The sequence below is a fragment of the Paralichthys olivaceus genome, chromosome 7 (assembly GCF_024713975.1).
Source record: "Paralichthys olivaceus isolate ysfri-2021 chromosome 7, ASM2471397v2, whole genome shotgun sequence".
Taxonomy (NCBI): domain Eukaryota; kingdom Metazoa; phylum Chordata; class Actinopteri; order Pleuronectiformes; family Paralichthyidae; genus Paralichthys; species Paralichthys olivaceus.
Window position 1 is genome coordinate 24,838,187 of NC_091099.1, and position 121,896 is coordinate 24,960,082.

Below are 121,896 nucleotides of genomic sequence, written 5' to 3' on the forward strand. Positions count from 1 at the left end.
AGAAAGCTGATGATTAATGTATGTATCAGTAGAAGTGAAAAATAAATTCAACCTACGTCAAATACATGTTTTATTCCATGTCTGCTTATTTGTTGGTTGGTTGGTTGGTTTGTTTTAAGGTTTGTACACAAAAACAACTCAACAGATTTCAACCAAAATGGGCCATGCAACTTTGGATAAAGGGGCCAATCCAGGGATGTGGTTATATTATGAGGGAATTCTGCATTTTGATTTGTAAAAAAGAAATATAAAGGAGGTCAATATCTATGAATGTGCACAATTTGGTGTGGATCAGAATAAAAATCTGGAAGTAATGAATTTAGATAATGTGAGGTATGCGCTCTCTGAATGCCATTCTGGTTTACGCTTGTTACCACTGACAGTATTGAGGGCAGTTCAGGTTTCAGGTTTCAGCTTCAGGTCTCTCCACAGAGCTTCTGTGGGGTCTAAGTCTTGGTTCTCTTAAAGGACCTCTCTGTATTCTCTCCTTGTCCCTGCAGGTGAGAATCACCCCCACAGCATGATGCTGACACCAACATGTCTAGCATTAACCAGGTCATGAGCGGCGGCTGGTGGTCCTCTGACACAGTGTTTGGACTTATGCTCAAAGGCCTCAGACCAGAGACAACTTTCCCTCATGCTCTAAGTCGCCAAGTCGGCAACTTTAAGAAGAGTCCTGCTGGTTCCAAACTTCTTTCATTTCACAATTATTGAGGTCACTGCTCATGGGAACAATAAAAGCTTTAGAAATGCTTTTATACTCTTGCCCTGCTCTGTACATCCCCACAATTCTATCACGGAAGTCTACAGAGAGTTTGTTGGACTCATGGTTTGGATTTTGTCCTGACATGCAGTGTGAATTGTGGACCTAATATACAGTGGTGTTTGCCGTTCTCGACTATGTCCAATCAGTTCAATTTCCCAATGGTGAACTCCAATCAAGTTTAATCAGGAGATACCTATAACAGGAACCAAAGAAAATGAACAAAGTTTAAAAAAAAGTATTTACTGTGAACAGGATAAATAGACTAGACTAGACCCCAGTGGGGAGTACACGTTGTCCAATTAGGTGAACCCATTTATGCAGGAAACTTCCCACTGAGACCAGACACTAGCGGAGTGTCTTTAAGTTTCACATATTCATGAGAGGGACACTTCTGGTCAGACAGTTCGATGGAAATGTCAGGTGTGCAGTTAAGATGGTGGAGCTGGGTTGACAAAAACTAAATGACAGCTGGTGGAGCCAAAAGATAAAAGGGAATCTGTACTTGTGACTTAGAGGGCATGAGCAAGGAGACTTTTTGATGAGCTTCATTTCTTGACACATCTCAAAAATAACTAAAGCAGACCTGGATGCACATGAGTTGTAGTGTGTTAACAAATGGACTTACTGTTTGTGTAACTGAGATATTTCCATCTTATGATTTCTAATAAATTTGAAAACATTTTGAAAAAACATGTTTTATCTTCATCATAATAGCCCAGGGTAGTGGAGTGTAGACTAATGCACGAAGAATGGCAGACATCAATGTACAATTAAATCTACAACACAGTGTGCAAAAAGCAAAAGGCAAAAGTGTGTGTGTGTGTGTGTGTGTGTGTGTGTGTGTGTGTGTGTGTGTGTACACATCTGATTACACATACACATTTACGGATTCCTGTATGCATTCTCCAATTTCGGTAAACATTCATTGATTTTTTAACAAAACTAAACTAGTGCACATGGATTGACATACAGTAACACAACTCCCACACTATCTCTCTCTCTCTCTCACACACACACACACACACACATACCACACAAGCACAAAAAATATTGCGACAATATTCACTCCATATCTGAATACTTCATGAAGACAGTGTAGGCATCCATAAATACTGTATGCTTAGTAAAATATAGATACATCTATATATTCCATAATTACAACCATATTGGATAGTTTCATCTAAATATGCATTTTGTAGACTATCGGTGATCAAGAGAAAAATAAGTTAAAAAGTAAATACGTAAAAAAGTACATGTTGAAATACTTGTTTTTCAGTATGAGCCTTTAGCTCCTGTAATGAATCCCTTGATTCAAACCCTCATGAATGTGAGGATTTTGCCTTTGAAACTTCAAGACGTTTTGCCCTCAACACATTCATTTGAATAAAGTCGCCAAACAAATACAGTAAAAATCTTAAAATAATCGAAACATCCCTCCTTGTTTACATCCAGCAGTCAAAACACAGCGGCACGCTCGCAGCGTGACGGCCGCCCATGGGATCTGCCTTGTATTTTATGCATTCACACAAACCTGTTGCTGGCCCTCTTCTGCAGCGTCTTACATAATAAATGTGACACACAGCAGAGGGAATAACACTAACCCTAACAACAGCACAAAGCAACAGTCACAATCAACAACAACAGTCACAAAGTAAATGATCTTTTCCTGCTGTTATTCAAAAGATCACTTTCTTATCTCTACTTTGTGTTGCATGGTGTGTGGGGATGGGGCCCAATAGTCTAGTTCTGTTAGCGTATACAGGAGAATTTTTTTACTTGGGTGACCTCAGCAGGATACTAACTCACCAGCAGAGTTCAAGGCATTCAATTAGAGTTATTTGGACACTATTAACACTTACAGCTTTGTGTTTTGTTACATGTGAATAGAACATATGTATTAAGTGTTATGACGGGAGAATGATTATTCTTGTGGTACTACCACCTTATAAGGCCCATACTGAGCAACAACTTCCTTACTTACCATCAATAAGCAGTAGTTAGGAGGTTATTGAGGGAAAACTGTTAGTTAATGGCCTGTAGTTGTAGAATAAGGTCATGCAGAATAAGGCATTAATAAGTGCTTTATAATGACTAATTAAGAACCAATATGCTACTACTATGCATGCTACTAAGCAACTATTTAATGGTTAATATGTGTTCCCTAAAAAGTCTAACCAAAAATGGATTCAACGCCGGTGTTTGGCTTTTCTGTAGCTGAGGCTGGAACAGCTATTTCTGGACACACTCCTATGATTCATCTGTGGCTGTTGGGAGGTGTGACGTGTCAAGATGTGTCATTCCACTAATTGTCACTCTGACTTATCGGGAGCCTTCTGCAGCCCCTGAGCTCTCTCCTGACCTGAGATAATTCAGGCACAAAACTAAGCAGACAGAGCAGGTTTTATACACCTCAGGGAAGAGGAATCTGGTGTGGCTCTCTGGAGGTTTAGTGTACAGCTGGACTGCAAACGCCTTTGGGTTTTTTTTGTTTCTTCCTGTTTGTCAGATTTTAGATCCTTGGTGGAAAAACATTCAGATTCATTAACGGTACATAAAACGTACATGGAAGTACTGTACATGGAAACACACTCCACCAGAAGTAATCATCTTGCATGCATAATTTTTACCATGAGTAAGTGATTACACATAATGAGCTGCTCTGACAAAACTAACATGGGGCTTTGCTTTGTGGTGATTATTCACCCAGTCAGTTATTTTCCTTTCCTTTCCATTTTATTGAGTTTACAACCCTATAGAAGCGGTCGGGAATCTTGTTTGTGCTTCAGTGCCATAAACATATATTGAGCATGTGTCGCACTAACCTCTGTAGTGCAGGAACTATTTTTCTCTTTGGCAAAGCACTTGATGTCAGATGGTACTGATGCAGAAGTTCCTGAAGAAAAACCGACACATAAACTGGTGTAGCAGATTTGAAACAACAATAAGGCTCGTTCACAAACTGAATGAGGGTTCAGCTTCAGCTCACTCACCACAAACCTTACCCACGTTGCATCGTATCAGTTTGAATGTGGTCTTATGAAAGCTGCTTATTAGCATCCAAACTTCTTTGATCTTGCAACTCATCCAGTTTAGCTGCATGTTTCCAGCTGCGATGATCCTTGAGATTGGCCTATTTCATTAGTGCGAGCGTGTCCGTGTAAACTGGGCAGACTGATTTTTCTTTTGATACCAATAATCATTGTTTGTCCATTTCTCTTGGAAAGCACAACTTGCATCTATATTTTCAGTTGCCATGATGCTTTTGAGTGCTGACATGTAACAACTAATTGTATGAGTTTCCTTCAGCCTCAGTGCAAGCTAACAGGCGTACAGCCAGTAGGGACCACCCTGAAGCACGTATTAGTCTCCTATTTTATGTGGTTTTCTTTGATTGCAGTAAAGAATGAGTTGTTTCAATAAGAATTTTTTGAATTTCAGAGTTGCTTTTTTGTATTTATGAATTGTCCGGAGGGCTGCATTATATTTTCTAGCAAGCTGTATACTGACTGCAGGCCAGAGATTCTCCACCTCTGTACTATGCTCACAAAATAAAGATGTGCCATGATACCAAATATACAGCACAGATCGGTGTGCTTAGCATTCCTGTTAATCAGTTTCCAAAAGCAAAAGGAGAAGCAGTGTTCCCATCATAATCATTTCTTCAATTGGCTATAATCAAAATTGTATATTAACAATGGATCAAAATCACTTTTTTGTGAAAGTGGTCACATGACACAGAATTATCAAGTGATAGTGACCTAAGTCATAGTGACTTTCAGCTCATCGATTTGGCTGCACAGGCTAACCAGTTGTAGCACTCTCACTTATATCTTTAGTGTTGTTGCCAGTAGACAGCTATTTTCAGGTACAATGCTCTGATAAACCCACTCTACACCATATGTCCAGCACCAAACCACAGCAAAGTTAGCAACTGGATGGTGACTATAGTGGAGTTTTTAGCAGCTAGAGAGATCAACATTACCTACAGAAGTTGGTGGAGACTGAAACAGAGCAAAAAAGAAACCGAACTGGACTGGACTTTGTCAGGTACTATATGGTGACATATGTCAACCAGCAAACACATTAATGATAACAGCTTCATCAGATGAAGATAATGTATTTCATATTGTTTCACACTGCACCCAAGTGTCTTACCCTGATAAGATGACTGAGGACTGAGGATGTTTCCCAATATGTTTTTATGTTTATGTTTTAAACTCATCTTGAGAATTGGAATATAAATTTTACATTTACCTGGAAGTGTAACAGTGTATCATTTTTATCTGTTTATAGTCATAGTATATTTAAACGTTGTCTATGGTGTACATAGTACCACTGTTTGATAATTTCATAATGTATCAATGCTTTTCTTTGTTAGTTTCAGTTGATCTGTTTCGGGCTCGTCTTTGCCACTGTAACACCTACATTTCAATGGGGTTCAATGAAGTTAATATCTCTTATCTCTTCTCAAACTGTCTTCTACAATTAGCAACTACAGTGATCACATGAGTATGAAAATAAAATGATGTGGCCTTAGAAAATAGTGTCTCCAAACTGTACCGAGGAGCAGTTCTTGAGTGAGTGTACCCCATCCTCCACCAGATGTCTACTGGGAGTGAGCAGGATCATGAATATATGAATGAACTATCTCCCAAAGACTGAATATTCAGGCCTGCACTGCCATCAAACTGAACCTTCCACAACTTCACCACTACTGGCAGGCTTGGTATGATGTCTGAAACTAGATATAGCAGACAACATTGACCGACTGTGCCTGGCTTGCTTTTTTTTTTCATCTACCCCAAATAAATGCTTACTTCAAATATGACAAACTGCTAGCTTTTATAATGAAGGTGCATTTATGCACATTTACTTCTCAGTAGCCTGTTATTCAGGAGGCTCAGAATGAATAAACCATTCCCCATCTGGTATAAGCACCCATCACGATTACACGCAAGGATGCAATAGGCTAATTTTTTGGGGTCATGCTACGCTCTCCTTTCATAATAATATCCAAAGTATTTGGCTGAATTATATGCTGGGGTATTTGTGATTATGATATGAATATGCATATAAACAGCTTAGCCCAAATTTGACCTCAACTGAAGCTTGAGCTGGTATCCTCAGTATTCCCTCTCTCTCTCTCTCTCCCTCTCTCTCCCTGTGACTGTGCTCATCATTGTGAACTCATTTTCACTAAAAGCTTGACTTAATAAGCCCATCACTGATACTTAGATTGGTTAAGATTGATTAGGAGCAGACAATGATCTTTTTCACTTTATCTTTCTCCAGTTACTAATGTCTTGATTCTCGGTTATTGAGCCTTAAAACGTATGGTTATAAGAATGTTGGGGATATGGTGCGACTGTATTGAATCATTCACCCAACTCTGATCCTAACAAATACAAAACAGTCATCACAGAAGAATTAAAAGAATGACAAATGTCAATGACATAACATTCTGACAAGATTAATGTTAAGGACATTAAGAAAATGATCCTAATTGTTATCAAATTGTGTTTCTAGATGGATAAATATGCATTTATGGACTTCCTGAAGTAAACAAGTGAGATAAACTAAAGAGATGTAGCATATGATCTGCAGTTGTCAGACAGGAGTTAATGGTAAATACAATCTGTCGCTTCATATTATTGTTATTATTATCATACTATTTAAACTGATAACAAGCATATTAGCAGTGAGCTCTGTAGGACAGAGAAGATCCAAAAAGCACAGAAGAGTCTCTCCTGTGGTCTGCAGCCAGTGAAAAATGTGGAGAAGACAATGGGGTGATCGATGATAATGGGTCTCCCACCTGCACATTAGATAGATTGATAGATAGCTATACACTTTTGTCTATCCCAAGTGACAGAAATTCTCCTTTTGACAGGGCTCAATAATACACACATAATAAACAATTGACAACACAGAACATATTTAAAGGTTCAGTGTGTAGAATTTAGTGACATTTGAAGTTGGAGTCTACGTTGGAGCTGTATACCCCTCACCCCCATTACAAACATGAAAGAGGCTTCCAAATGTCATAAAAACTCAAAAGTTTTGTCCAGTTTGGACTACTGTGAAAGAAATATGGCGGCCTCTGTACAGAGGAACTGGCCCCCGATGTAAATATAAAGTTTTTTAATATAAAGGGCCCATTCTAGAGTAAAGAAAACGACAATTTATTCAATTTAGATGAAACACACTAGTGAAAACATCACTGGGATTATTTTACATTAGGTTACTGCCAATAGATCCCTTTCACCTAAATCGTTCACACTGAACCTTTAAGATCAAGGCTCAACAATACACATGATTCACATTAAAAACACATGGCTCACATCTAAACCCAATTCCAGAATAGGTAAATAAGAAGGGATTCAAAAACAGTTCAAGTGCAGTGTTGTTGATTGTGGGAGAGGGATTGAAGGATTTCTTGTGGAGCTTTTATGCCTGATGGCAGTAACTGCAAGGACAGGTGGAGGGGGTGAGTTTGGGGTGAACCAATTATAATTCTTGCTTGATTAGCTATACAGGAGAGTTTTGTTTTGTGTTTGGTGGTGAGGGTGTTAAAGGTTCAGTGTGTAAGATTTAGGTTGAAAGGATTTGGGGCAGAAATGTAATACATAATAATCCTAGTGATGTTTCCACTGGTGTGTTTCATCTAAAATGTATGAATTGTTGTTTTCTTTACCATAGAATGGACCTTTATATTTAAATACTTTATATTTACATGGAGGGGGGGGTCCTCTCTGTGGAGGCTGCCATGTTTTTTTTACAGTCGTCTAAACTGGACAAACTAAAACCTTTTGAGTTTTCATGACAACTGAAGTTTACCACAGGTTCTCCTTCATGTTGGGAAGGGGAGGGTGAGATTTGGAGTATCCAGCTGCAACATGCAAGTTCACCTCTAGATGTCACTAAATTCTACACACTGAATGACCGGTAAACAAGAGAAAAAATATTCTTGCTAACATGGAAAGTCCTGAGTTTCCTCAGCAGGTGGACTATTTGTTCCCTGAGTTGCCCCAATACAATGTTGAATTACCGAATGAATAATCGGTCATTTTTATTTTTGCATGCTGTTGATTTCATTTTAATAGATTTAATGATGTTTTAAATGCATATTAAAGTGTCTTTATTTGAGATAGGGTTCTTTATGACTTTAGGTTGTTAATGTGAAAAGTACCTCTGGTAGATAAACGAAACATTTATAGACTTTGTATACGATTTTCTCCCAAACTCATGGCATCCCAAAACACCCTCACCAATTATTTTTACCCCAACTAATCAACTCACAGAAGGGGGGCCTAAACAGCTCCGCACCCCTCTTTGGTCCCCCCAAAAAATCTTATTAGCGCCCTTGGGTTTGAGGGTTACAGCCTCGTCTTCGTGTTTTATTTGAAACAGGATGCACTTGGTTTTGCAATGACAGGTGGAACCAGGGATCTGACCGTCCGTGCCACGCATGCACCGCTGGAGCGCACGAATCCGATCGCACCGCCCTCCTGTCCGCCTGCTGCTGCCGGGAGGAGCGGAGCGGAGGAGAGAGCAGACCGGAGCGCAGCGTCAACCAGTCACGGTACCTTAGGGATGTGGTAGCAATTTCGACAGCTAGCGATGCCCCGTGAAATCCTCAGTGAGAGCTGAGGGCGAGGAACAAAGCGGATCGAGAGGGGAGAACCGCGGGGAGGAGGCGCATCATCAGCCGCTGCAGACATTTCCAGCAGCGCCTGCGTGCCCGCCTGTCTGGGGAGTCGTGCGGGATCGCGGAGCGCGTCGGAGCCGGTGTCCGAGCCAGGGTGACCGACAAGAGGAAGAGACAGAAAAGGAGAGAGCTACTCCCCCGCTGACACCTGCATGTGGCCCCTGCAGTAGACTGTGCTGATGTGGAGGTGAGTACCACTGTGCTGCTGTGAGGAGTTGATGTGATTGTTGCTGAAGGACGCACAGGTGAGGCCACGTGGGCACAGGGAGAACAGGAGCAGCACGCTTCTTCTTCTTCTTCCTCTTCTTCCTCTGTGTGTTTGTATCCATCCTGCTCTGCAGTGTGTCACCGAGTCAGAACTTTGTGCACATCGCAGCCTGCCTCGCCGCACAGACGTCACAGCATGTGGGGCTGCGTGTCTGATAAGATCAAAAATGCAATAAGTCACAATCACAGAGCATGAATCCAATTTCTTTCTAGACCAGCAACCGAGGCAGAGTCAGACGGGGAAGAGTGTCCGGATCTTTAACTACATCTGTAAGCACATTATAGCTCCAGTGAAAAACTAAAAACAGCTGGAGTCATTGTTTATCGAAGAGAAACATGGATCTCAGCCGAGTAAATACATCTGACTTATTCTCTGGAAAAACCACTCCGGCATATGTTTGTTCTGTGAAGTATATGCAGAATATAATAGTTAATAGATTTGAAAACAGCAGCATGCTTTCAGTGTACAAATACAGAATGATGATTTGCTCTGTTGTTTAAAATTATGAATGAAAGACTTTGAGGTTCTGGACCAAACAAGCTACTGGTAATTGAAAATGTCACCTTGGGCTGTCGGATCTTATGAAGGTCCTCTTCCCCATTTTTTTTTACTTTTTATAGACTAAACCATTAAAATGATTTATTCTACTGAGTAAACAGCTGCTGGGTGGACTAACACTGAAAATATGTTTTAGTTTTAAGTTTCAATCCCATAACCCATAATCCTACGGCCTACATCCTCAGTCACTCCAGTCCTCTGAGCATCAAAGCAGCAAAGAAAAGAGAAACACAGTTTTAGCTCTTTTCAACTCCATGCGTAAAACGTAAACAGCTTCTTTCCATCAAGAGAAAAACATGAAATGAAATTCTGACACGAGTTTACTTCACGGACCCTGAAACTACAGTATAACGGTAACGCATCACCGAAGGCATGCATTGTCCTTAAAGTCGCTGTAGAATTGCATCATCTGCCAGGGCCGCTCATGTCCTGCGGTGCGAGTGACAGCTCCATGGCTCACGTGAAAGGCCTGTAGCAAAAGGAGCAGCTCATTACAAGTGCAGCAGCTCGGGCTTCCTCTGGCAGGAGGCTGCTGGCTCATTAGGGGTCACCGAGGGGCGAGTCTCCCACTATGAGCCTCAGCTTGTTACCAGAGCGCTCTGTGCAACCGCTGTTAATTGGAATGAATTCATTTTTACTGACAGATTGCAAAGACATACACGAGTCAGTAAAACGGTGGAGAGCATTTTTCGTTGTTTAAAAATGTATTTTGTGTAATGGCAGTGATGCTCTGAGTTTGACAGCCTGTTTCCAAAGAAGCAGATTTGATTCCCACAACAGAAAATAGGAGGAAAGCAGGACAGCTCACCAGTGTGATAAAAAACAATGTTGCATTCTGCTCCCGGCTGCCTCTGCTACTCATTGTTTGCCTTAAATCTATTTGGTAGTAGGAAATTCCTGACTACACAATCTGTAATATTACTATCCATCTATCAGAAAATAGACACCAGCATTCTATGATTCCATGGGTCTGTGTTACAGTCCATTCAATGGTTTCCACGGAAAAATACAGATACCTCAGTGGTCAGCTGTTTTTGTTTTGTGGGTAAATCACTCCCTAAATTGGCATCAATACTGAATTCATTTGTAAAATTCAGAGTTTCAGTTTAAACGTTGATGAGAACCCACCTGACAGAAATATTGCTGTTAAAATACTGAAACGCTTTATGTGAACACATCACCAATGTTGCTTTCAGGGGGAGCTGATCCCTCACTGGCTTCCCATCTGCGACACAACCAACTGTGTTCGTTCTGCACGAGCTGAAGGTCCCATTACAGGAAACTCAGCCCCAGTCGTCAGCAGCAGTGGTCAGGAAAGTTTGCCACCTGTTTACCAGCTGCTCTTTGTTTCTATGGTGAGAAAGTCACCAAGAGTCAAAATAGATAAATTCGATTTTCATGTCGTACAGTGTTGCATATTTTCACGTTTTACAGGAATACAGAGGAGTGGAATTTTGAGATTAATTTTTAAAAACACACAATGAGGCAAATGATTGATGAACAATTAACACACGGATGCAGAATTTTTTTTTCACTGTGCTTTTAAGGGACAGCATTAAAAGATAAAACTAATTAAGACCATTGGGGCTCTATCTTACACCCGTCTATACTATCTTCTACACATTTGTGATGAAAAAGTAATTTGCATATATTCACATATGAAAGCCAAACACTCCTGCAAACTACAGACCACCTCATTGACGCTTTGAGCAGAATCTCATCTGCTCTGTCCATGTGCAGTATTTTTTGCACAGTTCGGATACGATTGTGCAGCTGAGTCTGAGTTTGCAGCACAAGGGTCTGCAAACAATATTTCCCAGCAGCAAAATGACTCGACTACTAAATTAAATGACTCATGCTTTCACTTTCATTCATACTGTACCAGTAATTTAAATAAAGTCATTTTTCTTAAAAGGAAGAAGAAGCTTCTATTGACCCTGTGTGCTCAGGCGGAACATAGACCCACAAAAAGCTCTAATCCTTTATACTTTTTGAATGGAATCACATGCAGGCTTATTTCTGCGGCAGTTAAAGCTCACGAGATGAGACTGTCTATCTGAGGAAAACATTTATGCTTGTAAATTGTTCAGAAAATCTATAACTTCATATGACTTAATAAAACAGAAGCTGTTTAACAAGTTCAATTGAGTACGATTTCAATGATGGATTCAGTAGATGTCTGCATATCGGCTGCCGCCGGCTTGGTTGTTAACAAAGGTGCTTCGGCTACCCTCCTCCATCAGTCACCGTAGGAGACCCACCCCATTGTAGATGAGTGATTGTGATTGGCCAGACCTGTCTAAGGTAGGAGGGATGAGAGTTGGGACAGATTCATATGTGAGTGCTAATAACCATGATCTCACTGATTGACATGCATGATTAAATCATCAACTCTTCAGGTAGTCTGGGCAGCCACTCACTTGATTTTTCTGAGAAAAGCTTAAGACAAATGCTACAGATATCTGTCACTCTGCCTGTTGACCGCACCCCCCCCCCCCCCCCCCCCCCCCGACACCCCGCCTGTATCTTACCATGTTTATTATCCGAGGTGACTCAGGTCACGAATGCCTCGGCAGCCGGAATGTATCGGGTGGCTGCTGAGCGCTGCTGTGACACGAAGGATGTGAGGCGTAAGCGTCAGAGAATGAAGGCTGCTTCAGTGATAGTGGATCTGAGCTCGGGTCTATGTTCAGCCGCCGTGAAGAGAAATCTTAATGCCAGCGCTGACTGAACCACCACTTACTGACTTCCTGCCTGGCTGAATGGGTGAAAGAATGAACCGTACTTACACCATGCTTAGCACCGATGCCAAGATTAGCAGAGGAAGGAGCTGAAACACTCCAGGCATAAATCCAGACTGTATATTCACACAGTCAGATGCATTGATGTTGCCGTCAAGTGCTTAGCTGGTTCAGTGAGCAGCGTGATGCAAAGCTTGAATACCATGTTTATTAAGCGAGGAGAGAGGAGGGGTCTGGGTGTAATATTCAGCACCGTATGCTCCGCATTAGATGTCTCCTTCTTCAGGAAGACAGAATCACTTGTTGTCAGGCACCCAGCATCTTATAACTGAGTTTACTTTGAATGGAAGCATCTGTCATTGAGTTGTTCCTGAATTAATTTCATTTAACTCAGTTGATCCTGAGAAATCAACAGAGACTCATCATTCATTTTTAATTCAGTTAGTGAATAGTTAGATCCATTTTCTTCCAATTTCACCTAGATTTTCACTTAATTGAATCATTTACTATTTAAAGTGCATTGCTATAAATAACATGCAATTGTCTTCAGAATCTAATTCTGTACTAATGGAGAGCAAGACTCTTACTTAGAAAAGTTTTTCTTGTTTGTTACCATTAAGGAGGTTATGTTTTTGTCTACATTCATCTGTCCGTCTGTTTTTTTATCAGGACTTTGCAAAAACTACAGGATGGATAACAGTGAAACTTGGTTAAAGGGTGTGGTAGGAGTCAGGATCCATTTCATTTTGAAGCACATCCAGATCAGGGGGTGGATCTCCTTCCTCACTTTCTTAAACACTTTGAAACAGGGCTTTTGGTAAACACTTTCATTGATGCATCAGAAGAATTCACGGATGTTGATGAAAAAATTCAGATATAAGAACTGATATAAGGACGGATATTTATGAATGTGTGCAATTTGGCACAGATCCGAAAGCGAAACACTACAATTGATCAAAGTTGAAAAAAATCATAAAGAAAAAGAAAGAAAAATTATAAAGCTATTACTAACACTTTTGAAAACTGTTAAACAGATGTTCCAAATAATTATCAAATACTTTCAATGCACATTTTTGTTATACCAAATGCCAATGCTACAAAACAGGGTTACGTTAAAATCCAAGATGATCCCTCACATACACGAAGAGCTTGGGCCAACAGCCTTGGGATATTTACATATCTGCGTGTGTCATGTGCATCATCTTTTATCTACTTGATATAATTTAGTGTTCCATTGCACTGTAATTAAACTCTTACATTTCTATGGTTCTTTAGTGTTATGCAGTAATCCAGCACAATAAGTTAATCATCTCATCCCATTTACATGTCAATATCTTAGCACTGGGTTGTAGTTTCCGTGCCTCCGTGAATAATATGAAGTTAATTGAGCAGAGCTCGGGATCAAACCTGGATACAATGGCCCTATCAGAAGAAATGAAATTAAGAGCACAGAGTTTTGACAACTGAAGCATTAAAAACTGGTACTTCACCAGTGTTAGATGGTTTTTAATCAAATTATTCCCTGCTGCTGTGAAGAGATTTAACATTTGAGAGCATTGGTTTACTTTACTGAATAGAAAACAGTGTTTGTTAACCTGTAAAAACCTGTTTTTATATTTCTTACATTAATGTGTAAGGAAATTATTCATACCAATCCTTAGGCAATGCACTTTATTGATTGGCTTTAGTATTTATAATTTTCCCACAGAGCCCGACCTCCACAGATGTATCAAGCTGTGCATATATATACTTCAGGCTGCCTCAATTAGGCCCGACCCGTGAGCGCAATGAGATGGCTGAGATCACTGTAGCAGATACTGCTGCATCGAAATATTTCTTTTCAATATTTATCAGTTGGAAATAATATGACATATCTATTGATTGGCAGGAATGGATGTAAAAAACAGGGAGGGGGGGTCACCCATCTTTATTTACAGTCATTGTTTTCAGGATTGGAGCCATTTTGTCCATTAAAAGAAAAAGCTGAAGCCAGGCATATAAATATAGCTGTTGGGGGAATTTCACTCTTTAACATTCTTTAACATAACTTCATCTATTCTTTCACTGTTCCCTAGTGTTTGATTTGCTGCTCGGTAGAGACAGGGAGCTTTAACTCTTCTCCGGTGTGGCTTCTCCATTCTTCTTTAGCACAGTGAGAAGTTCATTCTCCATCGTGGCTGGACAAAAGCCAAGTACAGCTACTCAAAACACCCACAGTGAACTGAAAGGGACGGTTCATCAAAAAATGAAAATTCACTCATTATCTACTCACCACTATGGGGATAGAGGGGTGGGTGAAGTGTTTGAGTCCAAAAAACACTTCTGGAGTGTCGGGGGTAAACAGCGTTCAGCCAAATCTAATACAATTGAAGTAAATAGTGACTGATTCTTTAAACGTAAAGAAACAACAGAAAAACGAGAGAGTGCTTTTGCCTTGGCTATTTGTATTACTATTATGACTTTCAGTTGGTAAATCTGTCCTTGGAGGATTTTATCTAGTTTCTGCACATGCAATGTTTTGATCCAAAGTGGTCCCACTTAGGCTGAACGTTTCTCGAAGAATCATCAGATTTGTGGATTGAAATTATGTTTGCAAACACACACAATGTCTATATTATGCAAACAAAATAAATAGTTCCGCAGTTTTGTGAGTATCTTAGCTGAAATACAATGTGAAAGTAATGTCTAACGAAAGGTTTGTGACCTGGGGAAAAGTCCATCCATCCATTCATCCGTTAGCTGTAGCACTTGCCCTTTGAGGGACGCGGGGGGTCTGGAGCCAATCCCAGCTGACGTTGGGTGAAGTCTCCAGTCTGTGACAGGGCCAACGCATTCACACAGATGAAGAATTGAGATTCACCACTTAACCTGACCTGTCTGGGTTTTGACTGTCAGAGAAATAACCCAGAGTACCTCTCTGCAAACCCCAGACAGAAAGATGGCAGATTCAAATCAAGAACCTTCTTGCTGTGAGGCAGCAGTGCTCACCACTGGACCACCATGTCACCCAAGTAAGTCGGGCAGCAATGGTAGTGAGTAATGCAGAGTAATGACCAATTTAGTATTTTTTGCTTTTGGACAGTTGGTCAGAGTATACACACATCTCACATTGTACTATTTATACTGTTAAATATCCCAGAATGTTACTTTCCACTATTCAATGAAACTTGATGCAGTGGGGAACAGGTGGGGTTATTTTATTATTATTTTGAGTGTAAAAATTATTGGTTTGTCGCAGTAAAAAGAGGAGAATAGGAAACTGTTGCGTTACAGCACTAAACCAAAAGAGGGTTTGAATAAAAACCCTCAGCTTTGCAAACTACTCTTCATTACAGGGAAGGAGTTGCCTTTACAGCAGCATTAAGTCTCCTTGTGTTTTGAAGTGGAATGATCTTAAACTCACTGAAGTGTGCTTTGCCTGCTTCATCTTCTGTGTCTGTGGCTATTTTCCCTGAGCGTCACCCCCTCTGATGCTCATTTAGCATAATGTGACTTTCTGCCCATTAGAAGCAAAGAATGGCTGCACTCGTACCATTTACTGCCAACTTTCCCATCCACAAAAACATGTCTGTTCTAATGGTTTCATCATTGTGTATGGATTCCATTCATTAATCAATAATGTATCACTGCTGTGTCGTTCTGCTATGGTAGCACAGCATGCACTACTGGAATTAAAGGGACATTTTTCTCAAAGTTAATATAAATGTTTTCCAGTGGTTTCTACATACTAGTTTGTGTGTGTGTGTGTGTGTGTGTGGGTTGACGTGTTTACATACCCACTGAAAGTTCAAACATGTCCTTTTTAAAGTTAGTTTGCACTTTTGAAGAACAAGTGAAATTCCTTTCATGTCAGTTGTGTTGGTGAGGAGACAGAAGTTTTAGAGAACACCAATAAAAAAAATACAAAATCTGTATCTTGCACAGTGGATGATCCAGGGCCATGATTTCAGTGTCACTAAAAACTGGCTGCCATGCCATGCCATGCATGCTACTACTACTTTAAATTGATTCTTATAGTAACACTGAGCAATAAACAGTATTTGATGTCATTTGTTTATATTTGACTTACAACTGATCCACTTCATATGCTCCACATACTGTGAGAGGCTGAAGCTACATGTGCCATGTTAACAGCAGTTTAATGTTGATTCATTGTTTAATTAATTGACAAAAAAATGTGAACAATATACTTCAATAGGTGTAGTTCAATGTAAATGATAAAAAAGTGAAGGTCAAAACAACAAATATCCAAACTCGACATTTGAAATTAATGCTTGGCAATAAAACAATGTCACTAATTAAGGCAGTGTGATTTTTACTAACACCAATTAAACACAAGTTTAATTGGTGTTAGTAAAAACACAAGTTTAATATATATTAATATAATCAATATAATGCTTATGTATTTTTTAAGCACCGTGAAGAGAAATAACACAATAATGACAACCATAATAATAATTAATGTAGTATTTGGCATTCTCTGCCAATAAAGATGTTTAAAACCTCAATCTTCATCACTTAAACTAGGCTAGTCCAAAAATGTGCCATATATCATGATAATTATCTTTACCAACTGTCATGAAACATTTATTTTGATAGGCCATATTGCCCAGCCCTTTTTGGGAATGACACTTTACATTTCATTTAGCTGTCACTTTTATTCAAGCCACTTACAATAAGTGCATCAACCATGAGGATACAAACCCAGAACAGCAGCAGTCATGTAAGTACATAAGCTTGAAAAAAAACAAACTATAAAGTGCTACATGTAATTGCAATATATAAGTGCAACTTACCTTTTTTTTTTTTATTATTAGACCATCATCTTCTTAGCTAAGGTGTAGTCAGGAAGGCTGAGCCATTATATACAACGCAACACAGAGTTATAAGAGTCTCCTTGTTGTCTTTAATTAGGACTGTAGAGCCCATAATGGGAGCTAATGGATCGCTAGACAGCAGCACCAAAGTGCCAAAGAATCAAAGGACAGTGGATTCCCTTATGAAATATGCATCAATGACATTGAAATAGAGACTAAAGGCAAGCCATACTTGTTTGGAGAATGGGGTGGAGGGCTGGTTGAAAAAGGTTGCATAACCATGCCATATTGAGATTCCTTTTTTTTTCCATTCACACCAGCTGTTGATGAAGGCATGGAGCGGCTTTGATCAGCGAGAGGAGCTGTGCTGAGGTTGACATTACAGATGAGGACCTGAAGGCGACTGAGGCTGCCTGCCGGATTTATTTATTTATTTCTCATCACAAAGGAGTTTTATTTCCACAAGCTGCTGCTGAGAAACTAAAGAAAAGTCAACACTTTACACATATATCTTTGCTTTGTCTTTGAAATATTGCTTCACCAGATCAGATTTAACTGGGGATTGTCCAGAAAAGGTTTGAGTTATAGGGTGGCTCTTTCTTTTCATATGCAAATCCCTCTAGAATATACAGGTGGTGAATGTAGAGCAGCAGAGATTTCAGTCAACACCGACCCTATCAAGGATTCCCTCCAATTGTTCCTCAGAATTTGAGACTGTCTGCGCTGATATTTTGTCTTCTGCAGTCCCACGGTGAACAGCTCTCATCCAGCTCTTTAAAATTACTTCACTGAAAACTCAGATTGACAAAAGTACAAATTCCAAAAGTCAGCATTTGTTCAAGGCACCTTGGGACAGTAATTCCAATGATGCACCTGCGACTGAAGCTGCTCATTGTCGTTACCGATTTATCACAGGAATTTCAGGCGACACAGGTGCTCAGACAATATGTAGAGGTGCTGATTCTCTGGCTGTCGGGAGCCTGGTCTCGAAAACCGTCTGAGGATACTTAAAGCTAGGAATCATTTTCAGAGTGTGACTGTCTGAAAGGCTTATACATGTATAGTGACTATTGTGATCAACATCACATGTACATAGTTATTTTAGGAGGAACTACACATCCCATAAACCATTGAGAACCATCCCTTTCCAATGACTTCCAGCACACACAATTTAAATGTGTTGTTTAAATATTGTTTCAACATATTGTGGTCTGTATCTTGTATGTATGCATGGAGTGCTTCACATAATGTACTGTATAGTATATATGGTAACAGTGAGCTCCACCAGTGAGGAATGTTGCTAATACACCTGAGGATTGTGGGTAGTGCAGTAGTTCTATTTGACATTGCAAATAAAACATTGTTTTCTTGAAATCAGTTGATTCCATACAGACTTGTGGCCTCTACAGGAGCAGATAACATTGTTTCACAATATTCTTTCTTGTAAGTAATGCAATTATATGGCTATGACTTGAAATGTTCCTTCAGAACAACACTGTTGTCAAGATACTTACTTGACACTTGGATTTAAGAGTATGCGCAGCATTGTTGTGGATATTAGCCACAATATATATATATATGCAAAAGAAAGTATAAAAAATATAATAAAATAAATAATAAAAATATAATCATTTCCAATACATTGACCAAACACGTTAATAATTCTCATCATTTGCTAAAATACAGCTGAATTTAAAATGTCTATTGCTCCATGAGAGGATGTTAAACTTGATCCCTTCACATTTCTGTTTCGTCTCATCTATTATAAATATAAATATATTAAAAAAGTGCTGTGTGTCAGTGGCGAGGCTCATGCTCTGGGTTTTTGACTGTCGATGTGGAGAAAATGACTGTGGTACTGGCTGGAGAGCAGCGTGTGTGGAGTTGTACCACCCTCTGTGACAAGCCTCCTACAGAAGTAAATCAACTCATTACTCTCTGTCTGTCCGAGTTAGCTCAAAGAACTGGACCCTGCGTCACTACTCAGTGAGATTTCAAAGTCAGTGACGGATTTGAAAAAGAAAAAAAACAGGTACCAACTTGATCTCGGCTGCTCTGCCTCTGGATGTAAAACTTGATGAGACTAATGATTACTTTTGGCACTTACTGGTGCATGCATCATTCAGGAGCTGACTGTCAAACCCACCAATCCCTGGCAGAGTTACACGGCAACATAGGAGAGGTCTTTATTTATGTCATATGGGTGCATGTGAAGTAAGTTATTTTAATGAAGCAGTAAAATGTACTGTAGCAAAAAAAGGTGAATATTCAAGGGCTGGAAGGTTGTTTTAAAGATCCAGACTCAGAAATTTAAAGCCTCGCTGGGCTCATTCTCAAGCCAAAACAGAAGCATTACTTTTATTAAAGTATTTTCGTGGTGATACATCACCTTCGTACAAGAGCTTTTGGCTGGATCTCTGCTCTATTTAACTTGCTTACTCGTCTCTTTTGTCGAAAAAAATATGAGCTGTCCATTTATGCCAGTCACAGGCCATGCACAGACCTGTTGACACTGTCGCATTTCCTCAGTCCCCGGGAGAGGTCAATGAATGTCAGACACCCCCTCACCCCCCACACACCCACACACACACACCCACACACACACACACACACACACACACACACACACACACACACACACACACACACACACACAGTGGGGTGTCTCCTAGAGAATCTAATTCTGCTGCTTCCTGAGTTCTAGCTCTTCAGGTACACATCTGTCATCGCCTTTTTAATTGAGCTCATGAATTATGGAAGTTTGTGCTGCTTCGACCCTAAAATGTAATTAGTTTACAATACTACACACACTTTTTGAGCTGCAGTTGAGGAAAGAGGGTGGGGGGGGTATACGTTGTTCCTTTAAGGTAGGGAAACCGGAAAGTGGAGGAAAGAACCAATGAGAGTCTAGCGTTTTTCAGAAACTGACAGTGGCACCTTGGCAAGGAGAATTGTGCTTGGGGGGGATAAAGGGGGCGGCCGCGATGGGATTTGTGGGGGGAGGTGTGTGTGTGTGTGGGGGGATTGCTCTTCAGAGAGTATAGGCGAATAAACGAGAGAGTGAAGAGGAGGGGGAAGAGAGAGAGAGAGAAAAAAGAACATCCATGCGCAGGAGTGGGACAACAAAAAAACTCTGGTTGCTGGGCTGTACTCACTCACTGCCTTTTACGGTGACCATTCATCCCCAGTTTACTGAGAGGCAAGAGTCATTGAGATCTTAGACTGGTGGCGTTCACAGAGCTCCCCCACAACACGCACACAGTAACAGGACTGAGATGTGTTCAAATGCTGTGGGCAGGTGAGTGTGCCAGGTTTTCTTTTCTGCTGCTGCTGCTGCTGCTGCTGCTGCTGCTGCTGCTGCTGCTGCTGCTGCTGCTGCTGTGAGAGGCGATGCTTCCCTTCTTGGATTCCTGCTCTCCGCACGCTGCTCCTGTGTGTGTTTATTTTCCAAGCTGATGTCTTAGTGGAGCAATATCTGACTCCTCTCTGGCAGCCTCCATCTCTCATGCTGCTTCTCTCCTCCCTTTCAAATCAAGCCCCACCACCAGCACCACCACCAATCCTTCCCTATCGAACACTGTCCTGTGTTTTTCCTCTTCCATCTTTCTCTTGCCACTGACTGTGGGACATGTTACCACGTCTGATCCATTGGAAATAACTCATCGCAGACACACAGCGCTCTCCACCCTGCAGCAGTGTACCTGCTGAGCCGGGTGCACAATGTTTACCTCTTTGATTATCCAACTTCTTAACCATCTCACCAGTTGCTGCTGCTTTGTTCATCACGGCAATTAACGTGTCTCATAATTATTATGATATGTACCCCTTTAAAATATGGCAGGAGGCATAAGTGCAAAACTGTGTCATTGTGTCATGTTTGTGTTTTCACCTCCATACAGCTCTGTCTTCCTCACTCGCACTCCTGCTGGCTTGCTTCAAACAGTGAGAACTTCATTTCACTTTTCAGGAAAAAGCTTTTCCCCCCGCGCTCAGAGCAGAGGTTACCAAACAGGTAAACCTCAGCTGTCCCATTTGAGTGCTTTAGCGATCGCGATGAATCGCCTGCCTGGCTCGCTTGGCTCTATTTCATACCATTGTCTGCTCACTGTGATTAACTGGTCTGCGCTTGTGGCTCGGGTGATTTCTGCTTTGTGTTGAGAGCTCGCCTGCAGCCGGCGGACGGGGCTTCGGCGAGGGGCCGGCTGCCAGGATTGGAGGGTCAGCTGATCGGCTCTGAGGTGCGGGAGATTTATGACCCCCCAGAACAAAGCTGTGTCTGCTGAGGGACCATAAACCATAAATCAGGGAAAAGTGGGTCAGATTGGGTCAGTGCTCATCTGCTCACTACAGATCCTTCTCTCTATTTTGCGAAAGATTTTTCTCGCCGCACCTGACTATTTCACAATAAGTGACTTTTTCCACTCATGCGGAAATAAGTGGACCTGTTAACGGTAACCTGTTGTTTACAGTAAGGGTTAACGATAACCTGTTGTTAATAGTTATTTAATGGTTAACCCACATTAAATAAACCTGCATATACCAGTTTATTTTGATGTAAAAGAGGAATAAGTGAATCACCCCCTAATCCGTTCATTATCTCCAGCTGTGTTCACCCTATTGGCCTTTTGTCTTCTGTTCATATTAATCATCCTAATCATATCCTGTTTGTCTTTTCAAGAGGCTGATGAGAGTAAAACGGCACGTTGTCATTCTGGCAGCAACTTGTTACAGATTGTACACTAGGCATTCCACTCTGTTCCATCTTCTTCCAGTCTGTTTGATTCTGATCGCTGCTTTGACTACTTTTGTGATTTGTCTTCCTGAGGGCAGTCGGAGCCAATGTGAAAAATTGATTTTCTGCAGAAGGATTAGCAGTGGGGTTACAGCTATAGGCGTGCAATATATTACAATGATTCATCTGGCATCTGCTCGCCAAAGTAGGCTAAACACATCCGTTATCAGCTGCTCTATGAGAGTGATATTTAACAGAAACATGCACAGGCATACAGCACACTGTAATCTTTACTGTCAAGGCAGTGGGCGATGGGTATGGGAATTGCAATGAATAAGTTGAAGCTGTGTTTTCGAAGTTCAGACAGCTTGAGTAGGGAGATAAATAATCTCTGCCAGGAAGGATGGATCTTAATTTATTTGTGTCTCTATTGTTGCACAAAGAGACACCGCACACTGCTGCTGGAAATCAAACAAATGCAAATGCCGGCTGTGGAATGGAAATGACTGTGAAACATCACAAGTCTCTCAGTATGGCTGCCATAACAGCAGGGATTTGTACTTGTGTTTACAACAACACTGATAATATTTTCTACTATTTTAGGGGAAACATGAATTAAGCCTGAGTGTGAGGCATGCTGCGTTAATGTTTTTCCCTTTATCATGCTAATACCTGACAGGTTCACAGTTTGTCAGCAATATGTGGAACTCATATGCATGTATACGTGTTGTCAGCAGGATAGTAATAAAGCCATGAGAAAACTCCCTTTAAAATAGTTTTAATCAAAAGATTCTCCAACGTCTTCACATCATTTGCTTTTCATTATGGAAAGTGAAAATTACTGCAGCTTGAAAAGGTAAAAATGACCTTTACAGAGCTAAATGTTAATTTATACACTGTGTGAAAATAGCGAAATGTTTCCAAAGTGCTTTATCTGCTGTTTGTGGCTTTTCACACATTTAGTTTACATGTCCTCAGTAATCATGCTTAGGTTTTGTTGCTATGATGCTTTTCACCGACAGTGTTGCTATAATGGGTTACTAAAACAGCATAATCATGTCTCCAGGGTCAGCTTTCAGGCCTGCGTTAGTTTATTACTGCAGCACAATCTTAGGGTTACATTAGTTTGGACGTGGCTCAGGACTTTAGTGGAAAACTGTTGTTTAGCCCATTAAAACAATTCCCAAAGCAATTTAGTGGCATTATTATATAGTAATATACAGCATAAAGCTGCAGTGATTTTATCACCATAATATGAATGAGGAGGAAATGTAGAAAAACATAATGTTATAACATATGCACTTGGAAATCAATCCGTTTTAATATCTTTGAAAAGCACATTTGGCTCATTCTAGTCCAACATGTCTGAGCACTAATGCTGGATTTGAATGGCAGAGGGAAAAATAAAAGACAGTTCTGCTGCTGGGTGAAAATGTAACACTGTCAAAATGAACTAAACATTTGAGCTTATAAAGATGATCTATATCTGTTCTGTTCAAAATCATGAAGAAGTTTCTTTCTGGACAGGAAAACTGATGTCATTTGAATGTATTTTTCAGACACACAAGATGATCACCAGCACAGCTTGGACAATACATAATTAAAGCTCCTCTTTAATTGATTCCTCTGAATTGTAGAAGACTTCCTGAATTGTGCCGAGCGCTGCTCTGTACCTTCAGTTTGTCTCCGGAGAGTCCGCTGTGCTTTGAAGCGACATGTTTCATTGTGCTTTGAATTCAGCATCAGGCGCACATCTGTTCTATGGGTTTAACTCGTCGACATCATCGAGCATGATAATTTCTCCCCAGACAGCCTTGAACGAGCCATAATGTCATATGCAGCGAATTGATGGGTTTTATGCTTAGTGGGAAATAAATCAATTTGCCACGCAGAGTAAGATTTTGAAATTACAGCACAGAGCGGGGCTGCCAGAACTCACTTATCTTAGAGGATTTCAGATATTTTTGGACACATTACAGCCATGCATTCCTAAAAAGGACATTACTGTACAATCTTGATGATAGGCTGATGAATTGAAGTTACTTTAATCTCAATTTGTCCTCAGCTGAAGGAATTAGATTGACAGGTCAGATATTATGCACAGCACTGGGCTTTAATAACCCATATAGGAATATGATGATAAGAAAAATGGCTATCAAAGCCTCATTTCAGCACGGCGTTCAACAATCGAACTCAGACGTGCCATATTTTATTGTGAACCGTGACGTCAAACAAATAAATACTATAAGGGAAAAAGGCTGAACCAGTCGTCTCTTCCGTCTCTAACCTTAAGGATCCTCCATGTTAAACTACTTGTGGAATAATGCGGTTAAACAGTCACGTTTGTCATTACTGTGATGTTTTTAACAAGATTGTTCATTAAAATATAAAAAATGAATGAAAATAAATCCTTCAAAGTGCAAGAAAACAACAGTGCAGAGTTTGTATTTTGCCATGCTAAGCCCCACATGTGGCTGCAAAGACTCACATGGGGATGTCCATAATGTCCTGTTTATCAGAAACACATTGAGGTTTTCATTTAATAAAACGACCTATATTTTGGTACATTTTGTCATGTTGTCCTCTTTTTGTTTTTGTAGCTGACACACTGCAGGGACATGCGAGCCACATGAAGACGCCCTAAGATCCTACGCATCTAATGGAAAGCAGCCAGATATACTATTAAAGTCAAGGTGAGACTGAGATACTGCAAGATATACACACACACACACACACACACACTCTAAATGCTATTATGTATATAAATCTACCAACCCTAGCTAAATATCTTAAATATCTTAGCTTAGCATCGAAGAGGCGAGACAAAAAGTTTATAATCCACCTGTAAAGCTCCCAAAATGTCAAAGTGTTTCCTCTCTACTTGTTGTCAGCCACATTTTCAGCTGCAGCAGGTCATCAATCTTCAGGCCACTGCCTGTGTCATTACAGTTCTGTAGACTATCTCATTTCACTCCTCTTTAAAACATTTTTTGTTGCTTTTGAAAAGATATTACACATCAGCACAGTGACACAAGCAATAAACCAAAAATATTAGTATGTGTATTTACACAAAAAATAAAACTCAAATATACTTAATTCCCAATTCCAACAGTTCTTTCAACACAATCAAATGCTTTTTGTAAACTGCATATGTTGCATAATGAAATAAATAATTGAAAAACGTATAGTTTATATTCACGCGTGGAGGATGTTCCCACTTTTCATTTTGTAGGTGGTAAAGTTTGAATGTCATTCTATGATATCTAAGGTTATTGTAATTCACAGTCTTCATTTCGATTTTTGCTGAATTATTCTAAGTAAGAGATGCTGAAGGCTAATGTTACTGGCCAAGAGGCTTTGCGGTGTGCCAGCGTCTAACAGTAATGAGCAGAGAATATGGGCTTTCTTAATGTGGCCTAAATTTGCATTTTGCTTACTACAGAACTGAAGGCAAATTACATCTCCTCTTTGCCAAATTCCAGTCTGCTGCTGAAATAAATACTTCCTCTGCTCTTGAGTGATGATATTTCCTGACTGTTAAAACAGTAGTTAACACTGGCTATTCAGAAGTAATTAATTTTGAACAAAAAGCTTTTCCTCCTCTATTGTTAAGCAGTTTTTAACCTCTTTTGTGTTGGAGACCCAGAGCGTTGAATAACACTGTGGCTGAACCTGGTTAACTGCAGCTCTCTGACACTGTTAGGAGTGGAACAAGCACTCTGCATTACCTTGTTGTCGTGTCACTCTACAATGCCATGCTTCACCACGTTATGTCACAGTATTATCACAATCCTCTCCATCGACATGGGATGAAATGTTCTGATATAAGATGAAAATAATTAAATCACCAAAAACATCTACTTCAAAAAATACATTTGAAAGGCACAAAAATATTAACCTTAAATAAGCAAATTCCATTCTCTCTCATCTCACACACCCTAATATATACGCGTGTCGAAGAAGGATGTGACCAAACTGTGGAAATGTAACAGATTATCCTGCAGAAAGTAAGGACGTACTTATGTTGTCATCTCATTCCTTTGTCTCTGGGGATGTTTTGTGATTAAGTTAAAAAAATATTCTAATTCATTGAAACATTATAAGAAATGATAAGAAATGGCCAATACGAGCCTTTCACAGACAAAGTGATATTGGAGTATATATTAGGTGATATGAAAACGTAATTCGAGTTCTATATATTTGGTTGTATTAGTGCTTTCTTTTTATTCATAGTTGTTTATAATAAAGTTAAAGATTACACCTTTTTTATAATGATATTATAGAGATCATGGACAATTTTAGGGGATTTATATATTTATATATTGGAAACACTGCATTTCAAATGCATAATAATATTTCTTCTATTTTTCTCTTTATTTATCAAAAACAGAATAATTTTCTGAGCTATGCTCAGTAGAGGAAAGTTTTTGTCAGCATGAATCAACTTGTGGACGTGTGGGAAAATCTGTGATAACAAACCTGCTCCTGTCAGAGAGTCTGGATTTCTACACTCATATTATACAAAAAATGAGTCTTGTTCATCAGCAGCAATAATATTCACTGTGGTTTTAAAAGTGATGTTTATAGCTCGATATGTTCCACTGTATCATCTGACTTCTGATAGTCTGTTTTATTTTCAGGGTTTTATAATGAGCTAGGACTCAGACCTTCAGAATAAAACCTGCACAGTTTTCTCTGGATGTGTATCAACCCTGCTGGTTGCTGCAGCGTCAGTTACCACTGATGCGTTTCCTTTTCCTCGACTTCCAGTTGCCTCTCTACCCTGCGTGGGATAGTGGGAGCAGGTGGAGACAGGGCAACACAATGAATGGGCAGCAGAGGTAGTAGCGAGGTGGACCAGAGAGATTAGCTGGGAAATTGACACTGACAAATCTCATACATTAAGGCTTCCTGGGAGGCGGCTATCGGTAGAGGAGGTGCCAGGTACCATATCCCGCAAATGGGACTGGGCTTCCTTAATACTCAGCTTGCAGCATGTTGGAAAGCCGAAACCACCGCGTCGTCCACAGCCCAAAAAAGATAAGAAACCCAGGTGCGCACAGAGACATTTCATTTGACTAATGTGTTTACAGCCAGAATAATGAATAGAGTGAGGAAGATGAGAGTAATTAATTTGAGCTTTTTCTAGCTAAGTAACAAAGCAAATACGGGCAAAACTGTTTCATTTCCCTTTGGAGCTGGAGCTTTTTCTCCCTGTCTTCCGTGCCTGTTTTAATGAGATAAAGCCAGACGTCTTTGATAAGGAGTCCTAGCTACTTTTGTTAGTAGTCTAGTAGCCTTTTGATGTGTTCTGAGGGTGTTTGCTCACATTTTCCTCATGAAAACCAAGGACACAGCCTGAATGTAGCATTTGCATACATACCCCATCTCCGAGTGTCCGCGGAGCATAAAAATAGGGAACGTAATTATTAAGCAAAAACAACAATTCAGATTTTTCTTTACATCAATTCACAATTTGGTCTTAATTAGGCATCATTTTGTGTGAAATGAGCCTTTTCTCACTGTGTAAACCTTTTGAAACTTGCAGATATGCTGTGCATTGCTCTGCGTGAGTAAAGAGTCTAATTACCAAACATAAACAACTCTCTGGCCTTTGCAGCCGCACTACTTGATGTTTGCCGAGTGTTATTCCCAGAGACTTAACCCTGCTCAAGAGGTTCATGGTGTGTTCCTTCTATCTTTATTTATCGCGGACAGTGAAGTTGTTTTCCTGAAAAAGGATTGGTGCCCTTGCTGTTGCCTGGCAACAAAGTGATTCCATGGGACTCGGCACCTTGCAGAGTCTCTTTCCTACTACCTTGAAACTTGTCCTCTTTGGACGTGTGGAGAAAGGTTATTTGAGTAGCCATCATTTTTCATGAATAAATGACGGAACACTTTCATGAAGGATAAATGAAGATGTGAGTGAGCTGATGTTTGACTCATTTTATTTCAAGCACAAAACAGACTTTAAAGCCTTATTTGTTTTTTTCTTTCCTTTTTTGCTGGGTTGTGTCACAGTAACCAACATGTCGATACCTGTGTGTGTGTGTGTGTATGTGTGTGTCTGTGTGTGTATGTGTACTGCCACTTATTTTAGAAATAACACTATTAGTGCAGAATTACAGAAATGTAGAGGTGTTGTTTTATAGCAACCATAAAAAACTGTCCAAAAATATAATGCAGAGGCATCCCGGCAAGGGCAGCTTTATGCAGACAATTTTTCACTCCGAGTGGTGAATTCATCAGACTTTATATTTTGGTGGAACATAAAGGAGACGAGCTGTTAAATATTCATAGCTGCGTTGTGTTCTTAAAATAAGGCTCATTAGCACTCCCAACCTCTTTTCAAGTTCCGCCTTTCTCTTGTCACTCTCAAAACAGCACTGCAAACATGTTATTCATCTCTCATCTCTGTGCTCAAAGTGGGTTGGACTATTACATCGAACAAAGCCTGTGTTTTGAAGCCAGACCAGCTCTGATGCTATTAGATTCTAACTCCTGTTTAAGTACCATAAGAGTATTGATTGGATCAATTGAAGTGTTGCAAGAAATTCTGGTGCCGTAATAACAGAATTGATTTCTTTAAATAGTGGAAACATACGCTTTTTACAGGATTACAAATGTTGTTACCCCCCCCCCCCCAAACAAAAACACTAACTATGTGCACCACTGAACCTCCATATTTAGAACTGACTTTTCTCTTCCTTTGTGCAGCATTATCTCCCTGTGTCTGTGTGTATGCAGGTTAGCTGAACAGCTTTTACTGTGTTTTGTGTCTGTCGGTGTGCGAGCATTCAGGGTGTAACCTGTCACAGTGCATGCTGGGATTGATTCCAGTCCTCTGGATCCAGGCACAAGATAATCAGTGTAGAAAATGGATCAAAATATTGAAGATTGATTTATTTGGCTGATATTCGGGACAGTTTGCCTTTATACAGTCGTCTTCATGCTCTCCTGTGAAATTGACTCGTTGATACTTGTATACTGGGCCACTAAAATGCAATTGGTTTAGGATGGAAGCGTAACAACTAGGACTTTTGGTTATTACTTCCACCAAGGAAACAACTGAATGGATTACCATGGAACTTGGTGGAAGGATGTGGTTTAGTTCAGGGAGAATCCTTTAAATTTTGGTGCGGATCTGAATCGAGGGGATTGTTTAAATTTTATTTTCTTTACCATTGTGTGAGACATTTTCAACATTTTCCCAGAGAACAATTCATGGATCTTGATGAAAAAAGCTTGTCAATTTATGTAACTGATATCTGTGTGTGGTATTTGGTGCAGCTTGATTGAATTTAAGGGGAATTGAAGGATACTGGACACCAGGTGGGTCTGCAGGCTGTTAGCCAAGAGACGTCCAACATTAGCTCCATTTGTTTTCCTTTTTTTCAGTTAAGATTCAGGATTCAGGTCAAGGATTTATGATGTGTATGATTCAGGAGGTTTTTATGGGTTGCTAAATTATTCTGACCAGAAGATACAGACCAGGTGATTGAAACCAGATACTCCGAATAAAGCAGTTTCATCTTAAAATCAGCGTTGTGAGGGGGGCTGTTCGCTCATTTTATTTCTCTAATAACTTAAGATCCAGATGGCCAATAACGTAAGTCCCTCACCAGTTAGAGTTTAGTTATACAGTTATTATAAGATTATAAAACGAATTGTGATGTGACGTGAAACAGTGAGACATTAGTAGTTGGAAATGGTTTAAAGGTCCAGTGTGTAAGATTTAGGTGAAAGGGATCTATTGGCAGATATTTAATGTAGAATAATCCTCATGATGTTTTCACTAGTTCGCTTCATCTAAATTGTATGAATTGTAGTTTTCTTTACTCCAGAAAAGGTCCTTTATATTTAAATACTTTATATTTACATCGAGGGGATCTTCTCTATGGAGGCCACCATGTTTTTTACATTAGTCCAGACTGGACAAACTAAACACCTTTTGAGTTTTTATGACAATTAAAGGATACAACAGGTTCTTTTTCATGTTTGGAAGGAGAGGGTGAGGTGAGGGGTGTTCAGCTGCAACATGCGACTTCAACACTAGATATCACTAAATTCTACACATTGTACCTTTAATGTCCGTCCATTGGGCTGACAGCCGGCAATTATGGAGAACTCTGTTCATTATGTCCCTAACACAAATAGATTATTGAGAAAAAACAACAGCTTTGAGAGATGGAGGTAAGCACCATGGACAGTTCCTGCATTTATTATCATCCAAGTCTGTTTCATTGCAGAGAGACACACTTCAGAAGACGTCGTCCTTTCAGTCTCAAGGGAACAATGTTGAGTGAATATACAATGGAAACTGGGAATATTTTACATTGTTATCTTTGATATCATTTTTTAGTGCTGTGATATAAATTTTGAGATCTTTATTGAAATTGAATATATAATTAAAAATATATCTTGAATCGGTAAGTGGATGATTACTATTTATTACTGTATAAATACTTTACTAATCCATCTGTTGCCTTCTGTGCAAACTGTAAACATCCAGTTTTGTTTCATTATGAGCCGCTTCAGCAATTGACTCTCTCACACACACACACACACACACACACACTGAAACAGGGAGGTTCACCTCACTTACAGGCTTGATCCACCCATAGGCAGCTTATTAACATCCACTTCATCAGCGTTTTCTTATTTCATGACCTAGTTCGTCAAATCTTAATGCTGTCCTGGTTCTACACGTTTGTGTTTTAGTGCAGTCATATCTGAATTGAAAGCTTTACCTATACGTCTCTTGTTGGAATCTTATTATTGCTTATTCTTTAGGAAGCAGGTTATTAATGACACAGTATCTATGACTATCACAAGAGTCTTTGATGAATTATGACATGTACAAGGGAATCATTAGAGCCAAATTACTTTACAGAGCCAAAAACCTGCCGAAAGCAGATGACGGGCCAAACGCCAGTGGTTTCTCTCTCTGCAGACATGGTATTCAGGCTGCTGTACTCCACTAAAGTATGTGTAGGGTAATGTGCTGCCCTCAGATTGCCCAAGTCCTGCTGAGCCTGTGGGATGCATGATTAGCTTCTGGCCAGACCAGAACGCAGTAACCATAGCCAAGCATCGATAGATGAATAGAAAGAAGAGACGGAGCAGATTGGAGGGGACGAGTACAGGCAGAATACAGAGGTGTGTGTCCATAATGTGCAGGAAACAGTGTTAGTGTTTCATGGTTTTATGTGCTAAAACAGAATGTATTTGGAATTGAATTATTCTCACTCCTGAGAGTGCTGCAGTGTGAATATAAAGATTTTAAGGGGTGACTCAGAATGTGGCAACCATTCTGAAAAAAACAAAAAGGGCAGCAGTGATGCACGGAGCATTTTCAGCATTACTGAGTCGACCACTGGCAATTTCAATTCAGCCTCAAGGCACTGTGAGGGTTTGGATGGGTTTTCTATGGTAACATAGGAAGAATTGGTACTGAACCTGAACTGAGCTAAGACTGCAGGCAACTGCTCTTGCATTGCACTGCTTACATTCAGATTGCCTCCTTATATCACCTAAGGTTTTTTTTTTTTTTGTTTAAATTTTTTTGCAAAGTAAAACAAAGGAAACCTCATTTGGGATTAAAAGCTCAAAACAAATGTTCAACAGTTGACGGTAGAGCTGTGGGCTATGCTCTCTGATGACATCACATATTGTAGTCTTGGTTATTTTGTGATCAGGCCTCGGGAGAGTTGCTCATGTTCACAAGTATTGGTTGAAACAAATCCAAAGAAAGAACATATGTGAGTCAGAAACTGAGCAGACATCCAGTTGTGTCTGCTCAGGCTGGATGAACAGAAAAAATTCTGTTTCCAGTTTTCCGAGCAGGCAGAAATGTGTGCAATTGACTGCAAAGGCCACGTGAGTTGGTGCTGTCCTGAAGGCACAAGAAATAGCAGGCTGAAAAAACATCGTCATGAGAAGCGGATCATGGTCATATACACTGTGCTCTGTGTTACACCATGAATGTGTTTGCAGTCCAGCTCATCAAACTGAACTCACATCAATAATTTTAGTATAATGTTCAATTATTTTCTGTCAGAAATAATGACTGATAAACCAATTTTCTAGAAACAGAATGAGAGAACTTCAGCCAATATGGCAGCATTTCAGGTCTGAAGCCAACAGAGTTGATTAGTTGTTATGAGAAATAAAAACACAGTGCTTTGGAAGTATTTCAGCAGCCATAATAGGAGCCGGTCCAATTCTCTAGCTTATCTCTTTTAGCATCGTTAACACTAGACCATCCTTTATGAAAGGAGAAGAGAAAATGATGTCCCATAATCCATTGCGGCTGCAACATTTAATGGGAGCGGTATCGTAGTTGCACCTGGACAGATCCATGTAAATGTGAAAAAAAACAGTTTTAATGTTGTGATACGATCCAGAACTGATGTGAATCCTCACATGATCGTCTGAGCTTCTGATTTGTTCTCTGTCATCAGTGATCGAGTATATTGAACTTGTAGTTCACGATGTCATCATCAGAACTAAATGTGGACACGATCCTTTTTTTCCTACATTTATATTCATCACATTATTATTTTGTTTCAATATTTCAGTCCTGTTTGTTTTATTTTTAATAAAATTCTATTTTGTTGCTTATTTCTGTGAGTATGGGAAATGCTTCCTCTGTACGAGCTGAAAACATCTTTTCTCAGGATGCGTCTTTCTGTTTTGGACAGGAAACTTTACCAGGCACACAGCCCAGACTACCATACAGTCTGTGTATCTTCCATTATAAATAAAGTTGGTTTAAAAAAAAATGGTGTAAGGGGAGTCTGATTTTCTCTGCACTGTGGTTCTCCTTTCCTAACTCCTCATAGCTTCTCCTTCTCATCTTTCCTTGACCTCATGAACTTTTCAATTGGGGTCAAGGAAAAGTTGTTAGGATGGGAGATCACGTTGACTTTCCAAACGCTTGTGCGTACCATTTCACTCTCAGATTCTTCTTTATATTTAGCGTTAATAAGCAGTTGACAACAGCTTGGACGTGGATTACCGCCACTAAGTGGACTGGAGTGGCTAACCTCTCATTCATTGGGTCTCTCAGTCTCATTATGGCTCAGTGTGAAAACCTGGTTTACTTGTCTGCTCTGGTATCGGGAGTGATATCAGATAGGTTCAAATGGTTCTCTATCAGTTTTCCTTCCTGCCTCTTTAGCTCTGCCCTTCCTCTTTTTCTTTGGATTAATGATTAACCAGTCATAACTTCTACTGCAAGTGAAGCAACCGCATCACATTCAGTTTTGCTTTCACAAAACATCAGCCCAGAATGAGTAGCAGTACGTAGGTGTGGGCTGGTGCCCAGTCACATTGGGCTGAGAACGCATCTGTCTGCTGATCGGGCAAAAATGAAGAAGCAGCTGTGGCTTAGGGGGAGTGCGGTTGTCCTCCAACCAGAAGGTTCAGAAGGTTGGCAGGTCGATTCCCAGTCTTCCCCATCTGCATGCCAAAGTGTCCTTGGGAAAGATGCCGAACCCCAAAGTGCTGCTAATAGATGCAGATACTGTAAAGAGCTTTGAGTGGTTATCAAGACTAGAAAAGCTCTATAGATAAAATACAAACCACTTACCAAACCAAGTGGTCCACAGAGCTCCCAGTTCCAGTCCAACTATTGCGCCATGAGCCTTATAAGATGGCAATCTTCCTTTAATTCCCTGCCATGTTTCTCACTGTCGTGCTGCATCTTGTGGTGTGTTTGCGGTATCATCACAACATCCCTCTGTAGGCTTTACCTATAAATATCGTTTACAGGCTGTGTACACAATGAGGCAGACAGGACACACACACACACACAAAAGAGTTCCCAAAGGAACTGGGGACAATAGCAGTTAAATGATCTGGTCTCCTCTAGGACAAGGCACCATTCAATCACTGAAGACAGTCCAGCCCCGAGGACTGCAGACAAACACAAAGCATTATTGAGAGGAATAAGGTGAAATACATAGGGGCTTCACAAACAAGGTTTACACAGCTCCTGTGACACCCTCCCTCTCATATCGCCACCCATTTATTATCGATGTGGACTCATAACATGCTTGACTACTGCCTTAAATTGTCTTTGTGGCCTTGGATCAACAGACATTTTCACAGGGAAATTATGAACTCAATGAAAAGTGTGACAATCATGATGATTGATGGCGTTTGTTTTCTCAGAGTCTGTTCATTTGCTCTGGGCACAGGCAGGGTCCTTGGAGAGAGCCATCAGTGATGGCTGCGGCACACACATCCCGTGACTCACAGGTCCCGGCAGCACTCGTGGACTGTAGAATGTCTGAAAAAGAAATAAAAAAAGGGAATATAATGAAAAGTCATTAAACCTTGGAATGGAAGCGCTGAAACAGATGTTGTTTTGCCTCCATTTTGTGCAGTGGCCCATTTTAAATGTCATATTTTGCTTTTACAGAAACCCAAACATGCTGATTCCAGTTGCCAACAGCAGTATTGGTGTCTTTTATGACTCTAGAGTTTCAAAGTAAAGTTCTTTTACTCGCCTACACTTATTTGACGAACAGGATTTCTGCTCCGGCACGTCTTTCTGTGCTGCTGACCGCCACCCTCGGAGTGCCTCCTCATGCCTCATTCCCCTCTGGTGGTCCACAGTGCGGTGGCTGGAGCACCACTTCTCCTCAACCACACAGCTTCCTGTGGGGTGATTGAAACTAGAGTGAGCCCTTGTCAGGGCCTCGGCCACCATGTAATTGAATTCTACCTTGTTTCACAGAGTGCAACAAAGCATAGCACTGGATAGAAGGGTAAATATACTTAGCACTCTGAGACAAACCCGGGCCGCGACCGCTCAACAACAAACACAGGCACAGCTTTGCTTGGTATCGTCTACAGACACAGTGGTGCCACAACAGTGGAAATACTAGAGCTGCTGCTTCTGATGAGGAAGCGACGACGCTTTCGGCTGTCGCACGTATGCAACTGTTTATATTGATTTTTAAACACCCTTGTTTGCAACTTGACTTTGGTTGGACACAATTTGAGACAAGACAATTAATACTTCACTGATTCTTGGGAAGTGGAACAAAACAGGATCCAATATTGAAAAACTAAAACCTTAAGCTCAGACATATTAAATTACATGGATGTATCTACACTGTACTAAGCTACTGAGCTATGTTGTGATACAACCTGCCAACCTTCTTTTAACAAAATGTGCTTTTTGCCCTCCCATCACATATTTTTGCGACAACACCATCAGACACCAAAAACACAGATTCTTTTTTTTATTATGCTAGACCCATAAAAACTATAACAAACATACATTTTCACCAAGGCTGACAGAGCCCTGAACAAAAATGACTGTAATGAGAGTTTTAACTTCAGCCTAAACATCTATCAAAATGTTTTGAAGATTTAAAAACACATTATCATGTTAGGAGAGAGTTTACATTTCACATATGACCAACAAATCCTCAAAAGATATAAAACATACTGAAATATTCTCAAAATATTCATTTGATGGAGGTGACATGGATGTGACGGAGTATCTGACCGTGGTGACAAAATTGTAATTTGTATTCATTTTAACAGTCATATACATTGAATCAATCAACTACAGCATTAAAACAAAGCAAACAACGAATATAAACATTTTATTCACATTTAAGTGTGTATTTCAATTTGAATTTGCATTCCTTGGCCTCAGCGTTTTGTATGTCTGACCAAATTGCCTCATTTTGTTCAGCAGCTGGTGCTGGCTATGCTTCCAATTCTTTCTCCTTTTCCTCTGTTCTCTTTCAGTCAATTCCTTTTTTTTTTCCCTTCACAAACTCTCTGTCTCCATCTCTGTCTGTCCTGTGTTAGAAATTCTTCTTTTAATTCTGGCTGTGTACTGTTTTTCTCTGTCTGCTTTTTTGATACTCTCTGTTGTTCCTTCTACGTTCCTCCAGTGACAGATGTTGCCGTGCTGGACTAAAACACACACTCTCATTAATCACATATTCCTGTACTAGAGAGGGGGTGTGTCTATGTACCTTCACCATCATGTGTTTGTGAGCCCTATATGATCCCTCAACTCAACCCTGATAGAATTGATCACTATCAGTTCATAAAGCAATAAAAAAGCAGAAAATGCTGATGCCACATATTTTATATATATATATATATATATATATTATTAGACAAACGAATAATCTATTTCGACATTTGAACATGTCAGACAGAAAGTCTGACAGTGTTGATGTTGATATAATTGGCGTTCAGTTCACAAGTGGAGTTCATGTAGCAGCCCTTTTCTTTTCAGCTTGATGCTAGATGCCAACAGAACCTACTTCAGGAAAATAAAATGATCTAAACATTCTCAACAATTTCCTCAGAAAGTGAAGACGGTTTTGACTCATCTTTGTGACACAGGAAATATTAACATTAAGATTTGTAATACTATAAAACTATAACACATTCGACCATGTCTGCTGTGGATGCACTCTGCATAGGTGGAATATGAGTATGGGTCCTTTAGAGGGACTGCTGCCCCTAATATTGCCTGGTTCTATTACAATTTTAAACAGTTTTGACAACAAGTGGACTTTGAAACCTTAATATATTTTATTGCACATAAATGATTGAACCCTTCTCTGTGGACATGCTGTTTTAGATGTAGTGGGAAGACAGTAAGTGTCATAGATTTGACATATTAATTAATAAATTAAATTGAAGGAGATAATTGTGTTGAATACATTCTATTATTAATACCTCATTACATCTACATTTGAAAATATTTTCATTTTTAACTGCTGGACATGTTTTGTCCCATGTCTCAGGAATCAGTGACCTCTATATCAGTAAAAACACAAAAGTTAACAAAAATTGTATTAATAATAACACGCATGTTTACTCGTGGATAGGAACCTCACACACTTTCAGGTTTTTCATCGTCCATAATTTAAACCTTTAAAATTTGCGGTGCTTCTTAAAATGTAAAAAAACTTTACTATTCCACAAGTAAATGTTGCAAAATGGCTGGATTGAATGTGCAGCACAGGATTACAGAAGCGTGTTTAATGACAATAGGGGCTGAGCTGTGAAGAAATGTGCAAGGGGAAGCTGACTGATAACAAAGGGAATCTGTTTGGGTGAAAACAGTGGGAGTAGAGAGTCCAGGGTACAGACCAGCAGCATCCAGAGTTTGTTGTTTTTGTGGCTCATATTGAGTTTGGCGGGTTCCAGACTGTGAGCTGATCCTGGCTGATGGAATAGATAATGGTTAGGATGCAAGTGGACAAGAACAAAAAAAAAGACTTTCAGAAAACAGGTTAAAGAACATTCTGGATGAGTAGTGGTGATCTGACCTGTCAGTTGTGGAGTTAAATATCTCCGTCCAGACAAGGACACAAAAACTACTACAAACACTGAACTAAACAATGTAGCTGGCGAAATCCTCATCAACAATATTAAAAATACCAAAGTAGAACATCATGGGCATGGTCAGGGAGCTAAACCTCCTGCCAATCGGTATGGCCGCCATTGTTGTTCTTGTTTGTGGTGCATGCTCATTAGACAAAGCACAAACGGTAAATGTTTGTGCTGTAAAATATCTGCATAAGTGGGGGGACAGGCGCTGGAGGCAGGGGTAATGCACGGACAGCAACACACACTGTAACCCTATAAAGATTTGGTCCTCAGCAAGCACGTTATTAAAACTGAGTTTCCCAATCCTATAAAAGATAGAGGTCAAAAGTTCATGGGCATATTTAGTTGTTTTTCAGTCATTTTCTCCCATATTTGTCTTTTTACCTACGCAAACAACTACTCAACTGTCAGCCATGAACTTTAGTGACATGAAATGAATAACCTATAAAATGCTGGTGCAGTTTACTTTCTTTAACATTGTGAAATAGATTTCTCTGAGAGTAATTTATGGATCAGGCCAAGAACTGCAATCTACTGATCCACAGTGGTGAACAATGTCTTATCACTGCAAGAAACAAACGATGTGAGAGATTGTCGAAACATTTGAGACGTGTTACAACCCTAACCCAGTAAATAATATCAGTCCTCCAGAGTCAAATTATATTATTGGTTGTTTGTTAGAGCAACTGGGGAAAAGATTATGTTTAGTCGAAAAGCTGCAAACAGGTCAGTTTGGTTCATGGCATAAAAGACCAAAAGATTTTTGCTGTGTAATTGCTCAGTCTTTGCATTCTGGTGTCTGTGCCACTGATTGTGTGTGTGTGTGTGTTTGTTCTGAGGTTTAAAAGGCATATAAGGAGACACAATGCCAGTCTTTGGAGGGCAAATGGGATTACATTGTGGAGGCTGCTTCAAGGCGTCACTCCACTGAGGCAGGCTCCAGTCGGTGGTCTGTTTGCTGTCGGCTAATCTAAGGAGATGGATTCTCAGGGCTCACTCCAGTACAGTTACTGTGCTTAATGGGTTTGACTCCCCAGGACATTGTTTCAATCTAAAGGTCATCACGGTCTTAGTTCAAGCCGAGAACCTCTCAATCTGGGCTGATTTGCTCCTCGACCACCCTTGTATAGTGTACTTCACAAGGACATTTTTCTGTTAGCACTCTGATATTAATCACTGGGAGAGAACCTGCATTAACTTTCTCGATTACAACACACAGGCAGCAAAAAGCTGCTGGAAGCGATATAGACATATTGTTTTTTCATGGAGCTGGGACTTTTCCAGGAACCTGTTTTATGAACTCTGGAACTTAATGTGCATTTCAACCATAGGAAATTGTTTTAACTCTGCAGTTGTTCCAATTTATTCATTTTCTGTGGTTTATATGAGCAACAAGAACATATTAAAAACACATTTCCTGAAGTTCTTGAACAGTGAATTGTCAATCATCCAAAATGCCTCTCAATCAGTACTGCTCCTGGATTGCACTATTTATATACTATGATTGTTTGACTTCTCTTATGATCTTTTTAGCTTTAAAGGGATAGTTCACCCAGAAATGGGGTAAACAGCATTGCAGCCAAATCAAATAGAATTCAACTACTGGCTAACCACCTTTTTAAATGTAAAAAGAAAAACATTCAAATTCGACTTGATTTACACCATATTTTAGCCAAAATATCTGCCGTGATCCACAAACGAATGTGGCTCCAGAGAAGGATATCAGAGGACATTTAGGCTGAAAACATGATTTAAATGACACAGTTTCTTGTCAAATTTGTTGTTTCATGCGATCACACTTTTATGTTTATCACACTATTTATTCACTCAGATGGATAAACCTATTATGTCTTTCTGTTGACTGCAAAAAGCATATATGCAGCCATAATGTCCCCATATGCTGTGCCTACTCTTACTGCTCCAGCTGGTCCCTTATCTGCAGTCCCAATCAATCCCACTCAAAACTCCAGGCCATCTTGCAGAGAAAGAAAGGTACATTGCTTTTTTTCCTGCTTATTCACTCACCATATTCCTCAGATCAGAGCTGGAAGTAGAGCAAGCAGGTTCCACCACTCCTTCATTGGACCTGGATCCTGCAGCAATGTGTAGAGTCACCCCAACACTGCCACATGCCCCAGGGGTTTCCCTGAACCGGGCCTGAGGCTCTAGTGGTTAGCTCCACTCCAAATCTAGCTGAAGCATTTTAGTCCAAATTTGACCGGCTGTTTGGCTCAGTTCAGCTCTAACTGACCAACATTTGCATTTACCAGTGTTACCGAGATACAGTTGTAGGCAGCAGTCCCTCAGCTGTCTGGCCGTGCATCACTTATAATATATTCAGCCAATTAGAACAGAGGCTCTGAGCCAGGGTAGACACTTATACATCTTTATCATATCATAATGGCTAGAGTCTTTACAACATTTTGTGACACTGACATACAAACTGCTACAGAGTGTAAAGAAGATGGAAAAATAAAATTGAGTTGTATCTTAAGAAAACAACCCAAAAGGTATATTGTAGCATCATATGTTAAACTATTTCAGGTTGGGATTTTCATGCAAGCAGAATAGCGTCTGACCTAATAGCGTAGTGGACATAAGGATGTGACTCAAAATTAGACCATGTAACATGTGAACATGAATATAGATGTAATATTCCAGTAACATTTCATATAAACTCATATAAAGATCTGAAATAAGTCAATATTCTGTAAATTGGTGTCAAATCCATTGCGATGTGAGGGGGGGGTTAAAAAATCTGTCTTTAAAAGAAATTGGCCTTAACCATCAGATGTACAGTAGGTATTCCACTATAGAAATACTGGTTGTTTTCTGGGCAAAATGGGATGTGCAAATGTGCGTGACTGAGTCTATCAATCAATAATCCTAAATTGGTGGGTTGGTTCATTTGTGTCTTTTTTTTAAACACACCAATAGACTGCAAGTGCACCACTTTTCGCTCAGTAGTTTCCCACCACAAGAATCTATATGTGCTGCTTTGTGACAGAACTGAACAGCTTCCTTCAATGTTGGGGATTCATGTCGCTGTTAAGGTGGCAGGTGGCTCATCAGGCCTCCGATAAGGCTTCCAGAGTCCACTTACCTGCTCTAATTTACAGTATCCAAGGGATTTCTTGGGCTGCATATATTTTTTTCTTTGAGCAGCCAAGCATTAAATTGCTTTCCATTGGGAACAGCCCGTATGCTGGGGTCGCCAAAGCTGTGGCTGGTTTCCAATGAGATGGTTTGGCAGCAAAGCCAACACTGTAATTAGGGTCACCCGGCTCCGGAGCTGTTGCAGGGCAAAAAGGTCATCACGGCTGCCCGCTGTTTGGAAGTCACAACTAACCTGGTGGATGATATGGCATGGCTTCATAGATCATAAATCAACACAATGCTAAGGTGGTTCATCATCAAAAATGTCTTACTTTAGCCACCAGTACTCCAGTATTTATTCAGAACAACCACCATGACGTTCCTTTGCTCCCGGGCACCATATAAGCAAACAGTTAGAAAATATGGCACTCTGTATCACTGAGAAATGAGAGCACAAAGACGAAGGAAGAAATGGAAAGATAGCGGTCGGGCACGGATAGTGAAAGCCCCATGTATAACGACTTGTCAGCTTTGTCTTCCAGTGCCAGAAGCTGACTTCAGCAGCCTTTTGGTGTTCAGGCTCTCAGCGCCTTTATGGTGTGACTCCCTCCGATGTAGCCTGTGGTGTTTTCTTGAGGAGACTGCGCAGCATGTGTCCATCTGCAAAATTCGTTCCTTTGTGTCCAGCGGTGAAGAAAAAAACAAACAAACCCCTGGGTGCTCTGTCCAGCCAGAACTCTCTTTGTCATTGCAGCAGGTAAACTTTTCTGAGAGAAGTTAAGAGAAACATTTTGCTCTGTAAATCTGTGGTAGAAACATACTCGTCGAAAAGTGGCCTCCTGATTATTATTATTATCCTGATAGATTTCATACTAGCAAGCACAATCTATACCAAATTTGGTTCGAGACTCAGCACAGTATTCTGCCATAGACTGACAACCCCTCAGTACAATTAGGACTCCCAGTACACCTTATGCTGATGCATGGCAATTTTCACATGTATCATGTGTTGTGTCTGTGTTCAAGTGAGTAAGTTTAGCTGAAGAAATGTTTCCTTTGCAGGCTTCAGGGAGGAGTTTGGGGTTCAATGGCTTTGCTCAAAAGCATTTCGACAGTAATTATGCATTCTGCTGCGACAAAACCTTAAAAGACAACTACAGGGATTTTGGATGCATATCACACCAAGAACATGTATTTGGATTACACGATCGGCGGTTTTCTTTGACAATATTGCACAGGAAGTATTATCTCAAGTTGATTTAATGTAGACATTAATACAATTTAGCTTGTGGATATACATTTCTCCCCCCACATTTTTTATGTGACTGCCCAAAGTACAAGGTTGTGTTGTAACCTGTGTTCTCTGAGTGAGAACCACTTGTCTGATAGAATTATCTTCACAATGGCCCAAAATATTAATAAAAAAAGTTGAACATTGTCTTTGATTCAGTATAAAAGCTGCCCTGTTCTAAACGTTTACAGATATCAAAAATGAATGATTGGGCTGGTCGAACAGACAAAGTTACAGGTACAAAAACAGCCAGTAGCACCCGTGCAAGCCTCAAACGTAGATGAAAGAGCCATTCCTCAGCTCTGCAGTGTTGTGCCGAGGGACTGAACTTAAAAGTTTATTTATCGTCTTCTTCAGAAAAACCAGCACACTGCAATCCAGCGTATATTCAGAACTAATGTGTTTTTTCCACGGCAGTTCTTGCTGAATTATTTATCCATTCGTTTTGAAAAAAGACAAACCAATGTTGAGAATTGTGATTAACTGCAACATTTTTTTATTTCATACCACATTTTAAAAATGAAATCATGACAAAAGCTGTTTCACCACTTATCCTATAATAAATGGTATATGTGGCGCTGGATGGGAAATAAGTGCTCATATAAAGCACTACTAAAATTAAGCAGCATCGAGGGAGTAGGTATTTATTTTTGCTTTAGTGCTTACACATACATACACACCCATGCAAACATGTCCTTGTAATTAATGGTGACAGCAATGGACAGATAGACAAAAAAAAACAGTTTGCATTGCTGGTGGGTGTGTTAACCTCAGGCTATGTGAACTAGTGACCTTTAACAACTATTCGGCACCATATAGCACCATTTAATATATAAACTATACGGACTATATAAAAGTCTGCTGACAAAGCTTATGCTTCCTCATTACCCCATTAGATGTGTTGATATGTAATTGATTTGATCTTACAGTTGTAGACATTTGCGGTTGTAAGAGAAACTTCTCTCCTGGATGATTGGATCTTAGTTTTCCTGATCTTGGATGCAGAATATTTTCCAGGGTTATCCGAAGCAGCAATGTTATTAAGTGCTTCATGTATTTTTCACCATGTTGCACAGACTGTCTTATTATGAAGAATGGACCCATCATGCCTGTCTCACAGACACCCCCCCGCCCAACTCTACCAGCAATGGTCACATAGGTTCAGTGCTGCGGACGTGAGAAACGTTATTTATATCTTACATATTTAATGAGGAGTCGCCCAAGGAAGCAGATGGTACATTAGCTCTAATGAACCAGAGCTGACTTCAGTGGTTTTTGTGAGAGGAGTATGGAGTTGAACCATGAAGGCCCCACCGCTTCACGCCCTACATTGTGAGAGGGTCGAGCTGTCAGATATGCACAAAGAGCGTGTTCACTCGCCTCGTAAGAACAGATCCCTGTTATAAGTCTGGACAGGATCTCATTGCCCCCAGTGAAGCATCATATATTGATGTGGAGAGAACAAAAATTACTGTAAGCTCTGACCTCTTTGTTCGCAGTGCAAGCATTAAAGTTGCTGAGTGAGGGCTTCACATTGAGCTACATTTTATTGTTACACTCAGCAGAAGTGATTCAAGTGAGTACCCTTACTCTTCCATGCTCCCTGACACTCACTGACTGTACACCGGGAGGCTACACATGCATCCTCTCCTCGACCCTCACATGCACTGACAGAGAGGTTAATTAAGATTTCTGTCAAGTTCTGGAAATCCAGTGGATGATTTTAGACTAACAGAGAAATTGCACTAATCTGTGACTCAGACCAAAGAACCAGCCAGCTGTATTTAACAGGCACGTCAAGATGGGAATGTTATCACAGCCAGTTCTTGAAGACTACATCTGGCATCAACCATTTATTCCCTGAGGTTACTTCTGCAATCTATAATTTTTTCGACTGCTTACCCCACAGCTGGAGGTTTGTTGCTGTCTGTGATGTCTGAGGATGTTTCATGTCCTCCATTCATTTTTTGGAGAGAGACCAAAGAGTGATGGCAGCTATGTGAGAGCCTGCATGCTCCCACGGTGTATGGCTAATGCTGATAATTAAGGGGAGTGAATGGATATACTAAGTTTCTGCTGTGCAATGGGTGGTGTTTTTAGCCCTGCTGAGTCACAGGTCACCTTGGAGGTAAACAAAAGCATGAGGAAATGGGCAGTGGGTGGGTTAAAAAGATTTCTCATCTCAACTGGGTGCTTTCATAAAGCAGGGTGTGCTTGGAGAAAATAATCACGCAGTGCAGCATATCAAATCATGGCTTGATGAGGAAAAAATAAACACGTCTAAGTTCATTGCTTGCAATGCAATTTAGCACAGACAAGTCTGGGGTCTCCAGTTTAAGGGTTTGCTCGGTAAGAGGAGCAGAGGAGATCTTAACAAGTTCAAAAAAGCCTCCCCAGAGACAGACCAGGAGGGAGAGAGAGGGCTGAATTGATGGAAAACACTGGATCACCACAGTGAGTTCATTGAGAGGAATGAATGAAGAAATTTAAAGTGATGGCGTTCCTTGTGATCTTCAAGGCAATGAGACATTATTGATTTCCAAGGAGTAAACTCATTCCTAATGTGTCCAGGGATACAGGCTTTCTTCCTTTGTCTCGTCCTAACACTAGTCTATTTCTATAGCTATTAGCCACCACAAATGAGTCCGGAGTGAAGCTTGATATATAGCAAAAGCCCAGTGTGGGTTAGGCATGTCAGTCTAGCTGTAGGAAGAGTGAGCACCCATCGCAGTAGATAGCGAAGGTATGCCTCGACCATCTGCTCCTTTCTGACACAATGCAGTGAATCAGCACTTTAGTTGTTTGAAGGAGTGTATCCTGAAAGCCTCTTATCTGTGAGGGCGGAAGCAGTGTATTGCTCCAGAGATGTTTATCTGTGTTGATATTTAGAGGGAGGGTGTGATGCATTCTTGTTATTGCTCCTTCACCAAATTTTTATATAAATTCAGTGAGGCACACAAGCTCTCCTAAGCTGTTTAAAATAAAATGTTTACAACATGATGGCTCATTGGCATATGGGTGCCACATGCATAGGGGTAAGCATCAGCATTTGAAGGTGTCTGTTTCCATTGAATACATAATGTGAATTACTAAATATCTAAAGGTTGACACTATTTTATCTGCTATAGGGTGCACACATTGATTTTTGTATACATTCCCTAATCTAGGCCATATGAAGTTTGGGTTTCCATTTTAAGACAACTTGCCTCGTCTTTGAGTAATAGTTATGCAAAGTTACAAGGCCTTTTATTGCTGACACTAGGTGAACAATTCGGAAATGAGCTGAGGAGCTTTGGCTTCAAAATCCTATCAAAGGCAATCATGAATAAGTATAGTCATTCAGAAATGATGGTAGAGATGGTAGATAAGTTTGGAGAGATATGGCATGCAGCCCCACGTTTATCAAATAGAGTACAGATAGTCAGAGGATAGAAATCAAAGGGATTGTGTGTTGCATAGTTGCTTGTCAAGATTGGTAAATCTTTGACGTAAAGCTGGGCATACACTGTACGATTTTAGAAAAGGCTAAACTGTACTAGAAGATCTTCGACAATGTGAACCAAAGGTCACAATTTATTTGCTCATACTGTACGTTCCGATCGTCAGCAGTGACCTGACCTGTAAATAAAAACAGGGCCCTCTCCTCGTGTGCCATGAGACGTGACTGTGCGCAGTTGGCACTTTAGTGACTGAATGCGTCTTGAGCCTCTGGAAACAGAAGCTCAAGGCGCATTCTTCCTGAGACTCATGCAGTCAGCCCTCACCACAATGACACTACACTGTTACGTGATACGCACTCTTCTGAAAGAGAAGGATAATGGAAGTTTAAAACAATGGTTGGTTAATACAGCCACTAACACACCCAGTGCATCTCAATTTCTCCTTGTTTCCAGATGCACCTTGTGTACTGGATATTTAACTGCTCCACACGGAGCGCAGTTAAATGATAGGACCCTATGTTTTTATTGACAAGTAAAAGCAAAGCTGCAGATCGTATGATCCACGACTCAGAAATCAGGGGGCTTAAATAGTACAGTGTATGCCCAGCTTAAGAGACTTTATTTAAAGTAACAGCCTTTCTAAGGGACAGGGGCATAAGTAGATAATGGTAACCTCCTCCTCTTAGGGTGTGTTTTTGATTTAAGATCAAACCAGAACAGCATCAACAAAAACAATAAGAGGTGTTCTATGCTTTAATTATCAGATAAGGGTCCAAAACAATAGACACAATCATTGAATATATTACATCTGCTGTGAGAAATGGAAATTCTGCTTCTTCTTTTTTTTTTTTGTGATGTTGCTTGAGCCACTTTCTGTCTCAGGTGAGCTGCCCCAGCTGAAAGATGGAGCTCGGGCACTTCGGCTGAAACAAAACGAGCACATTGAGGACACTGAGCTAGACCAGAGGGCCACTTGGGCCACTTATTATGCTTCGGCTCCCCTCACATATGACGTCAGAGTTATCATTAAGCAGCGTATTAGAATACAGTTTTGTCTTGTTGAGGCTTTGAGAACCCTTTAAGTCTTGCTAATTCTGGCATGTTGACATGCTTGGGCTTGTTTGACAGAGAAAGGGGGTATTAAAGAAAATCCCAAATCGTTTAGAGAACAGTTTACCTTAGACAATGCAGCGTAACAATACATGGTATGACTACACACTTAAATGTTCATGCCATTTTGGAAGAAAATCCTTTTTCATGTTTGTTTTTTGGAAGGTAGGAATATTAGTTCCCCTTGAATGGCTCTATATCCAAGAATCGCTTAGCAAAGAGAAGATTAAATGCACACATTAATCCAGGAGTCAGAGCAATCTTGTAATCCACTCAATATGCTAATTGCCTGTTCTTTCTCCAGCAAAGGGGTTTACAGGCCATTAAATGGCACTGAGTAGTTGACAAAGGATAGCCAGTATTCTCCCCCACCCACTCTCCCTCTGTCTCTATTTTGTACTTGGACAGGTTGTTGCACACCCACACGATATCCGTCTACAGAAATATGCAGAACCTTAAAAAAAGTATGCTGCTGTGATTCCAGAGCAGTTTGTTTTGTTGTTGCAGGATAATGGTAGAAATATAGTTTGTTCCAAGCAGGCCTGACAGTGACAAAGGTGGATACATGTTGAACTTTTGATCTTCTCAATCCTGATGGGGTCTCTTTCGCCAGCATACCAATGCTTTCTTGTAACAAGTGTCCATATCTGACAGTGGTACAAGTAAATAATGAAAAAGAGTTGAGTGCTATTGTATCCGTGGCAGTCCCACTCATGCACATCCCTCCCTTTTTCCCACTTTGCCCATACTCAAGAGGATCACACCAAGGTAAAGTGCAATTCTTAGCACACTACTGCCTGTGTACTAGTCCCCCAAGTGGCCTTGGCAGCCTCAACATGATGGATGTTGTCTCAGATCGAGTTTCTTGCTATACTGATGAAGCAGCCTTGTCAAAACACATTCGCTTGCAATGTAAGCAGATAAAGATAGTTGCAGATAATTAAAAGATTTGCATTTTGCATCATTTGTGGAGCCAACTGCCAAAGAACAGGGCTGTGACGGATGACTCAAACAAGAGAGTTCGGCATAAAGCCTGACTGCAAATGTAGCTGGTAATGACCAGAGTGTGTTTTTCAGATGCAGCTAATGAGCACGGCCATTAGACATAAATTACATTTTAAAAACCTGGGGAGTGAGGAAATGAAGGAGTACCTCAAATAGAATGCCTGTAGGCAGAAAATATGATGGGAGCATCTATAGGTCTATAGGACCTGGCTCTTGGTTTGCATGTAAGGGCTCTGCACAATTGGCACTTATCCTCTGTTTTTGGCGGATAATCCTTTTATGGATATCATTTTAATTTTCTGATGAGAGTATTTTCAAGGATGTTTGCTCTTTTGTAAGATTCTGTAGCGAGAGACTGAGGTGATCAAAGATACAGCAGTTTTGACATTGTAGCTTGTGGTTGGTGAGGATATGTTGACTCAATCTTAACCTTCATGTCACATCTAATGAACCTAGAGCAGAGAATGTAATTATTGCTCAGTAGAAACCACCAGATGGATTTATTCCCTTCTGTTTAAACAGTAGCTCTCAAAGTCTTTTCACTTAATCCTAAAAATCTGCAGACTAATGCCGCCACCAATCGCTATGCAACATGATTGATTAGTCACACATTTTCATGTGCTAAATGTGTGCAGATATAGATGAAATCATCTTGAGTGTTTGTTAAGAGATTGTTTATATCTAGCAGTAATCAAATACTGTGCGAGGCTTAAAGGTATAGATTCTGATGCTGATCATTTCTTTCTTTAAAAAAATTGTTTTGCATTGAAGATTTAAAAGCAAAAAAAAAATCTAAAATGATTAATTTCAGTTGAGATAGTGGTGGCGATGATTCCTTTTATGCTGCTTATATGTACAAAAATAGATTAGTTTTTCTATGTAAATAATTAAAACATAAGCAAACGTATTTTCTGCATTAATTGCTCTGTAAAATATCTTTTCATATCTGCAAATATAAACGCAGATACCAAATATGTCTGTGAGAGGCTCTCGTCGACCAAAGTTATTGTAGTCTACTGTAGTTACTTTCATACTTCCAACCTTGCTGATTCAATCTGTATGAGTAGTAAGAGGTGACCCAGTATTTTATCTGGACTGTGGTTGTTTGTTTTCAGCAACTTCTTCAAGGAAGCATTGATACACACCTCGAGGCCACGATAGTTAACATGTTAGCTGTTTCTTCATATGTTATGTTTCATGGCAATAATACATCTAACATTCATAGAATAGATAACAATGTTGTTGTTGGATTAACAGTTTGCAAGCATGTTGAATTGTCTACCTATGTGACCAACATGTGCAACCTTCTAAGTGTTTTTCATGATTTGAAAGTTTTTGATTGTATTATTACTACACTTGCAGTCATCAACTAATATGCTCACATCCCTCCCACAACACATTTGATGGCCTGTTTGATGTATTCAAATTCCTCAGGAATAATTTCAGCATGAGGAAAGTGGGTGGGAGTGGGAAACGTGTTGGCATGATGATTACAAATTAATTAGAAAAATCTCCAGAAAACCACAAATACAGTAATATCAAGATGAGAGGCTCGCTGCAAACATGTTGTTGATTTTGGTGAGCGTGAGTGGGTGTTTCTGCTCCTTTGTTTGGCTTTTTTTCATCGAACCTCGGGTAAAGGATGTTTTCCTGGAGATGTTTTTTCATACTGCAGCATGATGACCTTCAAGTACTCCCTTGGTATCCCTGAAGGGTTTTGTTACAGTGCAGATGAGATGCTAAGGTAAACCTCTATGTGGGTGGTTGTCTCTCAGGTTGAGAATAACCCTGGCAGCTATGGTCAGTCACAGTGGAGAATGGGCTGTGATGAGTATGCTGCTTACAAACACAATGTTGGCAGTGAAATCTCTCACTGCAGAAGAGATTATTGCATTTCATCGACCCCACAACCCTAGAAGTCCTCAACCTTTAGTGACCACACAGCTCATTTTTCTCTTTCCTGTCACGACCCACATGAGTGTCCTCTGAAATATTAACCCAACAACAGCAGGCACACCAGACCATGTTCAAAATGTGCAGGTTATGTGGATCTGTATTTAATTTTGAAGTGTTGAAATTTCACCTACTTCCTTAGATCTGGAAATGAAATTGTTGAAAATCCAATCAACCAATCCAGGAAAAATGGGCCAAGACCGCCATAGGTCTGCCACACATATTTTGAGGAGATAACACAATCAAAAAAAATGTACATCACAATTAATTTTGTATGTTGGAAATATATGAGAGGGTGTGAGGTTAAGAAATACATTTTGCTTCAGACTTGATGTGTGTGTACAATATTCCTGTGCAAATAGAGAGGAGAATAGAGAGTGGAATTCTGACTGCTCAGCGTAGTCATTCGAATATTGCACCTCAAGCAATGTGAAAGCTACAGAAGTAAGACCCGGTATGTAAAAACAATTAACCAAAGGTTCAGATTGTTTCATGGAGAAAGCGTTTTCTGAAGATTTCACAGTTGCATTCATTACAAAAACTCCATTTAGGTTGGCATGCTTGTTGAGATATTGCGGCAGCACACACATTTATTTTCTAAAATAGTCAAGTAAGACGAAATCATTCAGTAAAATTCTTTTGAGGGGAATTAGAGGCTCTGAGTTAAAACTGCATTTGGCATCTCAGCAAATTGGCTCTGACTCCAAATGGCAGCAAGAGGTAATTACTTGAAGGATGAACTAAAATGTCCAAAAGTTATGTAATGTGATTTTAGTAAACTGCACACAGCACCCTCATGGTGAGTAACCCAGCTGGTCTGGGATCACTTTGTGCCCAAGGACATTGAAGGGAAGGAGAGGCAGGTGATTGAACCTCAGGGATTATTCAGAAAAGAAGAAAGGGTAACTTTTGACAACACTGGGTGTTTGTATTATAATAAACCCCCCACTGACTGGATTCCCACTCCTAAGCTCCCTTTTGAAAAAGGGCCAGAAAATCCAACTGAGTGAGGAGCACCTAGCCAAATGAGGTCATCTCCACACATCTTTTGATCCCTCCATTCTTCATCTTGGAGGCAAGTGGCACATAAGAGGATCTATCTTTGTGAACGCTTCTCAGCCCCAAAAATTACAAACAAACTGAAGGCGTGGGATCAATAGAGTATGTCTCACAGAATGATGAACTGGCACTTCAGAGGGGGAAAATCAATGTTGTGCTCCCTTCTCCCCGCTCTCCCCTCTGTCTTTCTCTTTGGGTCCTAAACTCTCCTCACAGTCCTTATACTGCAGTGTTTAAGTGTGTGTTCACGTCTATGGTTCGCCTGTGTTGCTTGAAGCAGTGTCTCTCGTTGTGATTTAATGTTCCTTTGTTTCTTATTCCTTTTTAGCCTCCAAGACCCCTGCCACTTTGATGTGTGAGCACACCCACCAATAATGGCCCATAGGATACGCAGTGGAAGTAAGTGCTTCTGGTCAGATTTGCCACTTTAGTGGATCCTCCTCCCTCCACTGCCCTTGTGAACCTCAGCTCATCTGTTGTGGACGTATTGATCAGTACAACAAAGCAATCTTTAAATCATATCACACAGCGGGATCCAAACATCGGAGTGGTCTCCGATGTTTGGATCACTGTAGCACTTGACATGAAGCTGCCAGAATTAAACAGTCAATTTATTGCAACGCACGCCTCAGACAATCAATATCAGGGTGCTTTCATTTCAGAGCTCCAGCATATATACAGTGGAGGCGAGAACAGCACATAGATTCTCCGGGAAATAAATAAATAAAAAACAGGAAGTCTGTTTTATATCTTAAACACTCTATCTAGAAATTAACTAGTTAGAATGAACCGTTGTTCTGTGAAACTGCAGAGGATCACAACAGAGGGGGGCATCTTCTTAAATAAATTTAGGCTTATTTTGCCGAAGAATGTTTTTTGTACATTAAGTAATGAGACATTTTGTTGAAAAAAAGTAAAAGATAACTCTTTTGTTACTACAAAATAAAATGCTTGAAATGCTAAAACATTTTTATAGGTACAGTATTTCCTCTGTGGTTGCTTCTCTCAGGAGAGGTGGAGTTATCTGATTAGTGGAGTGTGATTAGCTCAGCGGTTGCAGGGTCTGAAGAAGCGGAGGAAGGTTGTGGTTCGGATCAGTGTACATTTTGTGTGTCTTGACTGAATAGGAAGTGAACCTGAGCTGTTCACTCAGCAGTACTTGTGCTTGGAACAGGGTCAGGTCAGAGCTCGGAAAATAAGCAGGTCGAGCCTTTAACAAATATTACTGCTCAAGCATATAAACTTAACATTTTTTCCTCATAAACATATTCTGGTATGCAGCACAGCAACAAAGTTAGTGTTTCTATTTTTTAAAGGGTGTTGATTAGTTGTTCCAGTTCCCAGTTCCATCCCAATTCCATTATAATTATAATTCCGTTATAAACGATTGTAAATGTTTCAGAAGTGCAGCAGACAACCAAACACCAGCTCAACTCCCTTACCTCCTTTCATCTGCCTCTCTCCCCCTCATGTCTCTCCTCATAGGTTACTGCCTATCGATGCTCCTATCTCTGCCTCCAATCTAGTTCCGATTCACAAAAGAAGCAAAACTACATTGAGGCGTGCATTTTCAATTGTTGTGCCCACACAGTGTTGTTCAATAACAAAATTCTCACGAAACACATCACAGCCCCTGCTAAGTTACACACTTAGACTTAGAGAAGTTGTGAGGTAGAACACACACCAGTGGTGGATTGGATAACATCCTGTTGTTTCATGGCTCTACAGCACAACGTTGTTAATGACAATAAGGCACAAAATACGTGTGTTTACTAAGTTAAACCATGTCATGGCATTATAAAGTAATGATGTACAAAAACTCTGAAACATTTGTAGTTTTGTTCCCGTGAACAACCGACGAAAACATAGGCTGAAAGTAGCAAGCCAACATTAACTGTGAGGATTTAAATTGGATTTAGCCAGAAACTGTTAAGAATTGGAGCAATTTATTTTAATTCTCATCAAACCTATCAAATACAAATTCCAAATTACAATTTTGTATTTTAAATACACATTTTAAATACATTTATCATAAATACTGCCCATCTCTGCATATGTGCATGAATGTTTGTGGGTAATTTGAGTTAGCAGGTGTTGTGTGCTCAAGAGCGGTCTTGTCCTGTTGGGCTGATGTGGGCGAGCTCCTGTGATGAGGGTGAGACAATCCCTGTTAGTGCTGGAAGGCAACGCTGTCAGCTGTGGAGATCTCCTCCTGTCAGCCTGCCCCCTGATATTAAGGGCATGGAGAAGAAGACTTAGACAGTTGAGATGGAGGTGTGTATCTGTCTGTCTGTCTGTCTGTCTGTCTGCCCATCAATCTGTCCGTCTATCCATCCATCCATCTGTATATCCGTCTATTTCTCTGTCTCTTTCTCTGTCTGTCCGTCTGTTTGTGTGTCTGTCTGCCTGGCCTCCAGCCCGTCCAACCAACCATCTTTCTGTTTCTTTGTCTCTTTGTCTGTCTGTCTGTTTGTCTTTCCGTCTGCCTGCCCGCCAACCCCTCCATCCATCCATCTGTCTGTCTGTCAATTTCTCTGTCTGTCTTTCTGTTTCTCTGTCTCTTTGTCTGTCTGTCTGTCAATTTCTCTGTCTGTCTTTCTGTTTCTCTGTCTGTCTGTCTGTCTGTCAATTTCTCTGTCTGTCTTTCTGTTTCTCTGTCTCTTTGTCTGTCTGTCTGTCTGTCTGTCTCTCTGTCTTTTTTGCCTTTGCCGGTCTCCAGGGGTGCAGTTTAAGGCGGGAAGCTGCTGTGTGTCAGTAGTAAAATATTCATCGTACGTGCAGGGAGTTTGACAAGCTGCTCTGACACCTCCGTACTCTCCACCCTCATTTTCATTTCCTCCCTGGCTCCGGCATGTTACCTCACCTCTGCTGTTCAGCACCGTGCTCTATGCTCAGTACAGTCGTGATGAAAAGAAAACCATTTTTTTTACCTTTTCATACCTATCAGACCTATACCTTTCATATCCTGGCAAGCATGTCGCCTGAAAGCTTTGATTTGAGCTCTTATGACTGTTCTGTTGCAGGCTTCCATGCTAAAATTGTAGCTGTACAATATGCTCTTTAAAGTGCCTCTCACTATGTCATAATGGAGACACTTTCAATCTGAATTGGAAATTTATAAAAGATTCAGCCTTGCGTGCTGCACATGTTTTTCTTACATTTTCCAGACTGTCTCGTCATTCCTGGGTGAACCCTGCTGGACTCAGTGTACCCTGCATGATTTCAGGGAATGCTAACTAACAGTAGTATCAACGAGACATCAACAAGTTAGACTGACTTGTTAGAAATAATGCAATGTTGGATGTGGCTCGCATGTATTTTGTGAAATAGCGCCAGCTCCGCCTCGTCTGCTGTGGACTTTCAAAAATTGACCCACAATTGTGGCTCTAGGAAGAATTCTTTGACTCTTCCTTCAAATAAAAGACAGTTTTTTGGACAATTTCTGCTTTCAAACTTTTCAAATATATTTCCAGTTCAGTCACCATGTGTAACTGCAGTTTTAGAGACTCACCCTAATCTACCTGAAGCCCTCAGTTTCACTTCAGGGGCCTGTACTACGAAGCAGGATTTGCAGTTATCAGGGTAACTTCAGTTTTACTACAGAGTTTTCACTACTATGGAGCTACTCATAAGTAAAAGGATTTTGTCTGTCTCTGAGGTGGACAAGGGTCTTCAGAGAAAAAAATCCTTATACTTATGAGTATCTTCTATTTGAGTCTCTGAAGATATAGATTCTAATTGGAAGGAATGATAAACCTTTGTTAGCTGCTGGAGCTGTATATAACCAAGCCGGCACGTAGGAGTAATGTGCTCACTACCACAGACTCTGCATTGCTCCATGTTTCTTTACTTGTTAGCTGTTCACTGTGAGTGATGCAGAGAAGTTCAGCAAACAGATGCAATGTACATTTCACGCGTTAATAGCAATGTCTTCTATTTAGTTTGTTTTTATTGTTCTTTTTTGGTATTCTACTTACTTTTAGTATCAGACTTCTTTACAAACAGAGTTATGCATTTGTATGCTGACATCTATTTACAGTAGAAATTGGATACAAGTTTTATTTTTGGTTTATTTTGGTTTCACCTGAAAGAATAAGGCTAAAACTGTCATACACACAATGATAATACATTTGAATTAAGCATTAATGTAATGGAAACACAAATGAAATTATAGTCAGATCTACTCTAGCCCTAATGATAGAACAGTTTTATTACAAGGACATTGACTTATACACATTCACACAATCAATATTCTTCCCCAGCTCTTGTCCTGCATTTAGCAGCTGTAACTGTGTTTCTTTTAGTCTGGATAATGTGAGTGTATGTATTTTTCTAATAGTTTTAACCTTGTTGTGAGATATACCAATACACCTCTAGGAAAACCTGGATTGACTTAATTGATAACCAGCTTCCTGTGACCGCTGTGACTGTTAGGTTAAGTTCAGCTGGATGACTGAAAGATATCCTGGGTATGTCGAACTCACTTCTTAGTACAGGCCCCAAATCTGTTTTTATCATGTGGTCCAGTTTAAAAAGACAACAAATTAGGTTATGGCATGGATACAGTTAATACGTTTCAGCAGCTTTCTAGTAGAACATCCCCACATGAGAAAGTAGAAAAGCTCTTATCTTGACAGCAAACCTGTTTAAATCCAAGGCTCTAGCTTTGAGACAGCATTGATCAGCTGCTCGCTCTTTGTATAATTCTCTGCATCATGCCACAACAGAATGATTGGCCTCAGGGGGGAAGGTAAACAGGAGTGGAAAAAAAAGTAGCAAATCATCTTTTCATTATATTTTTCTGCAGCCTTGCTCCTTAGTCGTCATCACAGAGCCTCTATCTCCAAACTCTGCAGCTATATCAATATGGATTTAGGAGTCTCCCTGAAGCAAGGTCCTCAGCTAATTAAATCTTATAATCACTTTGCACTGTAAAAACACAAGCAGAGGAGGAGGGATCGTGTCGGGACGTGGCAGTTTAAACGAGGGCCAGTGGAGTTTTATTTAACAAAGGCAGCTAATTGGGTCAGAGCTCTTTATCCTCATAAAGCACAGAGGTTCTCCAGTCAGACCGCTGACGGCTCTTTGTGCTCAAGCAGAGTTTCGACACTTTCTAAGAGAGTGAGAGGAGGGAGAGCGAGGTTACAGCGCAGACCGAAACAGCCACTGTTGTCAAGGCTACGGCAAACAGGTTTTTTATTGTCTTCACGGTTTGGAGGAAGTCAGTGTGAGAAAAGTGATGGGATTCACAGCAGCTCTGTGCCTACAGTGAATTCGAATAGACAAAGGTGCTACAGACGTAGAAGTCCATGAACTTCTTCCATCTTTCATCTGAAGAGGGGGGATCGTTCAAGCAAGGCGCTGCGTGCTCCACTGATGCCGGTGTGAATACGATCCTATCGCTGCCGTGTAAAACTCTCATCACATCTCCTCTCTTTGCTTTGTATAATCACTTGCATTGTTAGGAGTGTATCCTTGTTTACCTTATGCATAATTCATAATTATTACAAATATTTCCTAATAATTTGAACATGTGTAAATATGTTTTAACTACAGAGACTTCGATCTACACTTGAAAAATGATAATTTCACTCGTCTATTGTACCATGCTTAGTAGCCTGTGATTAATATTGCAGCAGGCTCTAGGTTATCTTCTTTATTCGTACATGCTTAATGTGAGCATCAATTATCCAGTGATTGCTGCTAAGTTACCAAAAGCAGTTAACTACAATAACAAGTAAACAAGCTGTTTTCATTCTTCACTCTCACTCGTCACCTAAGTTGTTTTTTGGGCTTGAATTGTTTTTTGAGAGACAACATTGTTTTGTTCCTTATGGTGTTTAGTTAGTCTAAAAAAATCATGATTTTCTTTGGGGGTCATGTATACCACTGCTGTCAACATAAAAAGCCAGTGTTAGATGTTGACCTTTTTTCTCCAACTCCAACATTTCCCTGAGATAGTCATGATCATTCTGCCTAGTGTTCAAAGTGGCCAATCAAAGATGGGAAGCATCAGCCACTGTACCTGCTCTCAAAGTCCTACAATTGAACTTAATGAACAAGTGACTGTCAGGCAGTGTTAAGCAGTTGTGAGTAGGTAAAGGGGGCAAACTTTCTAAACCCTGTGCTCGAAACCACAGCTGTGCATGCACAGTAGAAATGCTCACTCAAGAGTATAGTTTTGCAATATTTAGTTATGTTCACTCTCATCAAAAGTGTGGCAGTGTTTTCATTCACAAATTGGCTGGGTTTCCGCTATGTTCATTTTGCAGGGCCCACAGGAACATCATCATAGTTAAAGTGACCGGAACCACCCGGATTCATGATCCAACACCATCGATTAATAATTAAATAAATGTGTGAATCAGAGACGAGCAGACACACACACACATACACAAACACACACACACACACACACACACACACACACACACACTATCCTGCAGACAGGAGAGAAATTCTTCCCACAGACTATGACGCAACACAGTGTTTTAATTTCAAAGTTGCGGAAGAAGCGATGCCCCGTTTATCCAGGAACATAAATACGAATTCAGCAGGTTTTCATAAAGGTCAGTTCTACTATGAGTGATTAGAAAAGAGACTGTTGTTGACCAGTGATCTGGGGTGGGGGGGGGGGGGTAACATAAGATAATCGCTCATTAATCATTATCGAGGTAAAAGTTTGAAATAATCATGATATTGATTTGAAGTCATATCGCCCAGTCCTACAGCTCTGTTACTTATACTAGTATTCCCAACTGTGCTTTCAGTTGCTACACAGTAACAGCACTTATTCAAATGAAACAGATACACAGATTCATAGAAGCATGTCATTGTATGAGAAAAATGTAACACCCTCCATTTAGAGTAAATAGTTGCGAACACAGACAAACACATTAGAAATTCACAAAGAGAAATAATGAACAAAAAGAGGAGAACCTCACAATGGTTGTCTTCTCATCACTCCCCCTCTTTTCCGCTTCCATAAGCCAAAGGAGTCGCTCTGTATCTGCGCTGCAGCCCTGAGGTGGCGACCTCGCATTTCCTCCATCTTCTGTGTTACTCACATTTGTGTCTGTCCCCGGGGCTCTTCGTCTAAAGAGCCCGGACTGAAGAGGCAGTCGGGGCCAAGCACAGTATGGCGGGGTTAGCCCTGCCCTGGAGAAATCTTCACCACGACCTGATTTCTTTCACTTGCTCCCCATATTCCCTAGATCCTCTGCTCATATTCACACGATCCTCCGTCAGAGCCATTTTGTGGGGAAAAACTTCTCTAACAACAGTGAAACTAGAACAAGATTTCAGAGTCCAGTGAACTGCATTGTGGTTGCATTTCCAGCAGCAGGCTGTCAGGGGTCCCCTCAGATTGTTATTTCAATGATTAATCTGGCAGATAATTGCATCCATAATAAGAAATAATGCATAATGTCTGCCTGAGATCTGGCTGTTACTGTTCTCATCAAAACTGCATATTTGCAATATCAGCGGGAAACCGATGCGTCGAGGAAAACCTCTCATAGCAGACTGTCATATTCATCTCACTGAGATCTGAGTCAATATTAGTGATTGGTCCCCAAGTCACGTTCAGCCCCATCTTTTCATTCCAGCATCTGGATTTAATTGGTGCTGCACTGTAAAGCCACAGCTGTTCTGCCTGTTAGGACAATAAATTACCCCAATTAGGAGTCAAACAAAAGAGGCTGTCTGACACCGGCGCCCACTGCCATGCCGGGAGATGGTAATGCAATGAAAAGAGGCTTCTCACCAACATGAAGCAGCGTAGAAACACCTGCCCCATCATCTCTCTGATCAAAACACAGTTCCAGTCCAGCAGATATATAGAGCGGGAGGAGATTGGCTTGCATAGCCTCAGTCGCCGGAGCTTCTGGCGTGTAAATGAAACATAAAAAGTGTCACCGTGTAGGAAATCAATGGACGGTATGTTTTGTAATTGCTGGGCAGATGATTAATTGGTGTTCCGATGATGAGTTGTGGGTACATCCAGGTTCTCTGGCAGCAGCGGGACATATCGATAGCATCAGTAATGAGGGCAGTCATGAGGGAAGGTTTAGGAGGATGTGGAATGGGAGGAACAATAGGAACATCTGTGCCTCACTACACAGCTAGGGCATAATTGTGACCATATTTCATTTTCCTCTTTAAAAGCCAGTCGTACCACACTTGCTGTCCACGTCCCTGAAAGATGGGGCATATTTATTTGGCACTCCAACACATTCAGCAGCGTTAGCAACTCAGGTGGTCTACCTCTGAGAAAAATGTGGGGTAGCTGCCTCTGCGATGACGGCCTCTGTCTTGATCGGAACTCTCTCCACGTCTCCACCGGGCCACGCCATCCCTTTGTCTCACCACTTGCTGTGAACACACCATTAAGCCAGCCGTAGTTTGACAAGAAAAATGAAGTGTGCTATTTCCCGTGGCCTCGAGTGTCTTCCTGAATAATGAGCGCATTGCCTGGACCCCCCATGCCCCCCTCCCACTCCCTGCCATTGGTTTTTCTCTTCCCCTTGAAGTTCCCGTCTGCTGAGAGAGTGAATGGGTCTTGAGGTTGGCATTTGTCTCTGGGTAAGAAAAAAAGTGGTCATGCAAGACCTGTCAAACTAAAGCTGGGAAGCTAAGGGAAAAAAGGATAGACGCATGAAGTGGATTTTATTGATAAAATCCTCATCCCATGTCACAGTATTAGAGAATACTGTATATGAGGAGATAACTGTTACGACAGAGTGTCGTGAAATGATGCAAACAGCTTGTGCGAGCCAAATTAACTGGCACCGTTCTTTGTTTTTTTAAACGTGTCGAACGTCTCGGCAGCAGAACTGGATCATATTGCAAAACTGAAATGCTAAAAAGAAATTGAAGCTCCAGCGCTAGCTCCTTGTCCAGCCTTACTTCTCCCAATTATCAGCGTGTGAGCAAACCGTCTGACATGACTGACCTCCTCTCTGAGAGCTGTGGTCATGACTGGAAGGCTCTCCCTGCTTATTATGACAGAAGCGTTATAGCAATGGAAGAAAAGTCTGCACCGTGGCGATAGCACCGCAGGAACGAATAGCCTATTATCCACCATTGTGTGGTGCTGGTAATGGTGAGAGAGAGGGCAGCCTATCTGTAATGGTGATGATGCATTTTGAATGGGTAGTGCCTATTATATATAATTATATATCAGTGAGTGATAATGGCAGCAGAGAGCATCCTCTGGGTTGTGGTCATGATGCCAAGGAAATGCAAAATATACATCGCATGCCATCTTGGTTTTATTGTGATAGCTGGAATGAAAGGAGTGGCGGAGTTTTTCTCTCTCTGTGTGTAATAATGGTGGGCCAGTCCATGTGTTCAAAGAGCGTGAATATCCAGGGAGGGGATGAAATTGACAAGTGTGTGTGTGTGTGTGTGTGTGTGTGTGTGTGTGCGTGCGTGCATTCGGCTGCACGCATGTGTGCAGATGACAAACAAGAGCCACACAGTAGAAAGAGAGCGTTAGTTAGCTATCTGCTCTGCTTGGCGCTCTGCCGCCCCTGTGATGTATGTTTATGGCCCATCATCTCTAGCCAATTACCCTGCCTCAGTGTGGGAGCGCCGCGCCTTCCCATCACAGCCGTCAATGTCTGAGCGTGGAGAGAGACAGCGACAGTTAACGTTCCTGGACATCCTTGACAAAGTGCTGTTTTCCTTAGGGGGCTCTGGATATTCATCTTTAAAAGTAAGCCACTGGGTAGAGGAGTCTGCCGTGTCTATGGCTGCTTTGGCTGCTTTGGGAATCGGAGACTTGTTTACTTACTTACTGTGTTAATGTGTGTGTGTGTGCCTGTGTGTATATGAGAACAATGTGGGTGCTATAATTCAGAACAGTATGTGTGCAAACTTGTTAAATCTCATGTTTCCCACGCACTCTTGTGCTTGCATCAAACTGTGTGGCTCACTCACAGTTCGATACATTGATGTGTGCATACTGTTGGACGCCGTAAATGATGTGTGATCATTTCAGTCACGCTGAAAAAACTCACAGCTGTGAAATAACCTTGGCATGTTGGCTGTCTTTGTTTCCCAGATACAGCTGAGGCAGACATCTTCATGAATTCCGTCCAGGTCAAGCTGCAGACTTTCTCCCACAACATCTGACTCTTACAAGGTAATCTTTTTCACTCTCTGCTTTTTTTGCTATTTTGCACCTGAAAAATGTGTTCTGTGCTGAATCGTACCGATTTGAGCGTAGCTGCCCCAGACTGCTCTGCCATAAAATGCTCTCCTGCAGAGAAGTAACATTAGGAAAGGTAAATTGAATCAAAGTCGTAGCGCAACATCCATGAAGACTAATTTGCTATTAGAGGGAGGGAGTTGTTTTTAACCCTGTTGACACTGATGAGCAGTGTCTTTATCTCAGGCAATCTCATCACATTTAGATGATCTGTGATACCGAGACAAGACGAGAGTTTATATGTTTTTTATCTCTCTGGCTCCATATTCATACAGTGTGACAGATTGAAACTACAAAGCTGTGTTTGTGTTGGCTAGATGAAGTAATGCTTGTGCCCAGAGGGTCTATCAGGGAGAGAAAATATTGACCGCCAACAGTTACACTTTGCTGGTGTTATTGCTTTTCACACTTGTGTGATACAGACAGCAGTCACCCAGCACAACATTTGTAAACCCAGAGCCATATTGACAGCTGTGTTGCTCTTCTGTGTAGGGCAGCATATCCAGTTTATTATATTTACTTTTAATTTTATTTCACTCAAGTGCTTTTGTTGCAAACGCATAATATGACAATGCAAGAAGAAAAGAAAATACTTACAGTTCAGATGAGACGCGAATCCCACAGGGGCCTCTCGATTTCCTGCTAAATTAAGATGCGCAGCAGAATGTGTGTGGGTTGTATGTGTGACTTTTGATTTTAAATATGCCGTAGACTTTGACTGGCTCAGTCAGCCTCTGTGACTCTCAGTTTGCACACAGTTGGCATCAGTGTATCACCTCGACATGAGAGCGGGGCTCTTAGACATTGGCTGTACTCAGCAGGGTCGTCTTTTATTATACGATATAATAAGTGGAGGATATGAATGTCACACTTACAAAACACATTTTTGGAATTGATCCAATCTCATAATGTCTTTTTGATGGAATTGTTGTTAAAGAAAATTTCTCATTCAAATGACTGATTCAGAGTAAACAAAGATAATTAAGATTCTTTACTTTTCTACGAGTTTTTAAAGTTTTGTTTAATATGGAGAGAAAATCTGCCGTAAGGTTCAGAGTGCAAAATTTAGGTGAAAGGGATTAATTGGCAGAAATTGAATATAAAATAATACTTGTTATGTTTTCACTAGTGTGTAACTCATAACTCCCTAAATTGTACTAATTGTTGTTTTATTCACCCTAGAATGGGCACTTTATATTTAAATACTTTATATTTACAATCCTCTCCATGGATCTGTTTTTTACAATCGTCCGACTCCAGACTGGACAAACTAAACTTTTGAGTTTTCATGACAACTGAAGGTTACCACAGGTTCTCTTCATGTTTGGAAGGAGAGGGTGAGGTGAGGGGTGTTCAGCTGCAACACGCAACTTCACCACCAGATATCACTAAATTCTACACACTGAACCTTTAGGCTTGACAGATTAGTCACTGCACAGCGTGATTCCGCGTTCTAGCAGAAATTAAATAATTTCTGACACGTGCCACCACATAAGTGCAGGGGGGCATAAACTAAGCTTCACAAGTGGCTCACGATCACGGGATTAATCACCACTTTAATAATTCTATATGTGAGTTTGCATACATTTCTCTGCATTTACTTATAAAAAGGATCAGGTGACATTGTGAATACTTGAGTAGAGAGCAATAATCATCCCTCTCTCAATCTCTGTGATAGAACTCAACTTTGCATGCTAGCTAAAGTGCTGTCACTGTTTTGTTTTTGCAACCTATAATATTTATAAGTGGTACACTCCAGTGAATGAGACGTTTGACATTCTGAAATTGTGGAGACTTGAAACAGCTCAAATCACTCAATGGTGTGATCTTCCACATTCTTGTCTGCTTCAATGGCATGCCAATATGGGCATGCATTAAAGATTCATGCAAACAGCTGTTTCTTTTACAGGACAGCATGGCACACAGCGAGGCTGTGTGCTTCAATTTCAAATCAGGGAAGCCTAAAGGAGTTTGAGAGAATATCACATACCTACTGTATGGATACTGAGGGGGGGGAAATGAACCCATCTGTATCACAGAGTAAAAGTGCAAATAATTCCTGTAGCCCAAACTGGTATGAAGAGTGATACAAAACCAAAAATGTACCCAAACAGACCCATAAAGAAACTAGAAGGGCGCTCTGAGAGCACATACCTCTGCCAAGACTAATGCCCTGTCTGTCCATATCAAAGCAGTGTTTCACATGAACTCTCTTGACTGTGGCTGCCCACCATATTCTAATTTGTCCTGTTCTTTTTACACTTCTCATAATAACATAAGAGATCTCTAACTTGGTGTTCTGCTCAGTTGCAGCATTGTGTAGCTGTTTGCAGGGTTATTTGCGGCATGCTTGCTCGTGCTATCATCCATAAAGTTTTTACTGTCCACGTAGACAGTCAGACCTCACAGTTTGAGCTGCTGTTGTGGCATGCAAGCCATTTCTTTCTCTCTGCACTTGCACATTTAGTTTTTGAGCCTTTAAGCAGTAGGGAAATACTACTGGCCCCAGATTTAGTTTGAAAACCAAACTGAGCCATCTCAAAAATACTCTGTAGACACCCACTTGCTGATTGGGTCCTCCCATGATTCGTCACGCTATTTTCTCCTGAACCTTTTCCAAAAGAAAAAAACCCAGCATCAGCGTCAACTACCATGGTTGCGCAGTTAAACGACTGGAAACATGCGCAGGAGGCGAGTTACAAGCAATCTGCGAAGTCTCATGAGCACATTCACAGTGTATGTGAATGGTCATGTGAAAAGCATTTAAAGGTGTATTAGTGTGGATGTGAATTATTTCTGATATGGAGCTGAAATGCTTGTTTTGGTTTTTAGACACAGATTGAAACTGTATTGTGTGGCCTAAAGGCAAACGCACAATTGGAGATTATTATTTTCATTATAACAACCAGTCTGACAGAGCTTAAGTATAACTCAACTGTTCCTGCTCTCTCTCTCTCATCTCTCTCTTTCTCGCTCTCTCGCTCCCTCTCCTCCCCCTCTTTTTTTCCTCTCTCCCCTCTTTTCCAACCATCTCCCCGAACCCCAACCGGTTGAGGCAGATGTCCGCCCATACTGAGTCTGGTTCTAGGTTTCTTCCAGTTAATGAGGGAGTTTTTCTCTGTCCACAGTTGCCAAAGTGCTGCTCCTTGTGGGAACTGTTGGGTTTCTCTATAAATAATTAAGACTTAATATGTTATGATTTGGGACTTAAAATTGAATTGAATTAAATACCATTTATTTGTATTCATCGCCATGTATTTTGTGAAGCACTTTGTAACCTTGTCTAGACAAGTGCTATACAAATAAAGTATTTTAAATAAAAATTAACATAATTATTATATAATATAATTATTATTATTATTATTATTGCTCTTATTATTGCTCTTATTGTTATTGTTATTATTATTATTAACCATATCAGCAGACGCAGGGTGAGTTGATTTCATTTGAGTCATTTCCACACAACACACTTCTTTGCCTTTTACCTAAACAAGCATGAGTGTTGAATTGTGAAGCACCACAGTCACAGTAGGCTTGAGAGAAGGCACAGAAGCGTTCAGGATGACATTTGTAGAATATTTCACGGCAGATGCAGTGATAATATATGCCAGCTCCTGACAGCCGTGCAGCCACTGCATGCAGAGGCTGAGTTACGTGTGTTGGGCATGTGATACATATTCACTGCGCGAGTGCCAGCGTTCCCTCTCTTATGCCCTTATGCACTCTGACAGTCCTGTTTACTTTCCCTCTCGTGTATCCTGATAAACTCTTTCCTCCTTTTGCTCCGGTGTTTGGGGAGGCTGAGGTTTTGTCGCTAAACAAAGATTCATTAAATATCTTGATGTGCGCTGCATGGAAATGGATTCAACATTTAAATACAGCTGAAATTGAGGTGCGTACGTGTGTGTGTGTGTGCCTGTGTGTACTATTATACTCTCCATGCCACACAAAAATACTTTAAGTGATCTTTAGAAGTGTAACACAATAGCTTTCTCTCCTCCACTGCGACAGGCCGTGACCTCCTCGCTGGTGCTTTACTGTGACCATTTGAATTGTAATGGGACAGCCTGATTGCCAATTGACAGCCCACGCAAAAGTATAGCCCCACTGAATCAAACCTCTGTAATATCAAACACAAACAATACAGCGAGCTCCAGCCAAATGCTTTCTGCTGTGATTTTTTTGTTCTTTTCCCCTTCAACATTCTCATTCACAGTGTGTGGAGGAAGAATTATTGAAAGCAGCAGTGGCTAGAGGGAAAAAGACAGTGTTTTCACCTATCAGTGCCGAGTCGCACCTCTCTCAAAGCCACCTGCCATGCTAAATAATGCAACGGTGAGACATCCCTGTCGAATATTGCAGTAATAAGCAGATGATCCCCTTTAGAAATAACAGCTGGTTGTGTTTTGGGGTTTTTTTAACGCCGAGGCTCCATCACTGCCCGTCACTCCTCGTTCATCAGCAGCTGTTAGCCATGCGTCCTATGTAATTGCTCTGCTATAGTGCACTGATTTTCACTGCCACTTATGAGTTGGATAAATGCACTGTAATTTAAACATTAAGGCAGTTGAGCACAGTCTCTGTCCATCTCCTTTGCGAGCAGCTTGATAAAATTGTTGACGAATTAGAGAGGAAACACTGGTGCTTTCTGTCGAGCGGCACACTTTGCTGCGCGGGAGCGAGAGCGCAGCCTCTGCAGGATGTGTGTTTGTCATGCACAGTGGCATATTCTGCGAGCGTTTATGAACGGTGCTCCTTTAGCACAGAGTTGTTCCATCTTCTGAAATGATTTTACCTTGATAGCTTTTTATGCATGTTCAACTGCTGAGGCACTGTTAGTTTTTTCTTCCCCCAAAATTCAGTCACGGAACAAGACAACTCATCAGAGCCTCCTCATCTCTCCAAAGCTTTTCATTTTCTAATTAATTTTAAACTGCACCACAGGGAAGCCTATCTTAGAATTCAATGGGTTTGGCAGCTTTATATAACCTCCTCATTTTAAACTGAAACGTTGAGAAGATTCCTTTTTTTTTCTTTCTCAGTTAAATGAAAATCCTCTTTCAAATATTGTAGTCATGTGTTTCCTCGTGCCGGGAAATTTCTGGAACAGTTAATAAGGTTTTATGAAATATTGTCTATTGTCAGTCTGACACATTAATCCTCAGCATCATTTTTTGTGTCATTCACTCAGAAGCCTGAGTCCAAGGCTGTCTATCTAGACTCATCACCCACATTCAATGTTTAGAAATCCATCATAGATTGATTTCTTTTCATTGTCACCTCACATTTGCTCAACTAGACGGCATTTCTTTTAATCACAAGACAAGAAATTCCTTCTCTTAAATAAGTAGCAGGTAAGTACACAGCAAAAATAATAATAATGATGATAATCACAAGTTCTCCTCACTCGACTTTAGAGAGAGCCACATGTGAGGGATCCATCTCCCAGAACAGACAGAAGTTAATGGATGCTGTGTGTAACAGAGCATATATTACACAAAACATCAATATTTACAACATTCATAAGAAATGCACTGTCTAACGTACATGGAGAGGTGTGTATAAGTTATAAGTATTTACACAAAAGAAAATTGACAGAGATGAACGGAGCAGTAATGACATGTTTTATGATAGTATTGTCAGGTATACTGGAATATTTGAGAAAGCATATCTAAGCAATCTAGTTGTAATCATAATCCACAAGCTCCTGCTACCACATACAACACAAAGATTTCCCAGTGCCTTCAAGTCTAAGCATATCAAAGGGTGTATTTTTCCTTCCAAACTTGGAAGTGCACATTAGCGATGTGTAAAGCTTCCCCTTGAATTGTGGGTATAGGGCTCTATCTTTGGCTTACACCCACGTGGTATGTTTCTGCACACTGGAAACCCACTCAGCATTCTTTATTTCTCTCCGTTTGGTGTGAGAGGAGGCTCGCAGTGCCGACCCCACGGGATGTCAGTTCTCACCGATACTCTTGGACTTACGGCAACATTTTGCCCCAGTGTCAGGGAAGAGGAGAGGAGAAGCGGAGCGAAAGAGAGAAGACTATGAGCTTAATGTAGATCTGTCATCAGCTGGCTGCAGATCAAAAGAGCAGCATTGGCAGGCGGAGCACAGAATCCACTGGAGCCTCCTATCTATGCCAAGTTTCAGCTTCTCTGAGGTAGATGAGCACAGAGGGGCCTGGCTCCAGGCGAGTAGTGTGTGTCTGCTTTCTGCAGCAAGTGTGTGTGCGTGTGTGTACGTGTATTTTTGAGAGACGGAGAGGTGTGGGCACACGCACGTTGTTTCAAGGCAAGGATCTGGCACATTGAAAATGTCACCAAAAGCCCAGAAACAAAAAAGAGAAGAGTGTGATGAGCGTGTGTGCTCTGGGAGGTGTGGGACTTAAAGACTGTGGAAGGCAGAATTATTCTCTCAGAGTGGGAAACGATGGCTTGACTGTACAACTCTGCAGCATCACTGTACAACTGGTAAGTGGGTAAGAACGTATCTACAGTGCAGCCTTAGGAGGTTTGTAAGGGCTGTCTTTCTTTCCACTTTTCTAATCACCAGGATGGTTGAATTTGTTGTTTCACTGTCCACTAAATATTCATCGTTTTAGCTTAATTAGTACTTATGCTTTGTGCCTAGTGTTCCATGTAGTTATCAAGCTGAATGTTGGAAAGTTAATAGTTTGTCCTATGCCAGCACAGAAATCCAGGATAAAATGCTTAACAATGATAATAGTAATGATAATTATTCTAAGATGAATCCAAAAAATAATGATTATTAATATTATTATCAATGAAATGAATAAATGCTGGTTATAGTCCTCTTAGTCTGCCTGGAATGATTTCTTATGACGTAAGCACTTTCTTGGTCAACAGAATGAAAGGCCAGGGGTTGCATTTTAGTAAATCTCAACAATATCTCAATAATTCGAGAACTATTTAGGCTGAGTGTGAGAATAAGGGTTAGGGTGAGCCAACCAGTTGAATTATTATATCATAAATAATGTATTTTTAAATCATACAAATACTCTCTGCAGGTGTACTATTTAAATTATTTGAAATATATAGTGCTTGCTCATTAAGGGAGCTGTTGGGTTTCTCAACAATTGTTGTAAAATGCCTTGAGATAATGCATGTTTTGATCGTGCACTTCGCAAATAAAATTGAACTAAATCGAATAATTACATTAAGAAGATAATGATAATTGATAGGATTTATTTGATATTAAATTTACATAGAGCACCAACTTAAAATCAAAATTAAATTAAAAGTGAGGAAAGGCAATTCACTAATTCAGTTTAATAAAGTATGCCATAAATATATCAGTTTTGAACTTCTGGAGCCTTGAGGAACTATATAACTTTATTCATTCTTTTGACGATTACTTTTGCGTTCCCTCTGTTCTGCCTTCTCTTGCAATAGTTTTCTTCTCCTATTCCTTCTGAGCCACATGTAGTAGAGTGTGGCTTGCCAACATGAGAGCAAACAAAGCAAGCCCTACCTGAACCCAACAGGCGCTCTGTTTTTTGTGTCTGTGATGTGTTTCGAATGTAGATTGACAGCATTGGTTACTAGAGGACGTTGTGGCTAGTCTGAATTTTATGTGACCTAAAGTTTAATAAACACTTGTGTTCAACAGCATGAGTTAGTGAAATGGCCATGGCCAAACCCGACCCAATCTTGAATTATTAATTGAAGCTGCACATAAAAACTGAACTGAATTTGTGTTGCCCCGTCCCTCACCCCTCGCGTGGTTGTTGCTTGTTTTCCCAGATTAAAGTCATAGAAAAAAACAAACTCCAAATGTTTGCATATTTGGTTGTATTGTATGCATTTTCTATTGTTGTCAAAGTGATGAAGATGTTTTCTTAAGTTGTGTTTATCTCTCGGGGATACCATACTGCCTCTATAAGTTTATAAAGAGAATAGATGTTGTGTTGCAGCCTGACCTTGCCAGACATGCTCCCGAGTATTATTGTAGAAGTAGAACAAAGAAAAATCCAGAAGATGCGTTGACATCTCTCTTGGGTGTTTGCGTTTGTGTGTGTGTACATATTTATGTGACTTTGTGTGTGTGTGTCCTCATGTTTACCCAAACTCAATGTCAAACCCATTTCCTAACCACTGATTCAGCAGGTTGTGGAGATATACAGTGGAGCTGCCAGCGCTAACCTTTAGAGATTACTGTGACATTAAAAGCTGCATATGGTGAGTGGGGGAGACCGAAGCATGGGTGCCTCATCTGATGCAAATGTCCTCTCTCCCCTCTATCAGCAAAAGTAATTATGGCAAACCACTGTGACATCTCAGGCTGTGCTGTATACCTAGCATAGGTCACGGAAATACACCCATGTCTGCAGGTAAGGAGGAGACAATTATCTTTCTGTGTGGAGAGGTGGGCGTTGAGGGAGGATCCTTCCTCCGCCAACCCACTCACCCCACCCCCCCCACGCTCCTCACACTGAAGTGTCTCTTGTGCCAGCAGTCTTGAGGGACTCGGTCAAGAAAATTGACACTGCTGTGTGCTCGGGGCTAAAGAGACGTATCTGTATAGCAACACTATCTTCCCTGGCGACTGGGCTTCATTAATATGTTTGTAAAACATGTGTTTGGTCTAGATTTTATAATGTATTTTTACAGCCGCTGCACTGATGTGAAAATGACATGCACATTGGAAGTGTCTGAGCTGTAGTAGTCATATGTGTCTGGTGGACGATTGACTGACAGCTCACACAGTCTTGGAATAACAAGAGTAATAATGATAATGAAGCTTATTGGTTTATTGTTTTCTTCGGCTCACATGTGTTACTTCTTATTTCTTCTGTGTCATGTGATCTCATCTATTTATTAATGTCAACAACAGAGACCCCACACAACGCTGTGTTAAAAACCCATGCTGCAATCATAATCTTCTTTTCTGTTCGTGCTGATTTGTGTCTCATGTCTTTGCCATGTCCGTGCTGTCGCTGTGTCTTCCTGTGAGTGACTTACCTTGCAGAAGGGTCCTGCAGCCCCACTTCTAACCCTGCTGTTCAGAGTCAGTGGGCTGCAGTGGCACAGAGCGGCTTACGCTAACCTCTAACCCCCTGGCAGTCGCCGCCGGCTTAGCTCTGCTGAACAAGTCAACTGGGCTTTGTGCCCAGAAGAGTCGACCTCTGTGAGTGTCATCTGGCCCTGTAGTGAGATCCCTTGCACCTCAGGGTGAGATCCAGCACATTATCAAACCCAATCCTGAGACAAGAGGGCATTGCACTCGCTAACACTGTCCCCTGTTCATAGACCTGTCTGCAGTATCTACGCTCACATCCTTGTAATTGTTTGACTGCAAATAATTCAATTTTGTTTAAAGTACATCATGGTCAACTTATAATTAGGTGCAATTTTCGGTTTGCCTCATAAAGTATGAGAATATGTAGCTTCCCTTTTTTGCTATTTGTGCCAACAAGAATTCCTAAACAATTTGGTCAAGTTCCTCTCTTACATCCTCACTGCGATTAATCAGACTAACCCAGATCTGTTCCCTTTAATACTCACGCACATCCAGTGATTACACAATGTCTTCATGTAATAACCCAACTAGCAGGGACTGGGAATCCTGGGAATGAGTGAAAAATATCAACTTTACAGATTCAACAGTGTATGGCTCTGTCGAGTTGGGAATTGTTCATGTCAACAACAGGGCAATTCCAAGTGCTTTACACAAGATACAAAAGGTATTGTGATAGACTGTTAAATCAACATAAGAAGCTACATAAGGAGCATAAACATCGTAAAAAAGAAGCATTTAAAATTGTAGAAATAAGGTAAGAAGAAACAAAAGTAAAGTAAAAATAAAGTAAGAGTGCAGTGTAAGAAACAAGTCGACTAGTTATTCCATTAACTATATGGCTGTGGCAAACAAGAAGGTGTTGTGCAGACCTGCAGTTGACTGGGTATTTGTTCCAGATGTGTGGAGCATAAAACACTAAACGCTGCTGCTCCAACATGATGGATGGTTCATAACCTAACAGTAGATCAGAAATGTATACATCTGAGAACTGGAGTAATTTGATGCACTTTCTTCTCGGTGTTAGTGACGACCCAGGGTAGCGGCACTCTGAATCAGCTGCAGCTGTCTGATCGATTTTTCACAGTCTCGTAAACTCACTATTGCAGTAGTCAAGTTGACTAACGATGAAAGCATGGACAAGTGAAACAAGAAAAATCCAGTATTGTCATGATTTCAGATGACTATATTATTCATTTGCTGTATTAGAGAATTCCAATGATTCACAATAGGACAAGTATTGCACACCCACTTTATCTGTGTCACAAGTGAAGATAATTAAGTTTTCTCATATTTCGGCCCTGAGTTGTAAACAAAGAACTTCCTGTAGTAATTTAAGGGGGGGAAGGTGAGGGCGGGGGCGATCTGACCATCTGTGCAATTAGTTACTGCACTGAGGGAGGGAAAGAATCATATTCATTATGAGAGAGTATGGCCACCATGAAGGAGCCTCTTGAATTGTAATGAAGAAGGTCCCTTGATAACCATGAATCACCAATTAAGGTTCTCATATTACATTCAAATTATGTGCATTTTAACGAACAGTTCTTCCAGAGAAACACTTGCACTTTTCCTTTGCTTTCATGGAGCTCCGCTGCTTGCAAATGTTGGGCTAATTAAGATAATCAAAGCTTTTGATGTACCACATATAATCCAACGCACAGCAATGGCGAGGAATTGCAAGAAAAAGTTGTAATGAATTACAAGGCTTTGTCCTCCTCTACTCCCTCCCATTAAAACAGCTTCTATTGTCAGTGATTCCATTTTCTTTTCAGTGAAACAGCTCGTACATTAGTTGGGGAGAAAGTCCCTTATTCATTTTGCAGAATTAACGACTGTCTCCTTCACACGTCAACTTTGTAGCTAATTAGTAAACTTGTTAGAGGAAAGTCAATGACAGAGAAGGTTTTGACTTTTAGTGTTTGACATATCGTTACATTATTAGTGAGAGCCACCATTTGACCACTGCCAGCAGAAAGAAACAAAGCTGCGAACAATATACATAGTGCTGAAGCAGTAGCTGCAAACCAGTGGTGTAGTGGTGCCAGGAGACGATGCTATACTCTTTTCTTTATATATATATAAAGCAGCCTGTCCAGCAAAGGATAACGTATTGTGTTAAAAACAGCGACATGTAAGAAAACTCATATTTAGTTCACCCAGAGTGAGATAACAACATAATTATACATTTTGAGTCAAGTAAGTAGGATATTTCTTTTGCAGACAGCTGATTTGCAGCATATAGTGTTGGTCAGAGTGTGTCATCATTAAAATAACATTGTTTGTCATGGGGCAGTTTGCAGATATTACTGTATAAATTGGCTTGCAACACACTCCTGAATGATTTGCACCAAGGGCGATTTAGAAGTGGGTGTTTGCTATGCTGATTGGAAAATAAGTGGGTATACACCTACACCTGCGTATTTAGTATACCTGCATATACCCTGCACTAAACCACTGCTGCCAACCACAGGTCTCACTCTGTGTGCTTATAACTCCCTCTTTTTGTCCCTGAAATGCCTTATTTTCATTCCCACAAAAGAGTTTGAAACATGACAGCTATTTTAAAGCAAGACGCAATATCTTCTTGAGATCAACTGAATGCATGTGCATACATTATGTATGATGTATGTGTGAGAAAGGCAACGGGAACAGTGGAAAGAGGCGGAGAGCTCCCTGGCTGAGCTTTTATCATCCTTAAATGTACCAAAATGAGTCTTGGGGAAAAGGAAGCCGTGTGGCTTTTGAAGAATTAATAAGCCTGTCTCATTTGGATGTGTCTAGTGTCTCGGACAGCCAGTGGAAGCCCCAGTTCCACACTTTCCTGACAGTGCTTTTGATGATCACTGATAACACACAGCGGCTCCCAGGGAGCGAGGCATCCAACAATGAGGGTAGAGTCAGTGGAGACTGGCTTCCCTGATCCTGACTGAGCTTTATTATCTGGTCTCTCTCCAGCAAAGCACTGCATTAGTTATTCCTGAGACAAAGTATTTGGGACAGTGTGCGTGTCCATTGTTCCTGCTCCGCTTGTTGAGGAAATCTACTTTGATGAAGGACACTGGTTTAGTCACCTGCTGGTTACAGACGGTGTTGTCTTCACATTGGCCGGTTCTGCAGAGTAAGACCTTTAAGTGATATTTATAAATGGTTCTTTTGGGTTCTTTTTTTCCTCCAAATCATAATTCACATCCACTCTGGGTTTCCACCTGTCAGGTGTCTTTATTGTCACGTTTACTGTAGCATGAGGAAGAGGGAGTAATTAGTGCCATTGTGATAAAGCTGCCATCCAGAAAATTTGCTGAAACCTGGTGAGTCAGATGCCCGGAAATGGGCTTCAGCAAACAAAATAATTGGGCAGAGGTGAATTAGAAGCAGCTATGTAACTACAAGCCTGTGCCAGGCAATTTTCTACTCTGCTACTCATAACCTACAGGAAATGACAAAAAAGCATTGGCTGCCTTTGTTGGGAACAATTAAGTGATTATATGGTTGATGGCTACATTGAGCCATTTGATAGGAGGCACATCTGCCCATTTGTTGGCTCTTTTGCTCAAATTTTCCTTTCAAAAAGTGTCCCTCATCCCCTTATCCCACAAATGTTGTTCACCGATTTTTGGGTTTAGGGATGTAAATGGAATTCAATGCTGTACGTTTTTGAAAGTTCTGGTTTCTTTGAAGCACTAAGACTATATGTGGGATGGATTTTGAGAATAGGGTGTGACAGGGTATGAGGACATGTACAATGTGTGTGAATGGGTTTACATTCACCTAGTGAATCCAGCTGCATTATGAGGGTGCATGACACATGACCTGCCCAGCCTCACAACAAGTCAATCGTCTCACAGCCAGATCAGGAAACTTCAAACTTCAGGAAACTTCAAGCTAATCATTTTGTTTGAGGTTCACAACTGTTTGAGCTGATGGTGGTAGTAGGTGTAGAGGGAAGAGCAGCAAACAAGAACTTGTGTAATGCAGCGACATCAGATATACGTTGTTATGTTTGTTCATGTGTCCTGGTGGGATGGCATCATGTCTGGCACTCAGACATCAGACTTTTCAAAGGTGTTTTTGTTAATGTTTTTCTAATTTGATTTGACTGCTGGTTGTTATGTTCAAGTGACCAATGAAAGTGCAGCTATGGCTCTTTCTCCATTTATTTGGACCGAGGCCTGGCCTTATTATCCCCAAATAACTGCCTGTGACATTTTGCCAAAATGCCTGCAGAGTGGTCAAACGTACCTATAAAAACAAACCTTCTCAAGCTGTGGAACTGTACTTGACCTATTTCTGCCAAAAATACAAATCACAATTATGAGCTTGTGTTACCAAGGTTAATGGAAGTATCTACAGTTGATTTGTTGGTGCAGTCAGATTCTAAACATCATAATGTCACATGGTGGTGGGAGAATTCCCAGCATATTTCACTCTCACCAGAAACATACATGTACTTGTTACATCAAAACTAAAAATTGACGGGGAGCCCTGGGGAAAGCCAGCCTAACACCCTTTTTAATACTTTGCTCCAGGCAATGTCTTTTCTGCACTGACATGCTTTCACTCATTGACACGGGTAACTTGACAGCCGATAAAATATGCAGCACACCACATAAAGCTGTGAGACAGAAGGACAGCAGGTATACAGAAGCCTATGGATATAATAACAAAAAGTTCTTAATTTTCTGCAAGATGAGGAACAAGAGCCCCCCACTCAGAAAGTTAAACAAGTTAAACCGAAATAACACTTCTAAACAAAAAAAAGGTATGATGGGAAATGGCAAGTAAGCTTAAATGAAAGAGAGCCATGAGCAGGATATTGACACAGAGAGCAAAATGAGAATTGATTTGAAGAGAAAAGGGGGCTGCCGTCTTGCAGAAGCAGCGGCTCCTGTGAATTCCTAATCCAGCAGTCTTTCAGGAAATCTCTGTGGCAGAACGGGTCTCTCATTACTCTCACAGACAGGCCTGCAATCTGTAGCAGATTGGAGGCTCGACAAGCATCAGGCTGTATTAAGATTCAACCCCTCCGTGATGTTGGCAGACCAGGGGCCTAACGGGAGTTTTGCAAACGGGCATCTTGCCAGAGGACATCTGGGTATCGAGCATTAAAACGGAGGGGAAAGTATCGATTCAGTCAACACGCCTTAAAAATGTGTCAACATGAGTGATCAGGAATACATATTTGCTCAGAGCTTCTTTTTTTTTTTTTACACTGTTTAAATGGTTTCTGAATGTTTTTTCCAGCATAAAGCACAGTTCTTTCATGAACCGGTGAAATTTGAGATTTATTGGCTATTTTGCTTCCATAACATGTCTTCTGTCAGACTAGTGGAAAGAAAAACTTTGTTCGCCAGACTTTTCTATCCCAAATCTATGTGATTGTCTCCTGCACCATGTTGTCAGAAGTGCGTTTTTAAAGCTGTCACTCCTGCAAAATATTTCCAGATTCGGTCATGATCATTTGTATCAGCAACCAATCATAAAAGTGAAAATCATGAAATTGCAAAATCTTTTACAGTTCATATCTTTCAAATTAGTTATTTGTCTCACTCTAAGACAGAAATGGTGACGATTTCTGTCTACAGATATCTACAGGAGAGTTTGTTCATAAATAGCCTGGTCTTTATATCATGTTATCACTAAAGCATATACATATAGAAATATACATGTGGAAAATATATTTTTTGGGTTGACAATGATATTTAAGAATTATATATTAAAAAAACTCTGTAAAAACTTTTCAATCTGCATAATTCTGCATTTTAACAAAGTGAAATAAGCGTGTTGGACCTGGCTGTATTTAATTGAAATGTATGCAAATTAGAGCATATTTTCATTAGATCAGCGTTACTGCTGGGTGTTACTCAGCGGAATGTTTTTCTTTTCTTCTTTTTTTAATCCCCTGTTCCCCCATAGTGTTAACTGGACAGCAGGTCCACAACAGCAGACAAAACTCCCTCCACAGGAGCTGTAGTGAAGGGCTGCAGGGAGGCAGTGAAATCTAAACTGAAGTGACACTTACTGACTGGGCCAAGGGGAAGGGAAAATGAGCTTTTCCTGGGGAGAGGGGAAACCTTTGAATAGGCAGATTGACAGGTTGAGCAGTCAGAGGAGATAGAAAGCACTTGTAGCTGCTCGGACACGCCAAGAGGTCAGACGCCAGGGCTGCCAGCTTTGCCGGAGTGGCGGCGGTTTTTCCATGTGACATCCTTGTCAAACGTTTGGCAGCGGAATCTCTCACAAACAAACACAGCGGGAAGTTGACGGTTAATCTAATTTCACCAGCCCTGCTCATGTGCACGGCCTTAGGGGTGTTGTTTTTCCTCGACATCATGTTAGAGGGAATGTCAACAGAAGGCTTGGCGCCGCTCTGAGCTTGGGTGGGGTTTTCTTTGAGGGTTGAAGGAAGGAGTGAAACAAAAAGGTGTATAGCAAGATGAAAATTCCCGAGTTATCAATCCTGTTTGTCAGACAGTGTTGATACCACAGAGGAAATTACTTTTATCATGGAAACACCACAAGCAATAAAGTGAACAGAGAACAAAGGGAAATCATGACACATGTCACTTAAAGCAGAATATATATTGGCAAGAAAAGAAAAACCCATCAGTGCTGGTGGCAGTGTGCACTCAGAGGATTTGTCAGGTAAAACTCCAGTCTGATCATTCCACATATCAAAAAAGGTAACTGAAGAGAAAGACATCACTGCTGCATCTTTTCTTGTGCTTTGTGAAGAGACTCATTGACTTCCTCCTGTGTGTATTTTTTAAAGAGACTTCAGTGCATATTTGCTTTATTAATTTAATCATTCATTTATCCAACTCTGCCAGTGTAAAGAGCTTTTCTGGTGTGTCCAGTTCGACATCACAAATGCACCTAAAACTAAGCTGCTCTCTCACCTTACTGTCTTGTCAAATTAGAACGTTCACCCGAGTGTTTCATTTCCATCACTGCCAATCGGAGCCGGAGCCCAAAAAAAAGCCTGTGTGTACTGAAGAGTCATTTGACCAGGGAGTGAATGCAGATTGAATCCATTCCCATTGCAGACAAAAGACAGATTTTAGTGGGTGTTAGTGTTTTTTTTCGCCAGTGCAAATGGTTATTATGGAGAAACAAATGAACATGAGTAATTTAGAATGAAATGAAATGTTTTTTTAACAGAGAAATAGACTTTGGTGCTTAGACCCCATGACAGCAGCACAATGAATTAGGGGCTTCGGATATGAAGGAGACCCCCTCATCCAGATCCTGGGCACTGCGGTGGTGGTGGTGATGAGGAATAGAGCTTGAAGATGGGACGTCTGATCAAGGTCTTCCGGTCGGATAGTTGAAGGGAGATGAGGCATCCAGAGCTGAGGTGGTGCAGGGGGGGAGGGAGGTGGAGAGAACTTTTAAAACTTTGACAGCTTACAGGTGATTGGCTCAAGGTGAGTGTCAGGTTGTGAATGAAATGAGAGAATAAGAAGGCGGGGTCTAGAGATAGCGGAAACAGTGTGATTTAGGAGACACGTGCGAGAAGACAGGCTTTCTCACAGAACTTTCACTTCACAGCAATGTCTCCAGTCTGAGATTTCCCGGCACCTCAACGCTAAAATCAGCGAGCAATTAAAAATGTGTTGACATTTTAGATAACCATAGTTGACTTTCTTCATATATACATTTATTTTGCTTGGAATGTATTATAAACAGCAACAAGCCCGTTGTCACTCAGTTGTCATAATTGGGTCACATCTGCCCTTGGAGGACCGGGCAGAGGAAGTGCATAAACAAAGTAATTATGTTTTAGTTGACTTGATAGTCTAGTATTGCGGCAGAGCTGCCAGGGGATGTTTGATAAACAGCAATGAGACGTCTGCTCCAGGTTCATTTGATACAGCTCTGCCTCGCCTGCCTTCACTTTGAAATGAGCTGATAGCAGGGATGGATGTTGCCCTCATAATTTATAAAGCCTCCATTAGGTTGTGTTCTTTCACTTTGCCCTGCTCCTGCAGTAGAAAACATATTTTTCAAATTGCAAATGCTCCTAAATATGCAACTGTATCTCTCCTACCTTTTTATCTTGTGGTGTTCTAATCTAACAAAAACAAAACAGAAGGATCATCGAGGGAATGGAGGATTTTTTTCAGTCTGAAAGTGAATTAGTGACCTGTTCATTTATGCATTAAGAACACTGAAAGGAGGTGGTCTTTATCTTTCATTGGACTTACAGTGAGATGATTTATTCTCATCTTGTTGGCAAACATTGGAGAAATTGTGCTCCAATGAATTTGTACGAAATGAAAATATGAGCGCAGAGAACAAATTTTCCATCTACCATACAACTTATACTGTTGAGAAATATAAGAATTAATATGCGTAACTGATTTACTCACAAACTCCCAGATTGGCATTTTAATGTTGCTATTATCTGCTGAGGGAGAGTCAGCTCCCACGTGCAGTAGATCTTGCTGACTCTCGTATATTTGCCAGTGCTAAGACGAGATGGAAAGACTTGACTGAAGGTATAAAAAAAAAATCATGCACAGTGATTGATGACTAAATTAAATATAGCTATTGAGTTTAAGAGTTTTCATCTCAACAAGCTCAACTTTTTATTTGCAGAACCATCCACTCTTACACACTACATGGAAGTTGAGCAGACTCATTGCAACAGTTAGCAACTTTAACCGTTTTTTCCATTCAGTTCAAGTCAAATGAGCTATTACAAAAGCATGGGCTACAACTGAGGCATTTAACAGCACAATTAAATTCCAATGGCTTAGTATCTATTGAGCAATTAACCTTTGGTAAACCAATTATTATTTAGTATGTGATGACAAAAGTAAGGTCCTAGAGGAGCCATGTCCTGTTTTAATAGACAGTCTTATGCCCTATAAAAGATGGAAATGTGGAGCCATTTTAGTGCCCTATTAGCTTAGCTCTGCTGAAACACTGCCAACTTGCTTCATCCACGAGTATTGATTAATTGGCACAGAACAGTCTCACCGTCTGGGTTGGCGAGAAAGGAGAGAACAAATGATTCAGCCGACTAAGGAAATGCCAGGGTGTCCATTTGGTGGAGAGCAGGTGTAATTACCAGGTTTCAATTCAAGGTCCTCAGATGGTCCACATGCAGCCTGTAGCAAGGCCTCATGTTGCTATCGTGCAAGGTTTCCAAGGCAACTATCATCGAGTCCCCCAAATTCACACCACCTTGTATTCCCTTTTTTACAATCATTCTGGAAGTTGACAGCTCACCGTACTGCCCATCTATGTATGCATCAGTGATGCCATTAGAGCACACTTAGTCATTTGAATGACACTGTAAATGACATTGTTGATTTGTCACCAGAGGGTCATTTGTCATTTTAGTTGTGACTCGAACAATCTGGACAATTCCTAGCCTGTTATATCCTTCATGAAACATGAAGCAGCTCAGCCATAAATTTATCACAGGCAATGCCATTACCTTTAGCTTGACGGCCCTCAAGCAACGGCAGTGCAATAATAGAGAATAGATTTTATCCCGTATGGAGCCTAGGCTTTCGCTCGTGCTTTATTTCCTCCTTCCAGCCCCCAAGATAAAGGAGAAAATAAGGTAGCCACTGAAGTGTTATACCTACCTTAATGAAAGGTTTTAAACTGATACTGGTATTGACTCCAATGCCGGAGGCGCATGTCTGTATATCAGATGCTCTGTCATAAATGAAGACCAACAATGCTGTTAACCTTCCCTTACACCAACCTAAAGCAAAACAAAATCAAGCACTGCATTGATGAGTCTTATAATTAGATTATCTGTTGCAGTACAATGATTCTCCAGTGAGATCACTAAGAAATGATGAAATTCTTCCGTTTATAAAAATATCAAATCTTATCATGGTCTTTAGCAGCTCGCAACATCTCTTGCAATGTATAGGAACTCAGAGAAAAGAGGCAGATTTTTAACCCCCCATGATTTGCTTGTAGAATCAATAATGATTATGCATTCTGATCAATTACTCCTCCCTGGGGACCGTGTGGCAGCGTCAGTGAATACTTGAGATGCAATGTGTGTGAGATGTCATAAGGAATATAGATATGAGTGCTCATTTCCTGTGTGCCGCCAATACTTTGGTGACCATATGAGCTGTTAATGAAAAAATCAACAGGGTTCGTCAACTGTCATCATGACCAAATGAAGCAGAAAGAAGGGAAGGTAGGAGGAGATGTGATATAGGACCCATTTCTCTGCTCATAAATATGAAGCCAAATCGGAACGTTTGTATAAGAAGAAAAAGCGCTCATATTTAGTGAGGAATTAGCATAGAGCGCTGTCAACATTGATGGGAAATCCTGCGAGAATATTAATGTCAAACTGGTAAGGCGCACATTTTTCTGCCAACACAAATTATGACATCTAAGCTGGATTAGGATTCATCCTTTCATTACTTTATTTGATTTTCTGACATCCTTTCTCCTTGTGCACACATTTTTAGGCCAGCTTACTAAAGAGATTTAGACGTGCAGGGATGAGATGATAGTGGTATAAAAGACTGCTTGTGTGGACTCTATGTTGATTATTTTTTATAGGAAAAATAGTTTGATGACTTCCCACATTTCCTCAAGTCTGTTAACATTTGTGCTGCTACACCAGAAAAAAAGTAACTGATCACCATCACCTTTTTACGTGACACAACAAGAGATATTTTCACGTAATAACAACATATACTATGTTATATAACAAGTAATTTTTCTTCTCATAAGTTATATTATAAGTAATAATAAATTGTAATTTCCAAATCAATTAATATAATTTCATATGTAAAGCCCATATTCACAAATTACAATTTACCTCACAGGGCTTAACAAGGTGTGAGATTCTCTTCCCTTAACCCTCAACAAGATTGAAAATAAACTACAGGGGAAAAAAAGCTTGTTAACAAGGGGGAAAAAAACCTGATAGAAACCTCCGATAGAGTCGCATGTGAGGAACCCCTCTCCCAGGATGGCCAGAAGTGCAATAGATGCTGCATGTAACAACGGAAAACTGTTTTTACAACATTCATGAGAAAACATTGTGTCAAACATAAATGGAGAGGTCTACCAATGTTTGAAGTACTTATACAAAAGAAAGTACTATACATAGTACCATATCAATAGTTAATAGTACACAGAGTTTGCATGCCTGAGATCTTCAGGCAGCGAGGTCCACAGTTGGATAAAGTTTGCACCACTTTGGTCACTTGAGCATTAAAAGCAGTACAGAATAAAGAATAACTCCTATAGGTTGTTGGCCTCTCTCAACATTGGTTGATAGGGCATCCAGCATAGAGTAGAGATATGGGATGCTGCTAGCACCGGGGCTAGAGGATGTAAATATATTCACATCAGATTTTGAGTCAGCTGCAGAATGTTTTGGGGCCATCCAGCTTTGAAAATCGTCCAGGCAGTACATAATATGGTTATATGGTTATAATGTGATTAATCACATAGAGACTGACGAGGACGATAAAAGCATTGTTGGCTGTTTTTCAACATCAGCGAAACAAAAAGAGAATGTTGCAATGTGTCAACCCAATCGTGAAATAAATATTAATCCAGTAATGAATCATATTTATCATTAAAAGTAGTATGTGGGATTAGGAAAGATGTTGTCTCCTTGTCAGGCTCAAGACCACAAAAAATGTGCCCTCTCCTTGTCACACTACCTGATTTATTAGCATAGGCTCATTTGTTTCTCATTAATTATGCACTAATGTCAACTCACTCAGGAAGCCGAGGTCAAGACACTGGAAAAAGATTCCAGGAGTGAATGGACCCAAAGGAGCAAAAGACTTTCGAGAAAGTGAGCTCTGATGTACTTCTCACACTGGGGAACTGGTCGGTGCATCTGAGTGGAGACATCATGGGATGATAGGTGTTCTGGTTAAAGGTTAAAGGTTGTGCACGGCTACTGGGCTCACCCTCATCACAGGGTCTTATCTTCTTTTCTTCCCTCTACCTCCCACATTCCCTTTTCTCACAGTCTCTCTGGTCCTCAACTCGGTGCAACTTGCTGCTGAGCCGTAGCCTGAGAACAGCACGACTCCCCTCCTCCTTATACCTCTACGCCCTCATTATCGGCCACCATCTGCCCGACCTTAGCCTGACATCACTCCTTTCCACCCGGCAGCCCGTCAACACTACCCTCTCACTCTCCACTGGCACCTTGGCTCACAAGCTTGCCACAGCTGCCATCTCTCTTTGAATTACACATTTGTCCTCTTCTGCCATGTTTTATGCTCTGTAATCCCTCTGTCTTGAGTCTCTCTTACAAGAACAAGTTGGATGTAAGCCACTCTACTAGAAACACTGATCTCACGAGAAGTCTTTTGTCAACACACTTTGATTCTTCGGAGCCTCTAAACTCTGCTCATATTTCGAGGTCAGATAAGGTAATGTGGAAGAAATAGTTTTTTGGAAAGATAGAGAGAAGCCACCCAAAACTTTCCTAGAATGCAGTTTGATAAGAGAACTTCAATTTTTCAGAGAAAAAAAGTTAACCCGCAGCACTTTTTCAAAAGAACATGAAAGTCGAATCTAGTCTTCTGAGTTTGAACCTCTGCAGTCATGGTTAAGCCCCGACAGATCGAACTTCTTGGTGTCAGGAGTGTTGATGGCAAAGCCAGCTTCACTATCAGGCCTGTCTTTCTGTCTTCATGTCGTCTACAACTTTGTCTGCCCACAGAGCTTACAGGCAGAGCTGGGAGAGAATGGTGGGCTCGGTGTGACAGATAAACAGGATTTTGTGTCTGGCAAGCCTAAGATTGTCAGCTCCAATCTCTTGAGAGAATTACAACTGGCAGTCAATGCTGGGACACTGGCTCAACAGACAGAGCATCAGACCCTGTGTACCGATGAGTGGGAGATGCCGACTCTTCCATCACGATAGCGCTGCATGGTTTATTCATGCCTGACAGGGTTCAATGTTCCAAGAGTTCCAATGTTTTTCAGTGGTAAAATGGCCTCTTAGTAAACACGTTATAAAGGACAGAATGTAAATGTCACTGGGTCTGTATGAAAGCACAGTAATTGTAGTTTGAATTGAAGAGAATAGGTGGGTGACAAGGCATCTGAGTGAATGCTTCATGATTTATGAGCTTTTAACATTTTCACCTTTCATCTAAAGATTGTCTCTTTATCTCTAGCATTCCCTTTTCGGCCTCTGTTTCAACACCACAGTGGTGGTGGGAGAACAAAGGCCTTAATTGCATAACGAGGGACAACATTTAACAAATAGTCTTCCCAGGAGGTACCATTCTCTCCCAGGTCCAAACCCAGCTTTTGACCTTTATTCTCTGAATGGAACCCCCGGAGGTCACATTGTCGTCATTGTTAAATGTCAGCAGTTAGTGTCTCAAAGCGATGCCAGCAGTTTAAAGCATGTGGGCTGGATAAAAGCCACCTCTCTGCCATCAAAAGCTTCAACCAGGTTGGTATTTCCTTTCGTAAAGAGGGCAGGTTCTCGATGCTCACTAAATCAATTGGAATGAGTTGGCTGCAAGGCCCCTTTGGCATTGAGCAGCATTACCCAGAGATAAGGGAGCTCAGACGTGACGAGCCATATTAACCAGCCAGCTCTCCCTCTGATTGGATCATTGCAGTGCTGCTCGCCTGCAGGAGGGAGCCCGGCATCTAATTGAACAGTCTGGCTCACTGTTGACAAGACTATAATTTCTACATATCACCAAGGAAAACACTCAACTTGTTTTTCTACCTGTGTGCAGAGCCTGTGATGAACGCAAGCTAATTTCTCTTGTGGAGACAAGCCTCAATCAAAGGCAAGGTTTGGATGATTTACTGGGAGGAGAGGTTTCAGAGGAACAAGGGTAGGGGTCTGTGGACAGGGTTAGGCGGATCAATGTCCATTTCTTTAACGGACCCAAAACTCAGATGTTAATCTAATCTGACATCTGTTGGGGGAGGGTGCACAGAATAGAGAGCATGAATTGCATCAGATGTCAAGGGGAACGTGACTAAATAATTCAGTTACTTAAGTGTGGAATGACATTTATCAGATTATGACTAATAATAGTGCAGAGGTTCTACTTAAAGGAATGGTACCTTAATACAAATGCTATAAACAAGTGGTATGGTGTTAAAACTTAATTTAATACAAAAGAGAAACGTGTCCTGTATTGTCGACATCAGAGGAGTTTTTCCTGCTTTATCCAAAAGAGGTAATGTTACATAAAACTAGTGTCCTCTCCCTTTAATTGTTGGGACTATCCTGCCGTCTCAGTCTCATCTTTACTAAAAACAATGACCTGTTCGTTTTGTGTGGTGCATGTGATGTACAGTAAATGATTAGTGATAAAGTACACTCACAATCCTTCTGTCTGTTTCTGCTAATGATTGATGGAATGGTGACATTTACAACCCGTGTTCACGTTTCAGTTGTTTGACCGATGACTCTCATTGTAAGGCCTTACACAGCAATGCATTATGGTGAATAGATAACTGTGACATACTGTATTTCTATTTAATTACCATTGATTAGAGGTAAAACCATCAAGTAGGCCTTGTTCAGTTTCTCATCAAACACATGTGCTTAAAAGTCAGGTTTGCAGTTCCAATCTTGCACCAATACTGATATGCTGCTGTTGTTCCGTGCGTTTGTCGTTATTTATCACAAGCCACATTTTCACTCTTGAAATTACCATCCGGGCATCAAAATGACTGAATGGCCTATTCATACAAGAATTAAGCTAAGAGAGAACTATGAGTGTATAGTATGTTTAAGCTATAAAAGATTTTGTTGGGAGAGATTTAAGCTGTGTTTTGAATAATGGAAAGATCTATAAGACATATTATTTTCTTTCATCTAGTCCCACCCCTCACAAAGCTGCATGTGCATACCCAGGATTGATGCAGTCAGAAGAAACCCTTGCTTCGCGGCTGTCACTGTCAGAAATGAAAACTATCAGCAGCATCAGACAACTGTGTCTAAGGCAATGTTCCATCATTTTGCATGCTCCAGCTCCCATATGGTGTGTTTCCTTTCCTCCTTGAAGAGCTCACCATGCATAATATTGTCTTCTATTTCGAGAGACTCCCTGCCATGCGGTGTGTAGAGTGAAATGTAAAGGTTTCCCCAAACGTCTGTGCCCACCCAGGGCCGAGCCGCACAGCAGCTGTGACTGATAAAGTGGATCCTCTCCACAAGAGGAAAAGAAAAAAAAAAAAACTCTGGTCCCTCTTGACTGTCAACCGACAACTCCTGCCCTGTCCCTGAGGCGCAAATGTCCAACTTCCAAATGCCAACCCAGTCAGGAGTTATCGCCACTATTTCCCCAGCGAAAAATGTCAGATGGTTGGTGATTTTCTGCTTTATGATTTTACAGGAGTGGTGACCGTACAGTGTGAGAGAGATAGTCTGTCCCAGTTTGATAAGTGGGACATAATAATGAAAATGGGTTTTTGAAAACTAATGTAAATCCTCATTTTTTGCTTTGACAAGTCAGCTGAACCTGCAAAAGACAATGTTAAAATTGTTGTCATCCATTTTTTCATCTGTATGCTGTTGATACTGTTTGTGTGCAAACTTAATTTGTTTGCATGTTTTCGCCAGGTTGTTATAAATCATCTTAAATGTACTGGAGCTTCACATGAACATTGGAAACATCCATCATGGGCTGAGCCGTGTCTGATTTTGTTCATTTGGGGTGTATTTCACAGCCAGTGAGACGCAAACCAAAGAGCGAGCAGGCCATGGCTCGGTGCCCATTGTCACTCTTCCTGAACACAGAGCAATAACTGCCCATGCATCTAAACTGAGAATAAAACAAGGTGAGAAAATTTGCACTACGGCAACACTGCAGGGGGAGACACAGTGGAAGGACGCTCAATGACACGCCCAACACGTTCAGCATCACTGCGCTTCTTTATAAAGATTTTATAAAATTGTATATTTTATGTCAAGGACATCAAGTCCAGCAACATTAGCCCAGTAAAACAGCACCGTCTCCTCTCCTGATGGCCGTATGCAGATGGAAGTGGTCACAGATTCAGGAGGTCATGGAAGTGATTTGACATTTGTTGTGAAGAAGCTTCTTAGAGTTGTTACACTGAGATGTGACTGCCATTGCTCATAATTCCTTTTGAGTCATGAATGGAGCCGAGAGAAGAGGCCTACTGGATATTTTCGGTCACTCTGTGATGGATTATTAGCTGGACGCGAACACTTGGACTCTCTTAATACCAGATATAAACACTACACAACATAATGAAGCAAAGGACCAGGAAAAGATATAAATGTGTCTTAGTCACAGAATTGAAATGAATCAGATCAGATGTGTCAGGTATAAATAAATGTCTCATCTCCATATGAGACATGTTTCTACGCTGTCATAGAATTATTATGGATATATTTATTATAAGCAAAGAAACTGAAACTTTAAATCATTTCTCATTGCTATTGGTAACTTTTAGGGCCCCCGCACACTTCTTGCTTACTGTGGCTAGATCTCGTCTTTACACAAGTGAGCGTATTCCAGTGCTAAGAGCCTCTCTAACGAAGATACTTACGTTCCTCATCCTACAAACCACCAACATAAAACATAATTATATTTAGGTGGATTTTTGATTCAAGATAAAATCAGATGAAAGTAGAGCCAAGTAGAACCAATAGGCTATGGACTTTTTGGGGAAGTAAAAAATTTATATAGAGATATATTGACCAATAAATATTTAAAAAACATATATTATCAAACCTTATGACAGAGAAATATAATTGAGTCGTGATCTTCACAGTTTAACCATGAATTTGATTATAATTATCTAAAGGTATATAAAAACACATATACATCCAAATAAATAGAACTTAAAAATGAAAAAGAAAATAAATGTACATCTTTTCTGTATTGTTTACTTTTATTTTCATATAATAGATATGGTGCATATCGGCAAACATAAACACTGGTACTGACATGTCTGTGAAAGGCTCATATTAGCCAAGCGATAAATGTGTTAGGCGTTAGATAAAAGCAGCCAGGATGTTATAATATCATAAAATGAAGTTAGTTAATCATTAAGTTAAAATTGAAAGTATGTGCACAAAATGAACACATGAACAATATGTATACAAATTGTTGCAAAATTACACTTTGCAGTCTTGGCTGTTTAGAAATGATATCATATGGGAACAAAAAACTATAAATATTGACAAGTCAGTAGTTGTCTCTTCAGAAAGTTACCAGATTAGAAATTACACTTGTTACTTATGCATTTGGCAATTCTGTGTTAGGTTGAAAACACTAAATACAATCACGTGGCTGTTTAGAGGCCTTTTCCCTATTTGTTGAAAGGCTTCCTGTGTCCAAAATTATTTACATGTCCTGATGGCTCTAGAGGTGCTTCACATTCTCCCACTCTTACACAAGCACACCTCATAACTTTCTAGTATGAACACAATCTCCCACGATTAGAAGCCGAGGAATACTGTAGGTCTTGAAGACAATAGCAGCAGATCCCAGGGAGTGTCTCCAGCTGGTCGAAGATTTGATCTAACCACAAATCCATTTCGCTAACCTTTGAGCTCACCCAAAGACATCCCTCTGATTTGTATGATTGCATCGCTCATGAATACTCAGTGAGACCCAGGAGCCTTTTTCCTGTCATCTCCATGTATTAATTTCAGTGCACAGTTTGCCCAGTACATTCTCATTGCCTTTTGTTCTGCAAGTGTCTCCGTGTCGATAACACAGGGCGGAAAGCACAACATGACGTACCTCACCACCCAGTAGCACTGAATAACACCTTTGCCTCACTTTTGCTGGAGTAACCTTCAAGCTATCATAATATGAAGACCCCCTCTACATCTGCGCAAACCTGCCAACCGTCCATCCTCCCTATTCTTTGTGAATAGCAGATGAGGATACGGTGCTTACACTGACAAACACAGATGCACATGCAGACAAAATAGCTGCATTAGCTGCATGTGCCAAAGACTGCACACAAAGTAGAGGTCATGAATATTTGACGAGGGCCGCGCAAATCTTGGAGAACTTTAAGCTCAACTCACTGGTCACCATGCATCTTTAATCGGGTCTGCACCTCTTGTCGGACAGCAGGAAAAGGATAACTGCTGGGACCCTGAGTTTGAGAAAGTGGCTGGCCCTCACCACCTTGATGAATAAGTAAACACATTCAACCAGGCAGAGATGCAGTCTGCCGGCTTTCAGTCGATAACAAGTAGATTTGTTTTCTTCTGAAAGCAGTGTTGTTTACAAGCCACCGATTACCCCTCAAATTTGATCCATCTCTCAACATTTTTCACCAAGCTTTGACAAATCCTGGCTCTTAGTCCGACCACATTCGGCTTCCCCCTCCGACGTGCCCAAACTGCAGCCTCTGAAAGGTGTATTTCATGGTGCAATAAAAAAGAAATTAGGTTGTGCCTGCACTGAGCTTCTGTTTATGAGGTTCCCATAAATATTTTCCATCTAAATTTGTGTCAATTTTAGAGCAGCTTCCTCCTATGGAGACAAACTTGATTTTCTCAAGATTGCTTAGTGCTCAAGGTTATTTTCAGTAAGAAACTGTTTGATTTTGATGCAGCTTTGTCAAGGCTACTGAAAAAAACAAAATACATATGAATACACAGACTCTATGCACTTCTGCTTCTGTAATAACCTCAGGTTGCACAGCACAAGTTAAAAGATGCATTTCATTTACGTCAAACATTGATAAAGGTTTTTATTTTTCATGAAATCTAATCCGTTCCATTGCCTGCATGTCATCAAACAAATAAACAATAATGTTTACCAAATGGCTTTGTTGTACTACATACGCGCTTATTAAAATGGAATCTCATTAGGAGCATTGAGCAGCCGTTTTACATGAGATTAATTGGGTTTTTTGAAAGCACTTTCTCTTCATTATCATTCTGTCTTGCAAATGGATTCACTGCAATGGCAATGCATATTCATTTTACAGGAAGCCTGAAAATTGTACGGAAATGAGCCAAAGGTGGAGCTGGGCTGGTGTGCCGACTTGCGTTGAATAATAAACACAAGAACCTCTCAGCTGGAGGTGAAAGAGAATGGCTGTGTCTGAAGAATACATTTGGGAACCTGCTGAAAACAAGCCTTTCACCTTCAGTGAGGATATTGTAGTTAATTTACTCAAGTCTTTGATATTAATTTGTATTGTGTCTAATGGGTTTGTAAGTAATAATCCTGATTACAAATCTGTAAATAGTACACAGTCTATGTGCTCGCAGTTAAAATGATGCACGGGATGCAAGTGTTTTTGTTTCCCATGGTTCCAGGTAAGATTTGGATGCAGCATGTATTCTTGACTACCTCTTCCACTCTAGCGGCATTAATAATGCATCCAGACAAGGTTTTACTGGATGCTGATTTGCTATTTCAAAAGGTAGGGGAATATGTGCAGCACACTCTCTTGATAGAGTGGTCTAGTTGCACTTTGAAATGAATAGGGATGAGTCCCTCCCTCCCTTTTTTTTTTCTTTGACATACTCTTCTGTATGTGTAATGTGTATATTTCAACATCAGAGCAGCCCACTTGGTTTGAAAGCCTGCCTGAGGCTGGGAACCAAACAAAAACTTTTCCTTTTTGCCAAGTTCTGGACTCTTTTACCTGAGGCAAGATGAACTACTTCAAAGGCAAAGGGCATCCTTTGTCAGCATCTCAAACTGACAGCAACCGCTCCACCTCAAAAGTAATTGCACACAACCGCAATTCTAAGAGAAACAGTCCCTTTGGCTATAACCCAAAACAAGAGACATCATTTCACTGAGCTGTAATACACAGATAGATCATTATTAATTATTATTGTCATTAACCTCAGCAGGGTTAATGATGGATCTATCATCAGTCGGAAACGACAAGTAAGGGGGCTTTACCAAAGAGTAATTATCAACATGTCTCCATCTCACTCAGTAAAGTGGAGCAATTAACATTTCGACACACAAGTAACAGTATATGTTACATTAGCACATAATGTAGAGTGAATGTTACAGCCTTTCTTGACTGGTTGCTGATTCTAATTTTCTGTGGGACAAAACCAAGTCAGACCTGGTAATTATCCAGTGCCATTTTTTTTGTGGAGACATTCTGAGACTGTAGCTCAGAACATAAATGTCACTGAACAGTAAAACCCTGGTTAATTAAAGTGTAATTGTGTTGCTGTCGGTCCAGTGCCTCATTTAGTTGTATGTGATTATAGCAATCAAAATGCCGCCACGGTTTCCAGTACAAGTGAGAGAAAAAAGCTATATCGCACAGACACTGAGCTTTTGTGTTATTATCTGATCGTACATTTAACAAAATGATCTGCATCATGTTGTGTTCCATAGGGCACTAACCACACTACTTTACTATTGGTTTCAGTGCTGCTGCAGAAGAAGTGATACAAAGTGCAATTACATAGACTATGTTTGCGATAGACCTGAAAGGGTTAATAGACGTATTGATTGATACAGTTATTCAATAATATAATGCTCTCTGATGGGTGGTTTACTTTCTTTTCTCCAAAAGACACTGTGTTCTGGAGCAGGAATTTAACATTATTCACTATTTTGATATGTTTCCAGTCTGGTTATTTATAGAACAGAGGAAGCTGTGATAGTTTAACAGCGATGGAGAAATTGCTCAGTCGCAGCACCATGTAAAGGGGATGGAATTAGAATAGGGTTTTTATGAGGACCTGAGAGCTCATTTATGTCATCACAAATGCCACAGTGTTTTTCATAACCAAGGTTATAAAATAATAGGCTGATGATGGAAAACTCAAGGTCTGAGCAGTGACCACTGAAATCTGCTGAGCACTGTAATGTTGCTGTGGCATGAACAGGGGCATTAAGGTTGAATAAGTACAGACTTAAAGTCCCAGAATATCTAATTAATGCATGTGTTGTTGGAGAGTCAGGGGAGACCAGACACAACTAACACAGGCAGGCCAGATGTCCAAAAATTAGGCTGCATTTTATTATTTTGCTGGCGATTGTGATGGAAAATTTAAATGCAGGATTTAAGGCAACATTAGGCAACTTTGGTTGAGCAACAGCGGCTTTTACAGCCACACATGGAAGAGGGAAATCTACGATTTTTTGAAATCAGGAGCCATAAAGAGGCCACAATTTCCACACAAAGTTCCTCATTCAGTAAGTTGGACATTTAAGTCATTCCTTGTCTTCTTTTAGCTCTATAGCTTTGAGCAAAGCCACACATCTTTGAATAGATTTTGAAAAATTGTTCCTTGTTCAAGCACATTGTGACATTCAAAAACTATTAACTAATCATTTAATGTCAGTATTCTTAGTAAGTGACTAGTTTTATTAAAAGAAAAACCGCTGACAGGACAGAGGCACTTTAATTAGATCAACTCCAAGGGCAAGGCCAGTGCCCCCTGACCCTGCCACTGGATCTATGTGCCGAGCAATGAAATGGTTTCATGTACAGAAAAAAAGAGCAACAAGATTATCAATTGTGATCAGTTGTTTGTGTTGGTTACAATTCCCAGCTTCTTGAACTGGAAGGGTTGTAGCTGTAAGAAATAAACACACCAAACCCCTTTGAAATGTTCATCCTCTTCCCCTGGTCTTTATGACTTGTAAGTATTTGAGCTGATCTAGCGATGGCCATTACTCTCGAACCTGCTTGGCTTGATTTCAACACGTCTCACTCAAGTTACTTGCAAGAACAGATTTTGGAGGTGTGGCATGGGAATGAAAGATGCATCAGTCTCCCTATTACAAATTAATGTACCATCAAAATTATTTTTAAAGCCAATATGAATCGTCGATTCAAAGAAATGACTTGTGTTGTCACGTTCATTGTGCAGGATCAATAATCCTCCCCACATACATTTCAGCAGTATCAATGATTCTCTTGAAGGGGCTTTTTAAACATTTGTTTTTGATAACCAGAGAGGCTCACTGAGGGCTGCCCAGTCAGGGGTATTGGAGATAAATGTCTTTTAGTGATTGGCCATCCCACACATCTCTCATCAAATATTAATGCTGGAGACTTGGGAGTAGTCCGATGATGCAGGGATATAGGATATTTGCCCATCAGTTTAGCACTGGGATAGGTAGTCAATGTCTCAACAGAGAACAATAGAATTCAATGCTGGTGAGGTCTGCAGGAAACATGTGCTTCTCAACTGAGGTATTGTGCTGTACATCTTTATTTTTGCTTGTTGCTTCTTGTCCTGCAATGCACTGAAAGGTTTGAACTGAGTTATTCTGCCTGGCTTTTTTTTGCTTACTTTTCATTTAAGCATGATTCTTATTTAAACCACTGTTGTATTTTCAAATGTATCTATAATGAAGACAATTCTAGACTGCTGCTTCACTGCTTTTGTTATATTGGTACTTATTCTAATATCCCATTGCCCTGTACACATTTCTGTAGTGTACAGGGAACTTATATGTCCAGAAACAATGCAGCAACATTATCATCTCACTGAAGTTGTGTTTCTGTTCAGCCACTAAATGTAAGACCACTACATACTCTCCTTCAACCATCTATGCTGGTCTCCACCAGTGCCTGAGCAATAAAACTGCATGTTGTCAATGCTGATCATTAGCTTTTGTCTTCAGACTTGATGCCAAACAAACAGTGGGTTAAGCTTTAGATTATACCCTTAAATGTCTACCTTATATGCTACCAACTTAATATTTAGACCTCATTTCCACTCTACGCATTATAATTTTAGAAAGTTAAAGAAACATTATGAGCACATCTGATATGATTACTGAGACACTGTATGATGAATTCTGCTTGCTGATAGTCTGTGGTGGAGATTTCCCATTACATGTCATGGACTTTGCTGAGTCACACATTAAAATGCAGACATTATTGCAGTTATTACAAATCACAGTGGGACCCTAGGTGATACTATTCCTGTGTGTTAGCAGGGCTTATAGGTTATGAGTCACAGCTACAAGATATTTGTAATTTGAGTTGTACATCTCTCTCTCTCTCTATATATATATATATATTTATAAAGCCCACAGTGTCTGGATATATTCAGTGTCAACGCCTGACCTTCAAAAAATGTCCCTTGATAACATCAGTTCAAGTTTAACTTCTCTGATAGCAGCTCAAAGACATAATAGTTCATATTGACTTCATATCATTGGACTAGTGCAGTTCCATGTCAGTTCCAGGATGCATTTATCTGATTACATTAAATTGCCCCCTAATTAAAAAGTAGAAAGCGGCATGTTGAAATATACCTGAGTACTTTGTATGTGATTGAATTCAAAACCCAGTTTGTAAGCTTACAGTCAATACTCTCCACTTGACCAAAAAGCTCATTCCCTAAGAGCACTTCAATGTATGCGCTGTCATACTGGGTGAAACCGGGCCATCTTATTGAGTGTCCAGTCCTCACTTCAACATGGAGCCTTTTGAAAAGCCTGCGAGTGCCCCATCCTTCTCTGCACTAAATGTGTAGGGAGGAGATAGTGCATTCTCATGTTATCTGCTACCGGCCTATTGCCCCTTCAGCCATTTTCTCATTTCACAGATTTGACCAGGAGGTGACCTTGGTTTTTTAAGTGCTTTTAGGGCAGAGCCAAGTCTCATCTTCCTTTTTCCTGTCTCACAAATGGAGACGGAGAGGAGAGGGGATTTCTTTCTACAATGGTCCTCTTTTTTTTCTTCCCCTCTCATGCCCATAGCCACTGTCCAGTTTTTTCCCCCACAAAGTAGACGGCAGGCTGTTGTCTGCTAATTCACGTGGGTCTGTGCTTTAATGTAGAAAATGGCCTTGGGGGAGCAGCAGCATATGGTTATGACACATGACGTCAGGCGTAGAGGGCAGTCAGGGAGTTTGAAGTAGGAAGACACACAGTCCATTAGCCGAATGTGATATAACAAAGAATTAATTGAATATCTTTGCCCCAGAGAGTACTTCACAAATTTCAAATACTAATCATCTTGTGTCTCAGATGTTGGTAATAATTTATATCACCAGCTGCACTTTCACAACCTCACACAAGGGATGTTGAAGAAATGGAGACCATATGCATGGGTCTGCATGTGTACAGGGGACATACACATGTCGAGTGTGTTTTCTAGTGGAAATAAGTAGACAGTATCGCAGTCCTCCATCGACATCCCTCCCAAGTGCACCTCTGGCAGAGCGTTAATCTGGGTCAAAGTACTAACTGCTTAGAAGGGCCTGGGAGAGGCTGGCTCGCGTATGAATCATTTCTCACACCTCCCGTCCTCATTATGCTCACCGCAGCTGGAACGACAAAGGGCTGTCATATTTTCCCCTGACCTCAAACGTAAACATCCCGTCAACGGTCTAGATGCACATCAGCTTACAAGGCTTCAGTAGGAAACGGATCCTCAGTCTCTTTCTCTTTGAGGCCGTTGGTGACTCTCTCCAGTACACCACTGCGGGGCTGCTCGCAGCTACAAGAGATATGAGACCTTCATGTCTCCGGCCAAGTTAAAAGAAATCAAATGGCGGAAAGATATGGACTGATCGGACGAAGCTCTTCACAGCCACCTTTCAATTGCTGACCAGGCTGGGTGATCTGGATGATTATACTGCTGTAGCAAAGGGGCCACAGCTATTTGTTTGGAGGGTCTTGATGCTTGATTGCTCTGAAGCTAGCATCAACGTGTGGCGCGTGCTCAATATTTCACGAGATTGTTCTCTAGAAGCTTGCACCACCTGTGCCAGTGCCGCTTCCTCGAAACAAACAAGCCTTAATGCTGATGCATTGAAAAGCTTCCTTGATGTGTCCAACACATCCTGGACTGAGAACAAGACACTGTCTTATCAGTGTGTGAGCTTACAAAGGGAAGGACACTGGGACCAGTGGGGATAGAAAGGGCTGTTTGGCAGCACATCGGAATATTCTTGTATCACAGAGCCTGACAGGCTGACTGGCTGAGGCCGTTTCGGGTTTGTAATGCTCCAAGGCTTGTCTTGCATACAGGTTCCTTCTGGGAGAACAGCTGCAAGTGTCGTTGTTACTCCCTTGAGGGCCATGGCGGTGGTAGTGGTGGCGGTTGGTGCCGGTGGGGTGGTGGTGGTGGTGGTGCTGAGGGGGGAGGCAGCGCACTCGGCAGTGTGTCCGTGGGGAACACATCACATTCAGTACACAAACACGCACACAGACTCTCTCCCCTCTACCGCCCTCCCCACAACACCTCCTCCTCCCATTAGAGTGAGTGAGCTAAAGCTGCTGACAGCGGTGACAGGCTGAGCGCAGGGAGGAGACGGGGGTGGCGCTGCTGCTGCTGTGGTAGGGTGGCACATCTGTTTGGGTCCTTGTCGCAGTTGTCTGGCCTCCGGAGTTTGACGCGGCTGGGATTGGTAAAGCCCACCACGTCTGTGGCCATTTTATGATCAGAAAACCATTTGGCAGCTTACAGGCGCAGCGGGGGAAAAAACGGAGCAAAATGAGAGTTGGTGTTGTCACCTTAAATAACATGATGACTCCCTCTGGAGATTACCTTTGTGGAGATGACAGGCCATCAACCTCGAACACGATTGGCTGTTGTGACACACTGGGTTTACAGGAATTACATGGTGGATCTCACTCTAACACAGCTTTCAGGCTTTAATTCACCACTCACTGACAATTCCCCAATGCATCCCAATAATAAAGATAATTTCCGTGTTTTTATAAGGGGCGTGGTTGTCTGACAAGGGGTGCTAAGAATTTGTGTGGCAAGCTCTATAAATGTAGTAATTGGTAAGTATTTGACCAATTCGATTTAATAACAAAACAGCTACTTCATTATAAGGGGATTTATTCTTCCACTCTGGGCCTCAATTTTGTTATCAACAAAAGCCTCTGTTACTCTCAGCTTTTTATCAAGACAGAAAGTCTATTGAAAGTGGCTGACTGCTTGATGCAAGGCAACTGCTGAATCCCCTCAAATCTGCAGGCTTAATTGATTATTTGTGCAGAGCTGTATCTGCAAGGTGCAGGATGCCCAGGGGAAATAATGTAAAACAGATAACAAGATGAAATGTGGGAGAATTGCTTTCTGCTGCCCATTTTATTAATCTTTTTCTCTTTATTCACAGTTTCCCATCTCGGTTTTCCCATTACAGGAAACACAGCTTCACATTTTAAAAACAGTACTGCCTCAATCGACAGTTGAGAGTTGATTCAAGCCGGCAAGAAAATTGTTTGTTAAAAGGTTAATTTGATTTCTGAATAACACATGGAGGGACTCAGTGTTGTGAGTACCCAAGACTCCCGAAGGAGAACATTTTATTTTCAAATCTCATCTTCATTATTCTGCCTTTTTCAGTGCCTTGCTGAAATTCAAAGCAATGAATTCATGATGCTGATAGAGCACACACTATAGAGGCTCTTTTTTTGATGCAATCAATTCAGATTTTTTTATATACATATTTGCTGGTTCAGTCCTCAGCACAGCCACATGATGTCCAAAGCATCCTGACACTTAAGTGGAAATGACTTTAGACGAACAACCTTGGGAGGGTGGGATGTGAAATTACTATGGAACTCAACTCATGTTTGTGGCATGTCAGTACCGCTCTCCTCAATCCTGATACCTTATTTCCCCATTTCCTCTGCTCCTCACACTCTCGACAGAAGACCCAGTGTCGTTGGCATGCAGGAGGACTGCCTCTGCTCTGCAGCAATCAGGCCATTATGGATGGGGGGGGAATGGAAGGCTTTTTTGTTTTTTTCTTTGTTTTATTTTTCCTTTTTCTCCTCTGTGTGATATAGAATTCTTCACATTAGGTTGCGCATCAGGCCAGAACATAATTGCCCTCTCCACACTAGGGAGATCCTTGTTTTCCATTTCAAGTCTGCTGCCGTCAGATTCCACCATCAGAGGGAGGGGGTGTAGCAGGGGAGATGGAGACAATTCCTGGATCAGTCATCTCATGTGGGCTGCCAGAGAAGCATGGACGACATTGAGGATGAATGCAGAGATAGCTTGCCAAGGTACTTTCTGCCTGAAACACAAAAGACCTAGGGTATTGAAAAAATAATGTATAAAACCTACTTTCTCAAACAGAAATTGCATTCTACCTAATGGTGAAACAGTGACGGGTGATTATTTATCCATCTGACATGGGAATTTGCTGGTTTTCTTTGTTTTTTATCATGGTACACTGAATATCCTTTGGTTGTTGGACTTATAATCGAGCAAGAGGAGCGGTTTGATGGTTGAAGGCCCTGACACAAAGCAACTGCTGAATCCCCACAAATCTGCAGGCTTAATTGATTATTCGTGCAGAGCCGTGTATCTTCAAGGTGCAGGATGCCCGTAGGAAACAGTGTAAAGCAGATAACAAGATGAAATGTGGGAGATTTGGATTATGAAATGCTATTAATCTGTCCATTTTATCAATATTTACACTTTTATGCACAGTTTTCCATCTACGTTTTTTCCTATCACAGAATCACTGCTTCACATTGTAAAAACAGTGTGGTCTAAATTGAAAGTGTTTGTTAAGTGGTTATTTTCATTTCTGGACAACCCACAGAGAAGAACATTTTGTTTTCATTTCTCTCTTTAGACTGTCTGTTGGAGAAAAAAACCTGCACTCTGAAGACTGAAGAACTTGGGATGGGCTTTTTTTTTTTCAAAATTTTATCAATGCACATTAAGGATGACGGGTGTGATCGAGTTCATCCAGTCTTGAGAACTTACATTTTTCCTCTTCATTTTGAGAGTAGTTTACACAGACCTCTCCTGTTGTTTCTCGTTTTCTGTCCCTTGTGTGCTCATCTTTCTGCACAGCAAGATAATAGCCCTCAGCATGCTATGACGTCAGGGATTGATGGGCAGAAGACGTTTCCAAGCCCCGAGGCTCAAGTCATGATGTGATACAACCAGGTGATAATTTCCTTGGAGGATTTTTTTGGTCGTGGATTTTCTAACGTGTTTCTTCCAGGAGCAACCGTAGTAACAATCATTAGGAATTTCTGGCAACCAGGCGGGTGTGTCTGTTTACAGCTGCCAAAGTGGAGAAATAGACAACAAATAGAGGAGATCACTGAGTGTACTGAATTGAAAACTGCGAGTCTTCAAGAATCAAAATCTAACGGAATTTACGAGGTCCTTGCGGCGGGAACACTCGACTGTTTTGCCACAACGCTCCCTTTGTGACAGTCTAACAGGATTTAACCTCTTACTGAGAGCATGGTGCTCAAAAGGAGTTCAGGACAGACAGCCGATTTGAGTTTAAGGGAACATGTGGGCTGGGCAAAGCGAAAGAGTGAGGTGGTGTTGTGGTTTATTTGGTCCAGTTCACACACACACAGCGCATAATGGATATTTAACAGCTCCAGCCCGCTGGAAGTGTGCTGTGTCCTGAAACGGTGCAGGGGACATCTGAGTGAGTGTGTGAGTGCCAGGATGACACAACCCATTAAAATACACTTAGTCCATTTCACTTCTACATTTTCACTTCAAGCCACAAGAATGAACACTACATAATGTATGTTGGCAGTGAACCAATTTATATCTACCTATTAATACCACAATCGTCTGTATGTCTGTCTGTCAGTCTGCACTTGCAGTCAGTGGGGTGGGGCAGTGTGTCTTCAGTCTGTTGACCAAGTTTAACAGACCTCTGATATAGCCGACATACTATGTATGTGAAAAATGTCAATCAATCAATCAAATTGTATTTGTATAGCCCATATTCACAAATCACAATTTATCTCATAGGGCTTTAACAAGGTGTGACACCCTCTGCACTTAGCCCTCAACAAGAGTAAGAAAGGTCTGTGAAAAAAATGTAGAAACCTCAGCGAGAGTCACATGTGAGGGATCCCTCTCCCAGGACAGACAGAAGTGCAATAGATGATAGACAATTTTAGTAAATCAGTTAAAAGTATATAAAAACACATGTGAACAGTCATAAGGGAAATTCAGATTAATCTCAAAACATTAGCAATACAAATATATATATTTTTTTAATTGCAGATAAATCAGATTGGATGAGCAGAAAGTTTTCCAGCTTCACTCTGAACCATAGACTGTTTATAAAAAGTTCTGCACACAACGTCCAGCACACAAACAATTAAAAGTAAGCTGTAGAACTCACTTATGACAAGGAATAATTCTGAAGTATCTGCAGAGCATTAACACAGGACAAGAGAACAGCCAAGTTTAGAACGTGCACATATACACTGTATGTGTAGCTACTCTATTTCATAATCCAAGACTGGAAAAATGGATGGCGATTTCGTTTTTCTGCGTCATTTCTAAGATGCACAAGATGTGTGCATCTTAGTCACAGTTAAATCTGGGGTAACAGAAACAACCATGTTTCCCAGCTGCGCCTTTGGCACGTTGAGCATCTCATCCTCTTCATACTCTGAATTATTAAAACAAGAGAGGCGCCTCGCTTTGTCTCGTATCATCGGGACAGACATCGAGTCCAATCGGAGAGATCAGCTCTCCCCCCCAACATGAAGCACAATACTTGTTTTAATTGTAGCTCTCTTGCAGGATCATGCAAGGGAATTCTTTTTAGTTGCATTGTGGGTCGTTCGTCTCAACATAGCTTTTGTTTGTGCAGAGCGCAGGAGCTGCTGCTGAGTTCTCATAATAGAGATAGAGGCAGGCACTGAGAGGCAGGAGCTACCTGAGCGGTGATGTCAGGAGGACTCTTGTGCTTGTAGCTGAGATTCCTCCAGAGTGGCTCTAATGATTCTTCTCATCATCATGCTGCGCTCAGCTTTCTCCAGCTGAACTGGAACACGCAACATATTCTGCTTCAGCCACAGTTAGAGGAATACATTTTATATATGATGCCACCATAGCACAGCCCTGTACACGGTATTCAGGCCATTGTTGGCAGTGTACTATGATATTGTGTTGAGCATATCTGTATGGTCATAGCTTACTTATTTACTAAGAGATGTCTTATAGATTGAAGTATTTGTACTGGTATATTTTGTTACAGAAGCATACAGTATATATATTCTGGAATATATGGTGGAAAACACTCTCACTTTGACAGTTGCCTCAGGGTTTCTATATAGGTCACTGTCCAAGATCACTGTCTGTTGCTGACGGTGAAACATCACCTACTATAGGCTGTAATATTAAATCTCTCAGTGCCTGTCATTCCCATTGGCCATCTTGCATATTAGTCCTGGACTGCTTTGCTTTAGAGAGACATGTTTAGCATTTAACCTAATGTAGCCTAAACTGTTCCCTCTTCGTTTGGGCACTGACAGGGCACTGACAGATGCACTATTAACATTTTCTAATTGTCTAGTTGTCCTCTATTACTGACTCTGTCAAAGTACTTGTGTTTTTGTTTGCAGGTTTGTTTTGACAGAGGGCTCAAAGCTCCTCATAATAAGGATTTATTTTTATGACATTTTTGGGAATGAGTTTTTGCTACACAAACAAAATGCAGCAGGCGGCCTTATGTAGCAATTTTATTGGTGTTATGCTAATGTGTAAATCTTGCACCTCCTCGTGATCAGGTGGTGTTCGTCAGTCTGTAAAAAGCAATTTGCGCCTAATTTGTTCAGTCAAAAGATTTTGGTGGTTTGGAAGATATCTGTGAAATATTTGATATAAGTTTACAAATTGCAGACAAATGCTGACTGAGAGCATTGCATGGAAATCTCATGAGTTTTTGAGAGAGAGGCTTTTGTCATTATCAGACTGTTAAAGATAAAAATCTTTTAAGCCTCACAATTAGACATATGGTACATGCTGCATTTCTTTAAATATATTATTTATATTATATTTGGATAAATTGATAGCAGTATCTGCATGGGTTTTGTCCAGGCACTTGGGCTTCCTCACATCCCATAGACATGCAGATTGGAGTTAGGTTGATTGGAAACTCTAAATAGTCCATATAGGTGTGAATGTGAGAGTGAACAGTTTTTTGTCTCTGCATGTTGGCCCTGTGATGCACTTGCAACTTGTCCAGGGTGGACCTGCCTCTCGCCTCCGGCTACGCTGTGATCCTCAAAGGATAAACTGTATAGATAATGGATGAATAGATCTATGCATGAGGTGTTATGGTTTTATATAAACCATATATATATAAACATTGCATATTTGCTCATATACTGTATGCAGTTATGCCTGTTAAGTTTGTTAAAGACTACTGTTTTAGAAGAAATAAAAGGAGAAATAAAATAACCTTGGAATTGGATTTTATGTGGGAATGAACAGGATGGGTAAAAATGTTTTATGAATTTTTCAAGAATAGTATATATGATCTAATATGTTGTGTTTTACCTTAAAAGAATGACATCTTCTGTATGTACTTGAACGATTTAATGAGATGAGCTCTTTGTGTATGTGGCTGTGTTTATGTAGTGTGTATGAGTGTGTGTGGGGTGGACCACAGGAAGAATAGCTCAAAAGGAGAAAAAGAAAGAAAGGAATATTCATAAATGTCAAAATTACTAATAATTGCCATATACTGCACATGTAAAGGCACTCAGGTGAATGCTTCTCACAACAGGCCACAATGGATGGATATGTTAATTTCAGTTTTCAAGTGTGCACACAGAGGTATTGAAACCCGAGTGAGGCTGACTCCTGGGGCGAGTGATCGATGTGTGAGTGGTCATTGAACTGAGCTTAGAGGTAGTTTGTATTTTATCAGGCATCTCCAGGGCTTTGCAGCAGTGGAACAAAAGCGCATGCTGATGACTAATTGCAAAGAAAAGACCAACGCCAGAGTTACATGTGTGGATGGCTGCTGCTTTTTCTCCCCTCAGTCCCTGGTGAACAGTTGCTATGTGGAGTTTATTAAACCTATTGTGGGTGAGCCTGGTGTTCTTTCAATGGAATAGATTTTATTGCAAGTCATAAGAATCCTGATATGAATAAATGTAGCTGTCAGTGTCATATAGGCTTTGAAATTTCATATGTAAGTTAAAGACCACCTCATGGTTAATAGTTGTCTAAATTCTCATTAAATATTTTATATCCTTAAATCTCAAGGGTAAGGGAAAAACTGCCATCCATCCATCCATCCATCCGCTTATCCTTTGAGAGACAGACGGGGGGTTGCAGCCAATCCCAGCAGACATTGGGCGAGAAGTGGTGTATACCAAAGACAGGTTGTTAGCAAGTTACAGCTCAAGCTGCAATTTTCTGTCCAAACCTGTACGAGCCCAAACCTGACAGGCATTCTGTTTTTTGTGTCTTCACCTGAAACGAGCCTAATGTTGTCCCTGATTACATGCAGAGTAAAATATCAAGTAAATAGCCCAGCCAATGGACCAAACCTGACCTGAACCTAATGTGCTCACGTTCGATATCCACACTGTAGTAAGGTAAATTTAGACTATGCAACTTTTTAACCCCAAATTAACAGCTTCAGCATTAGTTCATACTGTTCTTGCTCTGTGTAACTTTGATCCTGGGATGGGTACCTGACTGATAGTTGTAGCTTAAATTCTCAGAATCCGGTCCAGCAAATTCAAGAATAATGCTGCACTGTAAAAGTTATATCACCTTTGTTGAGACTGTCAGAAAGGCTGATTGTTTGTGAGATGTTTTGAGGCATGTAGTCTGCTGTGTTGCTGTGATGGATTTTGATGGGGTTTTACAGTGACAGAGCCAATGTACATATATAATACATTCTTAAAACATCAATACATAATGTTTCACAAAAATGGATTGCATTAGATTGTACAAGCATACAATAGACAGATACTGTGTCCAGTGTGTGCATCAGCTCTGTACAAGTATCTGCTCACAGCCCACTGCTCCTGGTCCCTTGTTATTTGCAGAAGCTTTTAATTGATCAAGGCATCAAAGAGCTGTTTACAAGGAAGATTCAACAAAAGACCTTGTGAGCTACAGACCGGTCCTCATGTTCTCCATCCATCATTCATAATGATCTAGTGTTCTTTTATTGTTGGTTTATAATAGCTTTTAAAGCTTTTAAAGCATCTCAAAATGAGTCTGTGACAAAAGGAGAAGGTCACCAGTTGAAATTCTTGCTGCTGAATCAGTTTCTCACCCTTCAACAGCACCCTGTTCCCAATGAGTCGACAGCCAGTAACTTTTGTCTCCTTTTTAGGCAGTATGGTTAGAAACAACACTGGTCTCTTTTGAATATTTGTATTTGTATTGAAAATATTTGTAGTAAAGAATAAAAATATAAATTAAATTAAAAGGTATACATTTACAAACAACTGAGTAAAAGACAATTAATAGTGACAGTCAATTAATAATTCAAGATCTTAACTAGACAACAGGTACTCCGTTCTGGGATGTGAAGATTTTCTGTATATTTTTATCTTATAAAAGTATACAGAAAACTAATATCTACATTTGATAAATACATCAAGGAATTTATTGTAAACCTAGTATCCTAGTATCTAACATAACGCATTTTCGCAATTTTTTTGATAAATATGTACATTTTTAGTTATTTGGTAATTTAGGTTAATTGGAGACTCTAAATTGATTGTACGTGTGAATGCTTGTTTGTCTCTGTACGTTGGCCCTATGATAGGTGGTGACAGGTCCAGGGTGTACCTGGCCTCACGCCCAATGTTAGCTGGGATCGGCTCCAACCCCGGTGACCCTCAAAAGATAAGCTGTATAGGCAAATGATGGGTGGATCATTCTTAAGCCCATGAGGCAAACAGGGATTTGTCTATATGGATTTGATTGATTGATTGATTTAATTTCTAATTTGTGTAACGGGAAAGCAAAGCAACTTGATTACAAACAGCTTTGAGAGGTTAGAGGTGAACACTGGGGCAAACTCAGAACATATTCAAATAACTGCCTGTTGCTTTCTATGAAACAATCCTGAAATAAAGTCGCATTTTAAGAGCAACAAGGAGTAAGCTAGCAGATAAGAGATGGCTGAAGCATCTCTTTTTGACAAGTACTGAAACGCTTGATCGACCATAGCACCAGGCTTCGTCACTGAACTGCTTAAAATACCAGTAGGTTGGTGGATGTGGATGCATTGAACCAATTAGAAACATATTTGATTCACACCAGCAATCCCTTGTTGAGCATATCTATATCCTCATCTAGTGCATTGAGTTTTTCTCCCATGTGATTTGCTAATCGGTGCATTGGGTCAGCCTCTCTGCCAGACTCATTTCCCTTCCCCTCTTTATCACGCAGCATTAAAAGAAGAACAGTTATGATCCGAGCTGTATTTAATCATGTCAAACTTGGTCATGTAGCTCTTTCATCTTTTAATCCTCAAAATAACTGATACGGATGCAGTACCACTGGTTGACAGCATTCTGAGCGAGGGGCTCTATGTGTCATCTCTCATGTTTCTTCTCGTGCAGATCCTGGTGACTGGACGTACATCATGCGGCTGGTGTGGAAATCTGTGGACAAGATGAGGTGTCTGAGGAAACGCTCCACTATTCCCTTCCTTGGCTTCCTCATCACCTTCCTCCTCTTCTTGAACCTCTACATCGAAGATGGCTACGTTCTGGTTCGTACATTTTCTCCTTAACTGTTCATAGCACGCATTTTAAAAATTTAAAAATTTAGTTTAAACACTTATTTAGTACTGGTAGGCCATATTGATAAAAAAAACAATGCTTTTAGAATCAAACATATTCTTGTAGACTCCACCCATGTTGTTCTTTTCTATAATTGCTTGTTTTTAAAGGAAACATGTTTAAATTTTCATAACATGGACCCCAGTTGAAACGATCCAGATGATTTATTTTTTATTCATGATGCCATCAAAACTTGGTGAACACAGTACATTATCTGTGTTTGTTATTTAAATTATTAAGGGGGAGTCCACATTTGCAGCTCTCTGGTGCTCTTCTCAAGTCCATTTACCCGACTATGCAAACCGCCTGGAGGGGTTTTAGGATTCCTTTTGTCTCCAAACGTCGGGGGTTAGCTCAGCCACATCAAAACACATATTGTCTCAAGTTTGTACAAGATGTAAATTACAACTTAAAAACAGCAAAAGTCTGGTTTTCCCCTCATCTGAATTATTCACAGTAGAAGTTGAAATTTTCAAGCTGACTTTCCTGTTCCTTTTCTGCAGTGGTTATGACAACTTGTACCCATTCTCCACCCCCTGCTGTTGTTAATAGTGTGTATCTCTTGTGGTGTTGCAGGAAGAGGATAAGAGGCAGCTCAGGGAAGCATCAGTCCACCCTCCGAGCTCAGAACGATACGTTCACACTTTCAGAGACCTTAGTAATTTCTCTGGAACCATTAATGTCACGTATCGTTATCTCGCTGGAACCCCGCTGAACCGCAAGAGTAAGTTTAGTGTTTCTTTAAAGAGGAAATTACATTGACAATTTTTTTTCATCATGAGCTTGAGGGAGTCACACTCAGTCATAGTTGTGAGTGAGAAATAGAACTAAAACAAAAAAATCTGTGATGTTGGGATTTAAAGCACAAGCATAAAACGTAACTGCTCCGCAGAGATTTTGTATCTCCGACTTCAACACCGCACATCACTCTTCTCCTGTGCACCATGCTTCATTCACAAAACATTTATTTCAGTTTCAACTGCAACTACATGTCATCTTTATATTGAAATGTAGACAATACATAATTTATAATTCCTGTTGGGGTGGGGCCAGAAGGGGGCAATGGCCCCAGCTGAAATCTGATTGGCCCCTGTTGTGTCATTCACTTACTACCAATACTAACAAATAACATGAGAATTCAATAAGAATTTATTATACTGAGCTTAATGTTCTTGAACAAGGAACTTTTTCAAATGTATTCAATGATGTGTGGTTTTGAATCAAAATTAAAGAATGATAAATAACAACAAAATTTGCACCTTACCTCATCAGGAATTCTGCATGGATGTTGGACATATAATTGGCACCTTATGTAAATTGTGGCCCCAAATTTCGAAAAAACCCTCAAGATTATTTTTATCAAACTGATAGTTCCAACTTTCACACTTAAATCACACACCTAGTTGGCTTCAGTTCATTTTCTGCAGAACATTCTTGAGATTAAAATTATACAAAAAAAAGTTGTTGAAGCCATCATGGAATCCTTACAGTGTATTAATATGAAATGTTCATATTTTCTGTCCACAGAGTATCTTACCATTGGACTGTCTTCAGTGAAAAGGAAAAGAGGGAACTATCTTCTTGAGACCATCAAATCCATCTTTGATCAGTCCAGTTACGAGGAACTGAAAGAGATAGTGGTTGTGGTCCACCTGGCCGACTTTGACCTGGTCTGGTGTGAGAACCTGGTGCAGGAAATCACCAGGAAGTTTGCTCACCACATCATATCCGGACGCCTCCTGGTGATCCAGGCACCAGAGGAGTATTACCCATCGCTGGATGGATTGAAAAGGAACTATAACGACCCGGAGGACCGTGTCCGTTTCCGCTCGAAGCAGAACGTCGACTACGCGTTCCTCCTCAACTTCTGCACGAACCTTTCTCACTTCTACATGATGTTAGAGGACGACGTGCGCTGCTCCAGGAACTTCCTGACAGTGCTGAAGAAGGTGATCACTTCCAGAGAAGGCTCCTACTGGGTGATGCTGGAGTTTTCCAAGCTGGGCTACATCGGGAAGCTGTACCACTCCAGAGACCTCCCACGTCTGGCTCATTTCCTGCTCATGTTCTACCAGGAGATGCCCTGTGACTGGCTCCTCATCCACTTCAGGGGTCTGCTGGCCCAGAAGGACGTGATCCGCTTCAAGCCCTCACTTTTCCAGCACATGGGCTACTACTCGTCTTACAAAGGAGCGGAGAACAAACTGAAGGACGACGACTTTGAGGAAGACTCCATAGACATTCCTGACAACCCCCCTGCCAGCCTTTACACCAACATCAACGTCTTTGAAAACTATGACGCCACCAAGGCTTACAGCACAGTGGACGAATACTTTTGGGGGAAGCCTCCGTCCACTGGAGACTTCTTTGTCATAGTCTTTAACAAATCTACCAAAATCAGTAAAATTAAGATTGCCACTGGTTCTGACGACCGGCAGAATGACTTTCTTCACCACGGAGCTCTGGAAGTGGGAGAGAAACTGGTTGGGACTAAAAAAGGAAAACAGTGTTCATCTTATATCACATTAGGGGAGTTTAAAAATGGCAACATTGAGGTTCAAGACGTAGACCACAAGATTGCCTTTGAAATTGAGTGTGTACGCATCGTGGTGACAGCCAGTCAGAAAGAATGGCTTATTATTAGGAGCATAAGTTTATGGACTACACAACCTCCCAACCAATGAGGACTATACACAAAGACTCTTAGTATGTCGATGAGGCTAGGGTTTTTATTATGAATATGATTTGTTAATGTATGTATTTCCAGGTTTATTTATTCATTTTGTATTTATTGATACTCATTTTGATTGCTTAATCAATCAATAGTTTTTTATAACTGCAAGTTGTAACCTTAGTGGAACATCTTCCCAGTCTTCAAGGACCATTCAACTAACCTCAGTGTCCATAAGCATGGGTTTCCTGTAGGTTTTCCACTGTCCTTTTCAGTTCAAGTTTATCTGACTGATAAGTCAGTATTATGTTTTTTATGAACTATAATATTCTAATGACAAAATCATATTATGTTATTCTTTTATATCCAAGATGAGGCTTACAACATTCTCTCTTTTTACCATCAACATCACTATCTAATCATTTTAACGTGTCACCATGTAGCCAAAGTCTCATATATCTCATTCTTCTATATTCTTTTATGCCATACCCCGAAAACACGTCCCTCCAATACCATGAACATACACACACTGTAGTTTATTTGGAGTCATCCCCTCATGTACCGCTGAAGTGAATATTCACTCACACATAAACTCTGCGTTAATCCACTTTTGAAAATGGTGTTCAACTTATGTGGTAGCCTACTTAAAATTATCTTTTAGAAACATTTCCTCAAAGTTCTGTATTTTTATAATGAAACATATTATTTGTGACCTATTTTCCAACATTCATGTCTTTACTAGTAATGATTGTGCTCAGGGCTGAGTGCCATAGACAGTGTGGGCATATCAGCAATAGACTAATATATTATTTGTTTTATTGTTTTCATGGTATTTGTAGGCAGTAATAAATGTGTAGAATAATTGTAGTTTCATATGCCAAGCAGAATGTAACTGGAAGTAACGTAAGGTTTTGTTTTATAGTCATTAAGCGTAGTATCAAACAGGGTTTTTTCATATGATTTTGCATATTTTGTCACATCATAATATATTTATATTTCAAAACTTCATCTCCAAATGAAATGATTTATTACTCAGTATCATGTTTTTTTTAACCACATCACCTGACCCTAACTTGATAACATATTATACTTTCAGTCATAAGTGAGGATTTGATTGATTTACTCTTCAGAAAGCTGCTGCAGGTCTCACTTGATTTCTTACAGATTTTTACAGTTCTGTTGCTTTGTATAAATATTTTTGAACCACTCTTTGTTTATACATGAGCAGAAAACTCAAGTTTTTTTAAATTATTGTGTCTCCTGCAATTTCTCATGACTGAAATTAGCCTGCAAAAGTGCAGCCCTAGGATTTCTCCCTGAGAACGTCCCCATTTGGCCCTTAATTATTTTCCTCCTTGAAAACCCCCAAGGAAAGTATCAGAGGTCATTGCTTCCTTCGATATTCATCATGTCACACTCAACTTTTTCCAGTTTCAAATGTTGCCCCCTGCTGTAATTATCTCCTCCATTGTGGTCGAAGAGGGCGTGCAAGTAGGCCAAGCTCTTTTACCCGCACTGTATGTTCCGTCCAGGCTGCTGACAGGAGAACAATGTTTGTTTTCACCCATCTTCTCAAAGAGCTGAGATTAGATTGCACAGTGAGGAATGGTCAAGGTGTGCTCTTAGATCTCTTTTTTTCCCACCACGGCACAATTTTCACCTAGTAAATTGCTCTGTGTTTTCCTCACTCTCTACACCAGCAAAACAACATCTCCCCTGGAGCTATAGGATCTCAATTCGTTCTTTCCCCAATGTTGCGCTCAGACAACTACAGTGTTTCTGCCCCTACATGGTTGCCTCTCTGTGAACTTTCCTCTCGGCTCATGCTGTCTGCTGCTGCTTTGGGAAAACTCTGGTGGCTTTTCCCACAAAGATCTTTTCCTAAGTCCACATTTCACTTTAGGTTACACCATAGACATCTGCAAATTCTAGCTCATCATTACCATGATCCTCAAAGCAATTCACAACTGTGCTTTACAAATAGCCTTGTCATTTTCCTTGTCCACGTAATTATAATCTGTCAGTGAGCGATGTTCAGTGACAGATTGGTTTCGTCAATGAGATGGCGTCAAGGAATCACTCAACAATGCAATAAAGAGGTAAATGTTTACATAACACTGATGTTATTTAGGAACGTGCCGTGGGAACAGATCGTGTTCATAAAGCATGCTGCGACAGTTTTGTTTAGTGTTGTTCTGCTGTTGCGATAGCCACCTGTTCAATGTTTCCTCTCAAGGTCTCGCTCAGTGTCAGCGGCCGAGACATTTCGCAGATTGGCTCGTAGCACCGCCTCGAAATCCGTCCTCAGCAAATCCCCCCAGTGCTATCTGAAAGGAAATTAGAATGGCCACCCCCTCACAATACGGCTTATTGTTTCTCCTCCCCATTTCCCTTGGAATGCAGCTATTCATTTTGGTGAATGGTTCTGTGACCTGCATGTATCATCTCCTCGGAGGGAATCTTGTTTGAACGGATGATGCTCAGAAACACAATGTGCGCGTGTGCTATTCTTTATGACGTGCACCATGTTGCCAATTCAGCCTAGTATTACCTGCTTATGAGCTATAAACACATGATGTCAGCACAGGGCAGCTGCTTTACAAGTGTATTAGATGGCTTTGATACGCCTCCTGCCCAAGTTGAGCAACGGTGTTAAGAGGTGAGATATATCTGAAGGGGAAATTATCTGATCCTTATTTGAAATAAGATGCCGTCCAAAACTAGCTGCACGTTGCAGATTTATGGACGGATTTACATCCTGAAGATAACAACATAAATTCTTTGCAGCAACTTCGAAACAAGTCCATACTCTACAGAGTGAACTGGATCAGTTATACATTTCACAAATTACCGTAATGTTCTCCTATTGGGTACTTTCAACTTAAAAAATGGCCATCTTAACTGTCCATTTATCAGGTATACTACACTAACTGCATGGGCAGGCACAAATTGATCACTTGAATAAAGGTAACTGTCAGAAATTGTTTTATTGTAACGGCTGTGAGGGTCCGAGCCCCAAAGCTCAAGTGATAAATGTGAATATGATGGGTCTTATTTGAAATGTGAGTTGTCTTCCAGTAGAGCATGTACAAAGTGCATGAACAAAAGCATCTTCAGTGGATTAAACAACTCCTTTTTTTTACCCCAGGATCTATGAATTACTGTTCAGCTTCTGCTAATGAAATTGTACTGGGTTTGTACGTAGAATCCGACGCTACCTTACTACAGGTTCACATGTGCTGTATATCGTTAAGTGGAGCAAGTGTGTTAAGATGTTGTCTCCGTGTCCGTTTTACTTTCCATTGTTCTCTAAATGGTACTGTATTGTAAGATGACATATATTTTTTTACACGTATCGTTTCAAATGTTGTATTGTATATATTGTACTTAAAATGAAATTAGATTAAACAAATGAATGCCAGACTTTGTTGTGCATTGTCTGCAGACATAGAGCTGTATGCGAGAGAGCTCACGAGGCCAGAGAATATTGAATATGTGTCTGTGGGGTCAGTGCTTGAATATTGGTTTGAATGCCTTGAGGACAAACAAAACACTGTTTACATCACCTCCAAATTCAAATCGTCACCATCTCTGACTTTGCCTGAACATGTTGTATTTCATTGTAAAACATACACTTATGGCACACATTTTAAATTTAAAAAAAGATAACTGACATTTGCAGTTCCTTGAAACTTGCAGGCTCTTTGACTCAGATCTTGCCGTAACTAAAAGCAAATCTTACATGCATTATTAATTACAATATTTATATGCGTTCTGCTTTTTTTTTTTTTTTTGCTGCATGCTTAATGAAGGTGTGGGGGTGATGCTTAGGGATATTGTACTGTTTATAGCTTCATGCTCTTTGTGGATTTGTAAAGACACATTTTCACATATGAAGTGCACCGTCAAGACACCTGGGAATATGGCTGACAAGGAAAACATGTAAAAACTAATTATAACACCAGTGTCACTGATGAAGCTGTTTATTTAATGCAAGTTACTCTAGATGTTTTTATTGTTTGTGTAAAGACACACGAGGCTCGGTATCATAACTGCTTGTGTAATCTCAGATGCCCGTAGCATTTTTATGGAAGAAAAAAAAAAAATCACACCATTTCTTATTCATCTCATAAATGAGTAAATGCTGATTTTTTTATTTTATTTGTGAACTCTACTAAGGCATACACAGACAAATGACATGTAGACCTGTATAAACAGTCAGAGTTTTATCATGTTATTATAATATTATGAATTATTATTATCATTTTATGCAAACAAACAACATGGTTTTGTGAATTCGGGAGGTGGGAAGGGGCATCTTATCTGTTAATTGGACAGACTGGGCACTCACAGTGTCATGCTAATTGTCATTGCCAATCAGGTTTTAAATTAAGAACATCTGGCAGGTTGCAAATTAAAGCAAATTACACAAAGAATTGAAAAAGAAGATATATATTTATGTTAAATTCAATTAGAGGATGAATACCATCTTGTTTTCAGAAGGGTCCTCAAATATTTAACATAGAAGGTAGCAAGCAGCCAAATAAACAAAACAAAACAAAAAGTGTTTTAAATGAACTTACCTTCCATCTCCACTAATTGTCTGGAATGCAGATCTTGCAAACCATTTTATGTAAAACATTGACTATAAAATCTTGCAAATAAACCAGGTAGGATGAACACAAAGTTTCAGTCTGCACCATAGACTGTTTGTAAAAAGCTCTGCACACAATGTCCAGCACAGAAACAATAAAAAAGTGACTGTGTATTGTGGAACTGTTTAAGGGGGAGTCATTTATGATAAGGAAGAATTATGAAGTTGCTACGAAGCAAAACAGAGCGACCCAAAAACATCAACAGGAAACACACTCAAGGGCTCTAAAGCAGAAATAACAAATAAAACAGGTAAAATAAACCACATAAAATGTCTAGAAGTACTGAGTCTACTTCTAAACTAAAACAGAAGGTAAATACAAGCCACAACAGGTAGATTTAAGGTAGACAAGCAAAGTCTTGTAGACATGAAAAGAAGTAATCGCTGGTGATGTGAGTTTAGCAAGTTTGATGGTGCCTTAAACTTAAAAGCACAATAAAGAAAGGCTGGTGAATGTGTCTGAGTGAATAAGATGACATGAAAGGAAATAAAAGCTGTTTTAAGTATAAAGTATTTAGTTAAAGTAAATGCATTTGAAAACAAAGAGTAACCAATGAAAATTCCTTGAGTAAAGAGGTCAGTCAAGTGTATCGTTGGCTTACAAACATTTCCAAAAACCAATACTGCTATACACTACATTTAAAAAATAAAGATGTGTTTCACATGATAATTATAATTCAGAGGTTTAGAAGAAGAACTGTACAGGATCAATAAACTAAATTACAGTTTCACAGGTTTCATTACAGGCTTAATAAAGACTACTTTTGAAAATGCAGTCGAGTTTCACCTTCAGGCTTTCACAGAACCTCCTTCATTTCAGAGACCTTGAGCGTTTTTTGTCACAGTCGTCCCCGCCTCTCTCCATATCCTGCTCTTCAAAGTCATCCAGAACCAAATGGAAGGAAAGCGTACATGACGACTGACTACCTGCAAAACCATGGCTAATGCACACCATGAAGAGGCCAGGGTAGCAAGTAAAATGCCAATATCCCACATAACAAGACCTGCGCTGTGCACAGTGGGAGACATCAGCCAATCAATTACTGTGGTTGCCATGGTGCTACCCACACAGGAGGGCAAACCCCACATGATACCGGACTAGAATGGATAGTGCGGATTTCCCCTTTTGCCTTTTGATCTGTCTTCCTCTCGTTCCTCTGGGAATCAGCCTCTGTGGAGGGATTTTTAATTCCACCTCACATTTCTCTTCTGTCCATTAAGAGGGAGCAGCAGTGAGCGCAGCAAATCAAAAGAACAGTGCACACGGCTCATTTTATTGTTTTGTCTTCCCCGCTTCTTCTCTTAAGGTGCAGGCGAAATATGTTTTCAAGCACACACCAGTGCAACATCAAAGCTTTCCAACAGCGTTTGAGTAAAACATTTAACACTGCGTGTGTTTATGGAGTGTTTTCAGCACATGCCCACATGAGGCAGGTTCACAGGCTGAGGTGGGGCTGAGAAATGGTGGTGGGGAGCTGCAAAGAAGTGCAATGAGCAAACAAATGGTTAAGTAAAAGGATCTAAAGGTATTGAAGTGAAGCTGATGGCAGGGATACACGAGGCAGGTGCAGGTGATGAATGATTTGTAATAACCCAGGTAGGAACCTGTGATTGTGTGTCTACCAGTGATTGAGAGGTCCCCTCAGTGTCCAGGTGCTCTCGGGCTGATGAGTAGCCAGTTGCAGAGGAAACCACAGGGTATTGAACCAGTTTCATGATGGAAAAGTGATAGGATATATTCTAACCTGACAAATCTAGGATTGAACCAACTGAGGGTAAAAGTGCATAATCCTTCATTTTCACAAGGGGACCATGCAAAGCTGTGTAAAGAGGAGCCCGGACATGTGCAGAATGGTAGTTTCATGTGGTAAAAAGGGAAGAGCCATAACTGCGTAGGTCACAAGTTTTAATTACACGGGTTAAACTGCGCTCTTATTGCACAGATGATCCGTCGCAGTGGTGCAGATGAGTTAAAGAATTCTTTTCATTTGCTGTCATGATGTTCAACATGAACAGCGGAGCGGCCCTGCAGAACACTGCGTGCTTCACTTTAACTACTCCCATGGCATTTAAAGGGTCTTCATGAAAAGTGGAGATAAAAGTGGTGATGCTGGAGGCACTGCTGGAGCCAGCTCCAGTTCCTCGGCGAATGAGAGTTTAATCGCTCCCTATTGCTTTGCCTCACAAAGGTGTGACCCCACCCCCCCTCACCAACTCCTGCTACCACCACCACCCTCCCATCTGTCTCACATTGTTGCCAGTGAACAACTCTCGCCGCAGGGAACTGTGCTGCTACTTCTTCCTCAGTCCCTTCTTCACTAAACCCTCCAATTTCAGCTTTGTAATTCCTTTACTCAACTGGGAACAGGGAGAGGCGTATTCAAAACAATTACACAAGACCCATTTTGTTTCATAGGAGACTTGTCTTTTTTCATGTGAATCTTCAGCCAGAATGAAACAGGTTGTGTCTTGGGGTTTTTTTTTGTGGAACATCACCCAGGCAGCAGCTGTCACAACACAAGAGAAGCTTCAGGGGCATCCTGGTTGTACCAGCAAGTTTATCACAGATCCACAAGCAATTACCGAAAAATTCAGAAGGAGAAAAAGCAGAAGAGAAGTGAGGAAACGAGTGAAGGAAAAGCAGTCATCTTGCTCTGTTCGCACCATCTGGATCATTGTGTAGAAGACAAGGCAGGCATAGTGCATGTTTCACAACTGTGACAGTACCCCTTATGTTTAGGTTTATGTTTTTCTTAAAAGGAAAAAAAAAATGCAATTCTCTCTGTCCTTCCTCACCTGACAGTGTTTCTTGTGATCAGCCAAACCGCTGAGAAGAGGTGCCAGGCTATGTGTTGGCAGATCAACTGAGCCTTGATTCTGATGAGACAGAATGAGCTCACCACAACATATAATATGTTGCCTGACCCTCCTCACTGCTCACTGTTCATATCCATATAGTAATTCTCAGACTCCTGGGCATGTCGTCCAAAATTGTAAAGGCGTTAATTAAAGATTAATGTCAGGGTTTCTTGCATGCACTTCTGAGATAAGTCATTTCCCAGGGCGCATTGCTCATAACCGCACAGGCTGGACACCAGATTTTTCAGCTTTCAGGACAAAAGCCCTCAGCTCTCTGGCCAACAGGATCCTTCCAGCTGAAGGGCAAGCAATAACAGCGCTGCTGCTGCCATATCAATGTCTCCGCTGTGACTGGGAACTGGGGGAGGTTGAGTCTTTTTAATTATCACAGGCAGGTGAAGAGGCAACATGTTATGGCTGGTGGAGAAACCAGACACACAGGTAGGCAGGTGCAGTAAAGAAAGCGTAATCGATATGTTGGAGAGGACAAAGCTTGCAGACAGATGGATGGATAAGCAAGGAGGCCGACAGGCAGCAGTGCAGAAAACAGGTTCGTGCATGCAGGTAGCATAAGACATGAGTGGATGATCTGACCACTGACTGGGGCATCCAGCAACACCAGGGAGCTAGAGAAATGGAGAATAAGAAATAAATGAATACATCCATGGTTTTTAAGACTAAAACTCTTTCCACATGAGCATTTTGGCTCCATATCAATTTTAATAACCTGAATGAAAACACATATGTGACCAATCACATACTCTAATCAATTATGTGTCGACGTAAACAGTAAGGCATGCATGTGCCAGTGTACACAGGAACTACTGCAGATCACTCGAATATCAGCTTGTGTCCTATGCGTCAGCAGTTGTATCATTGTAAAAAGCAGAATTTGACTGGACAACCGCTGTTAGCAAAGACAACATGCATGGACAACAGCGCTTGTAATGGACTATCCACTACACTGGTAGCCAGGGTAAATGCCAGGGACACACCGGAGGCGGCCATGTTAATCAACTGGGCTGTTCACACCGGCAGCGGAATGCCGCGAAGTGCAGCAGCGGGCTCGTGATCTGTAGCGATGGTTTCAGAATCTGTTCTATATTTTCTGCTCGCCGCAAGCAAATCAAGCCAGAAAACACACTGACAATTTTAAACGATATATATGATATATTATACATGATATAAATTATCAAATATGAATCCCATACTTTACATTTTCCTGCTGTTCTCCTGGAGTTTCAATTTCCCTGATTTTTCCCCCTACATGATGAAAATTCCCCATCTGCCCATCCACTCCAGCTATGTTGTGACCGAAAGCGGCTTAGCAAGTGTCTGTGAGTGTGAGTTTCTACCTGTACAGACTCAAACACACAGCCCCTGAGTTTTCAAACTAAAACAAGGCCAGCAGCGTTTCCAGACTACTCCATTTTAGCATCTGTAGCACAAGAGGGCTCAGGAGTTCAGCAGCTGAAAAAAAAGACTGAGACAAGAATCTTGACAGCAGGGATAGTAGGTCTAGTTTGAGAGATCCCGAAGACAAATCGTGACATTAACTGTTCCAACAATTACTGGGACACTTTACCTTCATGAAGTCTGTTTATAATGTCAGGGCATATAGGTCTGTCTGTGGGAAACAGTCTTCTTCACACACAACAAAGCTTAGATGCATGGCATGTATGTACACACAAAACCATATAATAATTTGTATGCAAGCAGCACTGTATCAGGGCCTATCTTCCTTTTCAGCATCTGATGGTTGTTTCTTGTGTCTCCCATGAAAAAGATGAGATCCATAAACAGAGACATATTCTGTATGTTTGCAATCAATAATTGGGGGAGCTCCCATCATGCACTGAGCACTTCTCCACCTCTCTCTGTCTCTCTGCACCCCCACATTCATTCATTTATTTATTTTAATACATGTCAATGACTCTTTCACTTTGTACTCGCTTAGTCTCCCTCTTTTTCTCTCTCATTTCAGATATCTCTGTCCAACCACTTTTACCATTATTACCATTATTAATTACAATATCTCAGTAATGAATTATTATATGAATTGTGCCTGTTATCAATAATAATCAATAACATCTTTACACTGTTATTGTTTACATTTTAACTCGTCAGATCTGATGCCTGATGGTGCTCAAGTGTTCCCGGTCTTTCTCACCTCTCTCCCCCTTTTCTCTGCTCCCCCCGGTCAAGGCAGATGACCGCCCACATTGAGTCTGGTTCTAGAGGTTTCTCCCTGTTAATGAGGGAGTTTTTCCTCCACAGTCTCCAAAGTGCTGCTCACTGTTGGGTTTCTCTATATTAATACGATTTTAAGGTCTTGACCATCTTGTAAAGTGCCTTGAGATAATGTATATTATGATTTGGAGCTGTGCAAATAAAATTGAATTGAATTGAATTAAATAAAACAAAACTAGAGACAGAGCCTTTTCATAAAGGAAGATGGTCTAAAAGGTCTGTAATGATGCTCTTTCTGTACACTTCCAATATGGGATTCTCAATATAAGAAAACTGAAAGAACCCTGCATAGATGCAAACATGTGCAATATCCAGCTAGATGTCTAGGCCATTAGAAAACAAATGCAGTGTTTCACACGCAGTATATTTACTCTGTGGCAAGATCAGATGTATCTGATCATTGCCTTTTTCGCTTAACATTTCAGAAGCCGAAATGACTGTAAAGGTGTAAGGTCTGCTCATCTCTGATATAGAGTTGAGGCAGTTTCAATCATTGATTCAGCCTGGTGTTGCCCTCTTGTTAGCTCTTTTCTGTCAGGAGAGGACTGACTTTTGCCTTCTTAGTGATAGAAATGTCAGACAGAAATAAAGTTAGTTTGAGTCAAAAACGAGGCTATGTCAGCCAGCGTACAGCATGCCACTGTACATGGGATGGCAGTTAGAGTATATACAGTGACAGTTTGATGGTGTAATGAGTAATAACACATGAGGTGTTGTGATGTAGAGATGTACGAGATGAGGCGAAGATTTTCATAATGCAAAATGTATATGTCCACCAGGTCAATTGTTTTTCTGTAACAGGATGACTTAGAGGGCATTACCACTGTTTTAACATCGGGAGTTAACAGAGAAGCAAAGAGGAGGCTGTGTTTAATTAACTCAAGACAAATAATCAAGAGGATTTATTGAAGACTTTACCTGCTTGACCCAGGCAGTGTGTTATCCTTACTGCCAATGACTGGGCACTGCAGCTGCTCTCAGGGCTCCACGAAAGTGAAGCACAAGGCGTATGGACTGAGTAAAAATATTGTTAGTCAAAGAATATCATACAGGGTGAGAGTCTCAACTTTAAAGTGACACAATTTTCTATAATCTGGCTCCCCCTACAGGTGGAATGCGTAATTCACTATCATAAATACGAGTTGTGATCCTAGCCTGACTATCCTACTCCTCATGTGTTACAAATCACATTCAAATGTTTGGCTTAACCTCTATCAAAAGGAGTTTGCCATGGTAAACTAACAATCATGTACAACACCAACGCAGGGGAGAAAACACAACATATTTGGTTCGGAAAAAGTATTGTTGGATATAATGTATGTGCAAACCAAAACAATTGGAGCTGTCATAACATCTGTAATGTTATGTCTTGAAAAGATGTCCTAAATAAAAAACTGTCACAGTTTTTGGGGTCTGCACAGTCACTGCACTCAACTCAGAGTAGAACAGGAGCATACAAGCTAACACAAGCAAGTTGCAGATGCAGATGCAGTTATCGATGTTTGAGCCCTCTGACCTCATTAACTGCCATCACACTATAGCCTCTTTTAGCTCTCGCCAATGAGTGAAATGTGTTCCAATCTTTACTCTTCGATTTATTTCTTGGTCACTTTCAATGTACTCTTCTTAGATTCCTGAAACAATGTAATCCTCAGTTTTTTTTGGTGGCTCTGCCATGATGTCCACACTGCGATTGAGCTGGTTGTCACTTATAGTTATAGCTGCCAGCTCCAACTCTGGTTATTGGTGTGTGATGTATATCCTAAGGCAGGTTGTAATGTTCCAGCACAGTTATACCAGAGTTACATTGCAGTTGCAGGCCTCCAGGGGGCTCTGTGGCAATGACAGGCAAGTCATTCTCCCTATTATATGTTTGTGTACCATTAAAAGAGTTTTAAGCTGTTATATTAAGGTATAAAAACCACCTAGTATTCTGAGGGTTACATTTTAAGATCTTCATGATTTTAGTTATGTGCTATATAGTGCATATAGGCTAACATAATCAAATGAGCCCACAGCAATTCTGATATCAAAAAGCATTTCAGTCCAGAAATACATCATTCTGCCACAATACAAAATACAAAAAACATGTGAGGATTCTTTTGTATGTATGTATGTGGTAGTTTGTGTAGTACTATTACATTATTAAATCAGTAACCAAGCAGACAATTCAAAATGCGCTTATCTAACTTCATGACTATATGCTAAGCTAACTTCCTCAGATTGTACATGCTGCTCACATGGCTCTTTGAAAAGATTTTAAGTGAAACATTTGCATGTCCACTTCAAACCTGACAGAAAGTTGAATGAACCAAACAGCCTGTTTGACGATCTGTGTGACATGTTGACATTTTGGAGGTTATTCATAACACCCTTCTCTGTGTTGATGTTGACACTGAAAGTTGACGTGAAAACATCACTTGGATCATTTTATATAAAATGTCTGCCAATAGATCCCTTTCACCTTAATCTTACACACTGGACCTTTAAGTAACAGGGGCCATTATTCACAACTGACAATACCAGGCTTACCTGCGTGACAATAAACAGCTCAGGCGTAGCTTGTCCCTGCATTGCCACTGCTGAGAGCCTCACAATTGCTGCCCATATGTGAGGCCTAATTACTTTCAACAAGGTCGCATTTGTTATGCCACTGTCCCATCCACACAATCAGATTTCTCACAAAGGGAGCTAATCTCATTCCTTCATAAACCATTATCTTGATCGGAGTGGCTTTTTACGCAATTCACACTGTCCAAATGAGAGAATGACTTTCCTTGAGCAAGAGTGAAGACGCTCATCAGCATCCCACTGAGAAGTTTCAAACTGTCAGCCAACATCCACCAACTCCAAATTGGAGTTTAATTTAAGAGGCGTCCGGCTGGAGAAAGGCCAAGACAAGCAGACTGAAGCAACACTGCAGCGGCAGATGTCGATGAAGGTTTTTAATGGAGTTGAATTAATTCAAGCAGGGTGTAATTTGTCCTGTGGATGTGGGAGGCGTACTAAGTATGAACTTTTCAGGGTCAAAGGAGTTGTTATATTGATAGACATCTGCTGAGGCGCCCGCAAATTTGCAAAAACTGACAGATCTGCTCGGATGTCGAGATAATGATAGATTGCATTCCTCTGATGTGATGCCTGTTGTGAAGCCAGAGTTGTGTTCTCTCACGAGGAAGAGTATTAAAGTTATGAACATGTGAATACATTCTGATACACTGCACTTTTCTGGTTCATTATCTAAATGTAAATGTATCAAGTTATCTTGAGTCCATGTAGTTGTTTGTTCAAATTAATTTCCGTTAACAGTACGCACATTTTGAATAGTCTGCCATTGAATGTGTGACAAAGATGCAGGGGTGGGACCAGGGGGGCATAGGCTGAAATGTGATTGGCCCCTGAAGTGATTCTGTGACATGACAATACAAACAATGAATATGACAATTTGGTAAGAATGTTTATTTTCGAACATATAATTGGCAACTCTGTGTAAATTTTGGCCCCTTTATTGTGTCTGATTGAAATAAAAAAAACAGATCTGCCACTGCAAGATAAAATATTGGCACAATGTTAAGTTACTCAGTTAATAGGTCTCCTCTTCAGCTTTTACAACCACTAATTTTACTTGAATGTTGTGGTTGGTTTGACTGATAATATGATTGAAATGCAGGTTTCATATACTACGTAGTGAAATATTTGTCCCTTTAAGACGTTTCCAATGATAGTTGTTACTACTGTAGGTTGGCTTTCAACAACCTCTTCAACTGCTTCACTCTGCAGTTTTTCTGTCACGGTTTTTCTGCCTTCGACACAGAAAGTTAACGTCCCAGTCCCATTGTATCGCAGATACAAAACCCTGCTTGGCTCGGTTGCTTTTTTTTTTTCTCCGAGCATGGAAGCAATGACCACAACACTACATCTATTGGATTCACTGGAAAGATTGTTGTGGACACACACACCTTGCATCTTGATTTAAACAGCTCAATGCATTACTGTACTTCTCTCTGATCAATCTGAAATGGATTAAAAGTAGTTATGGAAGCCATTGGAATAGTCGGCTATTGCTGCAGTGCCTTTAGTACGGTAACAATTTAATATTTTTATATGGTTTAGGCAGAAAATAGAAAGATATTTCAGAGTCATTTTGGTGGAGGAAGGTTTTGTTTCCTGTTCGGGTCGTGGCTGTTTTCACTCATCTAAGTCGGGATTAGTTTTGTATTGTACTGCCACCTGCTGGTACTTAACCAATACCTAAGGGTTTGACTAAAAGAGTTGCTGTCTGAAATATGTCGAACAAAATGTTGAAACTCATCTGCAAATGCCTTCACAGTCTTGATAATGTTAACACTGTAGCTACACTGTGTTTGTTGGAGAAATCATTCCTTTCTCCATTGTATGAAGACTAAAGAACTTGTCCAGGTCCTGGGTTCCAAATGTTGTCTCTTTGTATAACTCTACAGAAATGGATCTCTGCCCCATATGAGGACAAAGCTACTTTAGCTTAAACTTAGACTTTGAGCAAGGTACATTAACTCCCAACTGTTGCTGTAGCAAACATTAGAAGACTGTTGTTGCAACTTTGGAGCCTTTGCAGACATAGTTTTAATTAACTGTTAGAATAGACACTGGACCAAAAAAGAAAATCTTTTTACTATCTGTTATTATTTGAGGTTATTATTTGAGGTTTTCCCTGGAATTGATTTCCTCTGACTCAGCTGCCTGTTATGTTCCTTCAATAAGCTCTTCTTTTGCCTGCAGGGACAAAGGTACTGTACTTCTACACTCTGCAGTCGTTCACACTGCAGCTCAGGCCATGGGACTGGTTAAACAACACTGCCATCCGCTGCCTGTGATGGGCACATACACCACTGGTGGTCACATTTTTTAACCCGTATATTCACACAGTTCGGGCTTTTCATTGCACACATGAAGCTCCCTGGAGCTTTTAGTTACAATCATGTCCAGGCACCTTCACACTGATAGCTGAGGGAAAGTTTCAACAGCAGTGTTGCCATTTTGTCACATAAATTGGAAAAATACTGTTTGTACCTGAAGTGAATGAAAACCTAAACAGCGGCTACAGGTTTTAATCTTATCAAAGTATTTAAGGTCGGTCTGAAAAGGTAAAGTTAAATAAGATTTGAGTGTGCCGACACTCACTGACCTGAATATTGCTTGAACCACAAACTCTCTGAGCTCATCTTTGCTTTTTGCTTCATATTCACAAGAAAACAGATAAGATTGGTTTGATACGGGAACAAGAAAAAAGCCATTTCATTTTAAAGGCTGGATTCTCCTCAAATCCAATGGTGTCTTCAAAGGCACTTATATTGAGTTCCCCCTGCTGATGTTTCAAGCTATCTGTCTCTGAGATGTCTGCTGTCACCCCACTGCAGTGGAGCTGAATGTCATTTTCTTTTGTGCTGCTCAAAGAATTGAGAAAATTATGTCTGAAGTTTTCATTGTAACCCTCTCCAACCAAAGAAATAGCACCAGTGAAATCTGTTCACAGTGAACACAGTGGTCATAAATAATAAAGAGAGTATTGTTTCTGGAGACGAAAAACTCAAACCCCAAAATATATTTTTTGAGTATATAGAAAATAAAATGTATATACTGGACCTAAATACCACATACTGTAGTGTCTCAGTCTGCTCTTACACTAAGGTGTTTTACCACTAATCCCGAAGCAAAGAGTCTTACAAAATGAAACCCTGAGGCAATAATCTTTGATTCTAGTGACCTCAGTTTTATTTCCATGGCTTTATAGTGGTGCGTTCATATATATATATATATAAATATGAATAAA

At 40.6% G+C, this 121,896-nt stretch overlaps 1 protein-coding gene across 6 annotated transcripts; it reads left to right on the top strand.

The window, feature by feature from the left end:
• The first annotated feature begins 8,136 nt into the window (after positions 1-8,136).
• Positions 8,137-109,747, top strand: mgat4c (mgat4 family member C). 6 transcript variants are annotated; one of them, XM_069528770.1, is made up of 7 exons: positions 8,159-8,661; positions 24,191-24,283; positions 50,254-50,324; positions 59,992-60,072; positions 103,432-103,583; positions 104,230-104,377; positions 105,181-109,747. In XM_069528770.1, exons 5-7 carry the CDS (start codon positions 103,455-103,457, stop codon positions 106,335-106,337), a joined length of 1,434 nt encoding a protein of 477 aa, XP_069384871.1. In that variant the 5' UTR covers positions 8,159-8,661; positions 24,191-24,283; positions 50,254-50,324; positions 59,992-60,072; positions 103,432-103,454; the 3' UTR covers positions 106,338-109,747. The 6 variants fall into 6 exon arrangements, 5 of the variants coding, with proteins under 5 accessions (XP_069384871.1, XP_019934086.1, XP_069384872.1 ...); XM_069528771.1 differs by lacking the exon at positions 8,159-8,661 and adding an exon at positions 19,948-20,156; XM_020078527.2 differs by lacking the exon at positions 24,191-24,283.
• Positions 109,748-121,896: the final 12,149 nt, after the last annotated feature.

Coding starts and splice junctions, on each gene's coding strand:
- mgat4c (XM_069528770.1), top strand. CDS start 103,455: ATGCGGCTGGTGTGGAAATCTGTGGACAAGATGAGGTGTCTGAGGAAA. Junction 103,584..104,229: donor TCGAAGATGGCTACGTTCTG/GTTCGTACATTT, acceptor GTGGTGTTGCAG/GAAGAGGATAAGAGGCAGCT. Junction 104,378..105,180: donor AACCCCGCTGAACCGCAAGA/GTAAGTTTAGTG, acceptor TTCTGTCCACAG/AGTATCTTACCATTGGACTG.